Source organism: Lagopus muta, chromosome 1 (genome assembly GCF_023343835.1).
Source record: "Lagopus muta isolate bLagMut1 chromosome 1, bLagMut1 primary, whole genome shotgun sequence".
NCBI classification, from domain to species: domain Eukaryota; kingdom Metazoa; phylum Chordata; class Aves; order Galliformes; family Phasianidae; genus Lagopus; species Lagopus muta.
The window spans coordinates 83,937,410-84,058,756 of NC_064433.1; the positions used below are offsets into that span (position 1 = coordinate 83,937,410).

General features: G+C 42.3%; 6 protein-coding genes, 10 non-coding genes and 1 pseudogene across 25 annotated transcripts; 9 read left to right on the forward strand and 8 right to left on the reverse strand.

Annotated features, from left to right (window-relative positions):
• Positions 1 to 12,353: 12,353 nt before the first annotated feature.
• Positions 12,354 to 33,796, reverse strand: TBX19 (T-box transcription factor 19). Of its 7 annotated transcripts, none has more exons than XM_048940575.1 (9): positions 32,714 to 33,796; positions 29,208 to 31,857; positions 23,486 to 23,750; positions 21,512 to 21,646; positions 20,663 to 20,724; positions 19,653 to 19,714; positions 18,836 to 19,024; positions 18,041 to 18,173; positions 12,354 to 15,995 (listed from the first exon to the last, which is right to left on the reverse strand). In XM_048940575.1, the coding sequence occupies exons 2-9, from the start codon at positions 29,402 to 29,404 to the stop codon at positions 15,758 to 15,760; spliced, it is 1,281 nt and encodes a 426-aa protein (XP_048796532.1). In that variant the 5' UTR covers positions 29,405 to 31,857; positions 32,714 to 33,796; the 3' UTR covers positions 12,354 to 15,757. The 7 variants fall into 7 exon arrangements, with proteins under 7 accessions (XP_048796532.1, XP_048796542.1, XP_048796521.1 ...); XM_048940585.1 differs by having other exon boundaries at positions 29,208 to 29,434; positions 31,828 to 33,796; XM_048940564.1 differs by having other exon boundaries at positions 29,208 to 29,850; positions 31,828 to 33,796.
• A 4,466-nt stretch (positions 33,797 to 38,262) lies between these two features.
• Positions 38,263 to 47,234, reverse strand: SFT2D2 (SFT2 domain containing 2). Its single transcript, XM_048940612.1, has 8 exons — positions 47,016 to 47,234; positions 46,725 to 46,811; positions 46,472 to 46,557; positions 45,602 to 45,683; positions 42,158 to 42,193; positions 41,977 to 42,035; positions 41,248 to 41,277; positions 38,263 to 40,649 (listed from the first exon to the last, which is right to left on the reverse strand). Exons 1-8 carry the CDS (start codon positions 47,076 to 47,078, stop codon positions 40,610 to 40,612), a joined length of 483 nt encoding a protein of 160 aa, XP_048796569.1. The 5' UTR covers positions 47,079 to 47,234; the 3' UTR covers positions 38,263 to 40,609.
• Positions 47,235 to 48,407: 1,173 nt separating this feature from the next.
• On the reverse strand, positions 48,408 to 57,224 carry TIPRL (TOR signaling pathway regulator). Its single transcript, XM_048940604.1, has 7 exons — positions 56,731 to 57,224; positions 54,277 to 54,456; positions 53,350 to 53,449; positions 52,316 to 52,447; positions 51,821 to 51,916; positions 51,036 to 51,098; positions 48,408 to 49,535 (listed from the first exon to the last, which is right to left on the reverse strand). The coding sequence occupies exons 1-7, from the start codon at positions 57,207 to 57,209 to the stop codon at positions 49,383 to 49,385; spliced, it is 1,203 nt and encodes a 400-aa protein (XP_048796561.1). The 5' UTR covers positions 57,210 to 57,224; the 3' UTR covers positions 48,408 to 49,382.
• Positions 57,225 to 57,529: 305 nt separating this feature from the next.
• GPR161 (G protein-coupled receptor 161) lies at positions 57,530 to 69,496 on the forward strand. 3 transcript variants are annotated; one of them, XM_048931704.1, is made up of 7 exons: positions 57,530 to 57,610; positions 58,921 to 59,010; positions 59,111 to 59,522; positions 60,170 to 60,894; positions 62,514 to 62,618; positions 64,792 to 64,923; positions 66,695 to 69,495. In XM_048931704.1, exons 3-7 carry the CDS (start codon positions 59,155 to 59,157, stop codon positions 66,940 to 66,942), a joined length of 1,578 nt encoding a protein of 525 aa, XP_048787661.1. In that variant the 5' UTR covers positions 57,530 to 57,610; positions 58,921 to 59,010; positions 59,111 to 59,154; the 3' UTR covers positions 66,943 to 69,495. The 3 variants fall into 3 exon arrangements, with proteins under 3 accessions (XP_048787661.1, XP_048787653.1, XP_048787669.1); XM_048931696.1 differs by having other exon boundaries at positions 57,540 to 57,610; positions 58,900 to 59,010; XM_048931712.1 differs by lacking the exons at positions 57,530 to 57,610; positions 58,921 to 59,010 and having other exon boundaries at positions 59,112 to 59,522; positions 66,695 to 69,496.
• Positions 69,497 to 69,961: 465 nt separating this feature from the next.
• TTF2 (transcription termination factor 2) lies at positions 69,962 to 90,323 on the forward strand. 2 transcript variants are annotated; one of them, XM_048927412.1, is made up of 24 exons: positions 69,962 to 70,008; positions 70,094 to 70,205; positions 70,432 to 70,518; positions 72,397 to 72,463; positions 72,963 to 73,928; positions 74,697 to 74,823; positions 75,473 to 75,661; positions 75,888 to 76,045; positions 76,162 to 76,243; positions 76,513 to 76,626; positions 77,578 to 77,728; positions 78,379 to 78,484; positions 79,557 to 79,747; positions 80,503 to 80,656; positions 81,393 to 81,484; positions 82,204 to 82,286; positions 82,931 to 83,070; positions 83,796 to 83,966; positions 84,433 to 84,491; positions 86,027 to 86,180; positions 87,604 to 87,686; positions 88,535 to 88,609; positions 89,568 to 89,752; positions 90,012 to 90,323. In XM_048927412.1, the coding sequence occupies exons 1-23, from the start codon at positions 69,981 to 69,983 to the stop codon at positions 89,707 to 89,709; spliced, it is 3,531 nt and encodes a 1,176-aa protein (XP_048783369.1). In that variant the 5' UTR covers positions 69,962 to 69,980; the 3' UTR covers positions 89,710 to 89,752; positions 90,012 to 90,323. The 2 variants fall into 2 exon arrangements, with proteins under 2 accessions (XP_048783369.1, XP_048783361.1); XM_048927404.1 differs by lacking the exon at positions 90,012 to 90,323 and having other exon boundaries at positions 89,568 to 89,965.
• A 584-nt stretch (positions 90,324 to 90,907) lies between these two features.
• TRNAL-CAG (transfer RNA leucine (anticodon CAG)) lies at positions 90,908 to 90,990 on the forward strand. Its single transcript has one exon. It is a non-coding gene; the product is annotated as a tRNA-Leu (tRNA).
• A 350-nt stretch (positions 90,991 to 91,340) lies between these two features.
• Positions 91,341 to 91,414, forward strand: TRNAI-AAU (transfer RNA isoleucine (anticodon AAU)). Its single transcript has one exon. It is a non-coding gene; the product is annotated as a tRNA-Ile (tRNA).
• A 223-nt stretch (positions 91,415 to 91,637) lies between these two features.
• On the reverse strand, positions 91,638 to 91,711 carry TRNAT-AGU (transfer RNA threonine (anticodon AGU)). The gene has a single exon. It is a non-coding gene; the product is annotated as a tRNA-Thr (tRNA).
• A 266-nt stretch (positions 91,712 to 91,977) lies between these two features.
• Positions 91,978 to 92,059, reverse strand: TRNAS-AGA (transfer RNA serine (anticodon AGA)). Its single transcript has one exon. It is a non-coding gene; the product is annotated as a tRNA-Ser (tRNA).
• Positions 92,060 to 92,266: 207 nt separating this feature from the next.
• On the forward strand, positions 92,267 to 92,340 carry TRNAI-AAU (transfer RNA isoleucine (anticodon AAU)). Its single transcript has one exon. It is a non-coding gene; the product is annotated as a tRNA-Ile (tRNA).
• Positions 92,341 to 92,548: 208 nt separating this feature from the next.
• On the reverse strand, positions 92,549 to 92,620 carry TRNAH-GUG (transfer RNA histidin (anticodon GUG)). The gene has a single exon. It is a non-coding gene; the product is annotated as a tRNA-His (tRNA).
• A 117-nt stretch (positions 92,621 to 92,737) lies between these two features.
• On the reverse strand, positions 92,738 to 92,809 carry TRNAD-GUC (transfer RNA aspartic acid (anticodon GUC)). Its single transcript has one exon. It is a non-coding gene; the product is annotated as a tRNA-Asp (tRNA).
• Positions 92,810 to 93,962: 1,153 nt separating this feature from the next.
• TRNAD-GUC (transfer RNA aspartic acid (anticodon GUC)) lies at positions 93,963 to 94,034 on the forward strand. Its single transcript has one exon. It is a non-coding gene; the product is annotated as a tRNA-Asp (tRNA).
• Positions 94,035 to 94,216: 182 nt separating this feature from the next.
• Positions 94,217 to 94,290, forward strand: TRNAI-AAU (transfer RNA isoleucine (anticodon AAU)). Its single transcript has one exon. It is a non-coding gene; the product is annotated as a tRNA-Ile (tRNA).
• Positions 94,291 to 94,612: 322 nt separating this feature from the next.
• TRNAD-GUC (transfer RNA aspartic acid (anticodon GUC)) lies at positions 94,613 to 94,684 on the forward strand. The gene has a single exon. It is a non-coding gene; the product is annotated as a tRNA-Asp (tRNA).
• A 633-nt stretch (positions 94,685 to 95,317) lies between these two features.
• On the reverse strand, positions 95,318 to 102,367 carry CPOX (coproporphyrinogen oxidase). Its single transcript, XM_048930389.1, has 7 exons — positions 101,962 to 102,367; positions 101,737 to 101,883; positions 101,125 to 101,235; positions 100,666 to 100,807; positions 98,204 to 98,422; positions 96,776 to 96,880; positions 95,318 to 95,853 (listed from the first exon to the last, which is right to left on the reverse strand). The coding sequence occupies exons 1-7, from the start codon at positions 102,365 to 102,367 to the stop codon at positions 95,766 to 95,768; spliced, it is 1,218 nt and encodes a 405-aa protein (XP_048786346.1). The 3' UTR covers positions 95,318 to 95,765.
• Positions 102,368 to 102,810: 443 nt separating this feature from the next.
• LOC125695981 (inhibitor of growth protein 3-like) lies at positions 102,811 to 107,814 on the forward strand (annotated as a pseudogene).
• The last annotated feature ends 13,533 nt before the right edge of the window (positions 107,815 to 121,347 follow it).

The window sequence follows — 121,347 nt, forward strand, 5'->3', positions numbered from 1 at the left end:
GAATTGAAAGGGAAAAAAGATTCAATATTTAGCAAATGTGAGGATGAATCCATTTCTACTTATGGGTGCATATAAAGACATGAGCCAGAGGAGATGAAAGCAGCAAAGTCATTTTAAACAGAAACTGAGAGCTAAGCAAGCCAAAGGAGGCAGATTAAGTGCTCAAGCACAGTATATCACACACACAGCCAATTCACCTACATCAGATCTGCAGTGCAGAATTGCACATGCCATACGTGTATCCACTGGTACTCCTTTCCACCAGGCCCTACTTGAAACCAGCAAGGACTTTGAGATGTACAAGCTGGAAATATTCTTCTAACCAATCTCTTGAGCAAAGCAAGAAAGTAGAAGAGTGTGGCTCCTCTTAGGAAATTCAAATCCCCTCTGACTGCTCAAGACAGTACTCCTTCTAGGAGCTGGCCAGCCAAACCCAAAAATGGGACTTTCCATAGCATTATTATTATTATTATTATTATTTTTTTTTTTTAAAAGCAGTCCAGAATGAACACTACATGTCCAGATACTTCCTCTGTCTTCAACAACCAAAGGAAGAAAAAGAGGCTCAAATAAAACCTGGAAGTTCACCCTCTTCCTGACACAAGCATCCCAGCACAGCCAGTTCCCAGCTAGCTTCCTATCCAAGGTTTGGTCACACTTACAGTTGGCTCAGCGTCCCTAAACAGATATCAATAAAGTCCCCTTTGTTGCTAGCAGCCAGTAACGCATGTGAACTTGTGCAGTGCCTCTCATGGACTACAGGACCAGCCCTCTGTCCAGAAACAAAAAACCTTCCCAAGAAACACCAGTCCTGCACTCTGTTAGCAGATAAGACACGCTGCTCTATATTTGTCTTAATTTCTGCACCCCTACCCAGAACATCTGTATACTTCAATGCTTGCTATTCTTAGTGACTGCTCAGGAACAAGTCTACCAAGTAGAACACATTATCCCATCATTGCATAAATTATTCCCTTGACTGGCATGTCAGGGCTGCTCTGCTGATGATTTTCCATGTCATTCTTTAACTCTTTCACGTTAAGATGAATCTGGACAACTTACTTGAACTGAGCCTTGCCACCTAGAATGAAGACTACTTAAAGCAGAAGGATATTTATATTGAGTTTTATAAGCAGCTCCATGAATGACAGTATACAGTAGATTTACAGCAATGCACCTATAAAGTGCTTAAATCCACTGCATAAATGTGTCATCATCTCACAGGAAAGGAAGACCTTTCCAGGCCTCTAATTCTGTTCTTAACAGCCACTGGACAGACCTGTAGCTGACCTACCAGCAGCAGACAACGAAAGCTGAGATTGGCAAAGGACTGAAAAGGGAACGTGGAGGTTGCCCCTTCTTGTGCCATATTAGCAGAGCCTGCATTTTTACAGCGTGCTTTGCAACCAACAACAGGTCTTCTGTTCTGAATTTGTCCTATTTTGGATTCATTTATTTTCTGATTTTTACAGAAAAAACAAATTAGGAAAAACAGGTGACAATGAGCTCCACAATTTCATTGTGTGCTACAGGGAAACATATTTCCATTCACCAAACAGCAGGTTTTGTTTTTCTTTTTTTTTAAAAAAAAAAAAAAAAAAGTTTTTGGAGGCACTGCCTCCAGATGTGTAATAAGAAATTGTAAACAGCCTTAACATATCAAAGGTCTCCCCCCATATCCCACTCCAGTCACCTCTACCAGGGTGAAGCCAAACCTAAGCCTTCTTCTCACAGAGAACAAGAACAGCCAAAGGCAAAGACTCTACTCTATTTCAGTATTTTCTCTATTTCTTCCATAAATTTTATGAGATTTTATGAGATTTAACTGATTTGATTGATTTATGATTATGATTTAACTGATTATAATTTTATAATCAGTTACTAGAACTGATTACAGTATTAAGGAGGTTGGTGACAACATGGTAACAGAACAGGTTTTAGGGTCTATCTTTTCCTACATTTACTTTCTAGCACCTGTGCACTAACTAGACAGTTAATGAAATGCCCACAACGACCCCACAATCGTTCCTACAGAATAATAAACGATAGCTTGCACATATCTGTATGTTTATCTGATTTTTTTCATAGCCAGAGCCCCTAATTGCCCCACACTTGCCAATTTCCACCAGCAATATTATCATCCCTTATGGTTCAGGCCAGTAAGGTAGACAAAAAGTTGTTGTCTAGACCATGACCAAAACACTCATCATGCATGACCAAAACACTCATCCCACCTGCTAATGAAAAGCAGTCAGACTGATTCCATCTTGCAAGTGCGTGCCCTGCAGCTAGCTCAGAAGGCCAACAGTATCCTGGGCTGCATCAAAAGGAAGGTGGCCAGCAGGGAGAGGGAGGTCATTGGCACCCTCCACTCTGCCCTTGTGAGGCCCCATCTGGAGTACTGTGTCCAGGTCTAGGGCTCCCAGCTGAAGAAAGTTGTAGAGCTTTCGGAACAGGTCCAGAGGAGGACCACTAAGATTATCAAAGGGCTAGAGCACCTCTCCTAGGAAGACAGACTAAGGGAGCTGAGCTTGTTCAGCTTGGAGAAGGCCACCCTCAGCAAGTTTGCTGATGACACCAAGTTGAGTGGTGCAGTTGATGTAGTAGAAGGTTCCTCTGGGTGGCATCACTTCCATGATAAACTCAAAAGGTGGGCCCTTGTGAACCTAATGAGCTTCAACAAAGCAAAGTGCAAGATTTTGCAGCTGGGTCAAGGTAATCCCGGATATGTTTACAAACTGGGAGAACAACTCCTTGAGAGTAACCCTGCTGAGAAAGACTTAGGGGTTCTGGTTGATGAAAAACTTAACAAGAGCCAGCAGTGTGTACTTGCAGCCTGGAAGGCCAATGGTATCCTGGGCTCTCTTGGGGGGGGGGGGGGGGGGGGGAAAGCCAGCACGTCAAGGGAGGTGATCGTCCCCCTCTATTCTGCCCTTGTGGCCCAGCTGGAATGCTGCATCAAAGTCTGAGGCTCCAAATACAGGAAAGATGTAGAGCTCTTGGAGAGCGTCCAGACGAGGGCCACAAAGATGATCCAAGGGCTGAATATTCTTTTACGAAGATAGGCTGAAGGAACTGGGCTTGTTCAGCCTGGAAAAGAAAAGGCTGTAGGGAGACCTCATTGAGGCCTTCTAATATTGAAGGGAGTTATAAACGTGGAGAAAAATCAACTTTTTACACGGGTAGATAGTGATAGAACAATGGAGATTTCGATTAAATATCAGGGGAAGTTCTTTACTGAGATGTGAGGTGCTGGAACAAGTTAGCCACAGGGGTTGTGGATACCCCACCCCTGGAGGTGTCTAAGGCCAAGTCAGATGGGGCCCTGGGCAGTCTCACCCAGTAGTTGATCTAGCAGCTGGTAACCCTGCCTGTGGTGGAGGGTAGTTGGCACTTGATGATCCTTGAGGTGCCTTCCAACCCAAGCCATTCTATGATTATACAGTAATGATAGGACAGGGGGAAACTGTTTCAAACTAAAAGAGGAGAAATGTATATTAGATGTCAGGGAGAATTTTTTTTTTTTTTCTTTCCACTCAGAGGATGTTGAGGTGCTGAAAAAGGCAGCCCAGAGAAGTTGTGGCTGCCTCATCCCCAGAGAAGATAAAGCTCAAGGTTGGATTGGGCCGTGAGCAGCATGATCTGGTGCCTGATTTAGTGGTTGGCAATCCTGCCTGCAGAAAGTGGTTGGAACTGGTTGATCTTTGAGATTTCTACAATCCAAGCCATTCTGTAATTATATGATCTTTTAGCCTGACTGGACTGCGTATAACCTGCTGAGCTTATATTTTATTCATTCCACCACACTTCTTGCATTTGTATGCACAGTGAGTGTTTGGAATTTCTTCTGCTACAGCAGTGCACTGCAGAGAATTTCTACCTCTCCCTCTTCATGGGCAAGCAAGGAATAAGCATAATAAAATAACAAAGAAAAAAAAAAAAAAAAAAAAGAAAAATAACTTAGAAATCACTCAGATCCAGTGTATCCAGTAAGAGCTAGGGTTATTTTCACATTGCTGCTCTGGAGTAAAACACACTTAAGTCCCTGGTGGAATAAGGATAGATGTCACACATTTCACTTTTGGTAGAGTACTACAGCTATGAACCTCCCCTTCCCCCCACAAGTAGTAAGCTGAAATCATACATGCAGATTCTTAAAGCAGAAGCTTACCCCAGTTTTCAAATTCACTGAACACCTCTGCAAAAATGTATTTTCTCCCACATCCTTTCAGCTCTAACTCCAAGATCTTTCAGTCCCATGCTAGTCATTAAATAGCCATCTAACACCATCTGCTGGATTGTGCTGAAAAATATTACACCAGCAACACGCTGCCAGGGGGAACCATTAAACCATTAAGGTGCCTGTGTATTGGCTTCAACTGAGGTCCCCATTACACCCCACCTCCTACCTTGTTTTTGTTTTCTCTCCTTTTTGAAAGGCAAATCTTGGCTGCGGTTTCCTATTAATGGCAGCAACCCAAGACAAAGTCCTCTGCTCTAGATTTTGTTCAAATTGTACAGAGGGCAGTACCATGCAATTATGCTTCAATACAGCCATTGATCTGTAGTCCTGCTTCACCCCTTCCTGATTAAATAAAAAGAAAATAACATCAGAAAAAAAGAAGCTACCCTGAAAGCAAGCCTTCTGCAAAGTCAGAGTGTAATTTTGACAGAGAACGAGTCGGAAGGGACTGCACTCTGCCGAAAATGCAGTGCCTCAGCATGAGTCAGAGGCTGGGGATGCAGAGCCTCTGCAGCAAGGAAGCAGCCAATACTTAGCTCAGACATTAGTCCTTCATTTCTTACATCCTGTACAAAGGCTAAAGCAGCAGTTATCTCTCCATCATGCGCACATGTACTTCACAGAGATGGGCTGGGATATTTTTAGCATCTAATTGAGCAGCTGCCACTGCCGTTGAATGCAAGACAATAGCTTTTAATTACTTATTTATGGCAGTAGACCATACCCCCTTTCTTGCGTCTTCAGGTCAAATTTATTTCACACATCTCTTAGCTCCTTATATCACTGGACCGAGTGGCCAAGCTTTTTCTTTCACCAAGGTAAAACATAAGCTTGGCTGAAATTAAGTCAGGTATAAACATTCTGGATGTTTGGAGTTTTCTACTTCCTACTTTTTTTTTTTTTTTTATCTCCCCACTGTTTTCCTATTTTCACACTGAAATTAGGGATTAATCACATGTTCCACAGTTATTAGACATCAGATTTTTTTTTGTGAGGTCCTGAGTCAGCTAGATGTGGTGCTGAAGGACAAATTGTCTTTATTGAATCCCTATTCTGTCAAGTCACTGACAGCAGTGCCTGGATTGTACACTGCATAACTAACAATGCATCTCTCCCCTCATTTGAATACCCTAAGCTGTAGGCTTTCTGGAAGCACCTCACATCACACAAAGCAAATCGCACAGCACTAACCAGATTGGTTGAGATTATGCTGTAAAAACCACAAAGTGTCTGAATCAGAGGATCTCCATAGCAGTAAGGGGAAATAAAGGTCATGCCTTATGCATCAGTGCTGCCTAAGGTAGAAGTCCACCTTCTGCTACAGATGCAAGTGTGGTAATAGGAGGAATTTGTTGATGTATTCCCGGGAGAGAGAGAGAGAGAGAGAGAAGGCAGGTTTTGAGGCATTGTACAAAACACGGGTAAGACTGCCTCAGAAATACTGCATACAGCTCTGCTCACAAAGTTCAGGATGGGTGAATTTCAACACAGTCAGCAAAGAAAAGAGCTCTAGGCATACATCACAGAAAACCTGCTACATGAAAGGGGTGGAAACAAAGCCAAACCTTTGCTTAGTTAGCTAGCAGAACTGAGGCTAGAGCTGCAGATTCGGTGCTCTTATCTGCTCCAGATAGAACACTGCGTCTTGCCACCAGAGGGGCCATCCCACCCACCGCATGTTCCTAGCGCCTCACTTCGGCTGAGCAGTGGGGAGCTGACACAGCTCGTACTGCTCCTGCAGCACTGCTGGGGCTGACAAAGGAAGCAGCAAAGCAGCATCTCCTCCTTCAGCAGCAGAGTAACGCTGTCTTAAGATGGCAATTTATGAAGTACTGCTAAGCACTGCAGCTGGAAAAAAAAAAAAAAAGCACAAAAAAACCTCCTAGAAACAGCAAATAACAAAAGAAGAGATGAGCCACTTCAGCTAAGGGGAAATGCTAGCCCAACAACACATCGTTATAAATTGACTATAAATGCATTTGGGCAAGAAATAAACTTTAGCCTTCTCACTGGGCTACTAGAGACGAAGCCTCAATTAATATGCCAATAAAATACATTTATGAAATGCATGAAGTTTTCTTTCCAGCATCAGAGGGCAGAACGTGCACCTGGAGGTTCCTTCCACTCCTACACTTCTTGTTTTTGTCAACCCTTTTAACAGAAAAATTGAAAGCATTTAAAGGGCTCCAGAAAGTAGACTTCCTGCTATAAAAGCAAAGTCAAAAAAGCCCTGCTCTAGGCAATTCCAGCCAAAGATTTAAATGAATCTGGACAAAGCATTTTATTGCATGCTGACAGAATATATCAAAAGCAACACGTCCCTTCTGGAGGTTTGACTTTTCAGAGCAAAATTGGCTCAATTGACCAACATATGTTACAGAAATTGATTTTTTTTTTTTTTTGTCTGGTTATTTATTGTGCAGAGAGGATCTGTTATAGCAGGGACAGCAAGGACCCGAGGACATTCAGACACAGCAGACACAGAACATGGCCAGCTTCCTGACTGTGAGCTGCTGTCACAGGAAGGGTTACAAACACTGATTACCCACAGACACACACACGGCTTATCCCAGGGATGAAATTGATCGGCCTGGAGACACTGCAGGGTTTTAAAGGAAAACACTCAGCTGGTAAAACACATCCCACTGGCATGCTGGAATTTCACAGTCACTGAAAACCTGCCCTGAGAGGACTCAGTTTCCTGGTGCCTGAATGCCAGCAGTCAGAATCTGCCCAAGAGCAGAATAACTACTTTCCTGCACTTCTGTGCTAGTGAACAAGCCGTTTCCCATGTATTTAATCATGATGGAAAGAGAAGGAAAAGTCTGACCCTATGACCATGCAACACTGTCTTGCAGTCTTGCTCCTGGACCTGCTTGCAGTCTGTTTGGTTCGTGCAGCAAGCACCACCTCTGCCACAACCACCAGCATGTGGGACTTGCAGCCCTGACTGCACCAAGCCTCCAGGAAGAGTGCCAGCACAGTAAGTGCAAGGGAAGGCCAAGGGTGCCGTGCTTTTGTCCAAGCTGTGCTGCCAGCACACTGAGCTGTGCTATCAGCCATTATGAAGTCACCTGGTACCACAACAGCAAAAGACAAAACAGCTGCCTTCAGGACCTTACCTCAGTCTCACCATTCACCCGTATGCTTATGTTACATCTGCTCTCACTCTCTTCCCACTTTGTTTGAACTGCCACAGTTCTGCACTGATTATGTCTTAATCAACAAATATCCTCCTCCCAAGCATGAGCTGAAGAGGACAGAGCAAAAGAAATTCAGAGATACAGCATCTAAAAACTAAAGTCATAGATGTCATGCCTGGGCACATAGAAACAGAAGCAGCTTTTTCAGAGTGTTTTTTTTTTTTTCTTTTAAATATACACATACATCATATGATAAATGTATGTATCTGTGTACATCAGAATTACAGAAAATGATTTACTAAGTGAATTTTGCAATAAGTTTTAAACTATTCTTACCAACTTTGCTGGAAGGAAAAAGGAAACAATTGTGTATTTCTAACAGACCTAATACTCGTTTAGGTTAGGTGTCTTTCCTTTCCCATACCCTCTACTAAAAAAATGATTATCTAGAAAATTCAAAATTAAGACAGAAAGCAAGTTACAAGTCTGGCTGAAAATGACAGAAGACAACTCAATTTTAGAAGTTCAGAACCCTTAAAATCAATTTTATTTCTTTTTAAGCCTTCTATTTTGAAATTCAGAGTAAGCTGAACGACTGGCATGCAGACATCATTCCAAACATCTCATTCAAGCAATGCTTGGGCCGCTCCAAAAATATTTAAAAATATGAGTGAAGATGAGCCTTCCCTGAAAAAATTAAAAAACAGACAAGCAAAAAGCCCTGACATTTTATAATAGCAGCAACAACGAACACTGGGCATAAGAACCCTTGCCTCTTTCCACGCATACGCAGCTAATTTATCATATTATCAGCATATGCAGTTTTAAGCCAAAACAGCTATTCATCATTGCATTTGTGACTAAAAGCCCTGTTTTCCCCAAAATGCAATTAAGAACTGCAGCAAAAGCACAGGGAGAGACTGCTCTGATTCAGAAGAGTTCACAGCATGAGCAGACAGGACAAACAAGACATGTCTCAGCAGAGGTGAAACATTAGATGGACTTATCCTCTCTTCTCCTGGGTCCCCCAGACACTCAGCAATGCTCAACAGCTGCCACTGTTGTGAGGAATAACCTCTCCAGAGTGCAGAGGAGGACAATAAAATAGCTTTTTCCTAAGGATGATCCCCCCTCTCGCCAAAGTTTTAACTAGACGTACAGCACAAACATGAACTTCAACCAATGCCCTGCCATCAGAGCTGTGTTTAGTGTCATCATTCTGAGCACTGAAGTGCAATACCTGTAACTGAGATAAAACCACGCACATTTGAAGCCATTTAGTACAGTACCAAGGCTGCATTGCAGAATCTCTCCTTCTTCAGAAAGGAGCAGGTAAATGGCTGTGGAGATTAGATTGCTATAAACTTCAGAGGCTGCAGGTCTGGCGCTGCTTTCTAGGGTGTGCAGGGCTGTGATGCCAACAGGTCCCAGCACCAGCCCAGTCAGCACCATGCCATAAGATAACCCAGCTCCAGGAAAGCCAAACAATTCAGGAATAGAGCTGGGGCAGCTGCACTCCTCAATATAATCCAAACACAGGCTGAACATCCAGGCCAACCTTAAATGCATCCCTTGGGCCTGAGGGCAAGGATGTGGGTGGAGAACTCAATAAGATCGATCATTAAGGCTTATTAATACAAATCTGACAAAACCAAGAGTGACAGCACACAATCTTGGTTTAAATAAGGGCTTTTGTTAATATGTCATCATCGGAAAGTTACTTTTTATATTTTGTAGACTTTGTGTCTCTGAAAAGCAACAGAGATGCTGGAATAAAAGTAGAGGATATAATTAAAGCAGCCAGCAAGCACCTGGAAGGTTCAATCCCTCATTCTTTTGCTAAGAACGGGAACACCTGTGACACCAGTCACTGACTGTGCTTCTAGTATTTGGGGCTCCTGCACAATTGATTTTGTGCAATCTGCAAAGCCCCCAGACCCAGCCCAGCCCTCTCAGCAGCTCTCAACATAGCCCAAGTTTCAGATTTACAACGAAAGTAACCATAAGGTAAACTGTATGGGAGTTCTCCTTGATTTTTCACAAAGCAACCTGGAAAGAAATCTTTACATCTATGCCATTGCAGAGGTGCGTTTTGGCTCCTTCAGATTTCTGGAGCACTTTTAAAGATTTTCTGTAGCATCATCCAGCACTATAGATTACTTAAAAGGACTACTTCCATCTTGGAGATGTTTTGTGTTTTAGGAATATCAGTAACGTCTTATTCAGAGTTTGGCTCTGAAGGTCTGTGAACACAAGAACATAGTACTACAACTGGAGAAAAACGTACTAATACTCAAAGCTCTGTAATTGTTATGAATAATAGCATGCCAAAAGACCCCATTGGGACAGAACTTCATTTTGCTGGTGCTGTACATACACACAGTAGGAGGAGGAATTTCTGCCTCAGATCTCTTTAGATCTGCTACAGATATTTAGGAGAAAGACAAAATGCCCACTTACAGGAGATGTCTAACACCAACATCATGGCCCTTGAAACAAAAAACAAAACACACAGGCACTTGACCTATGAGCCTGCAAGTCATTCATGTGAAGTTCTACAGAACACCTATGAAAACTGAAGGAATTTCATTCAGATAATTCATATCCTAGCATATATTACTATTCCTCTGCCAATTCCTCATTTAAAAACTGAGCATCCCCTTCAACTCAGCATAAAAGCACTCATACTGCATGCTTCAGTAACATCCCCAGTAAGAGATTTTCAAATCGTTCAGTAAGTGCTGACATCTCTGTGGTAGGGATTATTTATTGTTGCTTCAGGCTTAGCAGACTGCGACACACCATAGGACAAAACAGTGGTGTTATTCACCATAGGTGAAACCAGAGTGTTTTATTTAGCAGGATTAATTTTAATGCATGTACTTAACTACTAAAGGAGAGAGACTTACATAAGGATCCTTTCTACCTGTATTTCTGACTTCCTTCAAAATACTTCCACTGATCAACATGCCTTCAAATATCCTCAACTAACTCTCCTGTATAGGGGACATGGCTTTGTGCTACATACTATGTGGCTAAAATACAAATACGGTTACATTCACTCAGTTGTTAGTACTTATGTTAACAGCAGACAAACTGAAACACAGAACCCAAAGTGCTGCATGATTTACCCAACAATGAGTATTCAGATCTGACTTCAGGACAAAACCACAGCTGTGAGCTGAATCGAAAGCCCAGAACCCACCCTCAACATTGCTGAACAGTAGAGCTTAAGTTTAAACTAATAGAAATGTTTTGCTATGTTACAAAATACCTTTATTTTTTTCTTCTGAGTTTTTAAAGTACGTCCAGCTTTATCATCAACTTTTCTTTCCCCATTTTTGCATTTGCTACATTGCAGCCAACAAAGGCACAGAGAATTGATATCTCTTAACAGAACAGATCCAAAAAACAGGTGATAACAGAAATACTGGCAGCTAAGCCTAGCCTTCTGGATGCTACCAAGTCACCTTCTCAGATTCAGAGGAAGTGACAATGCTTTTTTTATACTAGTAGGACAGTGGCAATTGACCTGGTACTCAGAGAACTGCTATACCCAAAGAAAATTTGCAATTCTTCCAGTTATAGATCAAATCCTGTAACAAAATGAAAAGCACAGCAACAGCAGCATAGTTACAGAGTCCTAGGCTATAACAAGTAAGAATATACTCAAATGCAGCAGCTGTAAACACAAAAACAAAGGAAAAAAAATCCACTTACCCTTAGAGGACCTCAGGTACGCAGGGAGCTCCAACAAGATACCCTTATCTCCACTGCCAACCCTTATATGAGGTCTAGAAAGGGGTGGATCCTGACTCCACCCCATCCAGACAATCAAGTGCACTGCTTGCACCTGAGTTCCCCTGGGTTGGCCCTGCCTTCCTACCAGGTGTTTAATCATTGTTTCAAGCTGTGACCTAGCATTTCTGCCACACATCCTAAAGCAGAAGTAATTTGCAGGGTAAGCTCTGCAAAATCATTGTGTTTCAGACTCAAGCAATGATTCATGTTTGCAAAAGCAGTTCAAGTTTGTTTTGAACACAAAGCTTTGGATACTTCAGAAATGCAGGATGCTGAAACATCAAGTCCAGATCGCAGGGACCATTACAGTATTGTGAGAGCCCACACTGGGAGAGGAAGAGGAAAGAAAGAAGAAAACAGACATTAATGAAGGAAGGTATACTTAACTTGCAATTTACAACTGTTCTCCAGGAAGAAAGCATGCACAATATGACTGAAAAAACACCTTGAAGAAGAAAAAAAATCAAGGCAAGAACTGAGGCAGTCTGTGGCATACAGCATATGTTTTGTGAACCTCTTTTTGATAGGAAAAGGCATGGATGGATGGAAGTCATGCAGGAGATTTCAGCACAGAGCACCCCTCTGCCTCAGGTTCTGAGACAACGACCCAGAAGAGTGCAGAAGGCACTTCTGAACTTTGCATTTGCAAAAGCAGTCTACAGATGCGCCCTTGACTGGAAAGTGTTTTGGGAGCCAGTTTGTGTCATTTTCATTTGTGCTGTTCACTACGAATCTGGCTTATCTGTGCCCAGTAGCAGAGGGCTTTTTCCCTGCTTGTTTGCCACATGCCTAGTCAAACACCCAAGCCTTCTCAAAAAGCCTGTTTTGTTACTACAGCGCTATGCACCTGGAAAAAATGAGCAGTCATCCTAAAGCATCTCTGCAGCAGGCATAACATCCTGGCTGAACAATCTCCCAGATGCCTGAAAGTTTGTGAACCTGAGCTCTTGATGATCCCTGATCATTTGCGCTCCTCTTAAGGGCCTTAAAAAGCACGTGCTGTATTATGATGCCAGCTTCTTCTCTCATGACTGCCCTCCCCAGTCTTCATTTACATAACTCAATTCCTGGTGCCTGTAACTCAGCACATAAGCAAGAATGTTCCTAATACTGTGTCAGTAAAACTGCAGAGAAAAGAGGGAAGGGGGGGGGGGGGGGGAGAAAAATAACAGGCTATGAAACTTTCTAAACAAAAGAGAAGCTGAAAATACCTCAGTTACAGACGGACAAAGTTGGGCAGACCAGCTGACCTCGGAGTGGCATGGGTTCCTGTGGAGGGAAGGTTTTGCAGCCCACTGAAGGGGGAACAGGGTACACTGAGGATGTGAGGCATGAAAACTCCTTCTGAGGAAGTTACTGCTGCTTGGTCTCCCCTGATGGATGGGAGCCCAGGGCTGGAAGCACCTCACCAAGAAGCATTTGAGCTGGAGACTTCAGTTGCTGGTACATGCATGATGTCTGGTCCTCTACCTGTCAGTGAGCAAAAGGACATTCCCTAAAAACTCCACAGTAGTGGACTGGAAAATTGGAAGCTGCATTGCTCTTCTGTTGGGGTATGGGCAGGAGCATAAGGTGGCACCCAGGGGATTCCTACTGGATGAGAGAGAAGGATGGAGAATTGGCAAGCAGAGGGTGAGGCACAGGAGGGGCCCCACTTGTGGCTTTTTAGGTTGAGGCCACATAGGCTGCCAGCTCACCTGCATCACAAAGAACCAGCTTTCCTCACAGGCTTAAAATGCAGGTTACTTGAGGAGCTGCAGCCACACTCATCTGTCCTATCGACTGCCTAAAATGGCGGCACCCCAGCAGGCGGAAGGGTGTGGCCTGCCTCAGTGCCACAGGTGTGTGCTCACTGGAGACTTGCAGAGAAGTGTCTGTCAGAATATACGAAAACAGGGAGCTCTTCCTTCTCTTTCTGCACTTTCAGTCATCGGGTAGAGCAGAAAGTGAAAGGTATCAGTCAGAAATGCTTGGCTATTTCTGATAGAAGCAGAGGTCTGTCCGACCCAAAATGGCGGTGTGCCATGAGGGGGATGGTTTATATTTGAAGGGCCTTCTTGCCCAGGGAGGAGAGTGCTGTGTGCACCCCAGCCGGCGGCTGCACGCAGGGCATGGCACTGTGCTGTGGAAATGAGACCTGCAAATTTACAGTGGCGTTTCTTCCTTGTTGACCGGTGGTAAAAGCTATCCCCAGTGCGACTACTGCTTCTTAGAAGCAAACCATCCCTTGCCAGAGCCCAGTTCTAAAAGCAGTTATCAAAGCAACAGTGTTTCGAGGCATTGGGCTGGTTTTATTTTGCTGTGCCTTTCCTCAGGCTAAACCAGACTCTGCAACGACAAAAACTTAGTTTGCTCCTCAGACGTCAGAACTTTCTGTGACACAAATCACGGCTGCTTTTACAGCAATAAGGAAATTGATTCTTCTGCCTGATCGTTCTGATCCTTTATCAGCCCTCTCAGTCCTCCTGCAGGGCTATCAGGAAAGCTAATTGGATTTTCTCCCAGGTTGTTTATTTGTGAAATAAAATTCCCGTTTGCATAACTAACTTCTTACGATCATTTATCTGTTACTGTAATGCAGTTCGAGGGAAAGCTAAGCAATTATCCAACCCATTAACCGTGAAGGAAGCGTAGCAAGTTGTGGCACACAGAAAAGTCGTCACTTGCCTTTTTTTAGCATCTATAGACATTTTAATGTAGACTCAGCACCTGCTGTGGGGATCCAAGCAGCCAGAAGAGGGTAGTATACGTTAATTAATCAGCTTCATCTGGTGGTAAAGCAGAGCTATTTGCGAGAGAAACATCTACTGACATTTCTGGCTGCAAGGTAGAGAAAGGCAATGCTGAGAAATTTGATAGAATTTGGAAAGGAAGATTTAAGTTAGAACTGTCAACAATTAGATTAATAGCAGGCTACAGAGCTTTTCACCTTCTGCTGTTAGCTCCTGTTTGAGCAACGCCTCTTTCAACAGAAATGCATGTCTGAAACAACTTCATGGCTTTGCTTTCAGCTAAGAACAGCACACATTACTAAAACTAATAGCATCTTAAGTGCGTTCTGGTGTAGTGCCTTGCCTGCAGTAAATCTAAAATGCCAGCTGGGGATGTCATGAAACTGCATAGCACTGAAAGAGCCTTGAGGGTATGATTCAGGCCTAAGAACTTGAAAAAACCCACCACCTTCACACATGCTGTCTGACATTGCATGGGGTTTCTGCAGTTGACAGAGACTCAGAAAGGAAAATGTACATCAGCATGGAGTACAAGGCAGGAGCATGGCTTATAATTCACATTAACATGTTTTACTGCTGCTCACTTCCTTTCTTAGTGCATAGCTCTTTTCATCCACTCTGTGGATGAAAGCAGTGAATGGGGATTGACTGAGGAAGTAAAGAAGGAATATCCGAGTGAGTAAGTTATTATTTGCTTTATACTATTAGTAGTTGGATATCGCTGACAGGATCAGACTTCTGCTGTGATAGATGTTGTACTCTCTCATGGGAAAGGAAAAGCAACAACCTGAAAAAGGAAGCTCTTCAACAAACAAACAAACAAAAGAACAAACAGAAAGTGAAAGGGAAAACAGGTACAAAAATATGAAATGCCATGCTTAAGATCATATGGCTAGTAATTGGCAGAGCAATAGAAGACTCCTGACAACGTGTTTCTGGTGGAGCTAATTTAAATTCTCTCAGAGGTTAGTAAGTAAAAATGATTGGTTTGCACATTTACACCTTGGAAATGCACTGAAACCGTAACACACCATTGATTCATATTTTATTAGTACTCTGCCTGAAGCAAAGTGGAAATGTAAGCTGATTTTTTTTTCTAGAATTACTTTCCCTCCGTCCTCTCAAAAATAACACATGCAGAAAACATCAGAACTTTTCATTTAACATTAGACTATAAATGCTAAACCAGACGCCCTTCACCTGCTGCTATAATGCAGCTGCTTTCTCAGCTTGAGCATTGTCCTTTATCCCTATAACACAGAAAGAGCACACAAGAGCTGAAGAAAGGAAAGGGACAGAGAATACCATATGCAAGCTGAATTAGGGTGTCAGACTAATCTCAACCCCTCTAAAAAGCTTAGTTTCAGGAAACCTTCATGTGACAAATTCAGAAAGCCTTTAAAGCAGCCCTGTCACTTCAAATCAATGGTTGCAAATTTGTCCACAATTTTCATGGACTTGGCTTTCAGTTTCAGAAAGGGCCCTTCTAAAACGACGTGCAAATATCCAGCTGCCATGTCTGCTTCGGTCAGTCCCATATCTCTGATCATTTTGATGTGAGGAAGGAGCAAAGCCAACTATAAAGATTCTTTCTGGATATCATTCTCAATAATGCAGGAAGGTTACAGTAATAAGCCAGTTCCCCTACGATTTCCCTCCTCTGCATTATGCATTTTGGTTTCTCTGGCATACAAGAGATACATTATGGAAAGTGATGCTTGATGGGGAGTATTCTGCGTACTCATCCCTGTTCTGAGCTCAGTTCCTGGGGATCCTTTGCCATTTGCCATTTGTTTCTCTCTTGTTTGGCTGAGCTTTCCTTTTGAGCTGCCTGTCCATTAAAAGGAGTGTGAGGACGTCCACGCAGAGTCGACAAGTCTGACTAGAGGGGCTTCCCCTTGTGTTTCCATGCTGCCAGACGCAGTTGCCTGCAGAGGGATTTGGACGGATGAAGATGTAGTTGGTAAGGGTACATTACCCCTTAAAAACATGCTTGAAGTGTTGCTGTTCACCTCACTTCCTGGGTTGGTGACACTTACAGCACTGTTGCTCACTGACCACAGGCAAGGGTAATGGCTGGAAAAAAAAAAAAGCAGTACAAATTGAATGACTTTTTCAAAACCTGCATAGGACTTACTTCTATGGTCAAATGCATTATCTGCTCAAAAGCTGGTATCCCAATCAAGTTGCTGAACTAGATCAGCTTTGCAGATCTTATGTGAAAAACACAAACAGCCATTATACTTGGTGACGCTGAAGATAGGCATGGAGAGAAACATGCAAATACATGTGATGCTTTAGGATTTGTGTTTGTTTGTTTGTTTGTTTCTTAATGAATGTTTATATTTTAAATAATTTCACCTGATTTTCCTGGCATCTAAAATAAGGAAATTCATGCATTTATTTGGGGAAAGGAGGGGAAAATACTTAATTGGTTTTATATGCCTAATAAGTTCTAGTCAATCCTAGAACTGATTACTGCCCTATTACCAATACTTCTATAATGCACCATGAATTAGCCTTTGTTATATCCCTGCAGTGGAGTAAGATCCTCATTTCATGCAAGAGAATACTGAGCAGCATGGAGAGAAAGACAGTTTGGCTTGAAAACTCTCACTGACCACAGACACCTGAGTTTCAAGATTCTGGCTTTCAAAAGTGCTAGGGAAAAATAAAGCTCCCATTGATTTTATCTGGGCAGAAGGTAATCAGCTTGTCAAAAGGATCTGTCTGGGAATCTTAAGTTGGGTACCTGGGACATGTTTTAAAATCTGGATGCTGATTGAAGCATGAAATAAAGTGTGAATTACCAGGGCAGGTACAGTCCTAATGTGAACAGGTGCAGAGATTTCTCCCACTCATCCACATCAGCCTGTGAAAGATTGTTTTTCATTTGGGTTATTTGACGTGAGCAGACATGAAGCATGGAGTGGCAGATCATGGGAAGCTTCTTATCTTTGCAGTGTGGCAACACCACTGTTGTTTCAGCATACGCTGAACAAGATTGAAAAGTTAAGGAGAAACAATCGCATCACACCAGGAATATCAGCCACTTTCTGTACTCTGAAGCATAAGAGAAAGCAGAGAAGCTGGAGACCATGGTGAGCCATGGTGGAATGAAAAGCCTTTAAAGCCTTTGACACTGTCCCCCACAACATCCTCATAGGGAAAAGCTGGCTGCCCATGGTTTGGATGGGCATATGATCTGCTGGGTGAAACACTGGCCATATTGCTCTCTTCAAATACCTGAAAGGTGCTTACAACAAGAGTTGGGTTGGTCTCTTCTCACTGGTAACAGGTGATAGGATGAGGGGAAATGGTCTCAAGTTGTGCCGGGGGAGGTTTAGCTTGGATATCAGGAATAACTTCTTTACAGAAAGAGTTGTTCAGCACTGCAATAGGCTCCCCAGGGAGGTGGTTGAGTCACCATCCCTGAATGTGTTTAAAAACCATTTGGATGTGGTGCTCAGGACATGATTTAGTGGAGGGTTGTAAGAGTTAGGGTAGTATGGCTAGGTTAGACATCCTAATTCTCATTCCTATACTGAATCTCACTTGTATTTCTTCCTAAGATTTTCTTTACTAGATCTTTTAGTAGTAAACAACAACAAAAAAAAAACAACACCCTTTTTATTCTTCAAGTCATTAACAAACCCAATCAATTCTATAGAGCCCAGTTATGATTAAACATTCCATGTGTTGTAAATTGAATATAAATAGCTCCATGATTTAAAAAAAAAAAAAAAAAGGCTAAAATTACAGAGGCAAGCTGACATCTGTACAATTTATTTTTTGAAACCTCTGGAATACATGTTTATCTGGCATATTGTTTATTAGATAAAATACTGGAGAGACTTAGCAAGTGTGCACACCTACTATAAGTGCTGTTTCTGTAGTATTTCACACTCATGTAGCATGGGCAAACTTTGCTGTCAGATAGGTCCTTCAGTTAAACAGTATCTCCACTTTACACATGGAAAATTGAGGTTGTGATTCACCTAAGGAAGACCGTGTATGTAGAGGAGGTGGGAATTGGTTAAGAAATCAGGCATGAATGGAACCTTATGGCAGTCCTACTAGCCTCAGTGCTCCTAATACCAGCAGCTTTCCTGTAACCTTACCTGGGCCCCGGGCTGGCAGCTCCCTTGGTGTGTGGCACGGAGAGCAAATTAGCATGTGGAGAGGATGGTAAAGTCCAGCTGTCATGTCCTGAGAATACCTGAAGATTATTGCTGGAGCTCTCCAAAATATTCACTTTGAAGGGGAAAAAAAAAACCAACAAATCCTCATGACATGCGTTTTTCCAAGGATGTTTTGATTAATGATGACTGCTATATTACTGGCAATGTTTTGGTACACATTTCTTTATAGGTTGAGTTTTCAGTTAAGTAGGATGCTTTGCTAAATTATAGCTAGCAAACAGATTACTTTATCCTTACTCCTGTTTCTGGTCAATTTCACATGATCAAAGTAGATCCAGTTTCTGTATCTCCACCCCCAGATCTAGAGAGCAGGTGGGACATGAAAGATCTCCTGGCAATATCAAAAAGCCCTCACCTCGAATCAACATCTGCCACATTCCTAAGGACTGCTCTGACTTGAGAGAGCAACTGTTTTGTGGCACATCACTAAAAAGAGGGCTTGTAATGGTTTGATACTTTTATATAACTGAGAGAAGGACTTTGAGCAAGATCATTCACTCTTATTTACAATTAGCAGTTACAATGCACCGAACAATTCTGTTCCACTTCTTCTGTTGCCTTAACCGTACCCTCTGCATTCAGTGTTCAGTGCAGATTGTCACAGCCACTCACACTGCTCTTCCCCAGTTTCAGCTTTCAATTGTTTTACTGCTTAGGGTTACCAAAGCAAGGGTCGGTCAGGGTGAATGTTTCCTGGAAGCAAAGCAGTTGTACCTGTAGGTGAATGATTTCTTTGCATGTAGGAAGGTGGGTATGGAGCAGCCCGATGCCCTCGCAGTGCTGAATATCGCTCACAGCCATGGGGAGTGTGTGGAGCTGGCAAAGGTAAAGGTGCAGTATACTGGTAATTAGAGCTTCCTGATGCACACACTGTATCTGGGTTGGAAATCAACCAGCCACCCACTTTGAAGGGAAAGACAAGAATATTATTGCACCGAAACATTGCAGTTCAATAAAGTAGCCAGGCTTCTTGCACACCAGTTGAGCCTCAGAAATATCAAACCCATGCCAAAACACTGCTTCATGGAGCAACTGACAAGCAGAAAACAACCCACCAAAAGAAAAAAGCCCACCAAAAAATCCCACCACTAAAAACAAGACCCGAAAACACACTAAGAGAAAACGTCACTAATGTCAAAGAACAAATGAAAGAAAAGCTGATCATCATTGGAATGAACACAACATCTCCCTCATTTAAATTTTTGTCCTGCTTAATGATGACAGTTTTATGGGGGACAAAAATACAGTTATAAATACAAAACAAGTGGAGAGAAAGCCCTTAAAATTCCATTTATAAATTTTTTTTCCTGGATTCTATTTACATCAAAAATTGGATCATATGAAAAATGATCCTTCTGCAGAAACTGATTTCCTACTGAAGTTATTTCAATCGTTATTTAGTTTAGACAGCCCTTTTGTGCAAAGGCAGTTCAAGGCTCAGTGAACTGCTGCTCTGATCCAGTTAAGCAGATCCCAGCTTCTCAGCATCTATCTACGCAAAATCTCCAGCTCACATGAACAAAAGCCTTACAGTGAGAGTATGTCATATGTTGACCTTCAGAGACTGCTTCTGGTGCATCCTTGGGATGGTTTCTGAAAGGGAAAACATCTAGCAGTAAAACTTCTAATTGCAAAATTAGCAAAGAAATTTTAAAAACTCAAAACTAGTCATGCACACACAAAAAGACTTTTCTGCACTCTGTCATGAAGGAAACAATTATGTTACACAGCATCCCGAGCCTGAAAAGCTAGGTCTAACTGCGGGACACCTGGGACTTCCTGCATCCCATTCAGTCTAAAGCAAGGCTCTGCCTCCTGCTTAGGGCCATGAGACAAAGGCAGCATTTGCCCTCTGCAACTGAGAATTGAGATACAGCAGCTCCAAGAGTGGAAAGGAAAGAAATAGTGATTCTCCTGCAGGCATATGGGAGACGTCATTTTAGAAGACGCAGCAGACCTGGACAAAATTTATTAGCAATGATGGATGGGAATTGATCATTTGGATGCCTCAGTGTGTTAGTACAGATGAAGTGAATCTTCATGAAATAATTAAGCCACAGTCCGTTTCTGGTGGCAGAAGCATCTCTACCATAGTGAGCACCTACAGGTTACTTTTAATAAATACATCATAGAGTATCACACAGGTTCAGCAATAGCAGTGTGTCTATGTTACCAGTAAAGCACAATTTCACTTTAACTATATGCTTTTTGAAGTATGCAGCATTTTTTTTCCCTGACCTATTGAATTATGGTATTCACTGGAGTCTAAGTACAATGTAGTGAACATATGAGGTGTACAACATCACTCATACCCATCTCATTTCATGTGTCCTTCTGTCTTGAAGAGACTACTCACCCACATTAGGACATCTCATGGTGACTATTATATAGTCTCCCCACTAGTTTCAGTGGGGTGACTCTAGATTTAAGACGATAGAAACAAGATTAAGTTATGTATAATTTATTTTTTCCATGGTGACATCACAGTTTTAAACCATATCAGCAACCAAATACTACTGGAGCTGAAAAAGATCAACTCACCTTTCTTTTGCATCCAGGAAGGCTTTGGCAAAGGGATTATACTTGATTTTGAGAGCTGTTATCTTGAGTTTACAGAAAACAAGGCACGTTAGTGAAGGCAACTTGGAATAGAGAGTTGAAACAACATCTTCCAGAGAAAACTAAGTGGAACTGCCATGGTTAGACAAACAAAATATATCCCCACGTATTGTTTTCCAGGAGTGGTTGGAGGGAGATTTGCTCTTTGCTTAGTGCTGTGTACTGATCAGTGCCACAGGCAGCACACCAAAAGGGGCAACTTAATTGTGTGGTCTAGTCTGGTAATTCCTGTGGGATTGTGAAGCCTTTTGAGAGAACTGAGAAGAGAAACAAATACAAATCAAATCAGCAGCCAAGAGATATGGCAGATGAGTGAACAATTGTCACAATCCAAATTATTCCTCAATTCCAATTTTAGAGTAGAAATTTTCCTTTAGAATGATATGTCTTTCCATAACTGTATGCATTTTAAGGAGGGGGAAGAACTACGATTATCATTAAAACTGTTGGTCATTACTATAGAAAGATATGTGAACTGACTGTAGGTTTTTTACATTAAGAGATTGGGATGCCAGGATAGATGGACCAATCTGGAATAGCAGTGGCAGAATATTAAGCTAAATCTGGCTTAGTACTGCAGCCAGACCTTGGACTGAATAGTTTTCAACTGCAGAAAGCAGACAGTATTAGACTGGGTGGAGCATTAAACTGCATGGGACTCGTAGTGAAATGGGGAAAGGACCAGTTTATACACGCTGATCTTGTAGTTAATAGGCTTCTAACATATATCTCATCAATGATACCCAAGAGTACAGCGTGGCATCTGCCTACCTCTTCATTTTGATAGGCAGTCACAGCTATGAACTGAGTCTCAGGGAAGGAACAGTTCATCACCATCCGGTGGGGGCCTCCTACACGAACTATATGTACTTGAGGCTCGTATTTATGCAGGGAGTTCAACATTATCTGCAGAAAACAAAACAGAAAGACCTCAGTGACACTCCGGTATCCATCCCGCAGCTGTTTTTTCATTCTTGCTCTATAATAGACCAGATTAACCCCCTCCAGTTTATTGTTATTGAAAGCAGAAGGGCAGGTGCCTTCCTAATTCCTGGCAAACTGCATTGAACAGAGTGGGCTTGGATTTAAAGATTTTGATACAGCAGCATATGTGTTAGTAGCCACAGCCTTCACACCACCGGGCTTCCACTGCACTAGAGGTTGTTCAGTCAGTTAAAGAGCAGTCTCTATTCTCCTGCTATCTGAAAGAGTCAGAATTATCATCACAGAAAACAAGGCCAGGATAGAGCAGAGGTAGTCACCTCTCATCTTTCTGGGCATGATATACCTAAACAAGCCTTGGCAAATGTCTCTACTCTAGCATTTAAAGCTGTGTATAATGGTTATTCTACAGAATACCTTCCTCAGGAAGCCTGTTTCATTACTTAATTATCTCTAATGCAACAAAACATATTTAAAATTAAGAAAAAAAATGTATTTTGGAAAGTGCTATTTGCATACATATAGATGGAATAGGGGCCAATAGCTGACTAACAGTGCTTTCTGCTAATACTTTCTAATAACACCACAAAAGGGGAAGCTGAAACACAGTGGAGATGTGGTTTACCTTAACACTGCTGCCAAAACTTAAAACAATTGTTTGCCATTTAGTTGACTTTTCTTTGGATTGTTTCTCCTTTAGGTTTTCCACCTTTCCTTTCTACTTTCTCCTTCTTCCCTTGCCCATATATAAGATCTTGTTCCTGTCTTTCCCATCAAGGTTTCTCTGACCTTCCAAACTGTCTTTTCGTTGTTCCTGTCCCTCTCTTTCTACAGTGCATACATTTAGACTTTTAACTTTTCTAAGGTCCTGGATGCAGGATTAGAATTTGCAAATTCAGATCCTATTTTATGTTACACAGTAAGTCCTGTGTGCCAACTCTATGTGTTACTTTATAAAAAGTCAGGTCATCTTTCTGTTCTTCAGTCTCTAAAAATTGAGATAATTTCCTACCTAATTAAGGCACTAGGCTTATGAAGGTACCTCACAAACCAAATGGAAATAATGGGTAGAGAACACACAAAATTTACACAGAAAAAAAAAATATTCTGGGCTGACAAGTATCATCCAACGTAGGAGTTTTGTACAAAAACAAGCAAACAAAAGGTCTTGTGCAATATTTTATCTTTAGATGCATCATCAAAAACAAAATATGAAGCAAAACTAATTTTCCTGTTTGCATTTTTAAGGGGTTCAAAGAGAAAGTCACTTATTTCTGGTACATGTGGTTTCTTTCCAAAGGCCAAAGCTGATTCAATAGAATATTGATAATTATCATGATGCAGAAGCAGACATAGTAATTATTTCATTTAGGAGCAGCCTTTTATTCTGCTATCTGACTCCTGCCAACATTCCACTTACACCAAACAACATGGGGGAACACAACAAAAACCTAATACCCGTGACCATTCTTTCCCCCTTCTCTGAAGTCCTATGTAAAAGAAAAAAAAAATAAAAAAAAACCAGCACACAAGACCAACTCTCAAAAGCCCCCTGATGATTAAGTAAACCACAGCACTCTGTTTCTCTTAACATCAAGAAGTCCATTAAAATCTGAAAGCGCCAATTAAGGCCTGTTTATTCCTGTTTACATGTGGCCTCCAGAGAATAATTGGCATCTGTGGGTGAAGAGGACTGTAAGGGCCTCTATAATTACATAAATGCACCCTTGATATTTCTTGATTGGTAGGTGCTTGCAATCGAAGCCAAGAGGTGTATGGGGAAACATCAGGCCATACCCATACCTGCCCACTCCCATTGAGCTTGTTGGTAAGTTTGACTTTGCTGAAGGAGATGGCGGCTTTCATCCAGTGGGCCCCAAAGTTGGGAGAATCTGGGTGGATGTAGACACAGCTGTGGTTTGGTGGCTCCGGTTTCCCAGCTGGCACCCATTCTCCATTGACGTACTTCCAGCGGTGGCCATCAGTCGGGGCAAAGTCTAACAGGAAAGAATACATGGCGTTGGGGTCCAAGCCTGATACGCTGATCTTCAAAACAGGGAACATGCGCCTGTTCAAGAAACAAAAAGGGGAGATACCATTAGAAACCGATTTTGAAAGGCTCGTCTTAGTGAGTTTGTGGCCGGCAACCCGCAGATTAGGTCAAGGAACATCCTCCCTCCCCATTTCTCTCTATATAGCTAGAGAAAAGTCTCCTAAAGTTTAATCCTTCTTTTTATTTTTAAAATTTTGGAAAAATACGTAATTGCTGAAGTAGGTACTCAGTTCTTGATCTAGATTTGTGAATGTGTTCTGTTTATGAACTGTGTATAGTGTCAGCAGCATCTATTGGATATGGACACGCTAAGTACCATCCTTAGGTCTGAGACAAGAGGGCGTGAACAGGATTGAACAGACTCAAACATGATCAAGAAGGTGAAGCCAAACCACAGATTAACTGCATTAATTATGGAATCCTGCAATAAATTGCTTTTTGGTGCTTTTATTTTCCTGCAGAACATTGTCCAGTGGCCAAGTTCTACTTTGTCTCGCTCTGTATATATCCTCTAAAATCATCTTGCCATTTAGGACATAATCCCAGGCAGATAACCACCACAAACAATATACAAAGATTTTTCTTCCTTCTTTGGAAGGGATGGTTCCATGGTCTCCGTGAGCTAAATGATTCACTTTCCTCTGACTCATTTCCTGTGGTTCATCTACTAAACTCCAGTATCTGTCACTTAAGTAACAGTTTCCAGGTAGCAGTACTCAAGTGCACTAATAATTTGGCTGCACTTACCTTGTGTAAAATTATTTATTTCCTGATTATTTACTTCATGATTAGTCAGGCATGACTTAACATTTAATAAAATGCCTTTTATCTCATCTTCCATCATCTTCCATATATTTCATTACCTTTTCCTTGAAAATACATCCTGAAGTCTTATTAAAGGGTATATTAAAGGCTATATTATGGGTATAATAAAAATTAGTTAGCTGAAACAGTTAACTGTAGTTTTTTCCCTTTTTTAAAAAGAAGTATTCTCATACTGTTCCACCATCAGTACCTTCATTTCCAGTTTGAGAAGTCTGGCCCTTGCTGACCAACCTGCCACTTGGCCATTCTTTCAGTCATCTGCTCCCTTCCTTCCATATTCTTCATCCTCATCAGTTTGATCACATTCTTACACTTACAGTTCTACCGTAGATGCAATGCTGTCCATTACTAAGGGCTCTAAACATGTATCATCCAGAATTCCCACCATCTTGTGCATATAAAATTAAAATACTGTCCTCATTTAGTTTTGGGAAAACACTTTGAAGCATCTTTGTCCTTGATTCCAATGCCCCCTTTTCTTAACTCCCATTTATTTATTATGCCTTCCTTTGTAAAGGAGATTTGCAGCAGTACACAGAGGTAGACTTTCATCAGTTTTCTTTCTGTTCCAATACTTGTGATTACAGCTTTGAATTGGCATCTCAGTGCCTGGACAAGTCTACAGCAATGGAATTAGTAGGGCTCTCACAGTTTCAGGAACTGGGAAAAGTAGCAGAACAGACATCTCCCATCAAAGATACCTTATTAATTATGTTTCTTAGGTATGTGGCATCATACACATCATTACATGGAGAATTATTGTAGTTACTCTATATCACCTCCTACTATGCTTATATAAACATGAGGTCTCCTGGCCCCAGAAACATCCACACTGACTCCTCCTGGAAACCAACAGTTTGCCACGTCTTTATGCATAGGACAGTAAGACTTCAAGCTTCTTTTCTCTAGAGATACAGAGATTAGTTACACCTCAGCCATTGTTTGAGGTCCATGGTCATGGTAGCTCTCTAGGCTTTGTTAGGCAGTAGTGCAAAATGTCCAAAATCCACTCTCTCCACTGACACCAAAAGGCCCCTGCGCTCATACTCTTCAGCAGGATTCACCTGCAGACTGCTGACCATCTCCTTTGCCTCTTACAACATCCTACTCCTTACCTTTCCAGACATACATTCAGCACCTCCTGCCCACTCTCTCTGATTTGAGGGAGTTTTTTCATTTAGTATGAGTACTTGGTGACTCAGTGCCAATGCAGCACTGAGAAAGATATGCTGAACCATGATCTTTCTAAGTAGAAGTTTAGCCAAGAATTTATTCACTACATTTAACACGTCTTTCTGACCAGATGCCCCCTTCTTTCAAATAGGAACATGACTAAAATTGTGGATGCACTGCACCCTGCACAGCCACGTCACCTGCAGCCCATCTTCAAAGTAACAGGCTTACATATTTAGCTGAAATTGAAACAGAGGGGAAAATTCATCCTGAAAAAATTTAATTTTGCTAGATTTCTCAGAACTATTTGTTAGTTATTCTGCACACAAAGCAAAATTCTCTGCCTTTCTACTTGAGAGGCTTGAGTTTATCCCCAGAAGAAGCAGATCAGCATCAACTCTAACCTCCTGTACCACATAAGTTACAGCGCTTTCCTGTATTAATCTTTGCCACACACACAATTAATCCCCAACTCATTTGGATCAGCATGTTTGATTGTACAGGCCTTAATGATGGAAGAATTACCACCTCACTTGTTTAGCAGATAAACGGCTTTACTGTTCAAATCGCATGCTGTAGCATGGCAAATGAAAATTTCCACAAATTTGTTTCAGTCAGAAGTGATTCCAGCGGTCAGGTAGGTGCACATGTGACCTCTGTTACTGCAATAGCTGAGTATTTCCATCTCTTCCATTTATTTAGAGAAGATCTGCTACAATTACTCCATGGTATGAAGCTTGAGTGGGAAGATGTTTGGTATCAAATCTGAATGTGTAGTAAAGACTAAAGTTGCTTTAACATCTAAGCCTTTCCCCACATCCCCTTCCATGTTTGCCTGCATTGACCCAGTACTGATTCTCCCCGCATATAAAGGGGAATAGAGGCTCTTTCCTGCCTCCGCACAGTAATGTGGATGTTTCAGAATACCGCTGAAATGGTATCAATGTTGTAAGAAAACTTGCTCAGTCAGCAAATGGGTTGTTTAAATGTTGAAATGCCAATACCATAAATCTGAGTAAAATAGGAGACTGATTCCAGCACCCTTTGCTGCATCCTTTGAGATACATCTTGTGATACAGCATGCAGTTTAATTTCACTGTATCTGCCCTATTAAAAACACATCCATCTTCCCTGTGTCCCTAGGTGTTTTGCTGTGGCAGGCGATTCATATAATGAAGCACAGTGCAGCTATGGAGAAGTATCTACATATTAACAGTGAAGGTGGTTCAGAACATTTTGGGACTCTCAGTACCAATTAGAGATGACTCAATCACAGCAGATAGAACTGTGCATGCTAGAAATTCACATCTGAGAATCGTATCAGACAGCCTTTCATTCTCCAGTACGTTCCTGCATCAAGTTTCAGTTTAATTTCTGAATTTTGCTAACGATATTTCCACACAAATTGCCCTTCATTTTCAAACACCCAAGCTCAGGCTGGCTTTTCCTGTTAATCTTAGAAAACAGTTCTCAAAAGTGCTCACATATCCTTCAAGAAGAATGTCTGAGTTGGTTCTATCGCTGTAAGCAGCAGCAGAATTAGATCAATGTTTTTTCTTTTGAGAATCCCTTTAGAGTCTGCCACTGAAGAGTTCTGAGTCTGGAAAAAAGCTCAGGATTTACAAGAAACTGTCCCAAGTTTGTCTCCTTTTGAAAAGCATGGAGTTGTTCCGAGGGTTTTGCAGCAGCCACTGTCTGTTCCATTTTCTCACTGTGCTGGCAAAAAAGACAGCCTTTTTTCTTCTTTTTTTTTTTTTGTAGTCATTAATGCTACAGAATCTTCATTATAAGGATTCATGCAGATTGCTAAAATACTCTTAAACAAATTTAGTCTGAGACTGCTATAGTTTGATCAGATAGAAAGAACGCGTACCTGCCCCCACTGGCACTAGCTTTAGGAAAAATAAGAGCCAGCTGATAAGGTCAGTGCTAAGTAACAATGAAGAAAAATAAATAAGCTTCCACGATCAAAATGTAACATTGGATATTCAAGTAATGATGGATTTTCATCCCAGCAGCAGCATAAAAAGATTATGTACATGCACTCACCTAGACATTTGAGAGAGAAAGAGCATCACCTGCAATCACAACATACGTTAGCACTGAGGAAAGAAACTGGAAAAAAAAAAATAACCCACAACCTGCTGGTAAGGCACAATCCTTTGTATCCATTTAATTAATTTGGTGCAAATTTATTCTCATCTTGATTACTTATGCTGACAAGGAATGTTTAAATCTACCTTACATTAAGTGAAAATCCACTCAGAAGTTTGCTTTAGCCCAACAGCAACTATAAACATTCAAATTAAACAAAAGCAACTTCTTGGTGTAAAGAAGAACAGAAGACAACATCGATCCTTATAGATTCCTAGGAATCAGAGTAGTGATAAGCAGCAATATTTTGGAAGCAGAACTGTTCTCTTAGTAGAAGAACCTTGCTGAGCTAGCAGACAAGATTCTTCCCCTCTTAATTGCTTTCCCTGACAGGCTGCAGGCAATAGTAATCTTTTCCACAAGTTCTGTTCAACCAAAATCTCTGCAAAACTGATGGAACTCACACCATGAGCGAAAAGCTTTTCTCTCATCTCTTAATCTTGCTCTCCCATGCAGATATTCCTTGTGAAAGAAACATCCGTGGAGGTAGAGGTGGGAGGAGATGGCAGAGGTGGCAAGGGTAGAGTAAGTACTACTGTAAACCTTAGTACTGCTGTACAGGAAAACTTTCCTCTAGTCATTACCTGGACTCTGTTGCCTTCCCCAGATCAGTGCAGAGCCTATCTGGAGAGCCAGTATCCAATTCAGAATTAACATTCTTTTCTCCGGGTTTTGCACTCAGCAAATAGAAAGATATGTGATCCCCTTATATCACAATTTGTTATCTTTTTAAAGCTCTGTATGTCAGCCAGTATTCTACGGTGCTTACTAAGTACACCAGCAACAACTACAGAATTGTGAGGCAGAGTTGTGGGACCACACAGATCTGGACGGCACATACAAGCCACAGAGCACAGCTGGATTGTACCCTTTTCTAGTACAGATTGTATGTGCAGACTGTTAACCTCCAAAGCCTGAGAAACAAGAACAGCAACGGGGAGATAACAGCACTGGTCTGCTTCTGAACAGTCCTTTGAGATCTACAGGTAGGAATGTGGTAATAAACATTAATGACTGGTAGCACAAGAAGCAGTCCAGAAGATTTTGAGAGATAGTGTCCACACCTTGGTGAAAGTTCCCTTTTTGTCAATACATTTCTCCAGCATGTTTCACAAGCAGGAATAAAGTGTGGCAGGAATGGCTTCACAGAAAGGAGCGGGGACACCCCAATTCTGTCCCTACCCTGCTTTTAGGGGCCCACACTGCTACATGCTCACTGCAGTTCTCTCTAGCCAATGCACACGCTACTTTCTATTACACCTCTTCACACCCCCCGGCTGTCACCCACCCTTAGCACACAGTGCTATGCAGATCACTCACCTGCCATTCTTGGTCACAATCATCTCGTTGGTGACTTCTCTGAATCTCTGCCAGAGGGTAGCATCCTCTAAGACAACCTGAAGCTGCTTCTCAGTGGGGTCACCTTTGTCTCTCCCTGCCCGGAGTTCACTCTCCACGACGCTGAGCAGCCTGGAGACGGTGCAGTCAGTGGGCTTTTTGCAACCCAGGTCTGCCATAATGACTTTACTGCCAGAAACTTGGGGTGGCTGTTAAAAGACAGAAATAGGAAGCTAAATCAAAAAGCAAGTCAGATCGTTGGGCACAGCCTGAGAAACGTGCCCTCCTCACTCTTTTGCCACTGACTAGCTCGTTCCTCTGGAAGTCCCAATGGGCAGTGACACCAGCGTGTGCAGGTTTATGCACACACTCCACACAAAAAAAAGGACTATCTCCTAATTACCTGTCAGACGGTCAGGTGGGTGGCAGGCTGATGACTCAATTGGCTGCCTTGAAAGAAGAGTCCTCCATCCAAATTAGCATGCTTTTATCTTTTTTCAACCTGAAGTGGGTCTAATTGTTCTGCTTGAGAACCAGGTTTCCATTAATGAAAATTATTTCATTTCCAGACTGAAACAATGCATGGAAATTGCATTCTCGCTGATGCGGACTCTAGCTGAAGGAGCTAGTAACAGTCAAGACAGTTAAACAGAGAAGACAGTCTTAAAGATAGAAGAGGATAGCCTTATTTTCACCCAGCATGTTGAATAAACGCATTAACTTCATTACTCAACAATCTCCAAGTTCCTAAATTAACATGTTAGATTGCAAAAGGAAAAAGTAGCATCCTTACACTCCACTGTTGATTCCTGCTCTGTCCATCCCTTGGACCCCAGTTTCATTCACAGAATGTCTGTGGCACCTTAAAGTACTTTTACTTCCTTCTGGATGCATTTCTAGGGACAGATCCCACACTTCTGAGGCTGGGTATAGACATAACTGTCTTGAGGCCTGGCACTGCTGACATACTCAAGGTCTGCTTCATCCAAAAGCTCCCTCATCATTCCTAAAACCGCCATTCCCTCTCCTCTCAGCCTGAGGCCTTATCTGGCAAGTCTCTTTGAACTGCATATACTTTCCACAAAGGACAGTTGTAAAAGAAGCCACTATTATACCAAGAAATCCATCAACTTCAGCAGTGAGACAGGGATCTGAGAAAACTGGGTCCAGTTCTGTGCTACAGAGTTAAGTGAAAGTTATGTGAATACCACTGATCCATAAACATTGGACTTTAGCACATAAGGCACTTGAGTGCCTAATTCCTCCGGATGCATTTAGCTCCAATAGCATCTGGGAAATTTCTGGTCTGTTAGACATGACATAGTCAGGGACTTGGCTATGAAAATGAACTTTGGGCATTTCTTTTTAGAGAAATATATTTTCTACCTACTTACTTAGAACTTTGTGTTTGTTTAACTCAAGAGCCCTTGTTGAATTTCTGTGCTTCCAGCTTTCTAAGCAATGAAATGATTTGGTTTGGGGCTCTACAGTGCACCACTGATGACATTTATACAGACAAGAAAGTGTCAGACAAACTATAAAACATGATTTAAATTAAATCCATCCTTTAACAAGGCTGAACTTATCTCGCAGCGCAAAAACCCACGAGGTATCATCTCCCTCACCAGCAACAGCCAGAGTTTGTAGGTACTATCTGTGTCATACAGCACCTTTTTTGGAAAGTAGTCCTACTAATCCCTCAACATTGAGCCAGAGTGAGGATACTGATTCCAAGTCCTCAAAACAGCACAGCTGCACGTGTGCAGCAACACGATGTTGTGCAGAACAAAGGAGACTTTAGGCGAGCACTCACTGCCCAGAATCTCAACACCACAGGAAGGGAAAGTCATGCAGCTGTGACGCATTTTTTGCATCTATAATCCCAATCATCCCAACTGGGAACTTTGCACTCTGACACATCTTCCTTCTTTCATCTTCCCAGTCTTTACATACCTTGTTTGAATAGTCAGCTCATAACATTTTAACTAGATTATCAGTCAACTCACCTTGTGAAAGGTGTCTGTCTGTACCAGGCCTAAGCAAATAGCAACTCCTAGTTACTAACCAGCCTCCTTTCACTGCTGAGCAAACGAAGAACGTACATTAAAATCTACAGGATATTTAGGTACTTTGAAGTGTGCCACTTGGCATCTGGAAAAATAATTGCTTATCAGGTAACATGGTGTAACACTGAATTACAAACACTGATTAGTGCTTGGGCTTTCTTTTTCAGATGCTCAAAAAGGAGAGAGAAGCTCTATCATTTTTCCCTGCACATGCCACACGAGATCAAATGGCACAGCAAACATTTAAGAGACCATGAAATAGTTGTGTTGCTTTCACAACATTACAAAATGTTAATAAAGGCGGGAATCAGAGCTACATGAAATATTGTACACTAGGAAGTTTTGGGGTTAATTTTTAATCAATAAGACTGGATTTTTACAGATTTGTTTTTTTTGTTTTGGTTTGGGTTTTTTTGTGACTGCAGGAGAGGCACAAAGGCATTTTCTTTGTAGTTTCAAATATTAAAACTTGCATCCTCCACAATGAAATGCACTGAGATACCAAAAGTGAGGTACACTTGGTTGCTTTCACTTACCACTTAAGATGCTTGGTCATCAAAAATTTTCTCATAGAAAGAAAGAAAGAAAGAAAAATCTCTTTTAAAATACTTCATTTTCACACGGTTTTAATTTTAAATTTATAACTTTGTTACTGTAGCTCAAGATACGTGCAACCTCAGTATTTTCCAAAGAGAGTAGTTACCTGTGGTTGGCTCATGGCATAGGCCAATTGCTGTTTTTGAGCATGGGGAAGGTATTTCAGCTTTAAGAGTTCGGGCTCTAAGAGCAATTGGTGATGCATGTAGCAGTATATTCACAAGGCGCATCTCACCACTGATGTATATTTACAGCCCAGAATTAGCCAAAGAAATAACAAATTTGCATGCATGCAAGAAAAGTCATCAGCTTAATATAACCATGGCACAGGTTTTACTCAAAAATACACATCCAGATCCATATGAATCCCACCTCACGCATTGGTCTTCATCACATCATACACTGGTCTGCCTTACATACAGGCAGTTGCCATGAGGAGGGGCTACAGGAGAGAAACCAAAGCAATAGATTCATAGACTTCATTGCTTATTGTTGACTTTTCATTTCTAGAAAATACTAAGGGTGGAATTCTTTATTACAAATAACTGGCCTGTTTTGGGGGACATCCTTTACATTTTAAATGCCTCCTTTGTTCACCTAAATAATAAACTTGAATACTTCCTAAACATTCCTTCTCCCTTCTCCCTTCTCGAGAGACAAATTTTTCCAAGTCTGCAGATGCTGAAAATGAGACACAAATGGATTAACATCACTGGGTACTCCTGGGACACTAAAAATAACCCATTCTCAGTTATCAGATGGGTTCTTTCTTAGCTGAAAGTCTTCCCGTACTTCATATTTGAAGGAAAAAGTAACTGCACTTACCAAGTAATAGAGTAACAAGGTGACTGATAGTCATTGCCACTAAAAGTAGGACACAGCGTGAATTTGTCCTCTTGCACTTGACATCTGTAGCTGTGCAATTAAACAAGTAGATGGGTATGGATGTCTCAGGAAGTAGGAAGACATTGAAAACTTCCTCTGGAGCCCCATGGAGAGAGCAAGGTGCTACTGACCAGGAAGCGGCCACCTTGTGGCTCACAGCCTCCCAGAACTAACCCCTTCTAGTCAAAAGTGCAAGTACAACACTTAGAGACATCTCTAGTCGTGTCCAGGATTTACCAATAAGAATTTAGCTACTCGTACTTTTAATTGCAGCAACAAGGAAACAGCAATGACAGAACAAACCTGAAACACTTACTGAAATTTATTCACCAAGTTTCAGCGGTAAAAAGCAAGTCGCCGGTTTTGACTTTCTAATTAAAATCATTTTAAAACCCATTCCTACCACCAGCTGGTGAGATACAGCAGAAGAAAAAAAATAGAGAAAAGGTAATTAAAGAGGCCCCTCCTTGCCTTGACACTGGATAGCTGTTTTTTGGCCTTTAGGTGCACGTTTCCAAAATAAGCCAAACCTTCACGATGCAGTGAAATCACAGAGAACAAGACTCACGCTTTCCATCCCCAGGGCTCTCAGTGGAGCACTCAAACAACCAACACCCCTGAACATTGAGTCCCAACAACACAGGGAAACGTAACCTCTATCACCATGACACTCCCAGGAAATCAACACCTATTGACGACCAAGGAATAATTACGAGAGGATAAAAAGACAGCTGCTTTCCCTCTGTTTTTAATCACAGATCCAGACCCTTAAGAGATTGATGGGTTATAAGAGACTTAGAGAAGATTAGCCTTTTCATTATTGCCGGGGTGGTGGAGAGGACAGTTTCAATAACTTCAGCCAGGTATGTTTTTAGCAGTTATTCAGTCACCCTGCTCAAGTAGCACCTCCCTGCCTGCTGTTACAACCAACATCAGCTCAGAAAGCATGGGAAGCTTTTCAGAGCAATTTTTCTTGTTTCTTAAAAAAAAAAAAATTCCTGATCTAGTCAGGCTGGTGATAAACATAAATGTATTACAAAAAAAAGTAACACGTGCAGTTTTGGGCACCACAAGATAAGAAGGACATAGAACCATTAGAAAGAGTGCAAAGGGAGACTATGAGGACGGTGAAGGATCTGGGAGATGTGGCAGCAACAGGGCCTGAGGGAACAGCATGGAGCTGTGTCAGGGGAAAGGCAGCTGGGGGTGAGGGACAGGGTCTGCACTGGGGGCGGTGGGCATGGAACAGCCTGCCCAGGGCTGTGGGCACGGCACTGAGCTGTGAGAGTTCAAGGAGTGTTGGGACACCGCTCCCGGACAAAAGGCTTGGAGTTTGGGTGGTGCTGTGTGGGGCCAGGAGCTGGAATTAATGATCCTCATGGGTCCCTTCCAGCTCGGGATGTTCTGTGATTCTAATAATAATCATACATGGCTGAAATACTTGCTTCTCTCAAAAGAAACAAGACTTCTACATCCTATTACACACAAATAGAAAACACAAGAGCAAATACTCATGACAAAATAATTTGTTATCACTCCACATATTTGGAAGTGCTATCCATTCAGAGCTGCACTGAAATCGTGTTGGCCAGCCTATACTTCTAACATACCATTATTTAGCTACATCAGTGTTACGCCTCATTTCTGCAGATTGTGCATCACAAACTCTCAGGAATAACCTCTTCTAGAGATGCCACATGGGAACCTGAGAAAAACTTAAAAGGGTTTCAAATAGGCTAACTTAAAATAGCAATCCCAAAGATTGGCAGCTTAGATATTCTATTCCATCTCTCTAATCATCTGAAGCTTTCTTCAGAAAAAAAGAGAAAACAGGTTTTTGTTCCCTTCAGGAGTTTCCACAGTTCAGTATGGATGGACATTTACAATCCTTTACCCTATGGATACTGCAATCAAGCCTGAGCTCAGTGTGAAATAAACAAGTGAACAAAGGGAAAAAATTCCAGCTACATGCATCCATAAAATACTCTCTCTCATAAATCAGACCTTGTGGAGGGAGAAGGGGAAAGGGTAGACATTAGGTATGTAGCAGCCTTCCATAGTCCCATTACTAAATACAAATCCACCATGGATTTGCATGGATTTGCTCCCAGGGTGGGGGCATCCACAGCCTCTCTGGGCAACCTGTTTCACTGTCTCACCACCCTCACAGTAAAGAATTTCTTCCTGATACTTAGTCTAAATCTGCCCTATTCCAGTTTAAAACAATTTCCTCTCATCCTGTCACTACATGCTCTTATAACAAGTCCTCCCCAGCTTTCCTGTAGGCTCCCTTCAGATACTGGAAGGCTGCTACAAGGTCCCCCTGGAGCCTTCTCTTTTCCAGGCTGAAACTCTCCCAGCCTATACCCATAGTGGAGGTCCTCCAGCCTTCTGATCATCTTCACAGCCCTCCTCTGGACCCGCTCCAACAGCTCCACATTATGCAGCTTGAACGAAGCAGAGAAAACAAAGGACTGAACATTTATAGAAAGAATCTACTGCATTTGTAGGTTTAGATTCATACTCATAGCTGTTTTGATAAGAAAGTGATATGAAACTCCCTGGGTTCCTGAGCTCTTTTCAAAAAGATAGAATACGAACCACCATGTTCCTGTGTTACAGTAAGACAGGTCTCTTCTGTTAAAAATAAAAATAAAAAATTGGACCTTCCTGTGAAGAAATTTCAGTGCATTCAGCTTTGAGACAGTTTTCTTAGAAGACCAAAACTGAAAACACAACATCTCTCAAAACACTCAAGGGTTGCAACCACCCTTGCAATTAAAATAAATGAATGGCAGCCATTTGGGTTTGCCCTACCACTCAGAAGGAAAAAATTAAGACACTGGAAGCAGGCTGGTGCCCACCACATAGGTAAGGAAAATTAAAACCACAGCAAGTTTTTGGATGCATGTGACACGCCAACTGAAACAGATATGCTTTCTGAGTCATTGCCTCTAGCCCTACTTCTGACATGTGCATTTTTAAATCACTGATTTGTTTTTTTTTTTACTTGCAGTATTCAGAATGCACATATTTCACAAAGAAAGAGACACGACTAATAATTTTTGCTGACAGAATGGAATGAGGAGTAATTTGCTCTGTAGCACAGACTAAATCAATAATTTGTTGGCAAAATTATGTTGACACTTGAGGTTAAAAAAAATAATCGTATCACCCCCACCTCATCAGCAATTTGAGCATCGTCTGGAGTCATCATTAAAACGTCCAAATTAACTGCAAAAGCAATTTGTTTAATGCAATTACAACTTTATTGAAGAAAAAAAACAACACTCGAAAGTGAGGGATTCCTTACAGAAAAAGATATGAAAAAAGATATTTATCAAAGTAGAAATCAAACAGTGCAAATACGCAGAAAAAGAGCAACAAATAGAATCAGTAACAATACAAAACGTTGTGGTCAAATTCTGAGAGTTCAGTTTTTATTTTACAAAACAATTCCCACAGCTGTTAAAAAAATGTTGTGTTGTCAAAAGACTGCGAGGCACACACTTTTAAGAAAATATACCATTTTTGTGCTTTCTGTCCTACATGGTCAGGACTTGCTATGGCTGTAAACATAAACAGTTAAGACAGATGTGTGTTTATATGTCATCCTCCTCCTCGGTTTTGAAGTCCACAACAGCAATGGGTTCATCTTGTCTTCATCAACATGATTAAGTACCAAAACAGAGTAAGAACCATTTTCATGAACTCAACAAATCTCTTTCAATCTTAGTACACAGCAGAAGCATACAACCTTCAAGGATCCGTGTTTTTCCACAATGGATTTTCCTGAACACGAAGCCTCAGACTGCATGTAAGCAGCAGCACTCTTAAGCCCCTAAGTGCATTACAGGCACAGCTGTCACCTACCCACAAGTTGCATCCAATCCAGACCCGTCCTTCTGCAACCTTGCTGGAAGCCATCCCATAGCAACAACTCCTCTCTCTCCCCAGCAATGCATACTAAGTATTTAAACAAAGCCTTATGAATTCTAATTTTTTCTCCATGTGATTTCTTAAAATCCTTTTAAATCAGTTCAGAGATTTCTTCCTTGGGTTTTGGAGCAGCTCATGGGCAGTCTTACTACAGCAAATACTAAGCAAGATCAAGTTGTTCACATCAGCACAGTAGAACCATCTCAGATAGCATCAGCATTCACAATCACACCAACCAGAGCAAAACCCTGGAGTGATGAAAGAAATCTCACATTCTCATGTTCTGAATCTCAGTGCTATGGGAACAAATACCCCTTGTCAGCCATTTCCATTTCTACTGTATCTGCAAAGTGGGCTGATCCCAGATATGCAGATTTCATGCTAAGACTGCTTGCTTACAGTGATCAGTACTTAAAAATAACCAAAACAACAAACAAACAAAACCAAACAAACCAAAACAACCCAAAATTCAACAGGAAAGTGGACCAACAGTGAGGCTTTCAAGAAACACTTTCTGGTAGAGCACCAAACTCTACTGAGATGGGCATCCAACTTTCTTTCGAAAGTCAGTCTTGAATTAAGTGCTGTAGGCAAGTGTGTAAGTTTATTAAGGAAGGAGCCTTATGATTTAAACACAGTTATCTCTTTGCAGCAGAGTGCACATGACAAACATTCCTGCCTTGAAGGACATTACGACAGAAAGCTAGAGGGTTTTAAAAAAGTCCACCATGCTTCCTGGTAAGCAGATAACCAAAGCTGATGAAATCAACTCCAAACATATAGAAGTCTTAATCACAAAAATGGTATAACTTAATTCAGATTGAAACCGGTCAAGAGGGCACACTCATATTAGTTTACCTCTCAATCACAGAAATTATCTGAACAATATAGAAGAATCTTCTACTGCTAACCCTGGCAATAGCCTGTGTGTAACTATAACCAAATATGTGAGTAAGAATCCACAGTGTTTTGCTCTGACAGAGAGGAATTACCTTTAAATCAAAACTGCCTGTAGATGAAGTGACAAACCCTGAGTAGCTTTCACATATTGGCAAGGAAATGAATCTCTGTTCCATCTGACCTTCACAAGAACAGAATACAACACCAGAAGGCAACGTGAATCCTAGTGGCACTATGGCGATCACCCATGTCTTTGCCATCTCCTTTTGAATTCCCTTCCCTTATGGGCACTATTGCTAAAGCCTCGTGTGCTACACAGTCAAATAAACCTTTGTTCTTTTTTATTGTTGTATCAAACGTGGCTGTGGAACTGGAATTACAGCTTTAAAATAGTGTGTGTGAATCCATTCAAGTTTACCATTTCTTGGTAGTGAAAGAAGCAGTTCCAGAGTCTAAATTTCCTACTTCCAAGTGACTGTGCTCACAACACTAAAAGGTCCCACTTAGCTATAGTATACAAACTATAAGAGAAAGCAGTATGCAGCAAATCTAGTGTTTTTACAAGGAAAATGCTAGAGTCATGGTACTACAGCCCTGCAAAAGCTAGTCAAGGAGTAAGCAAAAGCCTTTTTCTCTTCCTAATCTGAACTATTAAAAAAAAAAAACAAAAACAAACGAAACAGAAGTAAAACTCCATTATGTTGACTGCTGATAGGCCTGGAATGATTATACAAATTAACAGAACTTTCCCAAAGCGGGGGGGAAGGAAAAATACCATAGACTATACTTGTAGAGTTCTCTGGGAACACCCAGAGATATTAAAACTAAGCAAACACTGGGATGTGAAAGGCATTAGAGTTCTATTTCAACTAGTCTTACACAAAGGAATTCTGTATATATTCTCCAAGCCCTAACAGAAGCCTGACACGGGGCCCTTTGACAGATGTACATTAGGTTTTGAACATACTCCCTCATTAAAAAAAAAAAGTCTTACATCCATTTAGATATCCAGAGTCAGAGAGAAAACGAATAGGTGTTCTTTAATTCTCAGTCTCTCTTGAGCCTTTAATTAACTCCTTATTAAAAAAAAGTAATACTAATAGTCAATGTAGTCATTTCAACACTAACTTCAAAATCCTATGGAAAGAAAGAAAGGAAGAAAAGCAGTAGGAAATAGCACTTGGGGAAGTCATCCCACAGAACTGATTCATCCCAACGTAGCACATTTTCAAGAAGGCCTTTTCTGTTCAAATGGCTTTGTAAGAGTACCTCTATCCAGCTGGAAAACAGAGAAAGCTTGTTGAAGTTCCCCTTTCATATCCTCAAAAGATATTTTTTTGGTTTTAGAGGGGATACTCATGGAGGGTTGTTACTGTTTTATAAATTATCAGAAGGACAATTAATGTGTAGAGTTAATTCTGTTTCTAGTAACTTTCTGAGAACCACACAGAATTGTTCTACTTCACTGTGGGCTTGTACTTCATTGCTGAATAGATCCAGGCTTTTGCTAGCCTAAAGTCTTTGTGGTGCAAGTCAAGGACTTGCTATGCAAATGCAATGCAGTTAGATGGCTAAAGTCTATGTAGATCAGGATAGAAGATTCAAATCATATTAAAGTTCACTGGATAATGACCTTCACAGCCATCATTTCCAGCAAGACAACTTGCTAATAGGAAAGGCAAGAACAGTTAACAGTATCCAACATAGTAGAAGCAGGAACCTGCATTCAGATGTTAAACAAGAGACCGCTGAAATGGTTTGGGAGTACAAGATTACACATAGCTCAGAAGATTAGAAGAATGGGCAATGGCCTTGGAGTCTGGATACTGACCATTCAGTGCTTGTTTGAAGCTGGCAGCAAGACTGTTGAATGCTTCCTTTGGTTAAAAAAGCAAACACCCAAACACACAAAAAAAGCAACAGAAAGCTGTACTTCCTCCTCAGAGCAGAAGAAATTCACGAGTGCAGAAGAGAGTTTTAGGAAAAATGAAATTGATTTCACTTACAAAAAAGACACATTGGAGTTTTAACTTATTCACAGGTTCAGAAGAAAATGTCTTTTTCCTGTCCTGGACTTGCTTAAACACCAGCCTGCTTCCACCTTATCAACAGGGACTTTGTCCTTTGGGAAAGGAAACACACAGGTTCTGTCTCAGCTTAGCTGTCATGCCCTCAGCTTCACACAGCTCCTGTGCTGAAGCTAGGGAGAAGAGAACCACCTCATGTCAAGTGATAAATTGGTTTCCTAGCTTGAATGTATTGCATTCAGCTGGAGTCATTAGCAAAGAACTCATTATTCCTGGAAACTAAAGAACTTGATTAACCCAATTTTGCAAGTGCTTTTCTTACAGGAACCAGTCTTCGCAGATGAAAATGTCCCCTCTATGTATTTTAAGAAAACACTGTCAATCTAAACTGAAAATGAATTTTTTTCACTTAAGGAAACAAAATCAAGCATTCCATAAGTACTCTAAAACAGCCTTTTCATTTGGAATTAAGCCTTTTGAAAATATCATAGACCCAACATGTTGCAAGAGAGGCAGAAAAAGAGCACCAGTATTCCATTATCTGATATAAATAGTGCAAAGATTAAGTGATGTAAGGCTACTACAAGAGTTGTCAGGAATCAGCTAGCAACAGATTTCTTTTTCTTCTTCGGAAAGGAATCCTTTAGACTGGCATGGTCCCACCAGAATCAAGGGCTCCATTTTACAGACTTCACGTTAATTTTTGCAGAAACAAATAATTTCATATGAGAATCATCAAAACAAAGTCTGGGTCTCAGCCCAGTTCTTCTTCCAGGCTGACCTTCATTTAGCCACGTGAGCGCTCTGTCCCACGGACACCAAAAACACGCAATTGCATTCACTGCACTTAACCTCTAACAACCAGCCAAAAGGCACTCATTTAGAACAGAAGTAGCAAAGTACAAACACAGTGATCTTAACATAGTTCTGCTATGCTTCCTAGAACTTTGTGAAGCATCCGGCTTTCCTCTTAGGACAGACAGACAGACACACATTTCTTCACAGCATCCCTATGGGCAGGAGAAAGAAAAAAACAGTCACCTCAGTTAGCTGCTGGATGACTCACTACACACTGGTGCAGCACCAACACACCTTTAGAGATTGTTAATTGTGCTTACATGGCTTGCATGACTGCATTACAGGCAAGCAGGTCTGCTCACCCCGTACCCACTCAGCTGCAATGGTAATAGCACCCATAGGAAGAGCAGAGCTGAGAAAGCAGCGTAAACTGTGCTCAAATGCTGTAACAGTGCTCACAGCAGGGGGAACAGTGAAGGAAGGAAAAAAAAATAGTACACAAAAGAATACATTTGCCCAGTAGTATTTTGGACCAGCATTTGGGCATTCTCAAGGCAAACGTTAAATTTAGCATATGGGCTGCTCACTTCTATATTTTCACAGGAAGCCCTCTCATTTTGTTACACTTAAGTCGTGTTTCCCCACCAGAGAATATGCTTAGTCCCATTTTTAAGCAATCACGAGTATTTCCTCCTCCTAAAACACTGCGGTAGAAAAGCTTAAATCCACACATCACAATGCTCCCACATAGTAATCTTGGGTACCATGAAGCTTCAAGATGACAAAAGGGATGGGAGCAGAGAAACTTACCTTGCAAATGGTATGAAGGAAATGCTGTACCTAAGATGGAACATTGTAAAGGTTACTCGTCAGCTTATGCTGGAGTCACAAAAAGCATAACTGTGTTGCTCTAAACAGAGGGCTGCAAGATACACAACCCAAGTGAAGCCCTGATGTTGTGAGGAAAAGGAAGGAACATTCTTGCAAGTAACCTTAGCTCAGCCACAGTGAGAAATGGCAAAATCAGAGGGCACACTGCAGAGGCATGTGAAACAGTGTTCCAAGCAGCCCCAAGCTGCCCTGGTATTCCAACACCTACAGGGAGATAAGACTGCTTTTGAGGGCTGGGTAAAGCTCCCTACCCGCTCCTGTACTAATTCAATGGCTTTTTACAGAGAATATGGTAACTTAAAGAAAACTGATGCTTAACTTGATTGGCACATCTGGATCATCTGACCTAACATGTACAGAGTCTCTAAAAGCAGAATACTAAGCGAAGTAAGCATCAAATTGACTAAAAGACAAAAGAAAAAGAAGTTTTACTTAAGCTCACAGAAATTAAATGCATTCAAAAGGAACCTCCAGAAGTGGAAGGAGAGAACAAAGAGCAGCCATATCTCACCTCTTCATAGGTGCACTATCTTGCATCCAGGGTACAAAATCTTCCTACCCTTTCATACATACAAGCTCAAATCCACCTCTTTACTTTCTGTTACACCTAATGCCAAGTGAGGGGCATGCATAAGGGAGATCACTTACCATGCCAAGGCAAAAAACTGCAAGATACAGAAAAGGAGCGCGAGTCCTTCCTTACGCCACTGAGGGAGAAGGGCAGGAAGAAGGGGAGGAAACACAGCAGCCAGTAAGACAACCATGCAAGATTCTCATTTTTTAAATATACTCCAGTATATATATGTACATACAGGACTCAAGTACTCACCCAAAAAGCAGAACACAGCGTTAATATGAGACACAACTGGAAGAAAACAAATGATTTCTATTAAACATACAAACAACTCTCCAGTTTTCATAGATATTCTAACAGTGCAATAGGTTCCTTCAGAGACAGATAACATCATTTCATAGTTCTATCCAACGAGGTATGAGAGTTCCCTTTATTTAAAACACTCGTACTACTGTGTTTTTGAAGCAATGAGAAAACACCAGTCTGGTATCTCCAGACAACACATTCATGCCTGCAAAGGAGCAAGAGCAGCAGACTTCCACACTTGTGCAACACCAGTGTTTCCTGCTTCTTCTCCTCATACACTTTTCAGTGGAACAGGCATTCACTGCATTTCAGCTTTTAGCATAAGACTTGCCAGTTAAGACTCTTTCTTCTGCCTCTGTACGTGTCACATTACTTGTTCATTCTTAAGGCCATTACTGTCTTGAAACTAGAGGTATTAGTAGAATCATAGAATCATTTTGAGTTGGAAGGGACCCTTAAAGGTTATCTAATCCAACTTCCCTGCAATGAACAGGGACATCTACAGCTACATCAGGTTGCTCAGAACCCCATCCAGCCTGACCCTGAATGTCTCCAAGGACACCACCACCTCCAACTTGCTCTAGTGCCGCATCACTCTTACCATGAAAACTTTCTCCTTATACCCAAACTAAATCTCTCTTCTTTTAGTTTGAAACCATTTCCCCTTGTCCTATCACCACAGACCCTCCAAGAGTCTGTCTTCTTTCTTACAGCCTCCTTTAAACACTAAGAGGCCGCTCTCAGGTCTTCTCCAGGATGAACAGCCCCAGCTCTCTCAGTCTGTCTTCATAATGGGAGGTGTTCCATGCCTTGGATCATTTTTGTGGCCCTCCTCTGGACACACTCCAACAGGTCTATGTCTCTGCTGTACTGAGGACTCCACATCTGGGTGCAGTACACCAGGTGAGGCCTCACCAGCACAGGCAGGATCACCTCCCTCAACCTGCTGGCCATGCTGAGGAGGATATAGCTGGCTTTCCGGGCTGTGAGGGCACATCGTTTGTTCACGTCCAGCTTGCCATCCACCAGTACCCTCAGGTCCTTTCTAGCAGGGCTGTGTACCATCCTTACATCCTCCAGTTGTGGGGAATACACTGACAGTGGGGGTTGCCATGACCCAGGTGCAAGACCTTGCACTTCAATTTGTTGAACTTCACGGGGTTGACCTGGGCTCACTGCTCAAGCCTGTCCTGGTCCCACTACATGACATCTTGCCCCTTCGGCATGTTGACCACACCACACAGCTTGGTGTCATCCACAAATCTGCTGAGGATGCACTCAGACCCAATGTTGATGTCATTGATGAAGATGTTAAAGAAGCACTGGTCCCAGTACAGACCCCTGAGGGACACAGCTTGTCCATCCAGACATTGAGCCACCGACCACTCTCAGAGAAGGGTCTCACAACCAGTTCCTCATTCATCAAACAATCCACCCATCAAATCCATATCTTTCCCATGTGGAGAGAAGGACGCTGTGAGGTACTGTGTCACAGGCCTTACTGAAGTCCAGACAGATGACATCAGTGACTCTTCCCTGTCCACTGATGCAGTTACACCAACATAAAAAGGTCCTGACCTCGCTGTAGCCATGCTGGTTATCCTGTATCACCTCCTACTTCCATGTACCTCAGCACAGATGCCAGGAGGATCTGCTCCATGAACTTCCCCTGCACAGAGGTGAGGCTGGCACACTGGTAGTTCCCTGGATCATCCTTTTCACTCTTTTTAAAAATTCTTGTCAATTAAAGCCACAACACACTTTAAAGTGCTTTCAGGTATTGCTTTGTAACGTCCCTGTTTAAACACAGAGCCCACCACAACCACTCTGCTATGTTTTCTTTTCACATTGTTACATTATGTCTTTGGGAAGTGGTAATCCATTTTGGATTATCTCCTATTTTACTATTAGCTTTAACAGAAGATACTTTTTAGTTCATGTTTTCATTTTCAAATTAAGACGTCGCAGTTTGTTTAGCTATGGCAGATGCTGATACTTCACCTTTCTTCAGCAGAAAGTTAAAGACATTTGCAATGCACACCTACTGTTGTGCTACTGCAGACTGTAACGTGTGTTCTTCCATGTGAGTGAAAAAAAAAAGACACATGCACTAGTGCATATGCAAGACAGCAGCATATGTACTGCCAAAGAAATCACACACACTACCTCAACCATGATTACCAGCATTATATGTAGTTTTCCCATTATTTGTGTGTTGGTGTACATACTGCATCATACACCTACTACCTCTATTCCACTGTGCATTCCAGGCATGCTCCTGACTCCAAGAAGCCTAACTGCACAAACACACCACACAATGGTTTCCTGACTGCTGCTGATCTGTCAGCATACATGGTCAGTGTCCTAAGCTGTCTGTGCTGTCTGTAGCCTCACAGAGTTTTAAATACAAACCACAAAACACAGATATCAAGCAAATGTTCTGAAGACATTCACACTGAATAATGGGAGGAGTTTCCTGCAAATTAAATAACCTTCTAGATTCTAGACTCTCCAACAGAAAGTACAAGAGCTTAAAAAACCTGATAAACAAGAGGAACTCTGAGAATTACCAGCAACGCTTCCCCACAATAAAAGATTGTCCACAATTGCCATCTTCAGAAGATGAAAACAACTGGAAGGGCTGACTTCAGCTGAATGCTGCATTTGTCATTTTGTTGTGCCACATGAGTTTCAAAACTTGAAGCTATCAGCCAACTGGGATGGCATTATTTTTAATCCAAGATCACCACAGCACAGAGATTCCATTTCCCTTTGCTGTCAGAAACAAATATTTTAGCAGGTTGGAAATACCAACACAGTTTTTTTTAAAGCAAATGATCTGGAGAATAAAGAAATACAAAATACAAGAAATACAAAATGCAAGATAAGACACATCTAGCAACTTCCACTGTGCAACTTTTAAGAAAATTAGTTTCCTACCTTTCATCTTCAAGCAACAAGAAAACACCACGACACGACCTCAAGCACCCTAAGAATGTTTGTGCAGGATTACACACAGCAGCTACAGATGCTTAATGCTTATTTGGTGTTACAATTGGGCTTTGGTTCAGCCATTTCTTACAAGAAAGTGCTGGTGCTACACACACCTTTTCACCACACTGTACAGATGAAGAAAGAACTCCACCCACAACACATCCTGAGACACAGATCATCCTACAAGGAAGGGCTCAATAGCTGGGTGCTGGAAAGGGCTGCCCAGGGAGGTGAGTCACCATCCCTGGAGGTGCTCAAGAAACATTTAGATGTTGTATTAAGGGATGTGGTTTAGTGGGGAAATACTGGTGCTAGATGGATGGTTGGACTGCATGATTTTAGAGGTCTTTTCCAGCATTAGTGATTCTGTAAGTTAAAACTGATTCCTTTGATACTTACTAACATAACAATAGTAGCAATCAATCGGGTAGGCTCAAACATCCTTTTCAATTGTTTCATTGGTCCCATAAGAAAGAGAGTGCTGTGAAACAGAAAAACAAAACAAGATGAACGCGTAAGGTGTGAAAGGCAAAAGTGAAACCAAGCCAGATTTGTGATGAAGGGCGGTTATTTTGTAAACTTTTCTCCTGTCACATGGGATACCAGCACACAATGTTGTTACAGAAATCAGTGCACAACAAAAGAAAGGGGAGAAAAGAACCTTTACAACAAGCAGGAAAGATTATCAGACAGTCCCACTGTAACACAGAGGTGTTTGCTAAGACAGAGCTCACAAACACACGGTGCTGTTATCAAAGGCAAAATGGCAAAGAAGTATCATTATCCTGAGGGGTAAAAAACACACCTCCAAAAACTAAAAACTGCAATGCTCAATGCATGACTTCGAGCCTTTGGTGTTGTGTTTTGTTGTTTTTGTAATGGATGAGTAAAAAATGTCTTCACAGTACTTTCTTTCACAGTGCTATTAGGGAGGTGCTGTTCTTTTTAGTGAAAAGAGAACAATCACTCACAGAGGTGGTGACGCACTGAACAGGTTGCCCAAGGAGGCTGTGGATGCCCCATTCCTGGAGGCATTCAAGGCCAGGCTGGATGTGGCTCTGGGCAGCCTGGTCTGCTGGTTGGTGACCCTGCACACAGCAGGGGGGTTGAAACTACATAATCATTGTGGTCCTTCTCAACCCAGGCCATTCTGTGATTCTCTGAATCTCCATAAACAAATGTGCACATGCAAACAGGTTGGTTTTTACTACTTCCACACCTAGTCCAGCTTGTCACCTTTATTAGAAAACTAACATAAAAAATCATTACCTTCCAATCGATGCAATGTTCCCCAACGTGTAAAATGCTGCAAAGAGAATCAGCCCTTTTCTTGGTACCCAGAGCAGACAACTGCCCTAAAAAGGAGAAGAAAAAGAGAAAAGTGCGTGAGTTAGCGTTCTTGTTAATGATTAGCGTGCTGTATCTAACTGGAACCGAGCGTGGTGCTCTCAGAGACCCAGAAACCTCAGCCGGGGTACAGATCCTCGCGGGCCCTCCCCAGCTCTGAACAATCAGCGCTTACCAACAGGGAGAACACGCATCCCAACGCAAAGCACGCGATGAAGCCTTTCACTCGGGTGCCCCAACCCAACGAAGTCGCGTCGATAACCTGGAAACGAGGGTGCAGAAGGTGCGCGTTACCGCCGTTAGTTACCAACACAACCCCGAGTGCCTGAGCTTCCCGGGGGCCGCGGCTCGAAGCGACGCCGGCTGGCAGCAGAGGCCCGGCGGCACAGAGGCCGAGGAGCGGCCCGGCGGCTTCCCCGAGGCGGCGGCCACAGCAGGGCGGCAGGTGCCGGCAGCGGGGCGTTACCTCCGTCAGAGCGCCGGGCTCCTCCGCGTCCCGGCCGCTCAGCACCCGCTTCAGCTTGTCCATGCCGCGGCCGGGCGGCTCTTCCCTTCCGCCCCGGGAACTACACGCCCCGGCAGGCCCCGCGCGGCCGCTGGCCCTTCCGTACCTGCCGGGCGCAGGTAGGCGCGGCGGCGCGGAGCCTGCCGGGGCGCGTAGTCGGAGGGGCGGGACGGCCCATCCCCGCCGCCCGGCTTCTGAAAGCCGCTGAGGGCGGCGAGCGGCGCCGCGCGGACGGGGCGGGAAATGGAGGAGCTTCCCGCCGTGCAGGTGCCCTTCCTGCACCGGGCGCAGCAGCGCGTGCCGTTACTTCAGTTTGTTTTGCTCAGTCGAGAACAGAGCCGTGAAACGTCAGGTATATTTTATTTATTAACATACAAGTGGGAATATAAACTGCCGTACGTTCGGCTCGCTTCAGAACGGCTGGAGAATCACCCCGCGCCTCCTCCCAGCATCACGTATCCACAGCAGTACCTTCCTCTGGTGAAGCTGTACCAGAGTTTCCCTCGCTGCTTCTTGATCGTCTGTGCGGCGTAACAGAGGCAGGAGTGGTGCTCCGTGTTCTACTTCGTGGTAACCGACTTTCTAAATGTGTCCTTGTGATTTCTCCAATGTTTGTGTTCCATTTAAATGCACAGCACCCAAAACAGATGGCTATCAGAGATATATACTCAGGATTCAAGTCCATTCAAGACAACTGCATCAATAGGTCACAGATTAGTAAATACGACGGAGGAGGTAAATACACATCAACTACACATACTGAGCACCCTTCTCAACATCAGCTGTCAGTTCCACAGGTCCCCCCCCATCTAGACCTGAGCTCAGTGGAGCTTCGTATTGCATCACTGCATAAACCCAAACCGTAATTTTCATTACTGAATGCAGATACAGTTTCCTTTGTGTTGGCACATCAGCTCTCCTCTCAATCACTGCCAGCTTTGGCTTTAGACTGCGCTTTTATAAGCCAGTAAGGCACATAAAATAATAAATCCTTATAGGAAAAGTGCCCCGATATGCTCCTACCAACAAACTTTCACTCTGTTGTTCCCTTCCTTTTCATTCCCCGCTCACATCCCTCTACCACTGGAGGGGACCTCAATAATATTCTATGTCCAGACAAATACGGATCGCTTCCACTCTGCATTCATTTACAGCCAGATAAATGCTTTGTCCTGACACTACAGCCTTTAGGAAACAAGTGCAGTCACTTAAATAGTAGAGCACTTTTTTCTTTTCTTTTTCTTTTGTTTTTTAAATAAAAACATCAGCATTTTCTTAAATGAAAACTGTTTCTCAAAAGACATCATTAATTGAAACAACCCACCCCCAAAACTTGTTTGAAGACACGCAGTGTAGAATATGAACATTTTTAATTAAAACAGTCCAGGACATCAGAATGTACACATTCTTATCAGACCCTGTCAAATCAAAAGGCCTGCTTTTTGCCACAGTCCTCAGCTTCCTGCACTTCACTGAGTGTAAGCAGCAAACTTGGACAAGACCGTTTAACTCCCCCAGTCTTAGACCAAACCTTTGATGTAATTTAAAGTTTCCAAAAGCAACAGAATTACTTAAAGTTTAATCCACAAAATGTGAAGTTAGAATAGTGACTGCACATGTGATCACACTCCTATCGATACCAGAACTTAGAGATTTTAAATAAACCAAAAATATGCATCTGGAATACATGCTAGCATCCTTTTGAAGCTACATAAGCTCCTCTTTCTCAAACTGCAAATACCAGCATCTTGGAGGGATTGAAGACAATCGATGTCCTTTTTCCTCAGCCAAGAAGTAACTCGATGGGTTATCAGCTTGAAGTAGAAGCCAAGCAAAAATCTATCTCTTAGGACTGAAAGCTTAAAACATATGCAGAGGAATTTTGTTTATCAATTTTTACTGTAGATGATTACCTCATAGAAATAAAATTATGCCAATTTTATGACTAATATTGCTGCTTCAGATACCGAGACTAACAGAATCTTTCATGGAAGCGTTTGCGTTGGAGGGCCCAGTCAATAGGCCTGCCTCACTGGTGAAATGAGCAGAACCCACACTCTTCCACTGTGAAAGTCCATGTCCAGTACCATTGAAGACTAATTTACCACTGCTCTATCATTAACTCCAGATACAGGTTTAAAAGAAACAAAAAAACAAGATAGAACAAACATTAGCAAAACCTTCTTGAAATGAGTTCTGGTTTTTTTTTCAGGGCTACAGAAAAAATAGCCAAATTCTTTATTCCACTAGTAGTGAAACTGCCCCCCCTCAGTAATGCCTACATGATCACACCATCTCCAGTCTAATTCAGTCCATATAAAGTCACATTTATTTTGACTTAACACACGTGGTTTCCAGTGATGCCTCTGGATTATTAGATTCCAGCGTCCCTGGGAATTCTAGTTTTTCACATATTGTCTCCTTTATGGGTAGATACTGAGAGATCTCGTTAGGTTCCGTGAACAGGGAAGGTGGCACATGCTAAGGAGCAAAAAGTTTACATGAAATGAACAAAAAGGAAGGAAAAAGATTCCAAAAAACAAATACTTATGGACAGCTGATCTTTACCTGATTTGAACACCTCAAAGTCACATGGCACAGAGAAATTTAGATTATTACTTCAGATATAACACATACAATCTCTTACTTCTTGAGTGCCATCAGTAGGTTAGGGAAAAGTATTTCATATTTCTAAGCAGCAGATTTTATCTTCACACAAAAGTCAGAGACGTTCCAGAACATCTACAATGTTCATGACTTCACTGCTGCACACTGTCTCTTTGAGAGTCTAATTTTGGATGAGACCAGGACGGCCACAAGGGATTTCATGTTTAATGTCTTCTGGCCATTGCTATACACTCCCTGGAGCAAATGATAATTGATATTGATATCTCAACATCAGTCTTAGTTTGAAGAAGTCCACTACAGACAGTGTTTAGCTATTTATATGGCACAGTAACTGAGTGGATTTTAATTTCGCGTTAAAAGAAATTAATTGGTCTAAGTTCATTAACATCTTTCCCTGCAGATGATGTAGCTTCACACACAGACATTTGTCAGGACAAAAGAAAACAACCACAACCTACACTGAGTGCACTACTTTCTAACAACATCCTGTAAGCAAGAAGTGTAGAGCTATTTAAATACAACCTGTCAGATTCCCCATAACATGCAAGGAATTATACTGCAACTTCAATTCATTCAGACTTGAGAATTCTTTTCTCCTTTACCTACTGAAGCTGATCTAAGGAACACAAAAGCAATATGAAGTACGAGGTTGAAACCAAACCTAGATCAACTACCTGTATTTCAGAAGCCACCAAACTATCAAAAAGATCACGCCTGATTTAATTGCCTTAATTAGGGATTGCATATTGCTGAAAAATGATAAGGAGAAAATAATCGTGCAAAAGTATTCCCTCAAAACATTAGTATCACATTAGTTACATTTTACAGGTGAAGAGAAAAGGGAGAGTACCTAAAAATCATACATTGGGTAAAGAATAATAAGTCAACACTACAACTGGAAATGTGCCACAAACGATTCTGAGCTACTGCTTGGGTTTTAAGGTAAGCTGTTGAAATTATTCTGAGAAAAAAAAAAAAATGAATCTGCAGCAGCAAACAGATTCTGAGTTCTAGTACAGGTCGTGAGCACACAGCCAGTGTTGAAACTCAACATCACGGGAAGTGCGCTACCTGATTTTGTGACTGAATAGTTCTAAAATAATAATGAAAACAGCTGTTAACTGAAAAGTAGAAAAAGTAACCCAATCCCATATACTGTAAATGTGGTCACTGAGTCGTCTACAAAGAGCAACCTGCCTTGAAATCCCTAAGATAAAAACTGCACACACAAAAGGATCTTCCCCCTGCTTAGGTTACCAATCTTTCCAAAGCATTACTGACAGACAGTATTTTCTGTGTGGACCATAAAAGAATGCTAAAAAGCAGACAAGGAAAACATTAAAAATGTAATACCTTTAAACTCGATATTTTGCTTTCTCTCGATGTATATTCTCGCAACATATAAGCCTTGTCAGACTGCAGGGAAAAGAATTACAAAAATTCATTACAAAATTATCAGAGTGCAAATCAGCATTGTGAAAACACTGAATTCAGGAAACATTTGAATGTGACTGATCACAGCCCTTCAGCAGAAATGTACATTCACACTCCCAAAGACAAAGAATGGCATCTTCTCCAAGAGTCACCTTTTTGCATGCAACAACTTGAATATCTATGACTGAATGCGTTTGTCAGCCTTCTCTCAGAACTCCTGCATCACTTCATTATCAGCTGGACAAAATAAGCAAACCTGCTATGTTCTGTCTTATTTATGGGATATTTCACTTCAGCATAGCATAGGTAGTTCTCTGCAAGGTTAAACTTGCAGTCATAATACTAGACAAGCCAAAACCAAAAAAAAACACCCAACCCCATAACAACAACATCACACCACTTACTGTTGTCTATTTTTTAACTTGTACTGCCTCTCTGTGTCTGATATAGTCACAGAGATATGTCACATATATTTTAATCATTATTTAGCATAAGCTATAGGCTACTCTGCTCTGATAACACCTACCACTTAGCTGCTACTCTTCAGCACCACCATAACAAAATTAATCTGAAAGTTCAGTTTGGGTAACCTCTATGCCCCACAGCATCAGTACTGAAGTACAGGAATATCAGCAGTTCTTCTCTGAAAGCAATATTGCAAGTGAGCATCTGTAAAACAGTCATAATGGTGAATGAGGGCTTACCTCATGGTGAAGCCTCGTGTCATTCATCCTGATCAGCACTCCATCAACTCGCAAGAAAAACCTCAACAGCACAAAAAAGCTGGAAGGCATGACTCTCTGGAAATATAAAGATGTGCTATTCAGCATATTACAAAGTCTTACTCTGTGTTTATTTGTGTCAGAAATGTACAATGTAGGACTACATGAGTGAGCTTTCAGTAGTAAAACTCGTAACAGGTTGGCGATACACTACAGCTATCACTGGGCAGCAGAGCAGGCTGTTTCTGTGGAGCCTAGGGACGCAGAAAGGAAGATGGACAAGCAACTGACAAGCTCCCCAAAGCAAGCGACAAAAAGATTTCAATATAACAGTTTTCAATAACTCTATTTTTAAGAGCAAGAATAAAGAATTTTTCATTTTAAATTTAAATTCTAAAAGGAATAAAATGCAAAGGAGTAACTACATCATGCTACATCAGGTCACCAAGCCTCTTGTATTCACCTCTCAGTACTCACTATTTTTACACTCAAACTTGACACTCCGTGATCATGAAGTTCGTCTTCAAACAGAAGTACTTCTTCAAAAAACATGATTTGTTCCCTGGCTTTCAACTTCTCTGTATTTATGTGCTCTGTCGTAGGAACAACCTCAAGAAAAAGATGAATAGTTAGTGCACTAATTTGCTGTCAAACTGCACAAAGTTTGTCCTGATCTTTAAAATCCTCCATTTGCTAGCTTTCCAAAGGGAGAAGCTTTCAGAGCACTAGGCTTAATACACCCAAAATTCTAAAAGGCAAAGGTAAAATTGAAGCCAAAGTTTCCAAGAGAAAACATTGAGCAAAGCAATAATCAAGAATGGAAAGTTCTAAATAAACAGTCATCTGAGTACAGGTTTTGTAGCCTTCAGCAGCATGCTGAATGTGGAAGTATTCAGACACCTCATGCTTAATGTGTGTTTGAGACCTTCTGGGTTGCAAACAGTTTTCTATGCAATTGGCATTTCTAGCCAACTGCAAACCCTGAATTCCAATAAAGAAATGAGAAATCAAGTAACCAGAGCTTTTCCATCTTGTGCTCTACATGTGCTCATACGTTTCTGCTGCCTAAAGACCAGAAGCCAACAAGACAGATCACTTTTATGCTGCACATTTGATTCCAGAGCAACTCTAGTGATCTGTAACCAACACAATCCTTGTGAAGTAACACACATTATCTGCTTAGTAGCAAGCAATCTGTACACAGCAACGAGAAGCTGGGAACTTCAGCTTTATTTTAAAATAAAGTCAAGAGAGGGCCTGTCCCTTAAATATGAGGATCTACTGTTGAAAAACAAACAAAACAAAACTATCAAACCTGAAGTTTTTTTTAATGAGCTATGATTTGATTAAGAGAATATGATGAGAAACATGAAAAACCTCAAGATATACTTTGAAGTCAGAAACGAAGAACCATGAAGAATTTGTAAAAGCCCACTGACAGCTTCAAAAAAGTGCTCTGTGTTTGACTGAAACAACACGCAATCAGCAGGCAACAAGGGAAAAACACTTACCTTTAGTGTTGCAGTGTCTCCCAGCAATGTTCCTTTGTAGTCAGTTGTGTAAGTCCAATCATAAGGCTTGACGACTTCCTTAGTGTGCTCAGTCTCACTCCTCAAGAAGTGAAAAAGAAAACAGCGCACTTTGTAGTAATTATTAAAAACTTACAACCTCACATAAGGTTTTATGATTTCCACACTCATGTCCTAACTATCTGAGAAAAAGAGCAGTATTGCCTGTACTGGACTGATGATGTCAAGACTTAAAGCACACAGTATTGGTTCTTCCACAACAGCTGTTATCATAAGGGATTAGAAAACCATTACCCAAATTCCTCTGCTAACACTGCCTCAGGCTTATGAGTCAAAAATGAAGATTTTTAAGAGCTGTTGAGAAGTCTGTAGTTCACAGTCACTTCTTCAGTAAGCAGGCAGAAATTATTCTGCTGACAACACACAGCAATAATTAACAATATTACCAGTTTTTAAGACAGCTTTCATTTCTCTTCTCAACTTATTCCTAGGAGCTCTGCCACTCATTTGGTAAATACTAAACAGAACAAGTTCTCATGCACATGATTGCCTGCTATGGTCCTAAGGCTAAGAAGTTGAACTACAGCATTCTGCACTTCTACACACCAGTACACACTCTCTTGTAACATGAATTTGAATAAACACAAACAGAACTAAACCACGTTAAACATGCACTAAGTTTGAAGAAAGCCAGGAAGCAATTGAAAAACGCAGCTGACACTGAGTAACTGAGATAGGATGATGAGGGCAAAAAAACCCCAAAATGACTTCTGCCATCACACGCTGATTGCATCAATGGCAGAACTAAATACAACACAGTTTTCAGGAGTTGTCTGTTGCTTTTACTACTTTATAACAGTTTTGCATACAATGCACCAATACTTGCCCAGTGGTGATAAAATACTGTACCTGCTCTCCTGCCACTCCTCTGCGCAAGCCACTTTGATCATACCTTGGCAATTATTGACACATTTTAAAGCATCGGTTGCATTGAACTCAATTCCAAAACCACGTTCATGCTGTATTCTCAAGATATTGTCTCCAAACATCATCTCTGGCAGGGAAGGCATCTGTAATTCTTCAGCCAGTCTGCAAAGAAAAAAAAAAGTCCAATAAGGAGACATCGGTCAGCTATAGCTGAGTGAAAACAACCTGTTCATAAGTATTCTCTAGACCGCAGTAATTGACAAGACACACCATCAGTATGTCTTAAAAACACTGTTACCTTCCCAGTTAATCATTTGACATGAATTACAGAATCACTGATCCTAAGTGACTTTTCTGCCATAAGGTTATTTCTAAAGCGTGTCTTCTCCATCAGGAGAGTAAAAAAGCCTCACAAAGGATTAAAAATAAAAATAAAAATGATAAGGATTAAGCAGCAGCTTTCAGCCTACTGCAGACAAACCTCTGGATGAACCAAGAACCACTTTTGCAGATGGTCAGAAAATTTTATGAAAGGGTACTTATTGTCAGCAAGTTTAAACTCGTTACAGCAGCCCATACCACCATCCTTGGTACAAAACAGAGCGTGAAAACAACCACGGCAGAGCATATTAAAAGCACAGTGCAGAACACACATGTACTTTAGGTTTAGGTTAGAGATTAGGAGGAAGTTTTCCACACAGAGGTGGTGACGCACTGAACAGGTTGCCCAAGGAGGCTGTGGATGCCCCATCCCTGGAGGCATTCAAGGCCAGGCTGGATGTGGCTCTGGGCAGCCTGGTCTGCTGGTTGGTGACCCTACACATAGCAGGGGGGTTGAAACTACATGGTCACTGTGGTCCTTTTCAACCCAGGCCATTCTGTGATTCTGTGAGTCTACTGCTCTACTGACTTCCCAGCTTTGTAGAAAACACACGCTGGTATTCATAACCTCCATGCATGAATGCTGTGGAACCAGTTGAACTTTGTGAATAGAATAAATACAATCACTGCAGAAAATATAAAGCCATTCCAGCTCACTTTTTATTTACGTCATTTTTATACATACAGCTCTATGCACACACAGACATTGTTTAGCAAAATATATGCTCTATACACTTCCACCATTCCCTCCCTACCACTAGGTGCTTCATTCATTAAGATTAAAGAGCTTGTCCCATAACCATTGTACCTTTGCTTTTCTACATTTTCAACACATTGTGATCATCTCAGCAACCCTGAAAATCATCTACAAGGACAAAGATAATTTCTGAATGTTATAGAGGAAACTGCTTAATTTAAAATAGCTAACACTGAAAGAAACTGAGCAGAAAAAAAGATGCGTACAGCAGGTAGCCTGATTTCTAGACCAGCAGTTCAGCTCTGTCTCTTGATTAAAGAAAAGAGTTAACATTCTCCTGAACTTGATTCCTAAGATCTTCATTTTTAAGAGACAGCATTTTGTGAAATGTCTTCACAAACATGTCAGAAAAAATGGAGTACTGCAGTAACAGCCCTTCTCCTGCAGAACACAGGCATTGCTCAAGTGAATGCTGAATCCTCTTTACAGAGGAATCAGTAAAACACGCAATTTAAGTTTTCTTACCTGCAACTACTAAAACTGTGGGATTGTTAGGGAAAAACACTTAGTGAAGATTATTGTACGTATTGAGCACAGAATACAAACAAGAGTAACACCATTCCATACGTTTGGAGGCAGATATGCAGTTGAAAAAAATAAACATAATGCTGTTATAATAGAGAAAAAAAATGAAGTTTACTTGGCTTCTTATAATGCAAAAAGAAAGTGTAAAACTTCACGACAGTGGCCTCACACAAACAGAAACACTGAGGGTAACACGACTGAAGTTTTCCTTCACAGCTCCCCACATACTTATTCCGGAAACTGAAGCCTAGAATTATCTGTCAAACTCAGCTGCCACCGAGATCAGCTAGGGCCCTAACAGCTCAACTGTTCAGTTCCACATTAGCAAATCTGATTTAAGCACTCAATGCTGACACAGCAGCGTTTCATCCAATGGTCCGACAACAGTGGAAATTACTACTGCGAGGAGAAAGCAAACAATCAATTTTTAATGAAGTCCTTTATGTTATTATAAAATAGCTTACAGGAGCGTGCGCACCACATATAAAAGCATCTTAACAGGCCTTAAAAGATAATCAACAACAATCACGCTTCCACTCAGCGGGTGCCCGATCGCTGAGGGCCGGACCTCCACCACCGTTAACGAGAGATTCTGACAGCCGCCCATAAACGAAACCAGCCCACGCTCTTCAGGAGGGAGAAATATAAAATAAGATGCCCGAGGTGCTGGGCACGCTGTGTTCGGACATCTCCCCGCCCGGACGCGGCGGTACCTCGAGTACCCCGTTCCCACAGGCGGGCTCCCGGCCCCACCGCGCCCGCTCCCGCCTCACCTCTCGGCCTGCGCCGACTTCATGATGTGCGTGCAGACGGCGCTCAGCTTCCACGGTCCGAAGGTGAAATCGCGCCGGCTGCTCTGGAAAACGGGGTGCATGGCGAAGGTGGAGGGCGCGACCTTCACCGAGGAGAAGGCCGGAAGGGGCAACGGCGGCGGCTCACTCTTGCCCGCCCTCCCCGGCCCCTCCGCTACGGCCGCACGCCCCTCACGGCAACGGTGCCCCTCCGCAACCGCCGCCTCACCGAACTTCCGCTTCCGGGAGAGCGGCGCTGCACGCGCAGGCCGGAAGTCATGCGGCAGCGGCGTGGTGCGGAGCGCTGCGCTGGGCGAGCGGGCGGTGACTGCGCATCCCACCACCTCTACCCCACTCCTGGCGGCGCCCGCCGGGGGAAGGTCCTTAAAAGTGACCAAGTGTGACAGCGCGGCAGCGCCAAGTTCCGCGTGATTGCGGAGAACGTTGGAGCTAGGGCACATGGTTGTCCCTCGCGCCTTCGGCCACACCCATGCCGCGCTCCCTAGGAGGCGGCAGCAGCAGCAGCAGCCCCTGCCCGACTGCGAGGCGGTGTGCCGGCGCTCGGGACTGGGAGGCCGGTTGTCCGTGTTTTGCCCTTCGCCGTGCCCGCCGACATCTCCCGGTGTAAAGCCGGCCCGCGGCTGTGCGCTGACAGCGCGGCCGTGCGCCCCTGCGGCAGAGCCACGCCGTTCCCGCGGGCCGGACCCCTCCCGCCACAGCCCGCACCCGGCGGCGGGGGCGGTGCGAGAAAGAGAAAAGAGGCGGCGGAGGGGTGGGGAGAGGGGCGAGCGCGGGGCGGGGGCATGGCGGGGTTCGGCCGCCGACACCCGATACCTCCCGCCCTGGCGGAGGCGGTCGGCGGGTGAGTGCGTGCGGTGCGGCGGTGCGGGACGGGGCGGGGCGGTGCGGGCACCGGGCGAGCACCGGGCGAGGAGAGGGATGCGCGGCGTGGCCTATGGGAAGCGCTCCTTTCGCTTCTTCCCTCTGGCCTTTGTTCGCTGCCGGAGGGAGCGCGGGGGCAAAATGGAGGCGATCCCCCGGCCCTGCCCGCGCTGCCCGCCGGCCTTGGGATGCGTCCAGCTTCGGGCGGGGTGGGGCGGGACAGGGCAGCCCGGAGGGACGCGCGGCGGCGAATGCCCCGAGGAGAGCTGAGCTGTGCGGTGTAAGGGGTGGCCCCGCTGCTCCTTCGGTGAGAGTTGTAGGAAAAAATACAGCTGAAAAATGAGTAAAAGATGGCTCTGTGGCCTGACGGCGCTCCCGGGGCCGCGAAAGCCTCCCGGGTGAGACAGAGGTGCCCCGAGCGCTCCCGGCCTGCCGGGGACTGCAGGTGGGCACCATTACGGCAAGGGAACTTCAGCCCTTCTGTCACCTGCGGATGTGAATAGTAACTCTGCGTTGAGAAGTTGAAACCAAACTCCTGTTTTTTTAGTTTTCATATTTGCACTTTTAACGTTATTTGTTCTGGTGTGTTGGGCTGCAGACGGGTGGTTGGGTTGGATGAAGGAGGTTGGAGCACAAGCTGGAGGTAGCGGGGAGAAGGGGCTGAAGAGCTGAGGGGAACGTAGAGATTTAAGCAGAGGAGGTGGTGAGGCAGCAGGCTGGGTGCTGAGCACTGAAACTTCACGCGATTAAGGGTTTGTGGGCACTGCTGGAGGGTGGGCTACAGCTTAATGCCAGCTGTCTTTTGTACCCTTTGTACTGAAGGCTTCTTTATGCCAGGCCTTTGGTGTTGGTGTTAGAATTGCTGTTTGTAGCTGTGAAGATGAACCTGGAGAGAGCACACTGAGAATATGTGCAGTGTTTCCTGAGCCTTTGGACATGACCTGGAAACTGTTAAGGAGTCAGTAGGATATGAGTATGAGTAGCCAGACATCCACAGACACCAGCAGATGCTGTATATGCGAAATGCAGCGTAACAATGAAGATGGTCAAACTGGCCAAACTTAAAAAAAAAAAAAAAAAAAAAAAAAAAACAACCTTACCTTCCTTCAAGTAATCAAAGATTTAGTTACATCATTTTTCTTTCTTTCAGCCTAGACATACAGCTGGCTGGTATGGCTTAGGAAAAAAAACAACTTAGCAAACCTATAAATAAAGTGTGTTAACTTTCTTTGTTTCCTCTTGTTCCACTTGCCTCTTTCTGTCTTTCAGATAGTTTCTTCCCTTTTCTAGGCTGGGCTCTGCTACTGACCTCCAGTGTACCCATCGTCAATCTCCTGCCCCTTCGGTTTCCAACCTAACATGGTTTCCTGCATCCTCCAGGTAAGGTTTAATTGATGCAGACAGGAGAGTTTCCAGTCTTTGGAGAGAGTGTGAGGAAACGTTGCTGGAAAATTTCTAAGTGGTGTTGTTCTGCTTCCAGGTGCTCAGCATGTCTTGGCTGCTCCTGCTCTGCTCACTCTGACCATGAGCAGCAATTCTTCCCTCAGCAATGGGAATGCTCTGAGGAACCTCACCACGCAAGAAGACGGCGCGATCAGAGTCACTGAAGCCGTTGCTATAATCGTCATTGCTGTTTTCATCTGCTTGGGCAACCTCATCATTGTTGTCACCCTCTATCGGAAGTCTTACCTTCTCACGCTGAGCAACAAGTTTGTGTTCAGCCTGACCCTCTCCAACTTCCTGCTCTCTGTCCTGGTGCTGCCTTTTGTTGTCACCAGTTCTATCAGGCGGGAATGGATCTTTGGAGTTGTTTGGTGCAATTTCTCAGCTCTGCTCTACATGCTTATCAGCTCAGCCAGCATGCTTACTCTTGGACTCATAGCCATAGACCGGTAAGTGGCTTTTTGTAATGAGTGGTAACCAATTGTTCAATCATTCCATAGGGTGACTTGTTGGCTGTATGCAGGCTGGAGAAACACTGCTTGGATGACACTGCATGCAGTTGCAATGTCATTTTCCTTCAGTCCCACGTGAAACTTTGACACAGAGCAGAAGAAAACATTGCCATTGATAATATAAAAAGCTGATGTGCATCTAGCTATTTTTAAAGGAAATAGTGCTGTAGTAATATATTACTTGTAAAACAAGAAGCAACAATTTAAAATTCACTCCCAGGGGCAGATTGCAAGAGGTATTTGGATGAGGAGCTATGAGATATTGCTTAGTGGTTTGTAGTAGCAATGGTAATGGGAGCACAGTTGGACTAGATGATCTTGCAGGCCCTTTCCAACCTTGTGATTCTATGATTTAATAGTTATGTGTGCCTTCAGCCCAGTTTTACAGTCTTCCCTGCGAAGCTCTGTATTCTTACATTCAGTTACACTTAACAGGCTTCCTGTTAAAAATAATTCACCTCAAGGTTTATAGAAAAGTGTATGTTGAAGTTTAGAGAAAAGAGCCATATATCAACATCATTACATATGTTTTTTGCTGTTCTTGATTTGTGCTCCTGTTGACTTTTTTTTTTGTTGTTCACCAGGTACTATGCTGTCCTTTACCCTATGGTATACCCAATGAAGATTACAGGCAACAGAGCAGTGGTGGCTCTTGTGTATGTGTGGCTACATTCCCTCATCGGCTGCCTCCCTCCCCTCTTTGGCTGGTCATCTTTGGAGTTTGACCAGTTCAAGTGGATGTGTGTAGCAGCGTGGCACAAAGAGGCTGGTTACACTGCCTTTTGGCAGGTCTGGTGTGCGTTGCTGCCTTTCCTGGTCATGATGATCTGCTATGGGTTCATATTCCGTGTGGCTAGGATTAAAGCCCGCAAAATCCACTGTGGCAGTGTTGTCATTGTGGAGGAGGACTCCCAGAGGAATGGGAGGAAGAACTCCAGCACTTCCACATCCTCCTCAGGAAGCCGAAGGAACGCTTTCCAAGGGGTTGTCTACTCTGCCAACCAGTGCAAAGCTTTCATAACCATCTTGGTTGTCATCGGTGCTTTTGTTATTACATGGGGACCTTACATGGTAGTAATAACATCGGAGGCGCTTTGGGGAAAAAACAGTATTTCTCCTGCCTTGGAGACATTAGCTACGTGGTTGTCCTTTTCCAGTGCCATTTGCCACCCATTAATTTATGGACTGTGGAACAAAACAGTGCGCAAGGAACTTCTAGGAATGTGCTTTGGGGATCGGTATTATCGTGAGTCGTTTGTTCAGCGGCATAGGACCTCAAGGTTATTCAGCATTTCCAATAGGATCACAGGTAAGACATTCTTAATATACCACTAAGAGCAATTCTGCATATCTGCATCTAGCTGGCACGTTTCAGAGCTCTGTAAACAAAGTAAGATGTTTCTGGAGGCTTCAGCAATCTTGTTTGGTTTATCACAGACACTTGAAAGGAGAAAACCTTGTCCTCTTAGGCCAGTAAAGCTTTCCCTGCCAGAGGAGACATAGTAATTAAGTTAATAAAACTAATCTCTCTCAAACTCCTCTTGTAACTATTGTAACCATTTTGTTTTATTGAGATTTAAGCACTACCGACAGCATATTTTGTGATCACCCTCCCTAAAGATTTTAAAGAGCCATGCAGATGTGGCACTGAGGGGCATGGTACAGTTGGCGTGGTAGTGATGGGTTAATGATTGGACTAGATGATCTTAGTGATCTTTTCCAACCTTAGGATTCTATGATTTTGCCACATATACTGCACACTAGTTCTGTACTATAACTCTTGGATTCACTGAACTTATACAGCTCTTGTTATATTACAGTATTTCTGTGAACTCAGATTTTATGATTGTGAAGATCCTAAACACTGTAGAACTATGTAAAGTAGTAAATCTATTTGGCGTGTCCCTTAGTTGCAGTCTGAGAGCTTCAGCTGCTCAGAATTTCCTTTTTAATTAGTAATGCAATAAAATTCTAATTTCTTTTTTTTTTTTGATCCTTTTTCTGGTCCTGCTTAGAATCTTCCAAAAAATAAGACATTTTCATATGGTTCCTTAGGACATTCCAGGCAGAGGTGATAACTAAAGTTACTTAATTGGGAAGGAAGGTCTGAAATATAGAAGTAAGGGGAGAATAGCAAGGCATCTGTTGTCTTTTTGCGACCTGGAGTTACTGGAAGAGACTCCATATAAAGGAAGGAGTTGTGCAGCTGCACCACATCACAAGCTGCAAGAGATTTCTAGTTCTCCTCCCTTTGCCAAATGTATGTCCATGAGATGATGTGAATGAATATGTTGGGATCTGGTGGGAGGGAAAAGATAGGAAAACTTCATCTTTCCAGGTTATAAGAAACTGATGATAGTTTCAGATGTACTGGGTGTACCAGCTGGACAGTGATAGGAAAAAAAAAAAATACATCTTTATGCAAGATCCAAAGACAGCACTTATGTAAGAATCCTAGATTCTCCTCCTTCCCATATTTGAGGATTTGAAAGAAGCTGGCTCTCTCAGTGCCCTGGTATTGCTAGTAAATTTCTTGCCATGCTACTGGACTCTACCACCTGCTGGTGGCTACCAGGTTGTTCAGTGGCTAGCAAGTGTCTGGCAAGTGATCCCATCTCTCTGGGTATGCGTGCTCAGTGTTCAGCCTGTCTTGCTGATAAAACATGCAATGGCAAATGGAGTGGGAGAGAGATAGTGTGGGTAGAAGAGAGATTTGTCGTATGGAAGGACTCCAAAGATACTTGAAAGCAGCTCACCTGATGTTTCTACTTGTAAGATGGAAGGTCCAAACGCTCTGCACTCTGGAAGAACGGTAAGTTTTACAGATACAAGAGTAAATGAGGTGGTAGAGTCAGTGTTACTATAAGTTCTTACTCTTATAGACCACTTAACCATCCACTGAGTAATGAGAATGAAACTCTTTTGCAGATTTGGGACTATCCCCTCATCTCACTGCCCTCATGGCAGGTGGGCGGACATTAGGAAACAGCAGCAGCACAGGAGACACAGGTTTCAGCTGTTCACAGGATTCAGGTAAATGAAGGCTCTTGCTCTCTCATCTTGGGCAGGAGTTTGCACTTGTAACTTGGCAGAACTCTCTGGGATAATCGGTGTTTACATACTCAGATGTCTCTCGATGGATGGAAAACATGAAGCATCTGTTCCAGCTGTCACAATAAAACCGCTGCAATCCCTTCCCTTCCTTGCTCTCAATGCAACTACTTGCAAGGAGTAATGACCCTCCCTTGCTAGTGCTTCCTGGGAATGGGACATACTGCTTATGATTTTCTCATTCAGTTTCTGTCATTCTTCTTGAACTTTGCCTGTATCTGCAAGAAACAGAGCAACAAAGTGATGTGGAGAATGCTTCTCTGATTCCTAGTTTGTAACAGGCCTTATCACACTGACCCTGCAGTCTAAACATAACTGCATCAGATGGTTTCAGCTTGGGATTGTGTCGCTACTTAAGATCTCTGAGTTGAAGGTAGTTTGGAGAAGGGAGAAAGATTTCTGCCAGACATTTTTCTATCCAATACTAACTAAATTTTTCTGGCAGTTATTTCAGCTACCACTTCTTAACTGATCTGTAATTATTTTAAAAGAGTAGTTCTGCTTTAGAGACACCAGAGGGAGATCTTTTAACAATTGCTTGATACCAGAGGTTTGTTTCTCGCATTTCTAAAGGAAATCTATGGAGCTGGGTTTTATTTAGGTAGTAATTTTACGCTGGTATTTTTGTGCCTGCTGTGAGTATTGTGCAACTGTGTGTGGCAAATGAGAGTAACATCAGGTGAAACCTGTTTTTGTTTGAAATCATTGTGTGTTGCCATCATTTGAGGAATGATACTAAGCATTTTAGATGAACAAACCAAATCTGTACCATAGGCCACTTCTGCTTCAAAGATACTTTCTTCTTTGATCTTGCTAGTAGCACCCTTCCGTTGTACGCTGGTAGCTTTGGAGATCAGTAGGAGTCAACTATTTTCAGCAGACAGGTTCAAAGCCCAGTTGATCCACAGAATATCACAGAAAGCTGCTAACGTGTTTTATGCTGCATTAGAACATCAGCTCACTGTGTGCTTAATTGAATAATATGGCAGAACACATAAATTTCACTTTATGTAGTGAACTGACAAACTTTTTATCGATCAATTGTCAACAAATACCAGACCTATGGAGAGGTACGTTGTCTACAGCTGCATTTCCAGCAACATCTTTCTCTTACTTTCTGTAAAATTGGCACTGGAACACCTCCTTGTTGCAAAAAACAATAAATCTGGGAACCAAAAGTATTGAAATGAATGAAGAGGGATGTGAAGTCGCTACCTGGAGGTGTTAAGAAACCTGTGAAGACTCTTTGTCCTGGCCTGGTGCCATGTCACAGGATGCCATGAAAGTAGTGGTAAAGATCATACATAAGGAAGCTGTGCCTTGGAACACTGGCTTTTCTGAGGGCTGCTCAGTGTTGTCTTGGCATTTCCCCAGACTGCTTGCTCTGCCTCCCCCTTGTACAGCCAAGACACCAGCATCACAAGGGAGGACTAAGCTGCAGTCTTGCTGTTTGCATGAAAGCACCGCAGAGATGTCAAGATGAATTTCCTTGTGCTCAAACACTGTTTTATATCGAAAAGGTGCAAAGCAAATACTGAGAGGTGAAATGACTGATAAACTGAAAATGACTACTCCCTATTAAAATACACTTGAGAAAAATCAAAATAGGTTGTCAAAAACTAAATTGTAGAGAAGTCTCCAATTCAGATTTCCATTGTGGTCTGATTGCAAGCCTGACATTTGGCAGCTGTAGTCTGCTTCTCAGGTGGCCATCGTTAGCTTCTGTCTTGATCAGATTGCCCTTGGCTTTACCCTTTATTAACAGAAGGTAAGGTTTCACCTTTGCATCATGTCCTATTGATGTTATAATCTCTGCAGCTGAGCGTTTTGGAGCCACTTGGGGTTTTATATTGCTAACGAGAAAAGAATTCCAAATCCTTTCTATGAAAACTCTGAACTCATTTGTTTTGTGTGCATTATTTAATTAAAACAAAATTTGCCCACCAGGGCTGGATTTAGACATCTTTAGAAGGAACAGTTGCAGACTGGAAAGATTTTGCCACTACTTAACATTTTGGTTTCTCTCTTCACGTAATTTTGTTATTGTGTCTGAGCATTGCTGTTTTTCACTTTGAGAACACTTGCTTTGTTTCAGGAACAGACACAATGCTTCTTGAAGACTATAGCTCAGATGGCCCTTCTCTTCCACATTGTGTCTGTCCTCCTCGAAGAAGGAGTTCAGTGACATTTGAAGATGAAGTAGAGCAAATTAAAAATGGGCTTAGGGGTAAGTATGAAAACACTCAGAACAAAATATATTACCTTCTCAGGAAGCCTCTTGTGTCCTCTAGAATTGCCTGAGAACATATCACAGAATCACAGAATGACCTGGGTTGAAAAGGACCACAATGATCATCTGGTTTCACCCCCCCCTGCTATGTGCAGGGTCACCAACCAGCAGCCCAGGCTGCCCAGAGCCACATCCAGCCTGGCCTTGAATGCCTCCAGGGATGGGGCATCCACAGCCTCCTTGGGCAACCTGTTCCGTGTGTCACCACCTCTGTGTGAAAAACTTCCTCCTAATATCTAACCTAAACCTTCCCTGCCTCAGTTTAAAACCATCCCCCCCATTTCCTATCACTATCAACCCATGCAAACAGTCTTTCCCCCTCCCGTTTATAAGCTCCCTTCAAGTATTAGAAGGCTGCAGTGATTCTCCCCAGAGCCTTCCCTTCTCCAAGCTAAAGAAGCCCAGTTCCCTCAACCTTTCTTCAAAGGAGAGGTGTTCCAGCATATCTAATAACTGTTCACTTTGAGAGATCTGACACCTGATGCAAGCACTTCAGAGAGTAAGAGCAAGTTTTTCTTTCAGTTCTGAAGCAGCAGCAGGCAAGGACAAGAGTTAGAAGGTGGGGTTCCCTTCACGCACCACATCTATGCTGAGCAGCAGTATCCTCTCTGCAACTCCACTTGTCTAGCTACTACTGCAGTCTGTTTTATGTTTCTCAATGAACATATTTTCCTGCCTTCGTACTTTGATTCTGTTAAGTCATTGCTTCACATTTGCTGCCTACTCTCAACTTTGTCATTCATAGCCTTGAAATCTGTCTATTTACAGACTTCATTGATCTAAATATAATTGTGTTGTTTTTATTTTTGTTTGTTTTTAACTTTATCAACTGGGCACGTTTCTCAGTAGATACAGCTGGAAATAGATGAATCATGTACAACTTTTTTTCAGCCAGCTCATGTTGATACTGCACTACTGAAGTGTTATTGTGGTGATCTGTAGGTGTTGCAAGGTTAGTTTAAGGTAGGCTGATTGTTGTGGGAGTGTAAACTAGAAGTCTTGCTAATGAATGACTGAATTTACTAAATAATTGTCAGTGCACAAATGAGCAGAATACCTCAAAGCATTGAGTAATGATAAAACCTATCTCATTTTTACAGTTATGAAATAATAAGAGCGTGCATAGATTAGAATCATAGAATGGCTTGAGTTGGAAGGGACTTCAAGTATTAGTTAGTTCCAACCCCCCTGCTATGGGCAAGGCTGCCACCCACCAGCTCAGGCTGCCCATGGCCCCATCCGACCCAGCCTCTAACATCTCCAGGGATGTGGCATCCTCAGCTTCTCTGGGCAGCCTGTGCCAACACCTCACCACCCTCTCAGCAAAAAACTTCCCCCTCACATGTAATCTAAACCTCCCACTTTTTAGTTTAAAGCTGTTCCCCCTCATCAGGTTCAGAAAATCATTCAACATACACTTAATTGGAAATTAAACATACATGTATAAACACTTTGCTTTATCAGATCACTTTTTTTTTTTTCTCCACTTGAATTGGAGGGAATTTTTCTCTACTTATTTTATGTTTGCGCTGAAGCTTTGCGTTCATCGAATGGTTTGGAAATACTGGATATTCTTGGTAAATGCACTGTGTAGGGTAGTTACTTTACAGAAGGCATGGTCTTACCTTTACACATGGATCGATACTGATGCGTTTGCACAGCCCTGCTGTTTGTTCTTATTTACTGTTTTTTGCTTTTTTCCTTTCAGAAACTGCAAAGAATTCTGTTCTTCACGTAAAAGCTGATGTTCATAAATCTCTGGACAGTTATGCATCCAGCTTAGCAAGAGCTATTGAAGCTGATGTGAAAATCAGCTTGTTTGGGGAAGGTGCCTTACCAGGAGCTCTGTTTCCTGTGCGGACTCTGCCAGGAAGCGGCGTGAACACACGGCGTGGCATCAGGCCCCATGCTAGCCAAAGACTTCAGCTTCAGAGCATCGATGAAGGGAATATTTGACAGAAGAACTAGAGGAAAGTAACTGAATGAAACCACTAAGCGGGACCTACCATGTCTGTTACTGTTTGAACAGAAGCAGGATACCTTGTTGGGACGTTTTCAGTGACACATGAATGTCAGTTGAATTCTGGTACTTGCATCAGCATTTTGCAGCAGTATTTACTTATTGTTTAGGGTGCTATTGGACTCCTTTTTGCCACATCTGAAACCTGTCATGCAGAGCATAGGAACACAGAGTTTGATTTTTGTCAACCAAATCATTAGGCCATTGAATCACATTGTCTCTTTTTGGCCAAAGCTGACACAGAGATGAAAAGTATGTGCAGTGTTTAATAATTGTAGTGGTCCTTTTCTGAACACTAGGATCATCCATTTATACTTGATACCTTGAGTGTTCTGATGAGGGCTTGTACGTTGGTTTCTACACGCAGTCTTACTGTCAAGATTCCCAAATAATAGAGCACGGAACACTAAGGACAACAATTGAGCTTTAAGAGAGCTCATGTATGTTATCATTATTCTTATCCTTGCTAGCAGACATTTCTGGCCATTTGTCAGAATGCTAGGTATGAAAACTAATTGCATGTTGCTTCTGCTTTACGAGACACCTGCTTCTCCAGATGTCATGGGTTGAAGCAGACCAGCGTTGGAAGTTTCACAGAAATATTTGAGAAGGACATCACTGCAGAGTTCTTAGTTTCTCTGAGAACTGCAAGTCTCTTCCCTGCTTTTGCTTTGACTAAAAGATCACCCTGCAGCTTCAGGAAGCTTGACAGGACATGAATAAGGTATTACCACTTTCATCGTATATGCAGGATTCATCTTTTCTATAGAAGGAAATTCCATGGGTTATTTTTTAATCATGAGAGAATGTAGTACTTAATAGTTACCTCAGTGCATATATTTTTTTGGAGTTTTAATTCATTAATCTCTAGAATAACACCATTTAGCACTTACGTTGCACCTTGCACATTCTAGGCACTGTACAGACTTTACCTTGTTAGGCCTGTGTGAGAGGGCTGATCAGCCTTGCTTGCCAAAGAAGAGGAATGCAGCAACAGTTGAGCCAGAAATGAAAGCAGCTGCAAGGGTGGAAAGATTTGTTATGAAAAGAGGGATGAAGTGGATCTTATGAGAATGCCCAGCATGAGGAACCTCTCTGTGCCTTTCTAGCCTGGACCTTTTCTTCCTTTATAGAAGTTACTGCCCTGCCTTAATGTTTATTTCAAGGAGATGGATCAGTAGGCTATCTGTTTCTTGAGGTTGGGTTTCAGTAGCAAATGGACTTATGGACTGAGGACCTGTATTTATTTACTCTGTGTCTGTTCTCCACTGTCTCTCATTTTAAGTGTTTACTTTTTTTTTCTTTTTCTTAGAAGTGAACTGAGCTTTTGCAGCAGATTCTTTGGAAATTGGGGGACAGACTGTTTACATCTGGTCAAAAAATTAAGTTGATGGTTGTTAAATTATGTCTGCTTGCAACTTTCTCAAAGGTACAGAAACAAAATAAGCTTTGAGGCAGAGCCTCATCTCTGATTTTAGACATCCTGTTTGTCCATCTTCTTAACTCAGAAACACGTTTCAGCACAAGCTTATATCAGTCTGTGGATAAAGCAGCTGGTCTTTTTGAACTAGCCTGAATCCATGACATTCCCACGTAAGATTTAATTGCATGCTTAAAATTCAGTATGTGGTTTGGTGATTAAGAATGAGCTCTTAAAGTAAGAACACATAAACACCATAAGATAGCTCTTTGAATAATGCAGAATGAACTGAGCTGTGGACTGGATGGAGAGCTGATGTGCTGAGCAGCAGTGTGTGTGTATCAGCTCCCTACTCCTGTGTTTTTTTAACTTTCTGTGTGTTAATTGACACGTGGGGGCACTTCAAAACCCAAGTTCCACTGTTTGCCAAGAAATGGCTTGCACTGAGGATATTATTGCTGTCATTAATACTTCAGTCGTACTTGTTTATAGTGGTCAGTGCTCCTTAAGGTATGTGCTTCCCCTCAGAGGGCTTGAATTGTTTTATCTGCATCCCTTTTCTTTCACGTTCCTGCTTCCAAACAAGTTGAGTGAATGTGGAAAGGGCAAAAGTGAGTGATGTGAAGTCAGTGCTAGGCCAAAATAGGTTTTTTTTAGGAGCAAAAATTTTCACATCGCATGTGAGCGCACAAAATCACATGTGTTTTATAAAAAGGATGTTTTTCAGAATAATACTGAGCCTAATTCAGTCTTCAGGCAAGTCAGCAGCTGTTCACACCAGTACTGAATTGGGCTCTCAGTGTTCATTTCACTAATCCATTATTTAGTATGAATGTTGTTAATATTTTTGCTAATCAAATTGTAGCCTCTCCATTTCTCTGTTACTACCAGCATCATTTTCTCACTTGTCATAAGTTAATGCGGTAATGCACACAGTTTGTAAAATTATATCCCCCATCTGAAATACAGAAGAAAAAAAACAAGTGTCTAATGGTTTCTAATAGTTCAAGATGTTTGTTTACACTCCTGTTAATCTAAACAATCCTTGAATTTAGGGCTATGCCTGCTGCCCTGGGCAGCCCGTTCTACACCCAGTGCCCTGTGGTGAGGAACACGTCTCTGCCCAGGAAGTCTGCCGCAGTGAGCCCAGAGGCCTCGGCAAGTCAGGAGGCACACCGAGCTTAACGTAAAGACAGCTTTCTCAGCTGAGAGGAGTAAATCGAGGTCTCCTTCCTTTAAATCTCGCAACCGTTGGGTACCCAAGCGAAAAGCAGGCGATTTTTTTTTGAGGGTTGGAGCGCCTGAGGCGGAACCGACGGCAGCAGCAGGCAGCCTAGGCGACCGTTGCGGTGCCGGTAGTCCCGCCCCGTGTCCGTGCCAGCCAATAGCAGTGCCCCCTCCTCCCGCCCTTTCGAAAGGAGGAACAGACCGGGGGCGGAGAGAAGTCAGAGCGCAGCGGCGATTGGCTGTCCCGTCCTGATCGGGCGGTCCATCTGCAGGCGCTCGGTGTGATTGGTCGGTTTGCAGGGAGGCGGGTGGGGTGCTTGTGTAGCGATGGAGGCGGTGGTGTGCGCGGAACACGGTGAGGGGCGGTGGGTAGGGGGTATATTCTGGAGGAACTCTGCCGGCGGCGTGTCTAATTCGTCCCGCTCTTCTCCGCCCTGCAGGCTCCCTCTGCCTTCTGAAGACCGGCGTCCGCGATGGCCCCAACAAGGGGAAGAGCTTCTACGTGTGCGGGGCTCAGGGCTCGGCGCCGTGCGGCTTTGTCCTGCCGGCTGAGTGCGTGAGGGGCTCGGGGCGGGAGGGACCGCGGGGCTGAGCGAGTCCGAGGGCTTTGGATGTTGGCCTGAGGGAAAATCTGCGTCGTGTCTGGACTTGTGGGCTTTATTTTCTTTGCCAAATCGTCTTTGAGAAGATGCTCCGAGTGTCGTGTCCCGAGTCGGTCTTTTGGTCGCTGTGGCTTTGATGGCGCGTGTTGTGTTTATTATTCCTTTCCTCGTTTCAGTGTTCCTCCTTCGTACTGTTTGGTCCATGAGGGGTACATGGTGGAGCTGCAAATCCTGGTTCAGCAGCAGCACAGAGATGTGTACCAGTAAGTTCCTCCAAGCAGAAGCCAAGGTTGGCTGTACAGATGTGGGTGACTGGAACTGTGTGGGGATGGCTGACCTACAGCTAAAAAATAACCTCTGGACTTAAGGACTTGGCTTACTCTTTTCAAAATGTTCTTTATTTTTTGTTAGTAATGATATTCAATTATATACACCTGAGTGATTCATTAATGCTTCTTTTTAACAGAATTGAACGTAGCTTTGTTGTTGGGTTCATCAGAGTTTCGTTTTGATTGCATCAAATTCAGCAGTATTAATTCAGATCGAGTTCTTGCAGCTGACCTTGTTGTCTGCCCGTTTTAAGAATATCTCTCTTAAGTCTGTCATAGAATAATAAAATGGATTGAAAGGGACCTAACAGAGCCTCTTGTTCCAACCTCCCCTCTGTGGAGACATGCTAGCCACTAGATCAGACTGCTCAGGAACCCATCAAGCCTGACCTTGGATGCCTCCAGAGATGGGGCATCCACAACCTCTCCGGGCAGCTTGTGCCTGTGCTTCACTACTGTCTGAGTGAAAAATTTCTTCCAAACATTTAACCTAAACCATCCCTTTTTCAGTTTAAATCCATTCCCTCTTGTCCTGTCATCATCTACTTACGTAAAAAGTCCTGCTTGTAAGCTCCTTCCAAGTACTGGAAAATTGCAATGAAGTCTCTCCAGAACTTTCTCTTCTCCAATCTAAACAATCCCTATTCCTTCAATCTTTCATCATAGGAGAGGTGCTCCAGCCCTCTGATCATCTCCATGGCCCTCCTTGGACCCCCTCCAACAGCTTTGCATCCTTCTTGTACTGGGGACCCAAGGCCTAGACACAGTACTCCAGGTGGAGCCTCACAAGGGCAGAGTAGAGAGGTGCAATCCCCTCTCTCATTCTACTGTTCACCCCTCTTTTGATGCAGCCTAGGATACCATTGGCCTTCCAGGCTGCAAGGTAGGGCTGCTCTCAAGGAGTTAATCTCCCAGTCTCTAGTCATATCTGGGATTGTCCCAACCCAATTGCAGCACTGTGTTCTTGGCCTCATTAGGTTCTCCTGGGTCCAGTTTTCAAGCCTGTCCAGGTCCCTCTGGATGGCATCCCTTCCTTCTGTTGTATTGACTGCACTGCTCAGCTAGGTATCATCAGCAAAGTTGTTGAGGGTGCACTCAATCCCGCAGTCTAAGTAGTCTGTGTGGCATAATGGTAGAATAGCCATTTTCTCATGCCTAAAAATCATGAGACTTTGGAGCATCTGGACATAAGACAGTGTTTTTACTTCAGCAATTTGTAGCACGCCTTTAGCTTTCATTTCAAGATTTAAAATGAACCAGTGGCTCAGGGGAGACTTCATTGCAGCCTTTCAGTACTTGGAGAGAGCTTATATGCAGGAGGGGGACTGACTTTTTTCATTGTAGACAGTGACAGGACAAGAGGAATGGCTTTAAATTAAAAGAGGGGAGATTTTGGTTAGATATTATGAAGAAATTCTTCACTCATAGTGGTGAGGCCCTGGCAAAGGCTGCCCAGGGAACTTGTGATGCCCCGTCCCTGGAGGCGTTCAAGGCCAGGTTGAATGGCCTCCGATCTGCTGCGTGGCAAACCTGCCCGTGGCAGGGGGGATGTAGCTTGATGATCTTTAAGGTCCCTTACAACCTAAGCCATTCTGTGGTTCAAAACAAACCCCCATGCCCTAAGGAATTATATTCAGGGAATGATAACTGGGTAGCAAGCATTGTTACCATCATTCATGATTTTTGCTATGCAGAATTCTGGATTTTAATCTCAGATCAAGTGATGTTTTCAGCGTCACACTAGTTTTTAAAGAATGGCTAGAGCTCCTCTAATGACACTTTTGCTTCAAATCTTGCTTTATTCTTTGATAGGTTGTTTTACCGATGTGTTAACAGTAAGTTGAATGGGAAGAAATGGTGTGGAAGTGTGCCATGGCAGGTACGAGTGTTTTATTTATATTGCAATATCAACTTATTCCAGCGTAACTTCATTCTAACTACTATAATTGCCTCCAAGATCACATAGTGAGAGACTTTGTATTCTCTAGTTGATATCCTTATCAGTCTGTTGTCCTCCATTTGAGACTTCTAACTAAATTGTGGGAAGTAATCAATGTTCCTCAGTCTTCAAAAAAAAAACCAACAACCTGAAAACAGAAAAAAGGAAAATCCTGGGTTTGCTTTCCAGCCATCCTTCTTTCTTGAGAATGGTGCTGTTAGGACTTGATCCCCAGACACCATGGGAATAGCTAAGGCAGCAGGAAAGCAGCAGTGTTGTTTCTTTTTTCCTTGCAAAATGTTTATCCTGCCCTTGCTAAATTGTAGGAAAGATGATGTTGATAGACAATGAAGCCTTGCTTGAAGTAATTGGATTGTGTGTATAATTAGCAAGTTTTATTACTGATATATTAGCACTTACCTACTTACGTGTATTGCAGGATTCAAAAGGTACCAAGCCATCACAAAAATTAGAATTGCAGCCCAAGAAGGCACCTGTCTTCAATCCCAGTGGCCAAAGAAATCCATTCAAGGTGATAGACAAGAATTGCGAAGCATCATCCTGGAAACAAATTAAGCAAGGCAGTGGAGAGGAAAGTAAAGCAAAAGGAGTTGAAGTGGAAAAGGGTAATGTGGTGGAGTCACATAAAGAAAAGAAGTCCAACTCTGGTTCTTCCACAGAGGAACATCCAGAAGGGCTGAAAACTGAAAAACAATCCAAGGGATGTAGGAGTGATTCAGAACTTAAGGGAAACACAATATCTGAATCTAAACTTTGTCTTTCTGAGACTTGGAAAGGAGAAAATACCCATCAGGATAAAGAGAAGTATGGAGGAAGTGGCAAGGAATCCAATAAATCTGAACGTGTGGAGAAAGAGCCAGGTGGCAGATCCGAACTCTTCCCAGTCAGTTTTGAAAAGCAAAGTACAAATAGCAAGTCTCCAGAGAAAGAAAAGTTCACGGATAAAAGCTTAAAAAACTGTGGGGATAGAGAAACCAGAGTGAAAGAATGCATTGGTGGAAAGAATGGAGAGATGAAAGCAATACCAAAAGAAAACACGACTTCCACAGCAGTACCACAAGCAGCATCACAATGTACTCTTCCAAAGCAAGGAGTAGGGACAGCACCATCCAAGACACAAGTCAGGCCAAGTCTGGAACAACCTGCTGATGAAGTTTCTGACAGTGGCAGTGATGAAGTAGTACTTGTTTATTCTTCATCAAATGAAAGTGAACCTGAGAAATCAGTTAAGGGTTTGCAACCAAGAGGGGTTCCTGCAGAAACATCAGGGAAGAGTACCCAGGAGACATCTTTGCTTGGAGCTACAGCATCACTTCACATGGAAGGACCCCGAGACCCTGAGGCTCTTCGTAACCATCTTGAAATCCAGCTGAGGCAGAAGAAGGTAACATATTTTACCTCTTATTCCTTACTTTGTTTTGTTTTGTTCCCTATTCAGGGTGACTTCTTTCACTCTTGATAACGATCAGAATACTGTATCCCCACACAGTAGAACTGCTGAAATATTTGGAGCATATGAGAGAGTGGGCTGTAGGGAGGGACATAAGAACCCATGCCACGTTTTTTAAGCCACTTATGAGACAGTGACCTCAATGTAACCATCTGCATTTGGGTGTGCTTAATTTTAACTTGCCTGAGTTTGCGTGTCCCTTATACTTAGTTTGTGTAAGATGTAACTATGCAGCCAGCTTAGCCTTTTTAAATAATGTGTTTGTTTCTCATAGGCTTGTGTAGAAAGAGTGATGTAGCCATGAAAACTCACACTAGGATTAAATATGCCTTCTGTCTGTATAGAAATGTGCATGTAGTTTGGATGCTGGATGCTTTGTGAGATGTTAAGATCATCTGAGCTACTTGATTAGCCGACCCTCCTGTTTCGTAGGAAGACAAGGAGGAGCCCTGCATCCTTCCATCTTTTCTGAAGTATACAAATGGCTAATTTCCCTTCTGCTAGAATAGTATTTAATTGCACCAAATGGCACGTAAATGCTTTTGGAGGTTGTAGAACTTCATTCAAGTAGGAATTACTGTGGTAGAAGATGAATGTTTTTGAACCTCTAATTCCTTGATGGTTTTCTTCTTGGCAGAAAGCTCTGTAAAGCACATTCAGGTTTGGGATTGTTGGTTTTTTTCCCTTTTTTTTTTTTTGCAGAATACCTTGGCTACAGTGAACATCCAGGTGCTGCCAGATAAAGGGCAACGGTTAGTAAAGCAAGTACAGGATTTGGAAGCTGCACTCAGTGCTCTTAACATTTCAACAACAGATACTACAGAAAAACGTAAGGATATTTATTTTCTTTTCCTCAAAAACTTTGCAGAATGTTTTGTTTCTCTGAGAACTTGGCAGTTAAGGTTTAACTTCAACTTTGTTGCCGTGCGGAGCCATGCTGCTTATGCAGGAGATTGGTTTTGGCAGCTGTGTCTGAACATAAAAGTTAACGTAAGCAAGATAAGCAGCTTCTGGTTCCTCCAAACAACAAGCAATCGCAATGCCTTATGCAAGATCTGATTTTAAGCAAAATTCTTCTCCAGGAAGGAGGGAACAAATCAGATTTCTTGAGCCATTTGTTTTTCAAAGATGCTTCTGACAGGAACTGTGGAACACCAGAAACATCGTGCATAACTGATCTTGTGTAGGTACTAATCTGATCACAATTGCAAAGCTCACTGTGTCTGTATAAACCATACACTGAGGCCTGAGCTGAACTGCATTGGCTGTCAAGCAGGAGCAAGCTAAGAGCATGCATGTGAACAGCTGTGGTGGCTCAGCCAATGTGGTAACCCACTACCCTGCTGTTAGATGACTGTGGCAAGTTAATAAACTTTTGCAAGCCATTGGGCTAAATGAAGGTCCTTCTTTGTGCTGTAAAGCAAGGCTATGAGGTCCATTGTTCAACTTCTTCACCCTGCAATTCCTTTCTTCTTAAGGGGAGAACAGTGCAAGCAGTGGCCGTTGTGGGGAACCTCTGCCTAACTCGTTCAGCAGACCGGGTGGTACGAAGTTGATAACACCACTGCCTCTTGGGGATCATAAGGCAGGGTCCTCTTCAAGCTCACACAGTCACCCCTCTGCTGCTGCCTTGGGTTCCAGTGAATATTTTGGCCGTGGTTTTGGAAGTAAGTATTGCAAGCCTATTCATTAAAGAACGCTGACAAGGACTAGGCCTGACAGAATCCTGCAAACTGTGAATGTGTAACAGTTACTGAAACGTTTTTGTTAGCACGAGCTGCATATTTTGCCCTGGGCATTTGTAGCTACTGTGATAAATGCCTAAGATGAAAGATCTCCAAGGGAGAGTTAGCTTTATAAAAACACTTCATGTATAATACTTTATCTTTTCAGTGAACTCTGGTGTGCAGAATCTGTATGGAGGAAGAATGACAGAAGACCGAATTAGGGCCGTGCACAGCGCAACAAGTGATGCCATTAATCATCTTCACAAATCTCTAGAATCCTGTCCAACAGAGCAGACAGTAGCTGAGGATCCCTCTGGTTTGAAAGTGAGTTGACAAGGATGGATTGTCGTAGGACAGCTCAGCTGGGTGATTTCCTACAGGAAGCACAAGTGTCTGAACTTCGTGAGGTGTTTCCTTCTAATTCTGTCTCATCCTCTCAGGTTCCACTGCTGCTGCACCAGAGACAAGCACTTGCATGGCTGCTCTGGAGAGAGAGTCAAAGGCCTTGTGGAGGAATTCTGGGTAAGCAACAGAATGGGAAAGTACCTGTTTGAGGGAAAGACGTAATACAGCAAAAACTTGGCATGTAACTTACTTTGAGGCCAACAACTTGTTATTTTGTAGATGTGTAAAGGGGCTATTAACCCATTACTGTATTACATCCTGGAACTGATGTGTATTTCTGTTTTCAGTATTGCCAGGGTGTTGGCTGCTCTGGTAGTTACTTCAGTGTAGATGTGTTAGGCACACATTTCCGTGGGTCATCGTAACGTGCGTGTCTCTCTTTCCAGCGGATGACATGGGCCTGGGGAAGACTCTAACAATGATTGCTCTAATTCTGACCCAGAAGCAGGTGAAGACAGAGAAAGAAAGCAAGAAGCAAGAAATGTGGCTGTCCAGAAATGGTACAGAATTGTTTGTATTATACAATACATACGTTCTGATGTAATCCCATTTGAAATGCATAAAGCGTTCTGGTTGTAATTTATATAGGTTAAAGACTACAAAACCAACAAACTCTATCTGTGTTTACTTCCCTTCTGTAGGAACGTTCCATTGGGAGTAATGTTTACTTTACTCCCTTGCAAAGCCTTTCTCTTGATCAGTGGCACTGAGTGTGTAGGATTTTCCTGCTCATTACTTTATATACTTCAGGTATTTTTATTGGTTATTTTACCAAATCAGGTAAAATCAGTTTTGAAAAAGTATTGAATGTTTGCATAATTTTCTTAGTGTAAGGACTTGAATTAATCCTCACCTCTCTGTGACTTATCTTTTTTCCTTCCCTTCATAAAATTATTTCTTTGTTCACAGAGATACAGGAGTTACAGAGGGTTTTCTGTTTGGCTGTTTGTTTTTAAAAAGAGTTATTGTTTCTGTGTCAACAACCTGTCACTGTCCCCATATTCATATAATTACTTAGGCTGCTTTTTTTATGTGTGTGTTTTGAAAGTTTCTTTGTCAAAACAAACTGAGGGGTTTTTAATGTGTTTGTTTGTTTCTTTTTTTTTTTAACGTGGCTCAAAATGGTGAGGTCAGTCTTTTAGAACAAGAAAGAAGTGTTTATTTGAAGCCATTTTCTGAGAAGAGATTTATTTCCTGACTTCTAATCTCACTGTTTATTCAAATGCCTAGATTTATAGCAGAACTCTGAATGAGTTACAAGAACACTTTGATGTCTAAGTAGAATTTTTTTTCCTCCCGAAGCTGACAGTCCCCAGGAGTGTGATGTGGAGATATCTGCTTCAGAAACTGATCACAAAAAGCAATTTTCTTAACTGTCATGACTATCCAAAAATTTGTTTTTGTAGAGTAATGTGAAGATGCTAAAACCTGCCTGCAATATCTTCCTGCAGATTCTACTGTTATCCCTTCATGCAGCACTTTGATCATTTGTCCTGCATCTTTGATCCATCACTGGAAGAAAGAAATTGACAAACGTGTGGGCTTTGGAAAACTGAGGGTCTACTTGTACCATGGGCCAAACCGAGATAAACATGCAGAAGTGTAAGTGCTAAACTGTGTGACCAAGAAAAGTTAAATACACCTTAACAAGAGACTGTGTTCATCAGTTGAAATTCAGTGGCAGTAAAATGTTGGAAGAACCTAAGTATGGAAAAGTTTAGGGTTCAGAGGGTCAGGCTGCTGTCTGCTCTCATATTTTATATAGTAAAGCCTTTATGACCTGTACCCATGCCAAGTCGTTCTGGTGCAGGCTATTATTACTCCTGGTAACAAAAACTGTGTGTGTCTTCTAATGCGCATCTCTTGCTTGCAGAGAGTAAGTAGCAGTTTCTTCCATACTTGTGCTTTATAGTTACATTATCATCCTTATGTGTACATCTGCAACTTTTCTATACTGCTTCAGGCTATTCTGAGCAGTTTTTCTGTGTACCACATTCTAAGTAACGTTCATCTGACGTGGTGTGGATTCTATCTGACTCTTACTGCCTTGTTTAGTTTGTTGTATATGCATTCAATATCCAGAAAATGGAGACCATTTGTCATTCCTGCAGTGAAGTTCAGTCTTCTGTACAATTGCATATAGTTCTTGTAGAACCATATTATTCTTAAACCCTGAGCATGCATTTTGTCTGCTTTGCAAAATGAATTCTGTGTTTGTTCTTGCTTCTAATTCTTACTGTTCCTTGATGCAGGCTCTCTGAACATGATGTTGTTGTCACAACCTACAGCCTTCTATCTAAGGAGGTTCCCACAAGCAAAGAGGAGGGGGAATTCCCTGCTAAGGACCATGAAGTAGAGGTGAGAAGCCATGCTGTTGATAAAAGATTGTCTGAATCTTTTTGTTCTGAGGTGATGCAAGCTGTTATTGTTTCGGGGAACACCTAGTGCTACAATGAGCAGTAGGCAAGAATCTTTTTTCCATAAGCACACTATTGTGATTACAAAATAAAAACAAAGACATGAGAGAAAGTATTGTGAGGTGCAGACAGATGACGTGAAAAAAAAAATGCAATAAACCTGTTCTGTCGTGCCACAGAATGCACAGCTGAAATATATTAAAGAGTAATTTTAAGAGTGCAGTGACGAATCGTGTACTCTTAGAGACAAGTCTATGAAGGATGCTGAATCTGCTGCTTGGTATTTGCTGTTGGAAACGCTAATGCTCCTTTAAACTACCAGAAGCCTGTCATGCTCAGGCTCTGAATCAGTTTGAACTGACATGGAGGCAACTTACATTCCGTATTCATGAGGAAACAGCAGTGTATTTGCTAGACTGTGAAAATAAAGTGATTGTTGAATGCCAGTTGAATGTGGGTATGCAGTGGAGAGCAAGTCCCTTGCTGGATGTTTTTGCCTCCAACCTCTGTGTGCAGATCCATATGTAGGTCTTAGAGCAAACAAGCCTTTGAATTTCCTGAAGCCTTTAGGTGGCATCTAGGGGGAGATCCTGTGTTTATAAGCCTGTAAGTTTTAAAATCTTTTATTTATATATGCCTAGTGGAATAGTTATGTGTTCCTTTGTCCCAGCCTAGCAAAATGTTACTGATATTCACTCTTGGGAAGGAAGGGGAGATAAAAAGTTAAAAAACAAAACAAACAAACAACAGGAAAATACTAGAAATAGCCATCATGAGTAAGCAAACACATATACTTCAGATTAGAAAATTTCATGGAAGCATCAGAGAGGTAATGATTGTTTTAAATAACCTGCATGGCTCTCATCTATCCATGGCATGGATAGATTACTGCTATCAAAAAGAAAACGTTTGTTGCTGGAAATATGTTTGCTTGTGGCTCTCTAGAGGTCCTAGTAAGGTTATTGCTTTATTGCTCTGTGTTAAAAATTGTTTGGTTTTTTTTTTTCTTTCAGAGTGGATCATCTCACTGCTCCCCTCTCCTCAGAGTAGCTTGGGCTCGAGTTATATTGGATGAAGCTCACACTATTAAAAATCCAAAGGTTCAAACCTCCATAGCTGTGTGCAAGCTGAGAGCCACTGCCAGATGGGCTGTCACTGGGACACCAATACAGAACAGCTTATTGGACATGTACTCCCTTCTGAGGTGAGGTGACCTCATGTGAGGCACATGGATAGCGCTTCAGCTCCAGTGATTCTTCACTGACAAAGTGCTGAAGTTGTTTCATAGTTGGAGTGATCCCTGAGTTAACAGGGATAGTGAGGCAGAGGCAGTGAATGAACCGGACCGTGTGCTACTGCTGTGTGTAACTATTCTGCTTTATGAAACTCAAAGGGAAAATTACTTAAGATTTCCTACGTTTTCAAGGAAAATATCCGCAAAACCAATGTTAATGATCAGAATGTTTGTGCAGTGATACTTGTTCATAATAATTTGGAATTAACAAGTGGGTATGCTTTTTGGCAAGTGGATGTGCTTCTTGACGTGCTTTGTTTGAGTTATAGTGGGCTAAGATGATGATATGGGCATGCAGTCAGAATGTCACTTTTGCTGTGCTACTGATGGTCCTCAGACTCACAGTGTTGTCAATTAGTTCAGTGATGTTGAAAGAAATATCTAGAGGATCATCAAACTCTGAGCACACCTTCACTATTGTCAGAGCAAAGCCTCTGCTATCTGCAGATGACACCTTCTTCTTCACCTTGTTGTGTGTGAAGGAGTTTTCTGCCTCTTCTGGTCCAGACAAGTTATAGATGTCATTGAACTGAAAGTGTTTTATTGCTCCTTGCTGAATTAGAAATTGTTTGCTTTGGATAACAAGGAATTTTGTTTTGGTCACTCAGGAGTCACTGAAGAGCATCTTTTCGTTTGGAATGAAGTTCCTTTATCTTCTGTTTTAGGTTCCTACGTTGCTCTCCTTTTGATGAATACAAAGTGTGGAAATATCAGGTAGATAACAACACTAAGAAGGGAGGAGATAGGCTAAGCCTTTTAACTAGGAGCCTCTTATTACGGAGAACTAAGGACCAGCTGGATTCCACTGGAAAGCCCTTGGTAAGACCTAGACAATCATCTCATCACTTTCCTTGCAGCAGCAGTTAACCCTTCACATGCATATTTGCTAATGGGTGGGTTTTCCTGTCTACTGCACTCTATTGAGGAAGAGGAATAAACTCCTGTGGGATGCGGTGTCTGCTTATCCAGAATGCAGAAATATATGGAAAAATGAAACCTTCTAGTTATAAATCAAGTGCAGAAGAGAATGTGTTAAGCAATTGCAAGTGGATATCCATGTAATGGAGAGCTGTCTAGATCTCTTGAGCCAAATCCCTGAGTTAAAGCTGCAGAGTGTGAAATGGGTTTGGTGTGTACTGGGGCATTGGCTTTCTCCATTATTCCTTATAGATAATCTGTTAATCTGAGTTATAGGTTATCAGTGTGTCTGTAAAACCTCAGAAGGTATCGTTTCGATTACTGTCTGATTCTAAATGGGAAGCTGAGAAACTACTTTTTGCAGTGCAATAAATTAATTCCCCCTGCTATACAGCAGCCTATTCTTAGTTCTCAAGCCTTTTGTTATGACTTGGAATAAAGATTTTCATCCTGAGTGTTAACCAGGTTACTCAGAATTATCTGTGTTGTATCATAATTAATTAAAATAAATGACTTCATAGGTAGCTGTTTTTTTCATTAGAGACATTGAATGTTATGTTAAATACTGGGATACTGGTTTTTGTGATGCTGTATAAGATCTTCTGCGTTATATATATCTGATGCTGTGTATCTTCAGGTATCTTTGCCACAGCGTAGCATGCAGTTGCATCAGTTAAAACTTTCAGCAGAGGAGCAGTCTGTATACGATGTGCTCTTTGCAAGATCCAGGTATGAACGTGAAAAGAAATAAAGTATGTTGTGATTTTGTTTCCCACTGATATGAAAAATTGGAATGGTTAATCCATTTTAGATAAGAAAATCTTTTGGACAAACTCAGGTTATTCTTTCCCCCTTTCTGGCTATTTGTCAAGCATAGAATTGCAGAATAGTTTTCATTGAAAAAGAAAATCTGATTCCAGCCCTCCTGCCATGGAGGAACTCTTGGAACTGTGACAGTACTTTTTAAATGGTGATGTCCCAGCACCTGTGTAGGAGATGATTCGTCTTCTGTACCTTGTGATACTTACATGATCTGAAGTTATGCTGGCCTCTCCAGGTGGCTGTAAAGCAAACCAGCAGCACCTTGTGTTCTCACAGGGTCTCTTTCACCAGTGCTATTGTAAAGTTTTCTTTCCTTGTAACTATATATTTAAAGATGTCCTTTTGTATTTTTATGAAGAACGCTGTCTGTTGGGCCGTGCCTCCTGTTATTTCAGGGTATTCTGATAATCAGGCTTACTAACCTTATGCTTTCCAAAATGGATCTTTCTTTTTGATCTTGTTAAACAAAACTCTCTCGCACATCAGGAAAGTACATTAATAGAGTATGAGAAAGTAAATAATTAATGAAATGTTCCTTAATGCATCGACAGCTTGCTTGTTTAGCTCAAGTGCATCTTGCCTTTTTTCTTGCTATGAATTCTACAGTCTTTATCTTATTTTTCCAGGTCAACACTACAGTCCTACCTAAAGCGGCAAGAGCAGAAAAATGAAGGCAGAGAGCATGCTGGCAGTAACCCATTTGAGAAAGGTTTGAGCTTGCCCTCCCATGAAAATATTTGCAGAAGTAACTCTTAAGTGCACAGTTAATAAGGAACAAAGCTGGCCCCGTGGGTCATCAAGGTTTAGACATTCTTTGCAAAAATGCTTAGCTGCTTCCATGCTCTTATGAGGAATTTGGTTTGGGGTTTGAAGCCCTTATGAAGCCTCGTCCTGCTTAGCTTTCAGAGAAGCCCTTTTTAGGTATTGAGAAATCTGCCAGTCTGTTCATTTGCTGTGGGTAATAAAGGAAGGTATGAATCAAGGGAAACCAAAACAATTATCAAAGTCTGTTGGTAGTAATGGGTAGTGACTGAAAGCTGACTGAATCAGTATTCCAAAGGTCTGTTCCTACTTTTGTAGCTCTGGGAAATTTTTTTTAACTTCCCTGGCTCCCCTTCTGAAACAAAGGTGTAATTGTTCAGAGAAGAGGTGCCAGTATAAGAAATGCAGTGCTTTGATTTGTTGTCACCTGTTGGTTTTTTTTTTTTGTTTGTTTGTTTTTAGTTTTTTTTTTAAGGGAGATTGAGTTCCTGTGTTAAATCAAGTGCGTGTTTGTGTGCTGATTCAAAATGCTTGCTGGGCAGTGCTTGGAAGTGCCTCTAAGATCTCCTGTTGTTCTCTGCTTATTGGCAGTTGCACAAGATTTTGGGTACAGTCAGAAGGAATTTCTAGCAAGCTCTCAAAGTGCTTCCCAAGTCTCAAGTACTGCCCACGTCTTGTCTATGCTGTTGAGGCTCCGTCAGTGCTGCTGCCATCTCTCCTTACTGAAAGTGGTAATTGCGTTGTATTGTAATAGTGGCGGTGTGGAGGGGTTTACTCAAATGTTTGTGTAAGTTAATGAACTTTTTAACACTGCTGGTTCACTTCTCTAGGGTTTTATGAATGGACACATTCAGTAGGGTGTGCATAAACCTTACTGAGTTCCCCAGCGTGACCTGTGAGGGGAGGCTGTGGCTCTGGAAACGGCTTTATTTGCATCAAATAAACAAATAGACTTTTAATGGCAAAGGAAAGGATAAGTCTTGATCTTAACCAAGTCTTGAAAAGTGTCAATGGCTTGTGTGTGATTGAGTTCTGTAAGCGCCTTGACTGAAGTTGCCTTGCATTAAGGAGGCTGATCTTTCCAAAGTTTGATGCTCTGCAGTATAAATAAGCTGTAAAGTAAATCCAGATACTAAGAGAACAAGCAGAGATTTACTCCCTAATATCTTGAATCCTACAAATCTTGAGTGATGTGGGATGGTTCTGAGACCAGATCACAGAAGATGGCTGAGTTCATGTACTTGCCCTACAAAATCCTGCTTAAGCTGGAATATGAGGATAAAGAGACTGCTGGTCTGACCCAGTAATGTTTCTTTATGGTGTTGTATTCATATTGTCTAACATAGCTTCTTTCTAACTCACTGACTTCAGTAGGCATTGCACAGACTGTAGATCAGCACTGAATTTGATCTCAGGCTTGGCTGACATCTCTTATTATATTGCATTTTTCTTGCAGGCTCTGGACCAAGTTAATTTGACCAGTGAAGGCCTTTCTCTCTCCATTGAGGAACAACTTAGTGCCTTGACCTTGTCTGAGCTCCAGACTCCTGATTCAAAGTCAACAGTCTACCTCAATGGCACAGCTTTTAATACACATCTCTTTGAAATCACCAAGGAGAGCACCAAGGTATTCTCATCTTCTGGCCTCCCTTGAGAAGCTTGGTTTCAGAACTTTTCCTTTTAAACTGTTAATGAATTGTCACATGTTGCAGGTCAAGGTAAGCTGACAATTCAGGTGTAATTAGAAGTTTGATGGATACTTCTAATAAAACTGTGAGAACCTGACAATACTGATGAAACAGCGAAAATCCTGAGCACTGGATTCCCAGCAGTTTAGAAAATAGTTACATGTGAGCATGGTGCTTGTGCAGAGCAAGAGGAGAGGTTGCAATAACTTCTCACAGAAATGCTGGACTTTGTAAAAGATGTTTGTGTGACTCCATTTCTTACTTACAATTATGAATGTATCTTGAAAGTCAGAGTGTGGTAAAAGATACAGTTAAAGAGTTGTTTTGATCACTTTCTGTTTCACGAAGAACAGCTAAGCGTGACTTGAGTTATGATATCAAGCAATTTTAGTTTTTTTCTTGCAGGTATCTCACCTCTTAGCTGAACTGAAAACTATTCAGAGTCACCCAGAGTCTCAGAAAAGGTCAGTAAATGTGCCCTTGTATTAAGTCTCAGTGATTGAGAGAAGCGTGTCTTTTGACAGTGTTCGTAGTTTAAAACAACTGAATACAGATTCCAGGAATGGTGAAATGGTGAAGCTACTATAATATATGAAAGCTGATTGAGAAAAATCTAGTAAAACGTAAGAGAACAAGTTAAGAAGTAGATTAGTGTAAATGTAGCAGGGGAGTGTGTGAGGAATATTGAGCTTTGAGGCCCAAGCAGACTCTTTTCTACTTAAAATAGGATTGAGAAGAACTTAGTCATGCAGAGAAGTGTTTGTCCTCAGCGCCAATCCTACTTCTTCCAGGGGTTTGTGCTTGTTTTTGGTAAACAATGTTGAATGTACTTAGAGATATGTGACTGGAAAGTAGTTACAGTTGTGTCGTTATGTACAGGGCCTGGGGGGTGCAAACTCTCTTCAAAAGAATATTCCTACCAAAAGAATGAGAACACCAGCGTTACTTTTGTTCTCCAACAAAAACCTTACTGAACAATGACTGCCTTCCAAAGTGTTTAATCCAAAAAAATGTGGGGAGTGAAAGACCCTGAGAAAATCGAATTTGGTGTTTGCTGTTGATTCATTTTGTGGAAAATGCTACAACTTGAGATTGATGGCTGGCAATGTAAAATTCAAAAACAGTGGTGAAAATAGAGTTGCTTTGACTAAGTATGTTGGTTATTAGCCCTGTGCAGCAGGTTGTGGCACTACACTTAATAATAGTGAATCTGTTTCTGAATTGAGAGGGGACTTTGTGCCCAGATTGCAATTGGGAATAGTGCACTGTCCTCTTGGGTGGGACACTGCAATAACCAAGCTCTCAGACTACACATATGTTGGAAATAATCCAAGTAATTTTGTCAGGACGGTATCTCTGATAAAAGCAGATTTTATTCGCGATTGCAATGGCGGGCGTCCTGCAAGTAGGAGCGCGCCTATGGACACAACATGACAGCCTTTATATCCTGTTTTCTCCCCCTTGCCTCCCCCCTCCCCTGTTTCCCCAATGGTTGGGTACTCCAGGTTCACAATCTTATCAGAAGGTTTACATTTGCTATTTACTTGTTAATTTATTTGTTATCTGGTGCCAGTCAGTAGTCATCCTGTTGTCTCCAAGATGTCTCGGTGCTCTCCTTGTCCTATTGATATGGTGATTTTCTTAAAGTCATCATCGTTAAACAAAGAGCACTGGGGGATGATGTCAGGCCTTCCCAATGTCTGGCGCTTCCTCGGGCATGCCATGGCTTGTTCCCTGGTTTGCTCTCCTGCAGGATATTCTTGCAGTGTGTATGACAAAATATACATATATACAGAGTGTGCGTTCCTGGGAAGGTTCGTCTATACAATTGATCTAAACTTATTAGAGATCCTCCCCAGGCTAAGTAGAAGGACGCCCAAAAAGAACCACGACAGCGGAGATCATAAAACAAAAATAACATTAAACAATTCTAATGCAGAAACAACATCTGTTTCCCACACATAGGATCTGTTCTAAACTCCTTGTTCTCTTTCTCCAGTGTTGTTGTGTCTCAGTGGACAAGCATGCTGAAAGTTGTGGCTGTGCACCTCCAGAGACTAGGGCTGAAGTATTCAATGGTGGATGGCTCTGTTAATCCTAAACAGAGAATGGATGTGGTAGAGGAGTTCAATAACAATCCCAAAGGGCCTCAGGTATGAAATCATGGCAGGGAAGCAGTTACTGGTATTGTTATGAGCAATTACAAGAGGTGACTTCATGATTTCACTTGCTGGCACTGCTTTCGTTTGGATATCTAGGTACCAAGATCAACAGGGAAAGGGGTAGCTGTAAAAACAGATGTAGAATTTATAATGACCAGGAGCAGCTGTGGAAAGTTCCTTTGGATGTTAACTGTTCTGAACTGAGGACTTAGAAATTAGTACAAAGGCTGCCCAAATCTTCCAATGAAATGATGCATTGAATAAGCTATGAGGCCAGTTAGCTCCACTCAGGACAGGTTGGTTGTTTCCAACTCCTGTCACTGCACTGGAACAGATCTCACCCCAGTACAAGAATAGAGAGACTGGAATTGGGATGGGATTTCAGAATAAGGTGACCTCACTGTAATTTCTTTCACTTTCAAATATAAATATAAATATATATTTATATATATATATATTTAATGCTGGTGAACTACAGTGTTTGGGCTCTTCATGAAAATAGTTCCTAGTCTGTTTTTGCCAAGGAAAGGAAACTTGCCAAATATCTGAAGAAGTCTGAATCCAAATTCATTATTCATAGTGGTACACTTTGATCTAAACACTGACATCATTGTAATTTAGGCAGGAGAGGCTGCCTCTTCTGAGGACAGATCTATGACTGGGAAAGGAGTAAGTGATGCATTAGTTTGTTTACTTTTCTGGATTTCTTAAACAAGCTGCTGTCTGGAAAGCAATCTTTCTCCTTCTGGATTTGAACTTAAACAGAGGACAACTTCTACAAGCTATATGAATAGCTAAGTTCTTGAACAAGATCAGTGTTTTAACATACTGTGAAATTCAGCAATACATATATATAACAAATAGCTCTGTACTTAACATATTCAGTTCTTTTGCTGTACAAGGATCTTCTCTCAATTGATCATCTATTGTATTCCCTTTCCTCCCAGCTACTCATCTTTTTCTAAACTTTAGGTTATGTGTAAGCAATGTGAAATGAGTGGCAGGCCACTTCAGTCCAGTTGCTTGTGTTTTAAGTAATTTTGATTCTTAATTCATAGCGGGTGCTAATTGGTGCCATTGTTGGCAACAGGCTGTCATCAGAAAGGCCAGTCATTTAAGTGGGGCATGGAGAGAGGATGAACTTTGCAATCCTTTCTCTAGTCCTTAAACGTTTGTCAGTGTAATAGATGTGGAATGTTAAGCTGGTCTCTCTTATCTTATCTTAGTCTTATCTTCTGGTCTCTTCTGTTACAGCTTTCTGTGTCTCATTAAGTAACATCTGGCAGGCTTCCAGACACATAATAAATACATACATATAAATAGGATAAACATCCTTTGGTATGGTCTTTATTTCAAATTAATGTGGCATATATAAAGCATTAATTTTCTCTTATCTATGTTTTGGTCTTTGAAGGTAATGTTGGTCTCTTTGCTGGCTGGAGGTGTTGGCTTGAACTTGACTGGAGGAAACCACCTCTTTCTCCTTGACATGCATTGGTAAAGAAAAATAAAATTTCCATCTATGAGCAATTATGTAGGGCATGCTGCTTTCTTCCACACCATGTGTGTTGTGACTTCTGATACAGCTGAGTAGGAAGGAATAGTTCAGCTGAGTGTAAGGGCTAATGATTAGTTGTAGAAAAGTGTTTTGCTGTAGTTTTCCTCCAAAATACTCTATCTTGGGTTTGTCTATCCAGTGCACACAGCCATGAAGTACAGTCCTGCTGGGCAAAAATCCCTAGCTTAAATTTCAAGCAGCAATAAATAAAAGTACAGTAAAGCCCATAGGGAATTTGTATTGAAATAAATAAGGTTGTCTTGAGCATTGTCAGTAAGCGTAGCTAGCGTGCCTTGGGTTTTACAGAGCTATGAAAGCAGTATGAACTCCTGATATTTATGCTGTCTTTCATCATTCAGAACCACATTTTATTGATCTTTTTGTTTGTTTGTTTAACTACCCTTTTGCAAGTGGGAACCTCCAAAGCAGGCTAACGTGCTTTGGTACATAATCTAGCTATTGGGTAGCATTAAGGGGAGATTTCTACAATAAGGAAGCGACTCCCTCTGTGTGCCACCCATTTTGTGTGGAGTTGCAGCAAGTTACTTCTCCAGGAAGTAAAGTAACCTTCCTGGTTACTGGGTCACCTGCAAAGGAAATAGTGTTGGGTGCATATTGGTCATCAAGCTAGTAAAGCTGAGGTAACGTGGGAGGAGGCTGTAGTTCTATAAAAGAAGAGAACAGAAGGCCCTGGAGGTAGACAAAAAGAGCAGTGTAAAGACACCTGTATTTTAGTAATTCCTGAACACAGCCTAGGGGCTTATGTGAGTTGTTCCTTTCCTTGCAGGAATCCTGCACTCGAGGAACAGGCCTGCGACCGCATTTACCGAGTGGGGCAGCAGAAGGATGTGGTGATACACAGGTCTGCACCTGTAGATGGAGCTGTTAGTCATGTACTGTCATGTCTGCCTTTAGCTTGTGAAACAAGACCTTCCTTTGAGGCTTGTTCCTTTATGTGAGGCTGGGCACAAACTCAGTGGGACTGTGAGTTGAGCACTGAGAGATAGTGCACAAACTTCTGGCTATTTAATGTTAAACTTTTTGGTCTTAGTAATTGTGGTGCTAAACTTTAAAAAACAAGCAAACACACCCCACCAAAAACAAACAAAAAAGAAACAGTATTGGGGGCAGGAATAGTCTCACATCTCATTGGCTCATCCCTAAGCAGATCTGTCTTGGAGCATACAGTCTTATAACTAAGCACTGTAGGATGGTTGGGAATCTCGTGGCAATAAGCATTTGAGGATGCTTCTTGATGTTTTATTTAAATTAGTATTCTAGAGGTAGCCACCATGCTCCCTAAGCCTGGACCTGTCTATTGTAAGTAACATATAGAGCACTTCTAACAAGTGGCAAGGTTGGCCTATAGAAAAAACTGTAACATCTATGATGTTAAGGTGGGGAAATATAGCTCAGTTATTGTAAACGCATTCAGTTGAAAGCACCTGAAATCTGAGACACTGATTTGTCTATAATGCTTTTAGTGTAAAAGGTGCCATTTGTTATCACACCACCATTATGGGAATTTATCATAAAATTACTGTTGCTTCAGATGACCAACGTTGAGGCTTAAATTACATCAGACTTTTATTTGAAATGTTGTAACATCTATGTGTAAGACCAAATCAGGGCTGGCACCTACCAGTCCTTGGTTACAGTAAGGGAGAACTGCTGTTTTTGTGGGTGGGTATATTTTGTCAATTACATGCTAAGCTGTTAATATTTGAGACAAACTTTTGGACATTTACAGAGAAAGTTGTCAGCATTCTGTAAGCAATTTTTTTCCTAGCAGTTGATGCGATGTGGCTTTGGATTTTCAGGTTTGTCTGTGAAGGAACAGTAGAAGAAATGATCGTACAACTCCAGACCAGGAAGAAAGGTCTTGCCCAACAGGTGCTGGCAGGCAAAGGGGAAACCTCAAAGCTCACTCTGGCTGACCTCAAAACTCTCTTTGGCATCTAATTGTCCTTTGCAATAGAAGTGGAAAGTGATGTTATACCTTCAGGTAACAGCACACAGGAATGCTGTTCTAAGGTGGTTGTTTATTTTAGATAAATAACTACATTTTGTAACTTCTAGGAAAAAGAAAGGTTACCAACATTAGCAATTTACTACAAAAATGATTGTGTATCCAAAAGTTAATAAAATCGTTATAAATTAAGCTATTTTAAACACTTTTAAGAAAATAATAAAAGCAAATATTTGCTTATTTCTTGAATTCCTGTGTACTTTTTTTAGTTAGAAAACTTTCTTTCCTCTTCAAGACAGGAAGAACACAGTCCTAAAGGAAACAAGAACAAGAGAGATGAGTGTGAGGGAGAAAAGATCAGAAACAAAGCAAGCTGAGTTGGCTTGAAGAAATCAGGAAGAAAAGTCTTTTTGAGGATAATGGTAAGGGAAGATGATAGCAACTTTAGAATCTGTCAGTAACAAAATGAAGGATGCAGAGGAATACTTTATTCATTTGTTCTTCTCAGGACTTTTTATATTAAGTGAAGATGCGGTTTCTCTACTATGCTCAAAATGTTGAATCAAGCAGAGGAGTAGATTTCTCTTATGTTCCTATGAAACAGAAAGTGGCCTGAGTTTCTGATTATTTCATTCTTCTAAATACTAAGTAAAGCAAGATTTCTCAGTGCAAAACTTTCATGCCATAGAATCATAGAGGGGCCTGGGTTGAAAAGGACCACAATGATCATCTGGTTTCACCCCCCCTGCTAGGTGCAGGGTCGCCAACCAGCAGCCCAGGCTGCCCAGAGCCACATCCAGCCTGGCCTTGAATGCCTCCAGGGATGGGGCATCCACAGCCTCCTTGGGCAACCTGTTCAGTGCGTCACCACCTCTGTGTGAAAAGTGTATCCTGCTACCTCTCACAACACGGATTTACTTAACGTGGATCTGTTCTTTCTTAAGTGATGCTTTTTTTTTTATTATTATTCAGTTGGAGAGGAGTTTCAAATCCTGTCTCTCGTATCAGAACCAATATATGCTGCTGAGCAATGTTTCTAGGCAACTACTTTTCATTGCTAGCAAAATTTCCCTGCTTTCATCTCCCCCATCTTTGTCCCTAACCACTCTATATTCTGCCTTTGCATTGATTATCCATGCGCTGGGTACAGCGCGGGGCCGAGGTGGGCCGGTTGGGGGCCATGATCAGGGTGTCAGGATGGCCGAGCGGTCTAAGGCGCTGCGTTCAGGTCGCAGTCTCCCCTGGAGGCGTGGGTTCGAATCCCACTCCTGACAATAGTTTTTGCTTTTTATTTTTTCTTTTTTTCCTTGCTTTGCGGCCTTTCGGTTGTGGGGCCTCGAGTCCGTGCCGGCACGGAGGACGAGCAGAAGGCAGAGGAGGGCAGGGAGGGCACTGCCAAACCGGGGGGCCAAGGGCGAGGGGCTGCAGAGAGAATCGACTATTCCGCAGCGCGGATAGCGAGCAGAGCAGGGAGGAGGCTTTGCCGAGGAAACGCGTTATGCCTGCGCTTTTGTTCCTGTCACGGGCAAAGTGCTGCTCGCGAGACTGCGCCGGTGGTCGCGGAGATGCCAGCACTTGATGAGGAAAGTGGGATCAGAGGTGGCGCAAAAAGTAGCAGCATGGTGGCCGGTTAGCTCAGTTGGTTAGAGCGTGGTGCTAATAACGCCAAGGTCGCGGGTTCGATCCCCGTACGGGCCAGTTTTGCTTTTGGAACCCTGTCCGAGCTTTTTTTTTTTATTAACAGAAGCCAAAACATTGGAACGGTAATGGAAGGCGAGGGTGCGATTTGAGGAACACCCCCAGCGTGAGGGCAGGGCAGGCACCTCAGCCGCTCTGCGAGAAGCACAACGAGCGGTGGCTGTGAGCTGTTTTCCCCGCTGCACTCGTTCAACTCTTGGGCGACAAAAGTCGCTGCCCTCACAGGCACCGCTGGGATTCGAACCCAGGATCTCCTGTTTACTAGACAGGCGCTTTAACCAGCTAAGCCACGGCGCCGGGAAGGCCGCGATCGTGGGGGCCGCGCCCCGCCCAAATGGGCCGCGGTGCGGGGTGGGGGAGGGGTGCGCGGGAGCGGCGCGACGAAAAGCGAGGTATGGCGCTGAGAAGCTTTCCCTGCTCTGAGCCGGGGGTGGGCCGTCCGGAACTCTCCCACTTCGGGGAGAAGACGTTTGTAGGAGAGCTGCGGAAAAGAAAAATAAATAAAAAAATACCCAGCGGTGCGGGAGGGAAGGCGGTGCCTCCGGGTGGAAAAATAACGGCTCCGTAGTCGGCAGGATTCGAACCTGCGCGGGGGGACCCCAATGGATTTCTAGTCCATCGCCTTAACCACTCGGCCACGACTACTGCACGATGCGCCATTTTGGCCTCCCGCTATGCAGCGCGGCTCCGCGCCGTGCCGCCGTTACCCTTCGGAGCCTCCGCCCCTTACTTGATTCCACCGAGGCCTCAGGAGGCCCCGAGCCGTCGGCAACCCGCCGCAACGCGCGGCCTCTGGGCCACACACGCCGTGCGAGGCCGCCGCTTGGAGGCGCGGGACGCGACAGTTCGCCGGGCCGGTTAGCTCAGTTGGTTAGAGCGTGGTGCTAATAACGCCAAGGTCGCGGGTTCGATCCCCGTACGGGCCACTACCTTTTCCGTTTTTTTTTTTTTTTTTTTTCCTTCCAGCTCTCGCGTTTCCTTCCAGAAATCACCACCCTGGGCGCTTCCGGCTTATGGCTCGCCAGCTGCGCCCCGTCCAGCTAGTCGAACGGACCCCGCCATCTCAGTACCTCGTCCTACCGCTGGCTGGGCAGTAAAATACTTACAAATTAAAAAAAAAAAAAAAAATTGTCCTGCCGTGACTCGGATTCGAACCGAGGTTGCTGCGGCCACAACGCAGAGTACTGACCACTATACGATCACGGCCGCTTTGTGCCCGGCGCCACCGCCGCGCACCGTGTGGCGCTCTGCCGCCATCTGCCTCCAGCGCCGCCGCTGGCGGAACGCGCTGTGCGCCGAAGGGCGCCAAAATATATCCGCTGTCTCCCCGTCGGGGAATCGAACCCCGGTCTCCCGCGTGACAGGCGGGGATACTCACCACTATACTAACGAGGAGGGAGCTGAGCGTTTCTTGTGCTCTCTGGCTGCCGAGAAAGCGCAGACGGGAGGTGCGGCAGCTGCGTTGCCGAGCTGCTGTTTGGCAGCTCGTGAGATGTCTGATTGTGACGTGCGCCTTCCTGGCCTGCTGGAGCTGTCGGAACTCTGGAACCTGCTGCCTTTCCAGACCAGTATTTCATGGCCAAAACCCTTCCATGTGACCCTGATCGTCTGGTAAAACCTGCGGGTTAATAACCTCACTGAAAGACCAATGTAAGATCTGCTGCTTCTCCCAGTCTTGAGTGTTCCAGTCAGGATTGTGCAGCGTGTCCCACCCCCTTTTTTCTGTGATCCTAATGTCAACTCAGTCCTAACCCAAGTAGAATATATATGAAAATTATGGGGCATACAGCAGGCCCGCAGTGCCCTGTGCCAGCCCTATAGTGATAGGACAACGGGGAATGGTCTTAAAGTGAGACAAGGGAGGTTTAGGTTAGATATCAGGAGGAAGTTTTTCACACAGAGGTGGTGATGCACTGAACAGGTTGCCCAAGGACGCTGTGGATGCCCCGTTCCTGGAGGCATTCAAGGACAGGCTGGATGTGGCTCTGGGCAGCCTGGTCTGCTGGTTGGCGGCCCTGCACATAGCATGGGGGTTGAAACCAGATGATCATTGTGGTCCTTTTCAACCCAGGCCATTCTATGATTCTGTGATTCCTCATGGCAGTTGTTTGGTTTTGAGCGAGCAGCTGTGCTCTCATGACACAGTTGTATGCTTTCTCTGTACAGCTGCTATCTTTATTTTGTGTTATTTACATTATCACTTTTAATGTTAGGTGATACTGGTTGGAAAGAAGATAGGTGAGGGACCCACTCACGCTGCCAGCTGATGAAGCTAAGGGCTGGAGTTTAGCGGCATCATCCTTCACAACTACTTTTCCACAGGATGGAAGGGATTACAACCTATTTCCTGTCTGTTTTCCTAGAGCTTTGGTTTTACACGCAGTCTATCTGGCTTTCCAGCTGGGAGGGATTCTGGTTTCCCGTGGAGACCGGCACAAAGAAAGTGGCAATTTGTGTACCCACAGGTTAGCAGAATCTCCTCACACACCAGGGTGCTTTCGCGGGCTTTTTTTGGCGGGCTGACCGGGCGGCCCAGTACATGCCCAGTTCCTCGTTAGTATAGTGGTGAGTATCCCCGCCTGTCACGCGGGAGACCGGGGTTCGATTCCCCGACGGGGAGGTGGCTGTGCATTTTGGCGCTGCGCTGTAGCGCCGCACGAATAATCGTGAAGGGACTATGCTGCTGTGCCGCGCATAGCTGCAAGAGGTGAAAAACAGATTTTTTTTGGTATTTTGCGCACCTCCAACGTGGCATTGGAAGAACCGGTGAGGTCTAGACGCAATAAACGTACCACGGAGCATGGCCGGTTAGCTCAGTTGGTTAGAGCGTGGTGCTAATAACGCCAAGGTCGCGGGTTCGATCCCCGTACGGGCCAGCTATGTTTTGATGGTGAGGATGTTTTTGTTGGTTTTCATTGATTACTGAGGAAAGGCTGCAACACTCGTGAACGCGTTCCGCTACGTAGAAGTTTTGTGTGCTCTCCGCGTTAGGTGTTTCTTTGCAGAAGGGAGAGAAAAAGCAGCAGGTCCGGGCCAGCCCTCCGGCTGTCAGTGAGAATGGCTGTTAGTCTCGCAGCGCCGGGATAGCAGCTGGGGCAGTTTAGCGTCAATACTACAACGGAACCCATTGTGCTAACTCACGGCTGGGAAGCACTGACGTCATAGGATGGGCCGGAGGGAAAAGTTTGTACTAACTACTCCTCGTTAGTATAGTGGTGAGTATCCCCGCCTGTCACGCGGGAGACCGGGGTTCGATTCCCCGACGGGGAGGTAGGAATGGCTTTTTTCTTCAGCAGAGCCCCTTTTTGCTTTTCCCTTCTTGGAAGGAATCATTAAAGTTGGAAAAGACCACTAAGGTAACTCTGTACAATTGTCAATCCATCACTGCCATCCCTCAGTGCCACAACTACACAGTTGTGAGCAAAGCACAGAACCTAGCCTTTGGTCTTGGTACAGCATATAAAACTGCCCTCAGCACCTCTGTCCAGCCTATCCTGATCCACGTGGAACCTTCCTCCTCTCAGGCAGTGACACATCCTCCCACTTGGCATTATCTGCAATTTACTGAGGGTGCACTCAGTCCAAGTTCACAATGCAGGCAGAAAGGGCAATCAGAGCAGCCAGGAAGTCTGTGCAGGAAGCCCAGCGCCACACCGAGCAGCTTCCTGCCCAACCCAGTCCTTCCTGATAAGGAATGGGCAGAGAGGAAGTGCTGGTGTGGTTGATCGCAGGTGAGAGAGAACTAGTGAGAGCAGCACTCAAGAGCTTCTCTTTAAAGCACACAGCCAACGCTTGCACCCAGCAGGCACCACTGAGACCCTAACCCAGTTTCCACTGTTCTCCACCTCCAGATGAAACATGGTGCTGTCTTTTTCACAGGTTCATGAACGTGAATTCAAAGACTTAAAATCATACCAAATATTCACTTTATTCTTAAAAATATTTCTAGAATTTCCCAACATTGTTCTCAAGTAAGCAGTGCCATCTAGGCACAGATAGTGCTTTAATTCCACTGGGGGAACGCTTCACAGTGGTTTAACATTTTGCAATCACACACAAATCAGTTGAAGAAGTTCATAAGCATGCACACTAGCCCTGGGAGGGTATCACCAGTCCTTCACAAGGCAACATCAACAAAGGATGACAACATCAGCTGATCACTCTTAAAGAAAGAGGTCACATATTTGCAAGTTAAAACAAGACTACAGCATCATCATTAAGGCACCAGGTAAGAGTAGAAACAGCTATACTAAGACGCCGTGCAGCAGCAGTTCAGAGGAGCTGGCTTGCAGGCTTTCCTCTTCTTCTGTAATGGCTCAGTATAAGCAATCCACCTTCTTCACAATCCACATCAGTGCACCCAGTCTTTGGGATTGCGGAGAACCTCTAGAATTTCAGCTTCCTTTGAGCTCTCTGGAGGTGTGTTCATGTATTCCCACCTGCAGAGAAAGGGGAAACGCATTCAGACTGCCCTGCTGCCTGCAGTTGCCTCTCCTAAGGATGCAAAGCTATAGGCCAAATAACTAAACATCGCTAGGTGCAATTTGGCATTGTTCTAAAATAGCGCACAGAGAGGAAATACCCACATTGAGAGACTGAGTTAACTTTTACTGCCCAGGTAAGATTGTGGTGTATTAACTGTTTTATGAAAAAGCCATCTCAAAACTAGCAAGCAGCATATTAAGATTAATAATAATGAACAAAAACATCCTTATGCCACTGTATGAGCCAGCAGCACACCTGCATCTCGGATATACAGCTTCTGCTGTCTGATCCTTATCCCCAGCTCGGAAAGGACAAAGAAAACTGGCTAGAGAAAAGTAGTAAATGTGATGAAAAGTGTGGAATACCTATCATATAAAGTGCCCTTTAAAAAAGGGCACTTATCAGCTCAGAAGGTAGATAAGTAACAACAGAAGTCTATGAAATAAGAGCTGTTACAGAGAAAACAAGAAGAAAATCTGGAGTCAAACAATCATTGGCTGCAAGTAGAAAACAGGCACTTTTTCAAACAACACACAATTTAAGTGTAAAACTCCTTGCCACAGGCTTGTCAAGAGTGCCAGAAGTTCACGTGCTTTTCAAAGAGCTACTACAAAAACACCCAGAGAGGAAGCAGGGGAAATCTATCAAGAGGCACTAAGTAAGCATTAAAAAAAGTAACTAAACCATATATTACTGGTGAATGAGTGAGCGTAGCAGAACAGACAAGGACCCACATATATTTAGCCACTTCTTGTATCAGGCATGAACCAACCAGTGTTAAGAGACTAGACACCAAAACAGACCATTGATTTAATCCTATGAAGTGTTTTAGTAAGAAGAGTGCCTACCTGCAACTCCATACAACTATTCCCTTACCTTGCAGTCAGTGGCAGAGACATAAGAATGCTCTCAATTCTTGATCCTGGTGTTAACAGGCCAAATTTTGTACCTCTGTCATAAACCAAGTTGAACTCCACATATCTATAAGGAGCAAAGATGCAGCAAAAGAACAATTATCAGAAGTGGATTTTGCTTTCTTCAGATAGCAGACATCAAACAAAAACAGGTTTTCAACCATACTGAGTGTCAGAATGAACCCCACTTTGAAGCCAATTGTTCAGCATACAAACAGAGCAGTGACAATTCTGCAGGGTTTACCTCAACAACCAGCATGGAGGTATTAGTACCTAAGAGACAAATGGAAAGAGAGGAACCCTTACTATTTGCAGAAATAGAGAGCTTTGACTAGCGCAATAATCTGCAGACTGGTTCAGTGCAATAAGCAGGCTGAGCTAGTCCTGGATGCAGCTTGAAGCAGCTACTTCCCCTTATAATCTTACCAGGTTTGCCAAATTCCATTCACAGAATGGATCCTGAAAGCCCAATGCCCCAATAAACAGTTCCACCAAATTAAGCAGATGTGCTTATTTGGGGGTAACTGTTGCAAGCCTGTGATTGAAACTTCAATGTTTGTGCCATCTTCATGCCATGTTTACAGGTTTCTTTGGAGAAAAGGCAGCAAGCAAATACTTCCTATTTCTGCACAGAGCACATATATGATTTCTCCATATGCTCAGACTGGACAGAGAGAAGAGTATTGACTGATAAACTTAAGCTTTTGCAGCATTAATGGTCATTCATTGTAATGCACATCCTCAAAAGTCTTTTAAGTTCCAGTGACTTTCTGCCACAACAGAAAAACAAAACCCCTTTTTGTTCCTTTGCAAAGAGTTCATGGCATACTCATTTCAGTGAAAAAAAAAAAAATATCAGACTAAGTATGTATGTAAGTAACTGAAAGTACTGTTGGGTACAGTAATTTGGTGCCTTCCTGGGGCTTAGCTTCATTACTGAACAGTAAGCATGACTCCCTTACCCTTATGCTCCTCATGTGACAGGGCATACCACTGGTCTGCCAAAGGTGGGATTCAGGACACTGTGCACATGTGCACCCCTTTGCTTGTTACAAAAATGCAGCGGCTTCTCTTGTTTCATAAAGGAATCTGAGAGAAACAGCAGCATTTTGTATGAGTTGCTTATGCTGTTGCAACATGGGAGAGCAGGAGGTACAGACGAGGGTGTGCTAGTACCTTTTCTAGCATCTCCCCAGCAAGCTAGCATTGAATATCAAGTATTGTTCTGTACACAGAAATGTTGCAACTCTGAAGTGAACTTACCCCATGCCATGACAGGGTCTAAAATGCACTTCAGTTCATAAGCCCTGTGACCATGAAGAACTAGCTCATTTTATTCTAACCAGTCTCATCCACCTCCCGTGTATTCTTTTGCTCCTTTGATACTCACCGTCCTCTCCGAAGCTGCTGCCACAGTTTCTCCTCTGGTGTGTAGGAGTCATGGCAGTGCTTCTTTACAATGGGAACATAAGAAGGCACTACAGCTTTGGCACAGCTCTGTACAAACTGGAATACTTCCTCCTTGGAAGGAGAGTCCATGTCATCAAAGAATATGCCTCCAATCCCTCTTCGCTCATCACGGTGCTTGATATAGAAGTAGTCATCACACCTAGATGGGGCAGCAGACATTTATTAATAGGACCCATGAAAAAAAACCCTTATCTGCTACCTGGCACAGGACAGCACTAGCGAAATAGTGATGGGAAGTCAGTTCTTACAGTGCCACGTGCCTTACTGTTGCACTGACTGTTACAAGCAGTACTGTACAGCCCCACGCAGAATGCAATCACTGAAAGCTCTGATTAAATGGGCATCGCAAAGCTGTGGCCACTGAACGTATAACAGTCAGTGACCATGGAAACGTTTTCATGTGTAGTCCTCTAACAGTCATCTAATCCATATTCTCTACCTATGAGGAGGAGCTCACCCTAACAGATCTTTCTAGATTTCTTTTCCTGAAATATATACAGATCCCAGACTATTTGTACTACTTTCAGACAAATCTGAAATAAACCAGTAAGCTTAAAAATAATCTCTTTATTCTTTTTGCTATTACTGTGAGAAAATTGACTTCCTGCATCAAAATTAAAAAATAAAAATTTAAAAAAAAAAAAAGCAAACCCAAGACAGGATAAAAAGGCCACTGTCAATAACAGGGAAGGAAAAAAAAAATGTGAGGCAGCCTTCCTTGAAAAAAAACTTTATAACAGTTTAAGTTTGGAAGATGGAGTCATTCTAGCACTGGGTATTCGCAGCTCACTGTCAAGTTTATGAATATGTGCGGCTTATCCTATAATGAGGAGAAAATTAATCCATTTTGTATTCATTGGGAGGGTATAGGTATGCAGTTACTGTAAGTCAGCTGATTCACTGTATCCACATCCAACTTGCTTAGGCAACTGTGTCCTGCAAGTCTTCACCTAGGGGCAGAAATGGAAGGGAAGCAGAACCCAACAACAAGAAGGAAATCCTGTCTTCCTTTAGGACTAGCACACCATACATGTGTCCATCCACAGTTACTGTTAACAAGCAGTATAATTGGCACAGCCATAGAGGAAGGGAAATAGATAACCTAAGTTGGTTTTTTTTTCGCTCACTGAAATGATCAGCTTTTTTATTTTATAGCAGCAGGAAGAGTTTGGAAAAAAAGGCTGCTTTAAAGCTGGATCAGGAAGGCAAAGTGGCAAACGTAACAAGACCTTTTCTGGTTGAGAAAAGATGGAAAAAAGGCAATACAAATTAGTAGAAGCACAGAGGAGATTCACAGTCCTCCAGCAATGAGAACAACATGCCCCTACACAGCTGCTGCTTACAACAAATGCTCATGTTGGGATTGGGAAAACCGCCTTTGTCCACTGGACACAATGGACAAATGTCCTCCTTTGAGCTGCCCCTCAGACTAAGAACAGACATCCATCTCTCTGTTCTCCAGCTGCTGGTGTTGCTTGCCTCCTTATCCTGCAAACAACATGACCATTAGGGTAGGCATTCTGAACCAGCACGCAAAAAATCCATCAGACAGTCTGTAATCTTAAAATGTTAAGGTGTGCTCCTGGACTAAGTGGTTCACACCCAAACTACAACACCCACGTTATCTCCAGTCCTCAGACAAGACCTCGTAGGTGACAAAAGGCTAACTGTCCTTTCTGGATACCATAGGTTGCAGCAGATAGGGTTATCAGAGACAGAGCAGCAAGCACCCACTGAACAGCAGGGAAGGATCCTGTCAACTACATCTCTCAGCTCAAGAAGAACATTCAAAGTTCGCATCTTTAGAGAATACACTGTTGAACACTATGTGAACGTATCACTGGGAACAAAACTAAGCACCAAAATCATGAAGCTTCTACATTAAGGAGAAGCTCCTTTAACAACACTGCAAAAAAGAAAAAAAAGGAAGAAAGAAGGATAATGAAAGACATGATGAAGGAAGAATAACTTCAGTGGAATTTAGACATGCACATTTACCATGAGTTCACTGTAAGCAGAAAAAGTGTAAGTCCACAGTCCACAGGCCTCTGAGGCAAAAATCTCATCCTAGTTTGACACCAGAGGATAAAAAGAACATTTAAGATGCCTAATGAGGTCTGTGGCTTACAAAATCTGTAGAGTCAGCTTATTTTTTTATTCAGTTCACAGATCTCAGCTTCAGCTCTCTCAGGCTTCTGTAAATAAGACACTGCTTCAAACTACATTTTGTCCCAGAGTATGTATCCGCTGATTTTCACTAGGACCTGGTGACATCAGAAGGCAGAAGAGAACCTACTGTTCTTAGAATACACTTAATTGGCAATTCCTAACGCTGCTTTTTGCTCTCACAAAATTTGGAATCTGAGTACATCTCTCACATACCATTTCTTATACTTGGGATACAACTTCCGATCATGCTTGTCACAAACTTCTTTCAGAGTCTTGTGGAAATGTACAGCATCTTCTTCATTCAAGTAAGTCGGAGTGAGGTCCGTTCCACCACCAAACCACCACTGTTTAGTTCCTATAGGAGAGAGGCAAGCAACAACATCAAAAAAAAAAAAAAAACCAACAACTAAGAAACACAAACCAAAAAGCCCACCTTCCAAACAGACATACATTGCTAGTACTTCACCAAGAACAACTATTTGTACAATACAAAATAAATCATTATTCCTTTCTTCTATTAAACTCTAGGAAGCGGTGCTACTCAACAGGCTCTTGCCGCAGCTGGGAAAAAAAGTCCTCTGGTTCTTAACCTCTTAGCCTAGCCATGTTGTCACAATTCCTTCATACAGAGTGGTACACGTCAAGTGTATTGCACTGACTTCTAGTTCTTACCATCGGCTTCCTCAATTTCAAAGTATCTGTAGTTGAAGTGCATGGATGGAACATGAGGATTCTTTGGATGAATAACGGAGCTTACACCCATGGCACAGAAAGGTAGTTTTCCTAGGTAAAAAGATGCACAGAAAGAAAATCTAGAGTTTTTCAAATAACTTCATTTATTACCTTTTAAGGAACATTGCTATCTATCTTAGTTTTCAAGCTGTCATTCGGCTACAAGCAAATTTCACAATAATAATTACTCCGTGTGAAATTCGCTTCTCATCCACGTATTTTTTACGTGCCTCATTAAAAGCCTTTTTCTACATTTGTCCTAAAAACGCAAAAAAGGGATAATTACAGAATTGTTAATGTTGGAAAAGCCCTCTCACATCATCTAGTCCAACTGTCAACCCGTGCCCTCTAAAACATCTCTCAGTGCCGCATCTACACGGCTCTTGAACACCTCCAGGGACCGTCACTCCACCATCTCCATGGGCAACCTGTGTCAGTGCCTTACCACTCTTTCTGAGAAGACCTTTCTCCTAACATCCAGCCTGAATCTCCTCTGAAATAATATATCGGAGCACCCCTTCTTCCCTCCCTCCCCCCTCGCGGTCCCCTTACCATCCTCGGTGGCCTTCAGGGTCTTCCCCCTGCTCCTCATCTGCCGTGCCGCCTCCTCGGACAGCTGTCCGAACACCACCGACACGTTCACGCCCGCCTTCTCGAAGACCTCTCCGTCCTGTAGCACGCAGCTGATGCCTCCTCCGCCTGCCAACGCCGCACCGGGTCACTGAGGGCCGGGAGCCCCCCGCGCCCCGCCGCCCCCGGCCGCCCCGTGCCCCGCACCTTCCTTCCTCTCCCAGGTGTCCACGGCGAAAGAGGCGCCGGGGTCCAGCGCCGCCAGAGCGCGGCACACCTCGGCCTGAGTCTCCATGATGAGCAGTTCCATGCGGCTCCCCAGCTCCCGCCGCCGCCGCCGCAGCTCCCGCAGCCCGCTCACCGGCGGCGCCATGAATCGCCGTCGCACCTCCTCCTCCTCCTCTTCCTCCTCGGCCGCCGCCATGGAGGCCCGCCGCCGCCACAGCCCTAGCCCCAGCCCGCCCAGCGCCCCCGCCGCCGCCACAGCCCAGCGCCGCCCGCCTCGGACCGCGGGGATCCCCGGCGGCGCGGAGCCCAGCCAGCGGCGGGACGCGGCGCACAGGGCGGGCGGGGCGCGGGCGGCCCCGCGGAGCAGCTGCGCGGCTACCGCCATGACGGGCACCAGCGGCGCTCTGCCACCGACCGCGGTGGGGCGGGATCCCAGCAGAAAGGGCAGGGCGGGGCGGGGCGGAGCAGATAGAGCTCAATAACGTCCTCTTTTTTTCTTTTTTTTTAAATATGACCCCCAAAGCACAACCGTTTTCTTGTTTTTTCTGTGTCTTATTTCACTCGTTAGAATTCTTTATAGGACGAGAGGTGATTCCTCTCGTGCTGGGGAAGACATGAGGAAACGTTTCTTTGCAGACTAACAGGGCACAGCCCAGGGAGATGGTGGAGTCCCTCCCCCCGTCCCTGGAGGTGTTCAAGAGCCGTGTAGATGTGGCACTGAGAGACTCGGTTAGTGGGCATGGTGGGGATAGGCTGACAGCTGGAATAGGTGATCTGAGAGATCTTTTCCAACCTTAATGATTCAAAGTTCTGTGAGGTCAAATTGCGATGTCTACGTTACTAGTCATGCGCGGCAGTCGGCATGGCATGAAGGCAGGAGCCAACTTGTCTCTCACGTAAAACATTTCTCTGTGGTAGGATCGTCACCACGGCTGCAGAGCATCTGTGGTGTGATGTGAGTCAAGACTTGAGCAGGTTCAGGCATGGCGAAGATGTGTCTGTGTGCTGCATAGCTGCTTTTCATGCTCACTGCTGGTCTTGTAAATGCCTGGCCAACTTGTGGAAAAGTTGCTTAGAGCAGTCAGAATGCTTCCCAGAGATCTCAGAGGATATGTGCTTACACTTTCCTTTCAATCACTGAAGCTGAAGTGCCGTATTGTTGATTATTATTTTTTTTTCTTCTACAAGAGCCATTCTGATAGTATTGCCTCCTCTTTCATTATGTCAGCCCATGCTGTCAGGGGCAGAAGGTGGTATGGCAGCAGAGGTTGAACCTTCCCACCAACGTTCCTTTACATGTTTTTGCTGTGCGACAGATGGCAGCAGAGGGGCAGTCTGACAGAATGACATCTGACATGGGAGTGCAGATGAAGCAAGGGTGTGGAATTGAATTCCTCCACCTGGAAAAAAAGCCCCCACTGACCTTCAGTGACCATCACTGGTATTTGATGAACGTTTTTGGAGATAAAACAATGAATATGAGCACAGTGAGGCAGTGGGCAGTACGTTCCAGTACTGGTGACAGCAGCAGTGGTCACCTCCACAAGTGGAGACTTTGACAAATGCTGCATTCTTGTTCACTGCTGGTGAAAATGCACAGCTAATCGTAGTGCCAGTGTTGAAAAACACTGTTTTCTATCCAAGAATTTTCTCTGTCAAATGCTGTTATTGTGCTCCTTGTATCTGTTGTAGTTTCCATGGAAATAAATAGGAGATACTGTTTTCAGTGTGTCCCACATAATAAGAGTGATAAAAAGTATGGTTATCGTAGAGCCAGATGTGGAAAGGCTCTAAGTAGCAGCAATTTACAGTTCCAAGTTTGATTTTCATTCATTCATTCATTCATTCATTCATTCATTCATTCATTCATTTTTGTGCTAATATCGGCACTGTGTCTATTAAACTGATTTTCTCTTTTCCTCAGCTGCTCTGAAATGAGCTACGTCAACCATGAGACAGTACAATGAAGGACAGCCACAATGACCAAAGGCTTTAGCAAACAAGTAAAGCCACAGTTTTCCTCAAACCAACATGTAAGTGACAACTGTGGGTACTGTGTTGAACTGAGCTGTGAGAGTTTTCTTTCAAATCAAGAAGCAGATTTACTAGTATTTTATAAATTATGCATATTATTGACAGAGGGCCCACATCAGAATTATCCCGAGAAAAGTAACAGCTGTGTTGAAGGCCTGATCCTGTAAGATTTGTATGATAGCATGTGACAATTCCTGGTAACACTGAGTTACTGTTATTTAAGGAGTGTTTTACACCAGTAGTATCCAAGAGGAGATCACCCTTGACTTTGTGATGTCCCTAACATGAACTGGGGCTTCATTATCTGCTTCTCTTCATTGTCTGAATTTGGGTGTGAATAAGGGTGTAAAGTGATAACATTCACTCAAAGGCTTAGGCCATTTTTAATTTGATTCTGTTCTTTGGCAGCAGAGGATGCTGTGAAGCTGCTGAAGCTCTGCAAGTAAGAAGGAAAAGAGACCTCTGGATTCCGATCTTTTCTGCCACCAGCTGTAGAGGAGAGGATCCTTTCAAGATTCCAGAATGAACCAGGAGACATGAACCACTAGCAGCAGGAGTGAAGGAAGTGCCCTTTGCAGTAGAGATCTGAGGCTGAGGGAGGACACTACGACCTCATGGGCTGTGGTAAGATTGCTTAGTTCAGACACGCTAAGCAGCTCTTTGCACCATTCTTTATCCATAGAGGGCTGTGATACCTCACTTTCTTCTTGAATTACTTTCAGTGGATTTACTTAAACATTTTCATGATAACCAGTGTGCATAATGTCCACTTCATGCTGTGGTAAAGCTCTGTTCTTTTAGTGGGATTCTTAAACATGACTATATTAGAAAAAAAGAAAAAAAAAAAAAGAAAAAAAAAAAAGAATGCTGATGCCAAAATAAAAGAAATATAAAATGCATTCATGCTTATGAGAATTTCACTGATGTTTGTATTGGAAGTTGAGTACAAACTTTGATACCATACGGTAATTCAGGCTGGGCAGGGCCACTTGATGTTTCTAGTCCAGCCGCAGGGGCTCATGGCTCCCTATCTGGATGAGACTGCTCAGAGCCTTTCTTGCTTTTGTGTGAGAGTTTCCTGTTGTGCCTGGGCTCCTATCCCAGCACTGCAATGACATTATGAGGAGTATTTTTTTTTCTTACATCTAGCAAGAATTTCTATTGCTGTTACCACGTTGTGGTCAGCATTCACTTGCTGCTGAACCTTGATAGCATGACGTTTTTACTGAGCAGGATTTTTCAGGCTGGTTGCTGGAACTTGATTAGGCTGCAATTTCTGGTGAAAGTGAGGGGGAGTGACAGACTGAAAATGGGGCGCTCCCCCTATTTGCCAAATCTTCTCATCGTTAGCAGTCTGTGAGGTCCTCCTTTGTGAGGTCCTCCTTTGTGAGGTCCTCCTTTGTGAGGTCCTCCTTTGTGAGGTCATTTGCTGTAACAGCAGGTTGAGGTTGAAACTTCAAGCAAATCCCATGCGCTTTCCTTTTGCAGAAGTGAGAAAGATGCAAGAATGGTTATTTATGGCCTTGTTTGTATATGTACAACCAAACTGCACTGGCCAGTAAAGAAAATATTGTTTATTTTTCATCATTTGAATTAATGTTCCTCATCACATTATTTTGTCTTACCTCACTTTACAGAGTACCGAGAAGGGTAGTATATATTGCACATATGTAAGAGGTTCAACAACTACAGTGATAGGACCCTAGGAAAGTAGCTTACATTTTTATCTGTGCTTTCAGTGTGCATTTGGTAAATGCAGATAAGGTTACCGGCTGAAGAACACTGAGAAACAGTGAGCAAAAAGATACTGTCAGATTTATAGTTTACCAGTTATTATTTAGTTGCTAGAGTGTGGACAAAACCTTACATTGCTGAATGAATTAGCTCTGCATCTGCTGAAGTATTTTTAGTAAGATAGTAATGTAACAGAGCTATAACAGAGACAGTGTCATAGGAGTTCCCATCTGGTTTGTCTCTGTAAGGAGAAAACATGCCAGAGCCAGCAGGAGCTTCTGCCCCTCCTGAAGTCACAGGAGAGTCTGTGATTAATAACATTACCCCCCAAGTCTGGAAAATGGGGAAGAATAAGTGTGCTGAAAGGCTGCCAGAAGAGGAGTGCCTGATGACTATTTCTGGAGATGAATTATAAAAGGAAAAGGCAAGAGGAAGGAGAGTGTTGCAGATGCTAAAATTGATCTCTGTGGCTGCAGTAACACCAGAAGCTTGGGTTAAGATTGCGGAAGTGTTATCTTCTTGTGCGTCCAAAACATTTCCCAGCACAAGGCATGGTGGCAGGATGAAAGCTATGCCAAAGCTATGTCATAGTTCATGTCTAATTAACTGGACGAAATCATATTCAGACCGGTAACTTCTAATAATTGTTGACATTCCTTTTGTACAGTTTATTGCAGTGTTCAAGGTTTTGCATCAGCCTTTCACAGTTTGCATTTACTGATGATATTAACAGACCTCTCTTCCAAATGCTCATTCAAGGTCCCTTCATTTTCTACGGCTAGAAGATCATCTCCCCAGCAATTCAGAGGGTCAGTAGAACTTCTTTAAAATTCAGCTCCTCTTAGTATCACTGATGTTTCCTCTCTCTTGAATATCTAAAAACACAGTGAGGTTCTTCTCCACACTATCAGGACTTCCTCAGGTGTCTCTTCACCAGGAGATGGACAGTTCTAGTCTGATAATTGTTTTATGGTGATCACTGTCACCACATGCAAAATATACACCAGGAACACATTGCTCACCCTTGAGTCTGAGCCTTCCATACTGGAAGGGATGAGCTGCTGTTAGTGAGAAGCCCAGCCACTGCCATGCTGTATCTGGACACGATCAAGCAGCAGCCTATAAATCTTCATGACAGGTTCACTGAAATGCACAGGATGAACCTGCATGTGCAGAATGCAATGGATCAGCTTGAACAGAAGATAAATGATTTTTTAATGAACATAAAGAAAAACAAACCTGAATAGAGGGAAGAACAAACAATGTCAATCAAAAACAATTATTATAAGGCTTTGGAAGATGCAGATGAAAAAGTACAGCTGGCTAATTAAATTTATGATTTGGTAGACTATCATGTGAGAAAATTTGACAAGGAATTTGCTAAATTTGGAGTGGAACTTGAAGCAGACAATGCTGGAATCACAGAGATATTGAAGAGATAGTTGGAATTGGATACATTGCGTACAATACAAACTCTTCTCAACTATTGGGATTGTATAGCTTGGGCTCATTACCTTAAGGGCTTGGAGTCAATTACCATGGCAGCAGCTCTAGCAGTGCAAGTCTCAGTGCAAATGAAGGAAGGAAGAAGAACATCTGGTCTAAAAGTCAGCTATTTAGGAACAATGATCTCCAGCTTGGAAGAAAATTTTCATTATCTAGAGGTTTGACTGGATAATCATTATCAGCTCTGGAATTTACGTGAATGCAAACATTAAATTCATCAAAGAAAGATTACAAAATAGAAGAAAAAGCAAAAGTAACAAATCCAAAAGTCAGCAGTCATCATCATCTTCCTCTTCTTCATTTCTGTTGTTGTATTCTTCATCTGCACTGGCACAAGAACTTTCCCAGCAAACTGCAGTAATCCAGAGTCTGATTCTAATAGCTGGGTTGACTAGACCTATGATCCAAATGAGCCACGCTACCTCATTTGTAATCAGGTGTCCTATTTTGGAATTGCCCCATTATGGATGTGCTGGACTGATAGAAGCACCAGAAGGGAAATGGTACCTCCCAGATCGTACAGCTGCAATGAAGAGAAGGTGCAGTGGACACAAATAAATGTATTCATCTGGACAAAAAATTGCATACTAAAGATTTTACAGGGGACTTAAGTGTGGGGAAGAATACCTACCACACTTCTTTGCAACCATTTAAAGAAGGCATAGCAGTCATAAGATCTTGAACTATTGGTTTTGCTGCTTGTGTTTTGATATTGTAAATAAACCGTGCATATACATCCATGTGCTACTGGTTCTATTCCAGTGAGCCTTGTGTTATTCCAGTTGCCAACACATACAGATATTTGTACTATCCAAACCATTTTATCTAAGCAATGGAAATTCTACAATCATTCAGTCTTTTAAAAAGGGGAATGGCATAAAACTAAAAGATGGTAAATTTAGGTTAGGTGTTAAGGAGAAATTCTTTACTTAGAGAGTGGCGAGGAACGAACAATGCTTTGTTCTTGTGTACTTTTGAGCGTGGTTTGTGAAAGAGCACCTTAAAAGGCCAATCAACATGTGTCTGTTTTTAGTCTTACCAAAGAGGAATCACCACCTGCTGAATCACAGCTTTCACTTCCTTTGTTGCTAGAGCTTTTTAATTTTTTCTCTTTTGTTAGTCTAGCTCTGTGGACTTGGCATTATGACCAAAAGCAAGAAAGTCAAGCCAGAGATGAAGCTGGGGAGTGTAGAGGCAGGTCTATGGGCAGGGACTTTGTGGACTGAGTGTGAAGAAGCGCAGGAGCCTCCCCTGTAGATTAATGTAAGTGTTGTACTTTGCAGGACAGTGGACAGCAAAGGACAGAATAGAAGTTTCTGGTGACTGTTTGGAGACCAGTAAAGTTTTAAAAGTTAGTTTTCCCAAGTGGGCTGAACTCTGGGTGAACTCAGCCAGGTATGGTTTGGCTTGCATGAAATGAAGTGGATTTGTGGAGCAGGCTAGCATGCTGAAATCCATTACCATTTGCTGTAGTAGTGTTTTCCAACAGCTTACTCTGTATGATCCCTTATGAGAAGATCTTGGAAATTCTGATGAGGTTTAGGTGCACCACCTCAGCGTCTCAGCATCACACTTCCTTTCTTGCCTATTTATACAACTCAGTCTTCTTTCCAGAGTGTGTTTTGTCATGAGTGCTGTGGGACTTTGTTGTCTTTTTTAGCTTTTAAGTGAAACAAAATGTCCCAGACAATACTGGTTTTCAGAGCCACAATATCTTCCCCTTCTGCGTACTTCTTCAGTTTCATTCCTTTTTAAATGTAATAAAACCCAGAGCACAGACGCCTTTCTTCCCCTGTTCTTTAAAAGTGCCTTGAAAGTCCCGAGCTAGATAATCACATGTTCATCACTGTTTTTCCCCAAGGGCCTTTTTGTGTGTGTGTGTGGAAACACAATTCTTAGGATTGCTATCCCGAGTCTTTCTTTTGCAGAGAAGAGCAGTTTTCTACTCTTACTTGTTGAAAACACCTACAAATTTTCCTCTCCCACAAGTTTTAAATGTTTGCTCTTTTACAGTTGTCCTCATTTTCCATTAATGTGAGATACCAGAAGCATTTCTTCCTTAATTTTTTTTTTTTTTAAATGGGAAGCCTTGGAAAAGTTCTTATGTTTTCATCTTTCTATAAATGGAATATTTAAGAGGATGGCTTTCATTTTTAAAAGCAGGGGCCATGTGAACATTATGGGGCATAGAGACCCCACCTGTCTTTGCTGCTTTTAAAGATAGGCTGTCACTTGGGTTATGAAGCTCAGTTGCACATTACCAAAATGCGTTTAAAAATTGGGCTTCAATCCATCATCAGCATTTTTAAAGTCAGGTTCTTAAATATGTAAAAGGTTACTTCTGTGAGCTTGGGAAAGTGGAAGATATAGACATATTGCACTACTTGAGTATTCATTCAGTTCCCTCATTCTGGTATCGTTGTGACCCTCTTTCGTTGTGATCCATTTATTTCTCATTTTGTATTTAGCTACAAGGAGGAAAAGAAAGGATATTACATTTACAACAAGAAGTTGGCGACAATATTAACCTATACTACAATTTGCATAGGATTCCATAAATATTTCCAAAGAAATATTAACTGAACCATCCGATGTAAAAAAAAATTGAGTTATTTTTATTGTTGCTAGATAATCCAAAAATTTATATCAGTGAAATAGTCTATTAGTCTGTAGATATTTCCCTAAAAACACATTAACTCAGTTTTGTTGCATTTTCAGGGCAGTTTGGTCACAGAGGATTATGACAATATTATATACTGTATAACCCTGGGCTCCATGACAGTATGGGTGTGTTAGGAAACATCCCTATCTTGAGGGGGAAATTTTACAATATAGAAAATAAGCAAGGTTCTTAAGTTATTATAATTTTAAAATTGATTGATTTCTTGCTAATGTGAAGACAGTGTTTTATGTGCTGTCTTTATCTTAGCCATTTCATTTGCACTTATGTAAAAGATAAGCAGCTTTTAAATTGGTAGGCAGTTTTCTCTGCTTTGACATGTTTTAAGTTTTGCTGTACAATTTCATGTATAGTTTTTGACAATTTACACAAACTCAGATAGCAAGTTATGTCTTGCATTCCAGAAATTTGACAACTTTGGTTGACACTTTGGATCTAGAAAAATGTCCAAGCTTACGTAATTCCAGGCCATCCTGCAAGTGCTGAAGTCTAACATCTGTCATTTATCTGCTTGAACAACTTTGTTTTTTTAAAGTGCAGACCACTGGGCTCATCATGCAAGGGAGATCTACTGGATCTCAGAGTGCTTTCATTATTATTTGGTATGTTCAGAAAGCATTGGGATTCAGTACGATTTTTCTGAAAGTTTTCCTTGCAATTTGTGGGTATAGTATCTGCAAAAGCAGAAACTTCTTATTTATCTAATTTGTCTCTGTATCTGCTGTAGCTTTTAATCAGCCTCTGCCTCACTGCTGGGACAAACAGTGATTCTAGTGCTGATGCCCTGATATTGAGCATATGTCACAGAGGATTGTTGGGGAAAGATTATTTTCTCACAGTATTGTAGTTGAAATTCCCAGGCAGCAGGCTTAAATCAAATAAAAGGAAGTTGTTTTTATCGATCACTGTGGAAACAAACGAAGAGACTGAGTGTCTCAGGGCATTACTGCAGGTGGGAGCGTAAGTGGAATCATAAAGGAACTGAAAAAAAAAATAATGGAAAAGCTTTCAAATGCACAGGTGCAACACCAGCCTGTGGCAATGGCTGTCCTTGAACAGCAAATTACCTCACTAGAGTATTAGGGAATGAGTCAGTCTTGCCCTGCTTTTATGTGCTCTCTCCCAAAGTACCCATTATTGGCCACTGTCAGATAAAGCAGCTTAGGTTTTTAGAGATTTGATCCAAATCACTTTGGGTGCCCTTATGTTGTTCATCCCCTACGTTTTTGAAACAGGAGTAGGATTCGTGCCCAAGTATGCATTTCTCAATGTACAGGAAAAAAATAAAATTCATGCCTTTAGCCACACCACAGCATGTTTTCATGCTGTTAATGTACATACAATGTTAATGAGCATAAACACATCCACTTAACTTAAGCATATTCTCCAGATTAAGAGCAGGAGTACATTAGATCCTTGGATCTAAATTTGTAGTTTAATATTCTGATAATGAACTGCTGGTCTGAGAAGCAGAAATAAAACAGCATCTAGTTGTTCTTCATTCTGCTGCAGCCTGATTTGTTTAGTTCACAAATTTTCAGGAACAGTAAGAAAAATGCAGGCTTCCAGTGCAGTCCAATGCCAAGAATGTAATCCACAGTTTGTCCTTAATCCCATGAGGATCATCTCAAATGTTTCCAGTGCTTTTGGCAGGAATATTAAATTACAAGATCTGGGATGCTTGCCAGAAACAGAAAAAAAAAAAAAAGATTCACAATAAAAGCAGTGTCCCCACTCTGTGTTTCAGCAGCAGAAAAATGACATTAATATGGATGACTGGCTTGAAAAAAAAATAAAATAAAATTCAGAGGGCAATTTTTCACAAGGGTCTTATGGCAATCCATTCTATTTAATTTTTCAGCGCTAAAATATGTGCTGTTCAGTCTCTGGTGACAATTCAGGGTGACCATTTTGTTTGTATATTGAGCTTTTCTTTTATGCAATTGAGAGTAGTAGTTATCTGTCTCTTTTACAACTCAGGCTGGAACCTGGGCCCCAGATTCTGACTTCTGTTTTCTCTGTGTGTTCCAGGAGGAACTCACAGAGCACGGCGGGGTTGTTTCTGATTCACTGTGATACAGCAAACTCCTGAAATCATGGACTTACATTTTTGTTGAAGTTACCATGTGAAAGTACTTACACACTTATCAAATAAGTCATCAACTATACCAAGAGTTCCAAGGAAAACTGTAAGACCTTGTTATATGTGTGCCAAACCTTCTTTGAAGATTGCGTGCAAATCAAAACTTGCTGTATTTGTCAAGATACAAGCCCTGCTTGTCTTCAGGGAGTGAATCTTCAATCATTTCTGATAAAATTGTTACACAAAGCTACTTCTGTGGGTGTAAACACTCCATTAAAAAAGAAGACAAATTATAATCAATTAATTTGACATTGGAAAATTTTTGTTTTACATTAGATGTATTTATTGATTCTTTTCTTCTTTTTCTCTTTTCCTGCTCTCTGTTCCACACAACTGCTTTTCTGTGGGAAGATCTGTAGGAGTGTCTGACATTCTCATCCCTTCTAGGCAGTATTCTTGTTGCTTCTGCAACACACACGAATACCCAGGATTTATTTAGAATTCATTTGAATTTTGTCACTATTTTTTCTTCCTCGTGATTTATTGAAGAGCTGTCCTTAAGATCAGCTAGAGATTTAATTTTGATACTCCATCTGTACTGTACTGTGCTTCGGTCTTTGTATTTTTGTGTGTGTGTTTTATTCAATATCTACGCTGTTTTGGGTCTGTTGATGCTGTGATGATACAAACAAAACTAGTATAGCTACACAGAACTGACAGTAGTATTTTATTACCACAACGCTTTATTCTGGTGCCAGAAAGTCTTTGTGGTAGGTGCTGTATTCTGCTGGTGCCTTCCACTCACTAAGTGTCATAAGTTTAGTCACAAACATAACAATCCATCTTTTATTTTCTGTGAAGAATGGAGTGACTGAAAAACACTTCCCTCTTTCACATGAGGCAGTTGAGCCTTACTGCAGTGGCAGGAAGGGGTAGAGAGCAGGAAGTTGCTTTCATGCTTATCTTTCTTGCCCTCTTTTGGTCCGGAGAACATTTATGTCTGCCATCTGGGACTTAACCTGTGCCTGTACTGTTACCTGCTGAAGGCCAGTTAACTTGTTAGGATAGTTAAAAAAACATTTGTCAGAAGACACATCCTGTGCTACATATGCAAATGTAGCTACAAATAGAAAGTAGGACATATTTTCCACTTGTAACTCAAGTTCTGATGAATCTAAACATTAGACAGCATCTAGCTTGTTGTCACGATTCTGTTTTCAGTTCCTTTCAGATGAAAGCATTTGAAAGAATACCAAAACTAAAGGGAGAGTGAGAGACAGATCAAATGTATCAGAGAAGTAGTGCTCACTGCGTATCTCTTTTGTGAAATAGGCAGAAATGTGTGCTGATAAACTTGGGAGGTATGAGGCTCGTTAAATTCCTCCAATACTTTTTTTCTGAGGAAAATGGATATGTATTTAAGGAGATGTCATTGGCTTTTAACCAGTGCAAAGGCATTGCTTAAAAATTTTTAAGTTGCTTAAAAGCAAGTTCATAAATTGCTCAAAAAAAAAAATAAAAAATCCCCAGTAGCACCACTTTCCAAATTCCTTTATTTTATTTACAAAACATTGGTTACTTGTATCAAGAGAAACCATAAGATAATTTCCTCCTGTTAACCTTATGCCTAATGAAATTATATTTTGTGTTGAAGATCGACTTGACCTTTTAACAAAAGGTCAGAGCAACTAGTTATCGTGTTAATAAGAAGTGGCAATGCAGCAGCTTTGGCAGAACAAAGAAAATTGGGGCTGCCCCTGTGTTACTTTCAAGAATACCTATGACTCATTATCAGCCCATTAGCTAAGTACGTACAGCAGTTATTTTACTCGTGGCCACCATTTTTTGCATTTGGATGCTTATCTTAGAGTATATGAAATCAAGTTCTGCACGTATGCTAAAAATGCTTTTCAAAGAATCTCTGGAAATTTAGACCCTCACATAAATTCCACTTCTGTAATTTCCCATTTGCTAAGCAATTGTGAAGGAGTGCTGACAGCAGAGGATGGCCATTTCATATCTTTAGGCCTGTGCTGCAAACGGTGTGGTGCTGGCATTGTAATGTGAGCGATTAAAATGCGTAAATGGCTGAGTACATAGGATATCTGAAGTTAAAATAGACCCAACAAGCATATTGAGAAGTTGGCTTCAGTGAAATTAGAAGCAAAATATTTAAACAAGAAATGCTGGCCTGTTTTCTGTGTCATATAGCCAAGTTAAAAATGAAACAAAATCAAAATCAAGCCTTGAACCACAAATTCAGATCAGCTTGGAGTCCTAAATGAGGGAAAAAAAAAAAAAAAAAAAAAAAAAAAAGAAATAAAAAAAGGATATAAATATAATAAATCAATTCAAAGTCTTCAGTATGTTTGAAACTCAGCACAGGAGCACTCAGGGAGAGTAAAATCCAAACCTGCTTTTGCGAATGAGAAGCAAGCCTTACTGGAGGAAGGGAGGGATGACATAGCTGATGTGTTTGTATTAAACTTGGCAGTCAACTGAACAAAAGTCCTCAACAAGTTCGGTGGAGTTTTGCCAAAATAGAGCCATACCAAGCACTGTGTAGAATTTCAGAACTTTAAATTCTTTGATGTACTTCCTAGCCTCTGGGAAATTTTGGTAATTATCTGTTGCATTTTGGAAGTGTATTTGGAGTGGCATGGTCTGATTCTTACACCTTGTCATGCAAATTTGGTAAAGAGCATTCTCCTCAAACTTTCAGCACATTCTCGCACTGCTTAGTGCTGAAATGAATTAAAAGAAGCACTTTGGGATTCTCACCGCTTTTTTTTTTTTTTTTTAGCATTTTTTGTGTCCTTGCTTACTGCTGTTACAGTAAATGGTGTGCTTTAGTTAAGAAGAAATTGATCCCTCTTTTTTTTTTTTTAATGAATCTTCTTGAGTCGTATCAGTCAAGTTGTACTAACTGTAAAATATTAAGCAATGAACAATGAACCCTTTGGAGAAAGTAGGCCCTGCTTCACATTACATTCTGATGTAGACAAGAACAAACAGGAACATTTTTTAGAAGGTTTGCTAATGCTGTGATCTTTGACATCTGGGGGATTTGCGGTGTGCTAGGCCCTAGTAAAACAGCTTAGTTTCCTGATAGCAGACCATATGCCTTTAAAAAACAGTGCCAAGCAGAGGTGCTGGCCCCAAGGTCTTAGACAGAGTTTGTTTTCTTCCTTAGTTTTGTCTTGAAGGATGCTGAAGACTTGCAACCCTAGTTCTTCTTGCTGAGAGCAACTGCTCCCTGGGACTTCAGAAAACTAGCATGTTGTGTTTCAAGCTGGGTACCCAAAAACTGCGTGGATCATTAGATAGTAAGCTTTCTGGGGGATTAGCCTATCTTCCTGCTCTGCTTTTATTCAGTGTGGAACATTAAAGGGATGTGAAACTGAGTGTCCTCTGAGGCCTCCTACTGCCATGCATTACACACATGTCCTGTAAAGGTACCATCTTTTCACACAGTTCTCTTCAAATGATACTGCTTGTTAAGTAAAATGTTATCTTAGGCACAGAGATTATCAGCAAAGCAAAATGAAAGATAAGGAGGTGCGACATTGCCCAATCCGCCCATTTGAAGATGCTGCTCGAGTCACAAGATTTGTTTAAAATACGTAATAATTTGGAGGCTTTTCTCTATTTGCTGCCTTGTTGCCAAGGGATTTGGATTCTTGTACTTTAGATCTTTAATCACAGTGATGAAAGACTCCTTTTGTCAAGGGAGTTGAAGGTCATGTGCAGTCATCTGATTGAGTGAGTTGGCCTTCAGAAAGAAATATCAGTATTACATGACTTAGCAACAGGGTGCATTTTTGTGCTTTTAAGTTGTTCTTCAGCATCAGGAAAAGAATTTATAATAATTTCTCCTAAGAAAAAAAAAAAAGAAAAAAAAAGGAAAAAAAAGGAAAAAAAAAAGCTTTATTTCTGTATTCTCAAGGAGCGATAATGACTATTCTTTCTAGCCATAGAGAGATCACATTTTGAGCCATGTAAAGGTAAGAAACTTATTTGGGTGGCATATTCTGAGCAAATGGATGTTACATCATCAGAATGCTCACATTTTTTTGGAGTACTCTATGTATGTCAAAGCAGGGCTTGCAAATTACCAACCATGGTTCAGATACTCTCATATCACTGTAAGAATGAAAGTGAATTTTACTGAAGATATTGAAGAATCACAGTGCCTGTCCATCCTTTTTAAAATCTAATCTTGATGTCTCATCCTTTCTGTATGAGTGGCAACATTTATGACATTAAAAATGTTGTAATTACTGGGTGAATTACTTCCAGAACCTCCTTAGTGTCCTCAGAGTAGTATAACATCTTCCTAAGCAGTGAAAAGCAAAATATATCTTATTTCTCTTGACCAAAGTGAAATTTGTGTCATCTATCACTTTTCTATCACTTTTCATTATTGCCCAAAGGATTGAAGATACATTTATATACCAGAAAGCTGTATGTGATGAGCTTATGTTGACATTCAGCTAAAATAACAGTACAGACAGAGCAATTCTGAATGGAACATCATCTGCTCAACTCTGGTCTTCTCTACAAGCTTAAAAACTGCAGCCAGCCCAATTCACACTGCCTGACTGTTATCTTAACCTGAACTGAGATTACCCCTTAGTTTCGGGCTTTGAGTGTTGGTGGGTTTTTTTGAGAAGTACATTAAAAGATGTCAATTATTTTAATTTCTTATGGACAAAAAAAAAAAAAAAAAAAAAAGAAAGAAAAGAAAGAAATAGTAATTAGAAAGGCAGCTAGGAAGATAGGTGAGTCTACAGTTTCATGGGTAGGAAGATTTTAAATAAGGATGACATGATTTTCTTGAGGTCCCATCATCGCTTCCAGCAAGGAAAGGATAAGATCTCTTGGCCAGTTTTCACAGTTGTTTCATATGTTTGTATAAATCAGAGGAAAAAATTGAGAGAGAGTCAGAGGAGGCTGCTTTTCTCTTGAACTGTGACTATTTTACAACCAGTTTGTAGTTGTGTCTGTGAGTTTTCAGATACATGGAGCTCAGTTTTTCTCTTTTAGTAAGCAGAATTCAGATCTGATCCTCAGAGCAAATGTGCTCTTAGACATATCCCAATCTTGAACCTTTCATTGCTACATAATGCTCTACCACATAAGCAACCTGAAGTCACACAGGGTCCTGCTGAGCCCATGTTGCATAGTCTGCTGCAAAGGGAAGAGAAAGCAACAGATATCTATGTTATTTCTAATGCCAGCAGAAAACAACCTGTGTCCTGGGTAGATTTTTCACAAGTGAAAAGTGAATTGCTTAAGAATGTAACTTAGACTGAGTTCTGGCTCCTTCTGGTAATCATATGAGTATTTTTATTGTTTTTCTAGCCGCTCGGGAAGTGAGTATTATAATCAGAGGAATTCTAGAGTGCCTTGCCATTTTCTCCTCTTTAAATCTACCTTATTCTTCTAATTTATCTTCAGTTTATGTATATCTTCCTTCCTTTTATCATCTCCTTTTCTTCCTTTCCTGTGTCTCTTCCTATCATTTTCTTCTTTCCTTCAGCTTGCTTTAATTCACTTTGTGCTTTCTACTTTCCTACCTGAGCAGTTTTGTACTTAGTGTGCCCTAACCCTAGTATGTTGGTATATGCTGCATAAATATGATTGTACCACAATATAGAGCAACAGGAGAACTGCTTCTGAGGTCATTGGAGTCCATCGGTACTGATAACTTTTAAGTATCACCTCTTAAGAGTACAGAAACAGGCAATTCCAAATTGTCAGAAGTCATACAAGGCAGATGGATGACTTTCCTCACATAAAGGTCATCTTCTTCTAGAGCTTAGGAAATTAAAAATGGTGTATGGCCACTGGAAGTAAGGCTGGGTGAACTGAAAGGTCTACAGAGGCACTGTTCTCCACTGTTGGGAGTAAATTTGTGTGGCCAAAGCTCAGTTAGGGTTGAAGCTGGACAGTACCATGGGGGACAAAAAAAAGGACTTCTTAAAATATGTTAGCAGCATATTAACAAAAGGAGGATTAGAGATGTTGTTGATCCATTAATTGGTAAGGATGGTCACCTCACAAATAGAGACACAGACAAAGCTGAAATAGTTAATGTCTTCTTCACCTCTGCCTTCAACCCAACGATGTATGTTGGGACCCCCAGAGCCCAGAGATGTAGGAGTGTGACTACGGTAACAATAAACTCCCAGTCAACTCTGAACTTGTGTAGAATTTGTTTCTCCTGCCAGATACATACAAGTTCATGGGGCCTGATCAGATTTATCCTAGGGTACTCCAAGAACTGGGTGATATTATCATGATACCTTTCTCAATTATGTTTCTGTGCTTTTGCGAATCTGGAGAGGTCCTGGTCAACTGGAAGCTGGCAAATTTTGCCCAAGTTTTCAGGAAGGGAAAGAAGATCCTGGTAAATACAGGCCTGTCACTTTGACTTCAGTGCCTAGAAAAAATCTGGAGAGGATTGTTTCTGGGAGTTACAGAAAGACTATACTATTATTGATCACAGCCAATATGGATCCTGGAGGACAAAGTCCTATCTGACAAAGTTCATCTCCTTTTATGACAAGGTTACCCATGCAGTTGACCAAAGGAAACAGGTAGATGTGACCTTTTTGGATGTCAGCAAATCTTCTGATACTTTTTGTCACAGTGTCCTTCTGCATAGGAAAATGTTCTTCCCCAAGAGGTTATTCAGAATCTGGAACAGACAGCCCAGGGCGGTGGTCATAGCATCAAGCTGTTGGAGTTCAAGAAGTGTTTGGACAACGCTCCCAGACACAGGGTTTGAATTTTGAGTGATCTTATGTGGAAGCCAGGTGTTGGACTCAATGACTCTTGTGGGTCCCTTCCAACTCAGGATATTCTATGATTCTATGGTTTGGTGATAAGGTGTGATAGAGAAACTGCATAGGACCATGCATTTATTTTTGTCCCATGTGTATTCATTACAATACTGTGAGATCTCAAAGGTAAAACTACTTTAACCTAGGCATCTTTAACTCGTTTAGTTGTCCTTTTCCTTCTATCTCTGCCATTTTTCAGTATTTATTGACCCAGACAGAACAGAAAGTGTCAAGATTTGAAGCAAATGTATTTAAATATTTTCACTTGCAGTGTGGCTAACATGATACAGCAAGTACATAATTTTGATTAATGAAATCACACAAAGGCAGCTCTTCCTAAGCAGCGTCAAGCTTGGAACATAAGTGGTTTTATGCTCTTTATGTCTGTTCATTCTACCTCATCATCATCTTTTCCAGATGACCACCACACACACTCTAATTAGAAGAGTTATCTGAGTAGAGGAAGATAATTGTTTTATCTGCATTTCTGTTTAAAATCCTGCGTCACGGCCCCTCTTAAGCAATGTAGGAATGAAAATCCAAGAGGAAGATAAGACTACCACATCATTTTGACTCAATTTACTTTAACTAGTGCAAATACCTTCTGTGTGCTCTTTCCTAAGCATACTGTAAATAGATAAATCTGATACAGTCTGTTATCTATTGTTAAATCAGTTTCAATTTGTCAACCTACATAGCTATTTTAACTAAATCAGCCAAGACAGAGTCTAATGTTTGAATAGACCCAAGTCCTGGCCAGCTGTCCTCTTTCATGGTGTGAAAATCTTTGCTGAGATTCTGAAGGTAAGGAAATGAGCATGGCATTAAAAAAAAATTCATTCTTTTCCACTTGGGTTGTGGGGAGAGTTATACTGATCAAATTGGAAAGAACACCAGTGAGAATAACAATAGATTGGAACAATTGTGCAGGGACAAATATCCTTCTCAGTCACTGGCTTTGTAATCAGCTTGTTTCATAAAGGTAAGATCTTTCATTTTTGGAGGAGTAATGCCGTGTTTGGTAATTTTCATATTATATCACATATTACAGATAGAGGAAATATGTTTAAGCCACTGATCCAGGAGCTGGGAATCTTTCTGACTTACTCAATGTAGATTGTCTTAGTGCTATCCCAAAATATTTCATAATGGCAAAGTATCTTTGGGGATATTGCGTGGATATAATTTTTCATGTTTCATTTTCATGTTTTCAATGTTTCATTCACTGTAAATGTTGAGTGTTGTTATAGGAAACTGTAGGAGTAACATCTATAGCTGGAAGGGATCATTTGGAGATTTCCCACCACTGCTAACCTTGATGAAGCTTTATAAAAAACAATGAGAAACTTAACAGCAAGGTAATAATCAGAAAACAAACAAACAACAATGAGACAACAACAGCAGCTAAGGATAGTCCAGCTCTAGAAGATTTCCTTATGTGATGCTTAATCATATTTCTCAAACTTGCATGTGGTAATTGTTTGAACAGTAAAAGCCATAATTTCATACTGCCCTTTTATTGAACATTAGCTCAAAAAATTTCGTCCCCAAATTTTTAAAACAATGCCTACAAATTAGAGGTAAGAGATAGTTATAAAGTCAACAAGAAATGTTATCCAGTAAGAAAACCTAGAGCATGATACAGTAATATGTCTGGTTTTATTTCTGGCAAGAAGTGCTTACTGAGGAGCCCAGTAACGCAAGGCTGAACTCACTGACTCACAAAAGTGTTAGTCTGTACAAGCCTTGCTTGTGAAAACCTTTCAAATACTGTGTCAGTGAAAATTGCCTTTCAGGTCAAAGGGAGTTAGATGAATTGCTATTTCTTGGAGTCTTAATTAAAGATTGGAAGAACCCCAAGTCCTTTTAGCAATGAAGCCTTGTCTTCTTTGCTAAGAATTGCAGTTGTAGCACTTGTGTATTTGTGCAGAGAACCATAGAACCATGGGATATCCTGGACTGGAATGGACACACAAATATCATCCAGTCCAACTCCTGACTCCACACAGGAACACCCAACATTCAAACTGTATTTCTGAGAGCGTTATCCAAATACTCCTTATGCCTGCAGTCTTGATTCCTGGGGAGCCTGTTCCAGGGCTTGACCATCCTCTGGTGAAGAACCTTTTCCCAACACTCAACACTAGCCTTCCTGTTAACCAAGGGCTCCATGAAGAAGAGATGCCAGTTCCTCACCAGGCCTGGGGAAAGAGAAAGAAGGGCTAACACAACCATCAATAATCAACAATATATGTATTGCTGAGTGATCCAAAACATATTCCAGTTCAGAAAGTCCATATTGTTTGTTGTATCCAAGTTAATGTTGAGGTCAGAGTCTGTGATGCAGATAGGGATGGACTGGTTCTCCTTCAATGCTACTGTCATTACGTTGTGACAGAGAGCCAAGGCATGCTGAGGGTAGTGCCAGGTCTTGTCTGTCGCAAGTGGATCCACTTCCATCAGTTCTCCTTCGTCTTCTG

Excerpts from the sequence above, each read along its gene's own strand:
- TBX19 (XM_048940575.1), bottom strand. The coding sequence starts at position 29,404 with ATGGCAGACCTGGGTTGCAAAAAGCCCACTGACTGCACCGTCTCCAGG. Across the intron at positions 23,751-29,207 it reads ATTGTGACCAAGAATGGCAG|GCGCATGTTCCCTGTTTTGA; the intron begins GTGAGTGATCTG and ends TTTCTTGAACAG. Across the intron at positions 20,725-21,511 it reads CTGCCTATCAAAATGAAGAG|ATAACAGCTCTCAAAATCAA; the intron begins GTAGGCAGATGC and ends TGTAAACTCAAG.
- SFT2D2 (XM_048940612.1), bottom strand. The coding sequence starts at position 47,078 with ATGGACAAGCTGAAGCGGGTGCTGAGCGGCCGGGACGCGGAGGAGCCC. Across the intron at positions 46,558-46,724 it reads GATGCGTGTTCTCCCTGTTG|GGCAGTTGTCTGCTCTGGGT; the intron begins GTAAGCGCTGAT and ends TCTCCTTTTTAG. Across the intron at positions 42,194-45,601 it reads TTGCTACTATTGTTATGTTA|TTGTGTCTCATATTAACGCT; the intron begins GTAAGTATCAAA and ends GTTTTCTTCCAG.
- TIPRL (XM_048940604.1), bottom strand. The coding sequence starts at position 57,209 with ATGTGCCCTAGCTCCAACGTTCTCCGCAATCACGCGGAACTTGGCGCT. Across the intron at positions 53,450-54,276 it reads GAGGAGTGGCAGGAGAGCAG|GAGTGAGACTGAGCACACTA; the intron begins GTACAGTATTTT and ends TCACTTCTTGAG. Across the intron at positions 51,099-51,820 it reads ACACGAGGCTTCACCATGAG|TCTGACAAGGCTTATATGTT; the intron begins GTAAGCCCTCAT and ends TTTTCCCTGCAG.
- GPR161 (XM_048931704.1), top strand. The coding sequence starts at position 59,155 with ATGAGCAGCAATTCTTCCCTCAGCAATGGGAATGCTCTGAGGAACCTC. Across the intron at positions 60,895-62,513 it reads CATTTCCAATAGGATCACAG|ATTTGGGACTATCCCCTCAT; the intron begins GTAAGACATTCT and ends ACTCTTTTGCAG. Across the intron at positions 64,924-66,694 it reads AATTAAAAATGGGCTTAGGG|AAACTGCAAAGAATTCTGTT; the intron begins GTAAGTATGAAA and ends TTTTCCTTTCAG.
- TTF2 (XM_048927412.1), top strand. The coding sequence starts at position 69,981 with ATGGAGGCGGTGGTGTGCGCGGAACACG. Across the intron at positions 70,009-70,093 it reads GGTGGTGTGCGCGGAACACG|GCTCCCTCTGCCTTCTGAAG; the intron begins GTGAGGGGCGGT and ends TCCGCCCTGCAG. Across the intron at positions 76,046-76,161 it reads AGGATCCCTCTGGTTTGAAA|GTTCCACTGCTGCTGCACCA; the intron begins GTGAGTTGACAA and ends TCATCCTCTCAG.
- CPOX (XM_048930389.1), bottom strand. The coding sequence starts at position 102,367 with ATGGCGGTAGCCGCGCAGCTGCTCCGCGGGGCCGCCCGCGCCCCGCCC. Across the intron at positions 96,881-98,203 it reads CAGCAGCTTCGGAGAGGACG|ATATGTGGAGTTCAACTTGG; the intron begins GTGAGTATCAAA and ends TGCTCCTTATAG. Across the intron at positions 95,854-96,775 it reads TCTCTGCCACTGACTGCAAG|GTGGGAATACATGAACACAC; the intron begins GTAAGGGAATAG and ends CTTTCTCTGCAG.